A 144,179-nucleotide genomic window follows, 5' to 3' on the forward strand; every position below is an offset into this window, starting at 1 on the left:
AATAGATAGTGGTTTGCATGTTTTCTCCCCATCTACCCCCACACCCTTAGAAAATGAGCACTTCGAGGACAGGGACTGGTTTTACCTTCCTTTGTATTTCCAGTGCTCATGGCAGAGTACTTGGTACATAGAAAAATGATTAAATATTTGTTGATTGACTCCTCTTGTGTCTCAGGAATGTAAACTAACCTATTTCACCTCAGTTATGCCAATGAAGTCATGGCTCTGCTAGTAAATCAAGTTCTTTTATTGCCTTAGTAATTAATTGACAAGTTTTTATTGAGTCCCTGATTTCAGCCTTAGGGGGTGGGGTGGGAAGAAGCTTAAAGCATGGTCCCTGGCTTCAAAATATTTACAATCTAATTGGGGCAGCCAAGACTAATACAAGTAAAACGATGATTAAATAAAACAAGGTAGTGTATTCTTATGTGCTGAATGACAAGGTGCAAATGGCTGATGCTATACAGAGGAATGGTGGAAATCATTGGGATTGCCAGAGTAAAAGTTAACTCGTTGAAGGCAGTTGCATTGAAACAGTCTTGGAGGATGAGGAGAAATTGGAGAGGCAAAAGGGAAAAAAAGGCTGAGATTCATACTTTCCCCTTTCAGTACGTTTATACCCATACACAGATTTTACTCACATTTACTGCTTGTCTTGGCTTCGAAAAAAGTATGCCCCTGGACCTTGTTACTAGCTCTTCACAAGGCCAAACAATATAGTTTCAAAGCTTCTTGCAGAGTTTTGGAATCTTAGCTCTGAATGACTGTTATGGGTAGTGGGACTGGTTTTTGGTTTTGTTTTTTTCTTTTTTCAAGGCCCGCTTGGGATACCAGAGATTCTGCTCACAACATTACCTTTGTCTCTTCTTTCAAAGGTCCCTATAGTCACTTTCATAGCCTTGTATGTCTCCTGCCACTAAGTATTGGGAAAAACCAGAAGACTAAGCAGCAATTAGGTCATATGAAGAATTGAAGGCAAACTCTACAAGGCTAGGGTACAATTCATGAATGAAGGCTGGCCTGACTTGAGCTCAAATGAAAGGTTAACTATAGTGATTGGGATTTTGAGCCCTCCTATAAGTGACAACTATAACCCTTCTCTAAACGTTGTCCCCACCCCCTCCACCTTCACCCCCCACTGCTGTGCACAGCATTTGTTTTCTGTTGCTGAATCATTAAATAGTAATATGATCATTATTTCCATTCCCCTGGTTCTAACCAGGGTTTTGGAGCCGGTTCCCATTCCCAGTTCATTAACTGGCTGACCCTAGCATTAGCACCCCCTCCACTGGGGGTTGCCTTGGAGACAAAGCTTCCTGTGCGTAATCCAAGATTATCTGGCTCTTTATCCTGCATGTGACCCTTAATTACTTGCTAAATTAGAATGGTTTTCTGAAAATCACAAGAGGAGGTTAATATGTTCTTCCAGAGCTGGTCAAGCTAAGATGACACTAAATTCACAGGGAATTCAAATTCCATGATCCCTGAAGGCGTCTCTTTCAGGAAGGAGATGAACTCTCCCGGTGGGAGGCAGCGCTCCTCCATAGAACTGCTGTCACTCAACTTTCCCCGCCTGCTTTTCTAGCCACTGTCTAATCTGCTCCAGACAATTCGCTATGTCAATATCTGGCAGGTTAATTATGGGGCAGGGTCTTGCATCCATTTGTCTTTGACAATTAATGTTGTCTTTGAAATTAATTACTTCTTCTGAGAATCATTGCATGGTTTAATTATATAAATATACTTTCCCCCCAATGCTCCATATGGCAATTTAGAGGAAGAAGGTGGGAAGGAGGGGGGAAGGGTACAAATCTATCAAGGACTGGAAAAGGGACAGTTAGGAACAATTAACTGGGAATCGTGATATACGTTTGTTTTCCTTCTAACGTTATAGCCTAAAAGTTAAGAAGACTAGTGAGAGGAGGGGAGGAACTCCTAGATTCTCATAACTTTGTTTGAAATAACAGAGAATGTCTGTTTAATAATGGTCTTCTTGATAATTCAGAAGATCATGGGACCACATATTTAAAGCTGGAAGGAATCTTAGATATCATCTACTCCAATCTTTTCATTTTTACGTTTAAGGAAACTGACTCCAGAGAGCTTGTGATTTAACCATAGAATCAGCATAAATTAAGGACCATTCCAGCCCAAGGAGTCATCTAGCCCAATCCCTTCATTTTACAGAGGAAGAACAGAGGACTAAAGAGGTTAATTGTCTTGTCCAAGGTCACACAGGTGACCTAGAAGATTCAGGATTCAAACCTGAATCCAGGAGACCCAGCATGCTTTCCATTCTTCTGAATTACCTCTAAGAAAACCAGAACAAAACTATGTGTTACAGCTTCAGAAAGGGCAAATCTTTCTCAAAACCTGAAATATGGTCAATTAAGGAAGACCTTCACATGGAAGGTAATAGACTGAGGGCAGTGACAGGCTCATAGGCTCAAAGTCTGAAGATACCATAGAGATCATCTAGCTCAACTATCTCATTTTACAAATGAGGAAACCAAAGGCCAGACTGGTTAATTGACTTGCCTGAGGTTACATAGGTTTTAAATGGCAAGTGCCCAAATCAACAAGCTATGGCACCATGCTGTTGGGACACAAATTTTACCACTAATTAATCACCTTAAGTCCTTCATTCAATTGGGACAGCTAGGTGGCACTGTGAATAAAATTCCAGGCCTGGAGTCTCGAAGATCCATCTTCCTGAGTTCAAATCTGGCCTCAGGCACTTACTAGCTGTATGACTCTGGGTAAGTCACTTAGCCTTGTTTGCCTCAGTTCCTCATTTGTAAAATGAGCTGGAGGAAGAAATGGCAAACCACTCCACTAACTCTGCCAAGAAAACCTCAAGTAGGGTCACAGAGAATTGGAACACAACTGAAAAATGAGTTAACATAACCTTAGAGTAATTCAGAAATTCTCAGACTTCTTTTGTTTATAGTCTATGTAGAAGAGACTCAAAACTCTTATACTATCCATTTGTACTTGTTACCCCACTCTCTTAAGAAAAAATCCTCTCAGAACTGAGTCAAATTTATAAGAATACAATCCATTCCCCAACAGATAGATGGTCAAAGAATATGAACAGGCAGTTTTCAGATGAAGAAATCAGAGTTACCTACATGCATGTGAAGAAGTGCTCTAAATCACTGTTGATTAGAGAAATGCAAATTAAAATAATTCTAAGGTACCACCTCATACCTATCAGATTGGCTAGTATGACAAAAAAGGAAAATGATAAATGTAGGAGAGGATGTGGGAAAATTAGGACACAAGTACGGTTAGTGGAGTTGTGAACTGATCCAACTATTCTGGAGAACAATTTGGAACTATGCCCAAAGGGCAACTAAACTATGCACGCACTTTGATCCAGCAATACCACTACTTGTTCTATATCCCAAAGAGATTCTTAAAAAGGAAAAAAGACCTCCATGTGTAAAAATAATTTTAGTAGCCCTTTTCATGTTGGCAAAATATTAGAAATCAAGGGGATGACCATCTTTGGGAAATGGCTGAACAAGCTATGGTATATGAATGTAATGGAATGCTATTGTGCAATAAGAAATGATGAATGGGCAGATTTCACAAAAACCTGGAAAGACTTGTATGAAATAATGCAAAGTGAAATGGGCAGAACCAGGAAAACATTGTACGCAGTATTAGCAACATTGTACGATGATTAACTATGAAAGACTCAGCTCTTCTCAGCAACACAATAACACAAGACAAGTACAAAGGACTCACAAAGAAAAATGCTATCCACCTACATCCAGCTAAAGAACTGATGGACTCTGAATGCAGATCAAAACACACTTTTGTTCACTTTATTCTTTTTTGTGTTTTTTTCTTTTAATCTGTTTCTTTCACAACTGTGACTAATATGAAAATATGATTTACATGATAGCACATGTATAACATTTTAGGAAGAGGAGAGGGAAGAAAGGGAGAGGGAACAATTTGGAACTCAAAATCTTATGAAAATGAATGCTAAAAATTGTCTTGACACATAATTGAGAAAAATACTATTTTAAAAAATCCTCTCAACTAGAAGTGTCACCAAAATCTATAAGAAAGAGACTACTTAAGGGACACTAATAAAATGATGTCTGATTTTTATTACTTTGATACTTACATGGATCTATGATCTCATTGTTGTGGGTATTTACTCCAAAGGTGCAGATCTTTGATTTTGTCTATTCCCTCTACCAATGCAGATTGGTATTTGCTCTGAAACTCACTGTCTAAGAGATTTGGCACCATGAGAAACAGCATGGCATCATGGATAGAGACCTGGACTTAAGAGTCAGGAAGACCACACATCTTCTACCAGGAGCTCATCCAACATACTGGGAGTCTTAGCATTCCAATGATATAAATGGAGCACTTGAGGTGCTATTTGATTGGTCCATCTTTTTAATTTTCCCCAGACTACTCTCTAATAATGTTTATGTTTTTTGGTGCATTTCTTTGTTTAAAATTTATTGCAGTCTATCATGTATTTGTCCAATGGTCCTTAGGTGACCTTGAACTTTAATTTTTCAGTGACCATAATATGAATGCAGAACTATGAAATTCCAAACTAAGCCAAAAAACTTGAAGATATTTTTAAAAAAGATGTAGCTGCCAAGGAACAATATATTAGACCTTTTAGATAACATCTAGTAATGTTATCTGGATGCTTTCCCATTCAAAACTAAAGGCCCTACTCTCTCCTCCTTGACTGGATGACATTCTTCACCCTGAGATACAAGCTGCCTTTGAGTTAAAATACACACAACACCAAAATCACCATTTCTAATCCCCTCCCCACCCCTGCTCCCACACTCCTGTGAGCCCCCCAGACCAGCACAGGAGATTCTGATACTTGAATCATGGTGCTTTACTAGGAAATGCTGACTTTGATTAGTGATCTCTCCCCTTACCTTTCTAATGATAGATTAGTAAACATACAAACATACTGCAACACCAGAAAATATTGTTTGAAACAATATGCCCCTTAAAAATGTATCACTCTGGGGGCAGAGCCAAGATGGCGGAGTAGAAAGACGCATATACACATAGCTCCGAACCCACAACCCATAGAACATCGGTAAAAAGGAACTCACGGCGAATTCTGGAGTAGTAGAGGCCACAGCACAGTGGAGCAAAGGAGATTTCTGTTCCAGAGGGACCTGCAAACCTCTCGCAAAAGGTCCGTCGCGCTGCGGACGCGGAGCCCAGCCCAGCCCTGCTGCGGCCGCAGCACAGAGAGGAGCAGATCTGAGCGGGCTTCAGGGACGGGATCTCCAGTGGCCGCGCGGGTCCCTCCACCCACAGGTGATGGGGGTCAGTGAGAGGGTCTTCTTGGCAGGTCGAAAGGGGAGTGGGGTGCCCCCATAACTTAGGCCCCCTCGGGAGGCAGTAGCTGACGCAGGGGCAGACCAGGGCTACCCAAGCAGGCAGGAGCCTGGATCCATTGTTGAAGGTCTCTGCATAAACCCCCTGAGGGAACTGAGCCTGAGAGGCGTCCCTGCCCTGCCCTGAGTACCTGAACTTAATCTCACACTCAATGGCAGCCCCGCCCCTGCGGAAACCATGAGGCTGGGAAGCAGCATTTGAATCTCAGACCCCAAGCTCTGGCTGGGAGGATCAGGAGGTGGGGTGGGTGTGAGGAGAATATTCAGAGGTCAAATCACTGGCTGGGAAAATGCCCAGAAAAGGGAAAAGAAATAAGACTATAGAAGGTTACTTTCTTGGTGAACAGGCATCTCCTCCCTTCCCTTCTGATGAGGAAGAACAATGCTTACCATCAGGCAAAGACATAGAAGTCAAGGCCTCTGTATCCCAAACATCCAGACTAAATATTCTGTGGGCTCAGGCCATGGAAGAGCTCAAAAAGGATTTTGAAAATCAACTTAGGGAGGTGGAGGAAAAGCTGGGAAGAGAAATAAGAGATATGCAGTCAAAGCATGAACAGCAGGTCAGCACCCTGCTAAAGGAGACCCAAAAAAATGCTGAAAAAAATAATACCTTGAAAAATAGGCTAACTCAATTGGCAAAAGAGGTTCAAAAAGCCAATGAGGAGAAGAATGCTTTCAAAAGCAGAATTAGCCCAATGGAAAAGGAGGTTCAAAAGCTCACTGAATAAAATAGTTCTTTCTAAATTAGAATGGAACAGATAGAGGCTAATGACTTTATGAGAAACCAAGAAATCACAAAACAAAACCAAAAGAATGAAAAAATGGAAGATAATGTGAAATATCTCATTGGAAAAACAACTGACCTAGAAAATAGATCCAGGAGAGACAATTTAAAAATTATGGGACTACCTGAAAGCCATGATCAAAAAAAGAGCCTAGACATCATCTTTCATGAAATTATCAAGGAAAATTGCCCTGAGATTCTAGAACCAGAGGGCAAAATAAATATTCAAGGAATCCACAGATCACCGCCTGAAAGAGATCCAAAAAGAGAAACTCCTAGGAACGTTGTGGCCAAATTCCAGAGTTCCCAGGTCAAGGAGAAAATATTGCAAGCAGCTAGAAAGAAACAATTCAAGTATTGTGGAAATACAATCAGGATAACACAAGATCTAGCAGCTTCTACATTAAGGGATCGAAGGGTGTGGAATAGGATATTCCAGAAGTCAAAGGAACTAGGACTAAAACCAAGAAGCACCTACCCAGCAAAACTGAATATAGTACTTTAGGGGAAAAAATGGTCTTTCAATGAAATAGAGGATTTTCAAGCATTCTTGATGAAAAGACCAGAGCTGAAAAGAAAATTTGACTTTCAAACACAAGAATGAAGAGAACCATGAAAAGGTGAACAGCAAAGAGAAGTCATAAAGGACTTACTAAAGTTGAACTGTTTATATTCCTACATGGAAAGACAATATTTGTAACTCTTGAAACTTTTCAGTATCTGGGTACTGGGTGGGATTACACACGCACACATGCGCGCACACACACACACACACACACATAGAGACAGAGTGCACAGAGTGAATTGAAGAGGATGGGATCATATCTTAAAAAAATGAAATCAAGCAGTGAAAGAGAAATATATTGGGAGGAGAAAGGGAGAAATGGAATGGGGCAGATTATCTCTCATAAAAGAGGCAAGCAAAAGACTTATTAGTGGAGGGATAAAGAGGGGAGGTGAGAGAAAAACATGAAGTTTACTCTCATCACATCCCACTAAAGGAAGGAATAAAATGCACGCTCATTTTGGTATGAAAACCTATCTTACAATACAGGAAAGTGGGGGATAAGGGGATAAGCAGGGTGGGGGGGATGATGGAAGGGAGGGCATGGGGAGGAGGGAGCAATTTGAGGTTGACACTCATGGGGAGGGACAGGATCAAAAGAGAATAGAAGTAATGGGGGACAGGATAGGATGGAGGGAAATATAGTCAGTCTTATACAACACAACTATTATGGAAGTCATTTGCAAAACTACACAGATTTGGCCTATATTGAATTGCTTGCCTTCCTAAGGGAAGGGGTGGGGAGGGAGGGAGGTAAAGAAGTTGGAACTCAAAGTGTTAGGAACAACTGTTGAGTAATGTTCTTGCCACTAGGAAATAAGAAATACAGGTAAAGGGGTATAGAAAGTTATCTGGCCCTACAGGACAAAAGAGAAGATGGAGACAAGGGCAGAGAGGGATGATAGAAGAGAGAGCAGATTGGTGATAGGGGCAATTAGAATGCTCGGTGTTTGGTGGGGGAGGGGATAAAGGGGAGAAAATTTGGAACCCAAAATTTTGTTAAAATGAATGTCAAATAAATAAATTTAAAAAAAAAAAATGTATCACTCTACCATGGACCTCCTTTGTGTAAAATTGGTCTAGTCCAACAGGTTTTCCCAATTTTCTTTCACTTAGTACCACTTATTCCTTATGTAGCCTATCCAGATGTGTGATGATAGAGATCCCTGTCATTGAATATGAAAAGAACTTACTATGAAATCTTTAGAAGTTTTCTCCATTTTTCAATCTATTTCTTCTTTCTCCCAGTTTCATCCTTCAATTGTCAAAGTCACATAGATAACTGATTTGGGATTTTAACTCAGGTAATATGACTCAAAAGCCAATCCTTTTTCCACATTACCAGAAAGGGAAGCACCAACATCTATGTTTTCAAAGTTGGGGGGCTCCTTAGCGGTTTTCCAGTGTCTCATCTGGCCAAACAAACACTTCCAGGAAGTAAGCCCCAAAGTAAAACCTCACCCTCAGAGTATTTACACATTTTTTAGAGCCAGAGGGCATCACAATCCTTGAGAACCAGTGCCTTATTAACAAAAGGCTTAGGCCTTCCTACAAATCTTCCCTAATCAAACTCCCCTTAATGGGCAGTCTCATTAATGGGTGGGGAAGATCTTTAATGCATTAAAATAATTAACAATACAAATATATACACTGTTTCTAGTTAAAGAAACCCTTGTTTCTATTAGTAAAGACTCCTAGTTGATGAAGGCAAGATTCAGTCAGAGGCACTTGATTATACTAAAACAAAAACAGCAAAAGATGTTATTTTACTTGCCATCACAAACCCTCTGGTTCGCAATACTAGCTTTGGAATTGTGAATTCAAACAGATATAGAGAGATATGTTCGTACTTGAACACGTATGTTTTGTTGTTCTCAGAAGACTTTGTGCAAAATTTATCATACCATGTAAGAGACAACCAGATGGTAAAATAGAAGTTGTGCTTCTTAAACTGTGGTTCACAACCCTACCTGGGGTTGCAAAAAATCTGACAACAGTAAAAGGTTTCTGAACGTGCAAGGACAAAAATTTATTAAAAATCAAACACACAATGAATCCGTGCTTTTCCTGGCAGCGCTTGCCTGAGTTATATTGTACAATTGTTCTAGCATACATATTCTGCATTGTGCATGCCATCATCCCATGCAACACCAACTATTGAGGTGCAGGGGTGCTTGGGACCCCAAAATAAAGCCAAAGAAAAACAAAATTTATTAAAGATTCTCCATACTGAGTTGACTCTTAAGGAGCCTAAGCATTTGTAACGCTGGTATTCACAAGCAGGGCCAGATAGAATCTCAGCTAGACGGAGTCTGAGCTGGATTGAATCTGAGCACCTTCATGGAGGCGAAATGGAACTTAAATAAAGAAAAAGACTGAGGGAGGCACCCAGGTGTCGCGAGGTAGTCTGGGGTCCCAGGGATGGTCTTCATAGATCAAACCCAGGGAGGATCCTGATGGGAGTGGCTAGTAATAGGATCAAAGAGAGGAATATCAAAAGAATGTTAAATAGAAGATTGGGAGTATCTGGCCTGGGAGAAATGGAAGGGGAATCCAAGGAGCTAGCCCCACTCCTCACGCCAAGGTCAGACTTTCTAGGGCCCTCCAGGCAAAAGTGACAAAAGTCGTCCAGATCCAAGGGGAAAAGGTCTTGGCTTGGGCTTGTACCCCATCACAACAAATGCTGCCAAAACACAAAAAGGGGTCGCAAGTGAAAAAAAGTTTAAGAAGCCCTGGATTAGAACACTAACCCCAAAGAAAGGAAGACCATAGTTCAAATCTGGCCTCAGATACTTAATAGCTGTGTGTCCCTAGGTAAGTCACTTTATCTGATACTCAGTTTTCTGACCTGTAAAATGGAGGTAATAGTAACAATCTACCAGGGTTATTGTGAAGCTAAAATATTTGTAAAGCACTTTGCAAACACTTAAAATGCAATATAAGTGCTAGCTACTATGTGTCCAAATACAGAACTCTGATTATATAGGTTTAATTATAGCATATATAACTTAGTGAGAAGAAAGTCTCATGGGGCATGAGTGAAATAGATGAATGAATGGATAAAAAAGAATGCATTTAATGCTATGCCCTCAGCACTTGGAATACTGCAGTGCCAAGCCCACAGCAGCTACTATAAACTATGCATGAGCATTTTCAGGTGAAATCCACAAAATATAAACTCTCTTCCTCAAAGACGAAACCAAGACATTTTATTCAAGCACCAGAAAGTCAAATCCATCGTAGTAGCAAGGAAATCTATACACATGATCAATGCAGGGAGCACAGTCATCCCCAAGCTGATGAGGGCCGGAAAGATAGGGATACAGAAACTCCTAGGTTGGAGTTCCCTGTGTGAGCCATCTGGAGAAGAATTCACAGACTCAAGCATTGTTGAGGCTAAGGTGGTAAAGATTTATTACGCTTTTTGGCGGGCAAGAGTTTTTAGGGAACCTACAAACTTAGAGGGGTACTGGCAAAGTTTATAGGCTATTCTATAGTAAAACATGTGCCAAATATGCTAACTAGTTAGGGCAGAATTAGGGAGTGGTTAGTTCTTGAAGGAACATGCACTTTTGGTATCTACTGCGCAGGTATTTTACCCAGAGTTCATCAGGAAATAGCCCAGGCTTGGGGGCTACATGGAAGTGTGGTTTTAGGCCTGAAATGTCACTAAATCAACTAGCAGCAGTCAGGACTGACTGAGGAATACCAGGCTGCTCTCATCAATGTCATTAGACAAAATAAATGTAAGAGAGTAAATGTTTGTCTAATTCTAGGATACATAGGATTGTTCAGTGAGTACAAAATGTCATTAAGACTCAGTACACAGCCCATTTAGCCAGTACACAGATGGTCAGACTAATAAATTCCATAGGTGCACCTGACTACTGTATCAGGAAAAGAGATAAAAGTTTTGCCAGGGCAGGCTCTGCCCTTGCCTGGGATAGTTAATGTTTTGAGGTTAGGGAGAAATGTGATTTTAGAATTGGGGTCCAAGCACATGCACCCAAACACCCTATCAAAGCCATCAGGCCTCCCCACAAATAAGCTCCCTTAAGTAAAATCATTCACTTTCTCATTCCTGCTAGCTGCTCTGCTCTACTCTGCCTGCTCTCTCTCTCTTAGTGCCATCTCACTCTTTCTTTCTGTTCCACTCATTCAGCAAGCACCTCTTACCACTGACTCCATGTGACTCAAACTGTGGGCTGGGCCAAAGCTCAAAGCAGGTGACATGGGCCTATTAAGGGGCAGGGAAGATCTAACCACTACACTATCCTCCTAGGTTTGATCTATATTATGTACAGAAGAATAGTTGGTTTAACATTAGAAAAGCTGTCAAATAATAAATCATATTAATCAAAATCACATGATTATGTGACATGTAGAGAAAGCCTTTGTCAAACACATCAATCATCTATGTTTGAAATAAACCACTAAGAAGCACTTAATGTGATCAGAAGAGTTAAAGCAAGAGTTTATCTTTAATAGAGAAAAACTAGGAACTTTCCCAGCAAGATCTGTGGTAAAGCAAGAGTGTTCACTATCACTTTATATAATGCTAGCTACAAGAAGAGAAAAAGAATTCAAGAAGTCAGTCTAAGCCAAAGGAAGCAAATTTTCTCTCTTTGCAGATGAAATCCTGGTTTATTTAGAGAACCCTCAAGAGGCAATGGAAAAAAAAACCACAGCTTTACTGAAGTAACAGGATTCAAAATAAAGCCACCAAAATTATTAGTCTTTCTGTATTTTATGAACAAAACCTAGGAGGAAAAGTTAGAAAAATTCCATTCAAAATAACTACAGAAAATATAAAATATTTTGGATGTTAACACACAAAAGGCATATAAATGCAGCTTTCAAAAATCTTTACTGATATAAAGAACAAAGAATTGGAGAGATTCATCATTCATGGTTGGACCAATGAATATAATAAAATTATTATATTATCTAAGTTAATTTTTAATTTAGCACTATGCCATCAAGTTACTAATACTCTTCCTCAGGGGGAAACTGTGGCCTTGAGGCCACATGTTGCCTTCTAGGTCCTTGTTTTGACTGAGTCCAAGTTTTACAGAACATCTTCTTTTCTTTAAAGGGATCTGTTGTGTGAAGTTCAGATTCAGTCCAAGGGCTGCACTTGAGAACCTAAAGGGCCACATGTGGCCTTGACATTGCAGGTTCCTCATCCTGAGTCATTTCAGTCATGTCCCAGTCTTTGTGATTCCATTTGGGTTTTGTTTTTGGCACAGATACTAGTGTGGTTTGCCATTTCTTTCTTCAGTTCATTTTAGAGATAAGGAACTCAGGCAGACAGTGACTTGCCCAGTGTTATACAGCTAGTAAGTCTCTGAGGTCACATTTGAATTCAGATCCTCTTAACTCCAGTGCCACTGTGCCACCTAAATGCTCAGCATACCTTATAGAGACAGGCAATAACACAGTTCATTAGGAGGAACAAAAGAACTGAAATATCAAAAAGTATGATTTTTTTTAGAAGTAGAAATGAAGAAGGAACTCAAACTACAATATAAAATGCCACTCATCAAAATGATTTGACCTTAGTCAAAAAATGGGAACCTAAATTAGTGACACATATATAGTAGTTACTCAAGACAGAAACCATAGTACTTTACAAATCAAAGATTAGAAGCAATCAGGGTAAATACTCCCTCTATGATAAGAACTACCAGGGAAAATAGAAAAGCCTTTTAACAGTTATTAGTTTTGTAACAGCAACTAATGTCATATGCCAAAATAAACTCCAAATTGATAATCTAAATATAAAAGCGTATTTTTTTTTTAGTTAGAAGAGAATGGAAGGCAGTACCCTTTAAATCTATGATTGGGGAGAATTCTTAACTAGGGAAGGGATACAGGTGATTATGATAGACAATTTCAAATACATAAAATCCAAAAACTTTTGCATGAGCAAAACCATTGCAGCATGCATAAAAATGAAATTGTACATTGGGAAAAATCTTTGCATTAAATACTTTTTGGTAAAAGTATGCTATCCAGATATAAAGAGAATTAACACAAATGTACAAGAGCAGGAGCTATTCTCCAATAGATAAGGAATCAAAAGTTGTTAATAAATTTGATTCAAAAGAAGAAATGGAAACGATCAAGAACTATCTGGCAAAACCATCTTAATAATTAATGATAAGAGAAATGAACATTTAATTTTGTAGTTACCTCATACTCAACAAACTGGCAAAAGTGATAAAAATAGAATAACTAATGTTAGAGAAGTTACAGCTCAAAATCTGTCCAGTAATTCTAGAAAACAAATTATAACTATTCAAGAAAAACACTACATTGTTCACACTCTTTCACCCAGAAATCTAAATACTAGGAATATACCCAAAGGAGAGCAAAGACAAAAAGAGATGGTCTATATATTACAAAATATTAGTAACAATCTCTTCGTGGTAGCCCCCTTTCCCCAAACAAATCAGGAATCTATCTATAGAGAAGGACTCAATAAATTGTGGTATATGGATATAACAGAATATCATTGGATCATAAGAAAAAATATTAAAAATTCACAGAAATGTAGGAAGAGATGTGAATTTCATAACGAAATAAGCAGAAACAAGAGAACAATGTAAAATAATGTAAAGGAAAATAACATTAAAAGAAAATTCAAATTGATGCAATAATAATAGCTAACGTTTATATATCACTTTAAGGATTAGAAAGCACTTTATATATGCTATCTCATTGGATCCTCACAACAACCCTGGGACATAGTTGTTATTTTCATCTTCATTTTACAGATGAGAAAACTGAGTCTGAGAGAGGTTGAATGACTTGTCCATAGTCTCACAGCTTGTAAGTAAGTGTCTGACTCAGTATTAGAACTCAGCTCTTCCTAATTCCAAGTCTAGCACTCTCCTAAATTGATCCCAAAGTCAGGAGATGAAATTTGCCTTTTTTTCTAGTTAGAGAGGTGATAGGTCCAGAATGAGGTGCAGTCTTTCAGATTTAGTCAATGTATTCATATGTTTTGCCTAACTCTATTTCTTATTATGAAAGAGGGTTGTATTAGGGTGGGAGTGGTATCAGAATATGACAGTAATGTAAAAGAAGTATCATTTTCTTTTTCTTTTTTTAAAGAAATACATTGAAAGAGCATAGGAAAGACTCCTAAAAATCATTAGCTATTCTAGAAGTCACTATTCTAAACCTGTTAATCAACAAGTGTCTGTTCAGAAAAGCTTCCATCAAGCGTGAAAGTCACACATTGTTTTGCATCCTTTGTTTTTAAAGAGAACCAATGACATTGTGGTTTTTAAATTATGTCTCCTTGATCTATTTCCTATGTCAGTTGTTTTTCTGATGAGATATTTCACATTTTCTTCTTTTTTCATTCTTTTTTTTTTTGTTCTATTGTTTCTTGATGTTTCATGGAGTCATTGGGTTCCACTTGTCCAATTCTACCTTTTAAGGAGCTATTTTCTTCAGTGAGTTTTTGTACCTCCTTTTCCATTTGGCCAATTCTACTTTTTAAAGAATTTTTAAAGAATTCTTCTCTCCAGTGGCTTTTTCTGCCTTAAAAAAAAACCCAAACTGTTCAATCTACTCTGATTTTTAAGGTGTTATTTTTTTCAATATTTGTTTGTGCCTCCTTTACTAAGCTTTTCATTCTTTCTGCATTGTTTTCATTTCTTATACTCATTTTTCCTTTGGCTCTCTTATGTGATTTTAAAGTTTTCTTTTGAGCTCTTCCAGAGATTGAGATCAATTCACATTTTTCTTTGAGGCTTTGCATGTAGTTGCTTGGACATAACTGTCTTCTTTTCAGTCTAGGTTTTGATCTTCCCTGTAACCACAGTAACTTTCTATGGTCAAGTTCTTTTTTTTTTTTTTATGTTTACTCATTTTTATAGCCTTTTTCTTAACTTTTAACTTTATGGTACAGTTGGGTTTTGGTCCCAGAGCAGAGGGGCCACTATCTCAAGTCCCAGGTTTTTTGTGCTGCCTGTGTCAAGTGCTGGTTCTGTGGGTCTGCAAGTTTTAGTTCTTCCAAGGTGCCATAATCTAATAAAAAGTGTGATTAGTGTTCTCCTGGTCCATGCGCTGGTCTGTGAGTGACCACAAATACTCTTTTCTACCCAGCATCTCCACTAGTTGTCTTCCACCTGAGACTACAACTCAGAACTGTGTATGGACAATGCAAGAAAGTCCTGCTTTCAGTGCCAGCAAAGGACATCCTGTAATTTCCTTCTGACCAGTTGTCGAATCACCTTACCATGTGTGGACTGAGAACTTTGGAAGCTGTTACTACTGATTCAGTCATCCCAAAGACCTATAGCTGACTTGTGCCAAATGTGGCCTGCTGCTAACTCCCTGGTCCAAGAGCCTAGGGCCTCACTGCTGGCTTGCACTGGGTCTCAGGGCTTTGCTACTGGCTTGCTGGGGAGGCCCATTCTGGACTATGCTCCACTCTTCTCCCAGTGAGATGGACATTTCCTGCCAACTTATAAGTTATCTTGGGATGGAAAATTGTGTCACCTTGTCTTTTTGTTGGTTCTACCACTCTCAATTCATTTTAAGGTGTTATTTTAATATTGTTTGGAGGGGAATTTGGGAGGGCTCGGTAATTCCTTTCCTTTGCTCCACCATCATGACTCTTCCCCCCTCTATTTATCTTAAAAAGCATGGGAATAATGACTTTTCCTTAATATCATAAATAATATCTACCTAAAACTAAGAGCAAATGTTATATGCAATGGAGAAAAGTTAGAGGTCTTTCTTATGAGATTGGGGTAAAGTTGATTATTATCATTACAACTATTTAAATTGCCCCAAAATGATAGCTATAGCAATAAATCCAGAAAATTAAGGGAAGAGGAATAGATAAAGAAGGCATTAAGATAAAGTTATTACTTTTTTTTTTTTACAAAATGATATAGTGCTTTTCTTTGAAAACCCTAAAGAGTCCACCAAAAATTAATTGATGCAAAAATTTTAGCAAAGTTATAGAGTAAAATCCATAGAAATCATCAACATTAATATATTATTTCCTGGAAGCCAAGATAATGGAATAAAGGTAGCAACTGGCCTGAGCTCTCCCAAATTACCCTTTAAACAACTTTAAAATGATGTTTCAAAGTGAATTCTGGAGTAGCAGAACTAACAAAATTATGGGCTAAAATAATTTTCCAGCCTATAACAACTTAGAAAGTTGGCAGGAAACATCTGTCTCTCTGGGGTGAGTGGAATTCAGAGCAGGCAGCACCCTGGAAATTTAGCACAGACCTTGGGGGGAGGGGGTGACTGACTCTGCAATAGAGACTTCCAGAGCTCTCAGTCCATAGATTGTTAAGTGATGAGAAAAGTGGTCAGAAGGAAATTACAGGGAACATTTTGCTGGCACTAGGTGCAGGACTCTTGAGTTGCCCATACAGAGATCTAGGTAAGGAAAGAAGAAATCCTACTAAATTCCTTTTACAACACAAATATGGTGTTGATACCTAAACCAGGAAGAGCAAAAGGAGAGAAAGGAAAATAAAGACCAATTTCCTTAATGAATACTGATGCAAAAATTTTAAATAAAACAATAGCAAGGACTACAGCAATGTATCATAAAGATCACACACTAGAATCACGTGGGATTTATACCAGAAATGTAGGTTTGGTTCAATATTAGAAAAACTCTCAGTATAATTGACCATGTCAATAACAATATTAAGAAAAATCATATGATTATCTCAATGGATGCAGAAAAAACTTTTGACAAAATAAAACACTTATTTCTATTTAAAAAAAAAACACCTAGAAAGCATAGGAATAAATGGAGCATTCCTTAAAATGATAAATAGTGTCTATCTAAAACCATCAGCAAGCATTATCAATAATGAAGATAAGCTAGAAGCCTTCCCAATAAGATTCGGAGTGAAGCAAGTCAGTCCATTATCACCACTATTGCTAGGTACAGCAATAAGAGGAGAAAAAGAAATTGAAGGAATTAGACTAGGTAATGAGGAAAAAAAACTATTCCTCTTTGCAGATAGCATGATGATATACTTAAAGAATCCTAGAGAATCAAATAAAAAACTAGTACAAATAATTAACAACTTTAACAAAGTTTCAGGGTATAAAATATAACCACATAGATGATCAACATTAACATATATATATATTTCTAATGAAGTACAGCAAGAGATAGGTTACATTTAAAATAAAGCTAGACAATGTAAAATGCTATCTGGCAAGACAAACTCATGAACTATATGATGAATACAATTGTAAAACACTTTTCATATACACAAAATAAGTCAGATCTGAACAACTTGAAAAATATCAATTGCTCATTGAGTAGGCTTAGCAAATATAATAAAAATGATAATTCCACCTATATTAATTTGTTCCATGCCATACCAATCAAACTATCAAAAATATCTTGTAGAGCTAGAAAATTTTATTCAGAAGAACAAAAACTCACAAATACCAAGGGAATTAAAAAAAAATGTGAAAGAAGGTAGCCTAGCCACACCAGATCTCAAACTATATTATAAAATGGTAATCATCAAAACAATCTGGCACTAAGTAAGAAATAGAGTGGTGGATCTGTGGAATAGATTAGACACACATTACACAGTACCTAATGACCATAGTAATCTAGTGTTTGAAAAATAGTGATTGAGAAATCCAAAAATCCAAGCTTTTGGGACAAGAACTTACTATTTGACAACAACTCTTGGGAAAACTAGAAAACAGTTGAGCAGAAACTAGGAATAGACCAACATCTCACACTGCATATCAAAACAAGGTCAAAATATGTACATAATTTAGATATAAAGGAGGACATCATAAACAAATTAAGGAGGCATGGAATAGTTTATTTGTCAGATCTATGGAGGAATTTATGACCAAACAAGATGTAGAGAACATTATAGGATGTAAAATGAATAATTTTGATTACACTAAATTAAAAAGGTTTTTGCACAAACAAAACCAATGCAACCAAGATTAAAAGGAAAGCAGAAAACTGAGGGTGGGGAAAGGAAATTTTTACAGCAAGTTTCTCTGATAAAGCCCTCACTTCTCAAATATATAAAGAACTGAGTTAAATTTATAAGAATACAAATCATTCCCAATTGATAAGTAGACAAAGGAGATGACAGGTAGATTTTAGACAAAGAAATTAAAACTGTTTATAGTCATATAAAAAATGCTCTAAATCACTATTGATTAGAAAAATGCAAATTACAACAACTCTGAGTTACCACCTCACACCTACCAGATTGGCCAAAATGACAAAAAAGGAAGATGATAAATGTTGGAGAGGATGTGGGAAATTTGGGACACTAAAGCACTCATGGTACAGTTGTGAACTGATCCAATCATTCTGGAAAGCAGTTTGGAACTCTGCCCAAAGAGCTACAAAACTGCTTACCCTTTGACCCAGAGTTAAAAAAAAGAAAGGAAAAGAACCTATTTGTACAAAAATATTTGTAGCTGTTCATTTTGTGGTGGCAAAGAATTAGAAATTGAGGAGATGCCCATCAATTAGGAAATGACTGAACAAGCTGTCATGGAATACTACTGTGCTATAAGAAATGATGAACAGGAGACTTTCAGAAAAACCTGGAATGACTTACATGAATCGATGCAAAGTGAAGTAAACAGAACATTGTACATAGTAACACCAATCCAGTATGATGTTCGATTATGAATGACTCAGCTACTCTCAATGATACTGTGATCCAAGATAATTCCAATTCCATAGTGAAAAATTCTATCCACTTCTAATGAAATGACGAAGTCTGAATGCATATTAAAGCGCACTATTTTTTAACTTTTTAAAATGTTTTTTCATCTCTGTCTACATTCACAACATGACCAATATGAAAATCTTTGTATATGTATAATGTGTATTATATTGCTTATCATCTAAGTGTAGGGAGGGGGAAAAGGATGGATGGAAAGAGATAATCTGAAATTCAAATTATGAAAAAGAACATTAAAAATTATTTTTACATGTAATTGGAAAAAATAAAAATATCATTAAAACTTCAAAAGTTTAAAAAAGATAAATAGGTGTTCAATTTTGTTAACAGCCTTTCCCGAATTTATTGATTTAATCATGTGGTTTTTTTATGATTTACGTTATGTGATATATTTATAATCTTCCTTGTTTTGAAACAAATCTACATTCCTGGTATCTTTTGAATCTGGTCAGAATGTACAATCTTTTGAATATGTTGCTATTAGCCTATTTGCAAATATTTTATTTAGAAATTTTGCATTAACGTTCATTAGGGATATTGGCCAATAGTTTTCTTTTTCTGTTTTGTCTTTCCCTAATTTAGGCATCAAGACCATGTTTACATCATAGAAAAAATATCAGAAGGGTGCTTTCCTTTCCTGTTATTGCAATTAGATTATGTAATAATAGAATTAATTTTTCTTTTAATGTTTGATAGAATTCACTTGTAAATCCATCTAGTCCCAGAGTTTTGTTTTTTTTAAACGGAATTCATTTTTGACTTATTCCATTTCTTTTTCTGATACTGGATTATTCAAATACTCTATTATTTTGTGAATCTGAGTATTTTATATTCTTGTAAGTATTCATCCATTTTCTCTAAGTTATCAGTTTACTACTATGTAATTGGACAAAATTGTTTCTGATAATTTGCTTCATACCTTTTTCAATTACTCTGAATTCTCCTTTTTCATTCTTGATAAGAACAATTTTGTTTTCCTCTCTCCTATTAAAGTCAAACTGGTAGATTTTATTTCATTTGCTTTTTTTAAAGCTCCTCGTTTTATTTATCAATATGTTGTATGATATTGTTTTTGCTTTCAGTTTTTATTAACCTCTTCTTTTCAGAATTTTTAGTTTGTTGCTTAGTGGAGATATTTGCTGTTCTTTGTGTTTTAGTTTCATACTCTACTTGTTATTTCTTTCTATAAAAGCATTTAGAAACAAAAATTTTTCCCATAGAACTATTTTAGCTTCATCCCATAAGTTTCATTATCTGATTAGTATAGCTTTCTGTGAAGAAATTATCTATTGTCAGTCATTCAACAAGCATTTATTAAGCTCCTACTCAATACAGGGCACTGCAATAAGCATTGAGGGTGTACAAAAAGACAAAAAGCAATCTGTGCTCTCATAGAGCTCACAGCATAATGGGGGAGACAATATGAAAACAATGTATAAACAAATTTATCAGGATAAATCAGAGGTAATCAACAGAAGGAAGGTTTGTTCCTTAACCTGCCTGTTTTTAAAAATTGTTCATCTTCAACTGGTTTTTCATTCTTTCTTCAATGGCCCTTTGTTGAATAAAAATTTTATTGTGATCAGTAAATGGTGTGTTTCACATTTATGACTTTCTACATTTTTGAGTGCCCTGAATATATGATCATTTTTTGCAAAGGTGCCATGTACAGATGATTAGTGTATAAATTCCTTTCTAGTCCCATACAATAATTGCTAATTGCTATCATCTCTAATTTTAAAAAAATTCTATTCAGGTCCTCACCTTTGTTCTTGTTCTCTTTTTTAAACCTCTTTTTTTATTCTAGACTTAAATATTAAAACTTAAATGCACAATAGAGAAAAGAAAAAGAAACATATTATAAAATTAAACATTGAAACTTAAATATAAAATCTTGTTTCTTTTTTGGTTAGATTTGTTTAAGTATGAAAAGCATACATTGAGATCTCTCACTATTATAGTTTTGCTACCTATTGCTTCTCCCAATCTGATTAACTTTTCTTGTAAATATTGAGATGATATGCAATTTAGTTCATACATATTAAATATTCATATGAATTCATTATTTATGGTACCTTTAAACATAATGTAGTTTCCCTGCTTATTTCTTTTCTTATCATGTCTATATTTAATGTAACCTTATGTGAAACTCATAATTATTATTCTTGATTTTTTGACTTAAGTTGCAGATTAATAGATTTTGTTAAAAGTCTTCCTTATAATTCTATATGAATCTTTATGTTTTAAATGATTTTTTTTTGGTAAATAACATAGTGCTGGATCGTTTTTTAATCCATTATGCTATTTTATGGGTGAGTTGACTTTTTTCACTCACTGACTTTTATGACTATGATTGTTAACTGTATATTTCTCTCCATCCTATCCTTAGACTTTCTTTGTTCTCACCCTCGGGGGGGGGGGGGCGGTGCCAATTCCTGTCATCCTGATCCATATCTGGCCACTGGATCTAGATGACTCTGGAGGAGAAAGTGAGGCTGGTGACTTTGCACAGCCCTGCCTCACTTAAATCCAATTCAGTTGCAGGTCATGGCATCACAGCTTTCTGATGTCATGGTCCTCTGAGAATGAGAGGCAAACACCAACAAACTCTCTCTTTACAAATAAGAAGATGGTAAAAAAAAACCAAAACAGTTTGCCTGATGTGTTCTATAAATGAAATGGTCTGTTTCCACTCTTGCAACTCTTTTACTCCCCTTGTTCTGCCCTAATTCTGGGTTTTTACTCTTTGTTCCTTTTCTTTTAATCTCCCTTTCATTTTCCCTTTTTCTGATATTCAAGTTTATTTTGTTTATGACTATTCCCTTGCCCATTCTGTCCATCCTCTCAAACTTTTTTCCACCGTTCCCTTTTATTCATCTCCTATTTCCTTTTGGGGTTTAATGAATTTCTATCCTAAGATGTGTGTGTGTGTGTGTGTGTGTGAATGCACACAACATGCACAGCGTAAAGTTGTGTTCAATCTTCCTTTATCCAGTTTAGTGGAGTTCATGAAATGGCTATACCATCCATCCCTTTTTCCATATTTAAAAACTATTCATCATAGGCACCTCTTTAATACAACAGTGACTTCTCTCTCCTTCCTCCTCTTTTTTTCCCCCAAAGTATAATTTCTTATCTCCATGAATAATCAGAGGATCCCACTCCTAGGACTATCTCCATTACACAATTATGGTATGCTTAATGCTTAAACTGCATCCAGTTTTAGTTAGAATAGGCTCCCGGAACTCTCCAGAAAGCTTGCTAATGTGGCATATTTATAATTCTACCTTCCTCATCCTGAGTGGGCTCATTTAAAAACATTTTTAAATAGCCAATTTTTAGAAACCTCCTCTTTTGCTACTGGTCCATGCTTCCTGACCCAGTGACAAGATGGCTACTACAGTAGAACTTGTCTGAAAATCTTTTGTAAGCAAGAACACCCAGGAACTCTTAGACATCCACCAGAGAGTACATCCCACCACTTATCCACATCACCATACAGAATGTTACCCCTGGGGATGGGTGAAGACAAGACAGGCCACATGAGACTATTTCTGATTTCATCTATCCACATCCTCCTCTGCTGGTTGTGAATATTAATGAACCATTCTAACCATCCCAGTGTTACTGTAAGTCACTCATCCAAATTCTGCCCCAAGTTTGCATGATGTTCCTATTTTAGTCTTCTAAGACCATCAAAACAAAACTATCTAAAGTTCTTCTGTCATGGTTCTGAGAAATCATTAGTTTCTTATTCCTCTGTTAGCATGTAAACAATTCATCCCCATGTTTTCCTTTCCAGTTAAAAAGATATATTTATCTATGTTTCTTTGGTTCCTGTATTTCCATTTCAAACTGTCTACTCATTTCTTGCCCTTTCATCAGGAATGCTTAGAAATATACTATTTAATTAAAGGTTCATTTTTATCCTTTCATTTTATCCTTAGTTTTGCCAGATAAGTTATTCTTATTTGTAAGTCTCCTTTACCTTTTGAGTGCTGGAATATTATGTTCTAACCTCTTCTCTTCTTTACAGTGGCAGCTACCAAAACTTGGGGTGTATGGAGTGTTCAAGAAAGACTAGCACCTCTGGTGTAAGGGCTTGCTGAGCCCTTTTCAGGGCTGCTCATCCACCTTTGGTGTTCACCTGTCACCTACCTCTCACCTGTGGCTCCAAGAAGCCAACAGGTACAGTGGCCACTTCCCATGAAAACTAACTCAGCAGACGGGCTAATCTAGTTTGAGGGTAACGGTCAGGCCTGAAAATCCATTGGTTAGTTACGAGGATGTCTTAACTAGTATAATACCTGTCTGTACCACTCATTTGTTCCTCACTCTAAACTAGTACCTGAATAAGCCTCAAGGGGCCAAGGTCTCCCAGTGCACCCTGGGTCATCTCCAGTCATCCTGATGAATATCTGGTCACTGGATTCGGATGGCTCTGGAGGAGAAGTGAGGCTGGTGACCTGCACAGCCCTCCCTCCCTCAAAACAAAGTCAAGTGCAAGTCATGTCATTATTTCTCTGATGGCATGGTCCTCTTTGGCAATGAAGGATGGACACAACAACCTGTGAGTAGACCCAGCCTCCTGAATGGGGACCCAGCTAGCGGATAACTCAGCGCCTCCTCTCCTGTCTGTCTCCCCCTCCCTTTCTTTCTCCTTGTCAGGTAAGCAGGGCATAAGTTCAAATCAGGTGAGCTGCCACCATGGAGGGGGCAGGCCGCTCTCCTGACCACGCCCCTTATGACCACGCCCCGCACAGGACCCCGCCCCCAGGTACCCGGCCACGCTGCCGCGGGAAGGAGGTGGTGCCGGTGGGCGTGGCTTCCCCCGGCCCCGAGGAGGGGGCCGGCGGCTCCACCAATCACGGAGCGCCCTGTTGGCCGTTCGCTCGGTGTTTCGTTCCCAGCTGCCGGCGGGCCGCCTTGTCCCAGAATCCAAGATGGCGGGATCCAGGAGCGGGGGTCCCCGGGCCGGGGCCGGGGCCGGGGCCGGGCCGCTTGTCTGCGCGCTGCTGCTGTCTCTGAGCCGTTTCTCCAGCGCCCAAGGAGAGGACGGGGACCCCGCGCTGGGCGGCGGGGCTTCCGCCGCCTCCCTGGCCCCGCCGCCCCATCGCCGGTTCGAGTACAAGTACAGCTTCAAAGGGCCGCATCTGGTGCAGAGCGACGGGACCGTGCCCTTCTGGGCCCACGCGGGGAGTAAGTGCGGACCCCAGAACCCGCCCCTCCGCGGCCCCGCTCGGCTACGGCGGGGAAGCCCCCTGGGGGGAGGGGGCGTCGCTCCCCTCCCCCCCCTCCCCGCTGCCCCACCACCCCCCCCCTCCCCCCAGCCCGGCCCTCTGCGGCGCCGCTTCCCCGCTCCCTCCCCACCTCCGCGGGAACCTTTGGTTTCTTGCATCAGGTTTCAGTCCTTCGGTCCCGCCACGTATCGCTCGGGGGATCCCGCCCCCTTTCCCTGCCAGTGGCCGGGCTCCCTGTGCTGGGGGCCGGGCTCCTGCTCGGCGGCTTCTCACTTAACGGGGGGCGAGGCGTGGCTTTTAAGAAGAATTAAATAATCATCCTGAGGGACCATTGGCTTAATTTGTAATGGTTCACTTTATTTTACCCATTTAAGGGCACCGTTCCGAGAAGGGGTCCTTAGGCGCCCCCGGACTTGCAGGGGAGGTGGGGGGGGGGACAGGACGCGCACACCCAGACTTGGGAGCTTTCAGTCCACAAGCGTTCAGTGCTCCGCGCCTTTGCCCAGGCCCTCCCCCAAGTGCACCCTCTCCCATTCCCTTGGGCCTCCTCTGTGCCTCCGACTTGATCCCCCCGTCCCGGTTCCGGCCGCCAGGGCGCCACTTCGGAATTACTTTGTATTTACCGCGTACGTCCTTTGTACTTTAAGTGTTCCTCCTCTTTTCCTTTTAGAACACAAGCTTCTCGAAGGTAGCCGTGGGTTCCTTTAAGGCACGAATCCCTGGTGCTTGGCACATAGTAGCCGCTTGGCACCTGCTCTCTCCACAGAGGCTTGTTGGTTGTGGGGAGAACCCCGCTTGGGGTTAGTGATATAAAAAATTAGGGTGGAAAAAGGGATCCATCCTCTCCTGGAGCACTACGGTCCATAAAGGAGGGAATTTCATTTAAGTCTTACCTTACTTATGATTTATGCCCTCCACGGCACCTGAGATGATTTGTTGGTTTTCGTGGCATTCAGCAAATTCTTTGATATCAGAGAACAGATTTCAGTCTGTGGCTCCTTTAAGGAGTAACTTGGCCCTTTCTTATATTGTAAGGCATGGAACTTTATATGGACTCATTTTTTAAAAGAGGATCTTTTTAGACTTTTTTGTAGTTTTGTATACACTTAGGAATTCATAGGATTAGAAATTCAGACATAGTTAGGGATCTCAGGCCATCTAGGACTGCCCCCTCATGCTACAAATGAGGAAACTTACCCTCCCCACCCAGCCAGTTTCTAAGGTGGGATTTGAACCCAGTTTCTCTGACTCCAGAGCCATTGTTCTTCCTACTGTACCCAGCTGCCAAATCATGCTAACTTTATGTCTTCAGTTTTTCGTTTGATCTTATAACCCTCAAGATTTTAAATGTGTTTGGAGTCATTATTTCTAAAGGTGTGTTGTTAAAGCATTTTCTTATGTGAAAGAAAAGTTCTTCAGATTTTAGTAAGAATGGGTCACTATTTACTGATGTGGCAGTCGTGCATTTTATGCAGTAAATTCTGTTTGGTAACTGACCGTCCACTCTGAAAATAAGGATTTTTCACCAAAGTATTTATTGTAGATTGGACTCTGGTTATCATTACTTAATTGTAAATAATTAAACACTATGTAACTTACATATATACTTTTATTTGTAGATTTGTATGCTTTGATCAAAATACAGTACTTCATGGCATTGGTTTCTGAGTTGAGCATATATGCAGGCAGAACCCTTCTGTTGCATTTTAAGGATTAACGTTACAAACTCCTTTAGAGCCTGTCCCTTTTGTATCCCTTCAGCTCAGCATATAGGCAGTCAGTATTTGTTGGATGAAAGACCAGCTTTAGGGGTACAATTTGTTTTTTTGAATGGAGCTAGGTAACAGGCCCACATACAGAATCCATAACCTTGGCTTCATTAGCTTCCCTGTAGTCAGCTGAACTAACCTGCCACAGATTGTTGAGTTGATGTGATTTTCTTTATTAGGGTTTATTTAGTAAACACTGAAATGTGAGATTCAGTGCGATTCCTCAAACATTAAGTGTTTTGTAATGTGTGCCAACACTGGAGCAGATACAACAGTTAAGTGAAGCAATTTCCTGTCCTTGTGGAGCTTATGATTTATTAGACAGATAATACAATGTTTATGAATAACTCTAATACAAAAGAGAATGTCCTAAGAAGAAACAGCATGTTACGGATGACTACATTCTTGAAGTAGTAAAGACCTGCATTCAAATCTTGCCTGTAACTCACAAAAACTTTGTGTCTGTGGTTAAGTCACTTGTCACTGCTCTAATCAGTTTTTCTTTTTTTTTTTTTGTTAAGGTACCAAATTTTATTTTATTTTATTTTATTTTTTTAATTATTTTTTAATGTTTAACAATCACTGCCATACAATTGAGATTTTATCCCCCCCACACCTACCCCCCACTACCCCCCTCCCTCCCCACGACTGCATACAATTCTGTATAGGTTCTACATATACTTTCCTATTGAGTATATTTTCACTATAGTCATGCTATGTAGTCAGACTAAAATAAATGAAAGAAATCATATAACAAATCAAAACATGATACACAAACACATACACATACACAAACATGATCTGCTACATTTTGTGAATGACTTCCATATTTCTTTCTCTGAGTGTGGAAGGCATTTTGCCTTGAGAACCACCATTGGGATTTTTTTTTTTTTATAAGAAGTTCTTGCATTATTACAAAATTCCAAGTCTACCAGAAAAAACTCTCGCACACTGTGGTCGTTGCTGTGCAGAAAGTTCTCCTGGTTCTGCTCCTTTCACTCAGCATCAGGTCATATAAGTCCTTCCAGGCCTCTCTGAAGTCTTCTTTCTAATCAGTTTTTCAAGACAATTAGTTATAAATCAGTGACTGATAAGCCTTGGTGGAAAGAGTTGACAAGCCAGAAAGTCTCTACACTGATGAAATCACAGGTCCAAACCACCCTCTGCAGTCCCTCCCCAAATCCTGTGTGTGTGTGTATACATAGATTTTTGGTGTGTGCGTATTTGTTTTTCTGTGTGTATTTGGTCTAAGCTATCTAAGGAAGAAAAAAGATAATTTCTTATTGGGATGAGAGTAGGCAATCAGGGGAGGTTGCATGGCATTTGATCTAAGTATTGAAAGATAAGGAGGATGTCATTATATAGAACTTGGTTGAGGACAGAAGACAGAGGTATGCCATTAATCACAGGGAAACTGTGAGGAAGGGAAATGTAAGTATGGAATATTTTGGATTTTGGTCCCAATTCTAATCCTGGGAATCACTTTTATGAATGTCAACCGTATTAACTCGCAGCGTACATAGATTCGTAGACATACATAGACTGTTAAAATGAAAGGTATTTTAAAGATCATCTGGTTTACCTTCTTTGCAGTCTTTATATACATTTAAATTTCTAAACCCCTTCTTTCTCTCTTTTCACCTTTAAGTACAATGTAAGAGTTGGGAAATTAGATGAGTAGAGTTTGAAGATCTTTTATTACAAATTTTTTTAAAAACCCATAATGTATGTGTCTCTAATTTAATTTCTCTTCCTTTGTGCCCTTAATATTCTACCACTGTAGGAGGCAGAACTGGTTTGATTAAGTTCCCGATATGGTGTTTTGTGCCAGTGAGTTCAGTGAAGGGTAATGGTAACAATGAAGAATATCCAACCTTGTCCAATTGTTTTAACTTTTCTTTTCCTTAATATTCCCATCTGTGTTTACCCCATAGTAATAGATTTGGCTTGGACTGTTGTCTGTCTTCATATAGATCAAATCACAGAATTTAATGCCAGAAGGAACCTTAGAGACCATCTATTGTAATATGAATGTTAGAGATAAGATAACTGAGATTCAGAGAGGTTATGACTTGTTCAGGGTCATATAGTCAGTAATAGAGTCTTGACCTCCAGCCCAGCGTTCTTTTCCATATAGCACGGTACTTCCCTGTTTGAACTTGGAAAAAAGAAAGAATAATGCTCCTTTCCTTCTTATGGGAGTATTATAGAAAGTCCTTTTGAGATATTCAAAGGATATTATTAAATATAAATCGTGTACAAAGAACCTAACTTCAAACTTTTCCTTTTCAGTTATAATTCTTTATTGTTTCTCCCTAAGAATTTTAAATATATAACTGTAACTTTCTTTAATCATAGGTGTTCAAGCACAAGTCTGACCATGTTACTCCCCTGCGCAGAAACCTTCAGTGGCCCTGTTACTTCTAGGGTGAAATATAGTAGTTGGACATGTAATATCCCTCATGGTCTAGTCCTAACCTACCTTTCTAGGCTTGTTTCACAACTTTCACATATCCAGTCTCTTGCCAAGTTTTATCATTCCTACCTTTACAGCATCGTTTTTATAATTCCCTTTGTCTCTCCATGAACAGTCACTGCCTTGGGACAGGCTGTTATCACCTCATGCCTGGACTGTTGCCATAGCCTTCTGGTTGAGCGCTTTGCTTCAAGCTTCTCTCCACTCCACTCCAGTCTCCATTCAGCTGCCGAGGTGGTTTTTGTATGACCATGTCACTCCCCTATTCAGTAAACTCCAGTGACTCAGTTCCTTCTAGATCAAGTGAAAAATGCCCTGTTTAGCATTTAAAGTCCTTCACACCCTGGCCCCTTCCTATCTTTCCAGTCTTCTTACATGTCATTCCACTCCACATATTGCATGATCCAGTGACACTGATCTTCGTGTTGTCCTTTGAACATGCTGCTGTGTCTCCTAACTGTGTACCTTTTTTTTTGGACTGCCCCCCATGCCAGGAATGCGCTTTCTCCTTATCTTTGTCTTCTGGCTTCCCTGGCTTCCTTCAGGACTCAGCTAGACTCACCTTTGGCGGGAGGTCTTTCCAGCTCCTTCTCGTTGCTAGTATTTTCCTTCTGAAATTACCTCCCATCTACTTGGTATATGTTCTGTATATGCATAGTTACTTACTGTTGTCTTCTCCTTTAGAATGTGAGCTCTTTTGAGAGGGCTGCGATTCTGCTTTTCTTTATCAAGCGCTGAGCACTATGCCTAGCATGTACTAGGCACTTAATATGTATTTATTGATTTATTTGAATGACTTTGCATATTTTGCATACTAACTTACTTGCTGTTCCCAGAATTCCTGCCTCCATGGCTTCCCTCAGGTTTTCTAACTATCCCATATCCCTGGAATACTGAGCTCCCCGTCTTAAAATTCTTAGCTTCCTTTAAGTGTCATCTCATGTTACATATCTCTTGGAGGGTAGTGTCAGATCCTAGTCTAGTAGTTAATGTTCATTTACCTGTGCACATGTTATATCTCTGCTCCTACCTTCCCCCTCCAGCAAAATAAATGCAAGGTTTCAGATTTTCTTTGTATATTCAACACCTAGAGAAGTACTTTACATAGAATAAATGGTTAAATATTTGTTGATTTGGGTTTCATTGAATTGCAAATGTATGATTTATCGTTCAGAAGAATTAAATTTTGAAGTGCCTGAAATTAAAAGTTTGTTTTTAATATGGATTATTTTTTTAACTGAATTGTTCTACTTGTTACTAAGTTTCCAGCTTCATCCCGTGCTTTAGAGTCTGTCTTGAAGAACATCTAAAAAATTAGAAGGGTCTGTGTATTGCAATATTCATTTGAATATTATTGAAATATCACTTAAAGCTTTCTTAAAAATATTTTGTTTCAGATGCAATACCTAGTTCAGACCAGATTCGAATAGCTCCATCTTTGAAAAGCCAAAAAGGATCAGTCTGGACAAAGACAAAAGCTTCCTTTGAAAACTGGGAGGTTGAGGTGACATTTCGAGTCACTGGAAGAGGACGAATTGGAGCTGATGGCCTAGTATGAAATTTTGTTTTACTTATAAAATGTACATAAGAATATACTTCTAGTGCCCTAAATCTTACTGTATTTTATTAACAGGCAATTTGGTATACCGAAAATCAAGGCTTGGAAGGTCCTGTGTTTGGATCAGCTGATAATTGGAATGGTGTTGGAATTTTCTTCGATTCATTTGACAATGATGGAAAGGTATGTTTCATTATCAGAATGATAATGTGCTTTTAATATAATAATATGATAGAATAAGGTATAATATAATAACCATGATAGCTAACATTTATTATGTGTATTAAGTTTTCCGAGTATATTTTCTCATTTAATCACAGTAACTTTGTGATTTTGATACTGTTATTATTCCCGTTTTGCAGATGACCTGCCCAGTCACATAGCTACTAAGTTTCCAAGAAGGTATTTGAACCCAGGCCTTTCTTATTCCAAGTCTATGACTTGATCTTTTAAACCATGCTACTACCTGTTATGACAACGAAATTGAGTATTAGTTTTTTCAGGAGTATCATAAATGGGACATAATTTTATACTTTAAAAATGTGTTTGCCATATAAGTAGTTTATTATATGAAGAAACCTAGGAAAGACTATTCTAAATCACTAGTAATAAGAGAAATGCAAGTCAAAACCATTCTGTGGTTTCACCTCATGCTCAGCAAATTGTAAAAGATGACAAAAGATGTCAGTGTTAGAGGAATTGTGGAAAAACAGGTTCCCTGAGATGTTGCTGGTTGAGCTGTAAATTGGGTCCAGCCATTTTGGAAAGTGTTTGTACGGTAACTAAGAGATCCTGCTGTTAGGCATAGATCCATGTGGAATGAGTGATTTAAAAATAAAGTACCATATACCTTTGTTCACAGCAATACTTTCTATAGTAGCCAAGATGTGGAAATAGAATAAATGTTCATCATTTGGAAACCAAATTATAGTACATGAATATAATACAGTAGTACTGTGCGGTAAGAAACAATGATCATGAATCATGCAAAGAATTAGATTTATATGAACTTATGTGAAAGTAAAATAAATAAAATGAGGAAAACTAGATACCATGACTACAATAGTATTGACGATGACAAAAACTAAAACCAAATCCTGTGAAATTATAATCTTCAATCTTAGCCTCAAAGAAGAGACTCTTTGGAGATTGGGGCCTGTGGAGGTGTGGGACACTGCTTATGACATTTTAAGTCCGACATTATATGAATAGTATGTATGTTATATAAGGGGCATGTGCATGTGAGTGAGTGTGCGTGTGCGTGTGTGTGTAATATGTAAGTTTGACATTAGATGAGTGATATGATCGGTTTTGTTGAACTGGGCGGGGGGCGGGGGTATTCCCTTTTAAAAATTCTTCATTATAAGAGATGGCTCTCTGAGAGACAAAGAGGGAAATAAGGTATTGATAAATAAAGGTAATATAAAAACAAAAATTTTTTAGGTGTTTTATGGTTAACAAGGGACGCTCACCTTATTTGATGCTTATGACAATCCTATGTAGTCAGCAGAACAAGTGCTACTTTCCACATTTTATAGGAGAGGAAACTCAGTTCAAGAGAGGTAGATTAATTTGCCCGTGGTCATACAACTAGTAAGTGGTAGGAACTTCCCCCACACCCCAGGTCTTCTGGCTTCAAGCCCAATAATCTTCCAGTGTACCATACTCTCCACAGAATCTCAAGGGTTTAATCATTATCTAAGAATAGACAATTATAGGAACACAAAGCCAGAGTTGTTTATTCATTGTGTACTTAAATGTTCATTAATAAGTGTTCTGATATTATCTACAGTTCTTTAGATGCTGACTCTAATGTTATAGACTCAGTGGTCCTGTCTTTCTTCTGTCAGCAAGCACAGAATTTATAGTTTCTCCTTTTAGTTCTTTGCCACCTAGTTTGACCTGCTAGGGTTGATGCCAATTTTTACTTCTTTTGCCCTTCTGCTTTCCCTCTCTAAAGTTATATGGGTGACTTTTGTTTTTTTGCAACACAATCATGTCGTCATCTGCTTCCCCCTCCCAACAGAATACTTCTTTGTGACATAGAACCATTTCGGGAAGTATTCAGCTAAGCAAAACTGACAAACAGTAACAGCACCTGACAGACAGCTTATAGAATAATGCACACCCTAGTTCCCTGATGAGATACTGAGAGAATGGTGGTATGTTTTATTATCCATCTTAGAGACCAAAGTTGGTCATAGCAAATAATCTGGGTTAGTTGCCTTTTTGATTGTTTATTGGTTTGAATGATTATTGCAATCATAATGTATGTTAGTCTTATAGTTCTGCATGGTTCATTCTGTATTAGTTTATATCAGCCTTTCTATTTCTCTGAATTCCTAAAGATTGTTGTTTCTTATACTATGGTAATATTCCATTTTACACACACACACACACACACACACACACACACACACACACACACACACACACACACACACACCACAACCTGTTCAGTCATTGTCTTGTTAATAGGCACTCACTTTGTTTTCAGTTTTTGTACCATAAAGGGTGATGCTATAAATATTTTAGTAAATGTGGGACATTTAAATCTTGGATCTCCTTGGGGTCTGTTCCATTTAATGGGATCCCTGAGTCAAAGGAACAATTTAGCCTCTTTTTCTCTCACAATTCAAAATTATTTTCCAGAACACTTGGTCCAATTCATAGCTCCACCAATAGTGTGTTAATGTACCTGCCTTCCCATAGCTTTGACAACACTGACTTTCAGTTTTATCATCTTTGGCAATTCAGGAGCAAGGTGAAAGATGTGAGGGTTTTTTTTTTTTTAATGACTTGGAGCATTAAAAATTATAATTATTGATCATTTGCATGTCTTTTTGAAAATTGTTAATATCCTTTGACTTAGCGATTGAGGAATGACTTTTGGTCCTATTTTTGTGTCAATTCCCTATAAAACACCTTGGAATTTAGATTTTGTAAGAGATATTTTTTTTTCCAAAGTATTCTCCCCCATTCATTAGTTTTCTTACTCTAATTATACTAATTTTATTTGGGCAAAAAGCTTTTAAATTTTTGTCTGTTTTGACTTTTGAGATCTTCTGTCCCATTTTGGTTATGTATTTTCTCCAAATTGTAGTTCTCCTATTGTTTTCTAGTTTGTGTTATCCTATGACCTTTTCCATGTAGATTAATTATCTATTTAGAGCTTATTGATACGGTACCGTATTTTAAATCAGCCCATTCCCTCTCTTTAATTTTTGATTGTTTTAAGAATTTTTACTGTTGATTACCTCATGAAATCCCTAAAGGAATCAAAAATAATGAAGGGTAAAGTTTAAAAGTTTTAGATGTTTTAAAAGCTATCCTAGACTTATGCAAATGTAAAGGGAACCAGTCTGTTTCTTTTATAGCTCTTCTGCTGTTATCTGAACACTTAACTCTCATACTTGCCTATTCCTTCATATCTTGTCTCCAGAATCTCCCAGCCCAGAACCGTTTGAGTTTAGCTTGTCTTAATTCTCATGTTTCAGATTGACAAAGCTACTAAGTTTCTTAGGCCTTTTAAAACCTGTTTCTCTGTATTGTCTCCTGGTGTGGGGTAGTTGACTTCTTGTATCTTCCCTGTTACCCACATGCCAAGAAAAGGGAGTTGTAGGGTGGTGTGGTAGAAAGAACACTGTCTCTGGATTAAGATTGTTTATATTTGAATCTTAGCTCTACCCCTTAGTACATGGATGATCTTGGGCAAGTTACTTAGCCTCTGTGGGCCTTAGTTTCCTTGTTACAAAGTGCAAAGGTTGGGCTTGATGTCCCCTGATATCTCTTCCAGCCCAGAATCTGTGGTGCTATGAATTCTTTCCTAGACTTTAGACTCTCTGCAAGACAGAGTCTCTTTTGCCTTGAATCTTAATGGCTTTTGACCCATTTGAAGATCTATGTTCACTTCTGATTGCCTGATCAAGAAAAAGCCTTTCTTATCTGGCCTCTACAGATTGCTCAGGTGCTATGCTCCAGGATATCATACTACCAGGCAGTCACTTCCATCACCAGGTCCTGTGAGATCTAACTTGTCCTTGATCTGTTATACTGTTTTTACTCTTTGGTTTTCCTGAAGTGAAGTTAGAAGCTGATAATTACAAGTAGTTCTGCCCATTAAGGGAAGCCTAACATCTTTCTGTTGTTAGTCTGGCATCTGAGCTTCCATTTCTTTGTGGAACCACGTGGCTAGTAGTTAGGCTGTACCTTCCCTGTGCTATATTCTTGCAAGGGTCTTCAAAAATTTCAGCTACTTCCCTATTCAGAGTTTGTGGATCTCTGTTGGGCATCCCACCAGGTTCCTGTTTCTAGTCTTACTCCAGAGGTAGAAATGAGATAACACACCTATATTTTGTTTAATTCATGAGCCTGGTTCAGATAACCTTCTCTGTCCACTTCCTTGTGTTCTCAGGTTAACAACATGCCCTCACTCTCCCACCATCCCATAGATGGAGTGATTTTCTAGAATCCGTGTTGCCAACAGAAGACTTACTTCCTTCAAACTATTTAATCCTTACCAAAATTAAAAAACGTGTGTCCTACTCTGTGCTTGCTCTTCTTTCCTGCCTAGTAAGGACATGTTAAACATGTATAGGTGTGTGTATGTATGTATATATTTATTTATGCTAACACTAGTTTAAATAAAAGAGTTTGCTTTTGTTATCAGTATGTGTGCATGCTTAATGGTTAGTACACGTTTTATAAATGTATTTCTAAATTCAACTTGCTGGCCAACATGTTCAGGCTAATATTTCGGATAATTCAGTAAGGGATCTTCATTCTATCAGGAGACACAACATATACTTATATAACTCGTTACAAATTATATACTACATAGTTGTAAATGGAGGGGAGTTGAGAAAGATGTGATGTAACTAGAGGCCAGCAGTTGGTTTCTATTTTTGCATAGCCAGTAAGCTAAGAATGGTTTTCACATTTTAAAATATTTTATTGTGTTTAAAAATGTGAAAACCATTCTTAGGTCAGTGGCCATATTTTGACCCTCAAACCATAGTTGATCCCAGTTGTAGAAAGGGGTAGTTGAGCTTTATCTTGAAGGGAGGATTTTGATGAGGTCAGGGTGAGGAAGAAGTATGTTCTGGGATAGCCAGTACAAAGGAGCAGAGATGGGAGATGGAGTGTGGAATAAAGAGGTTGGTTTGACTGTCTTATAGCATATAGGAAGGGAAGTGGGGTCTAATAAGAGTAGAAAGGTAGGATGGGGCCAGGTTGTGAAGTACTTTAAAAGCCAAATGGAGGATATGATACTTTATCAGAGGCAGTAGGCAACTGAGATTATTGTGTAGAGAATGATATGATCAGATCTGTGCTTAAGGAGAATCACTTTGGCAGCAAGGTAGAGGGTAGATTGAAATGGGGAAACACTTGAAGCAGAAAGACCAATTAGGCCATTGGAATACTTTTGTTGAGAAGTGATGAGGGCCTAAACCCAACTGGGATAGTAGCTATGTGAGTAGAGAGAAGGGTTTAGAGATAAGAAATATTGTGGAGGTGAAAATGGCAAGATTTGGCAACCAATTGGATGTGTTAGATTAGGGAGAGTAAGGAGTTGAGGATAATGCTGAAGTTACAGACCTGAGAGACTAGGAAAATGGTGCATTTGACAAAAATGAGGAGTTTGGAAGATGTTGGTTTGGGGGAGAAGATCAATAAGTTCTGTTTTTGACAGTTTGTTGGAGATGTCTCTGGGACATCCACTTTGAAATGTTCATTAGGCATTTTATGATATGGGACTGAGTCCCAGAGGAGAGACTGGGGCTGAATTTATAGATCTGAGATTCATATGAATAGATGTTATAATTAAAGTGGTGATTTTCTGTCTGTACTGGTGACTGAGCTCTACTCCCAGCGTGGCACGATAGACACTTCCCAGCCACTTTCCAGGATGTCTTGGGCTGGCGATTTACTTCATTCCATCATCCTGTGGGTTTAGAACTACTTATTACAGGTATTTGGCTGGGCTTGGTGGCAGCGCTCTAGAAAGTACATGCTGTTACTGCGCCGTCTTGACTCCACCCCCAACAACCTTCTTTTAACTGGCAGATTTCTAGAAAGAATAGATTATTTATTGTCCTCATCTACTCACTTTCCTCATTCACTCCTCATCCCGATGTAGTCTAGCTTCTATCCCTATCACTATACTAAAAATGCTCACTTCAGGATCGTTAGTAATCTCTTTATCACTAAACCAGTGACCTTTTTTTCTTTTTCTTATATTTATATTCTTTCCCTTCTTGCTGGCATTCCACTAGACACCTTTTTGATACACTCTTAAAACCCTTGACATCCTTGGTTTCCATCACTGTATGCTCAGAAGTCTTCTACCTCACTGACCAAACCTCTGTCTCCTTCCCCATCTCTTAATCCTCATCCCATCCCTTATTGGGTATATCTCTCTAGGTTCTCTCCTTGGCCCTCTTTTCTTTCCCATCTATATTTAACCAATCAGTATTTTAAAAACACTTAGTATATGCCAGGCACTGTGCTAGGTACCAGGGAGAGAAAATGAAAATCAAATAGTCCCAGCTCTTGAGCAGTTTGCAACCTAGTTGGGGAGACCATATGTATCTATGGAGGTATATATGCAAACAGATGCAAGGTAACTTGAGGGGGAAGGCCAGACAGAGCATCTCAGTGGGTCAGGCATGACCTTGTGTAGAAGGTAGAGTTTGAGCTGAGTCTTGAAGGAAACTAGGAATTCTAAGAGGTGGAGATAATGAGGGCGAATTCTAGACAGGGGAGACATGGTGCCAGAAACAAGAGACGAGGTCTCTCATGATGATCTTGTCCACTTACTTTGGCTTTGATTGTCACCAATCTGCCAACTATATCTCTACCTCTCAACCTCTCCCCAGAATCCTGCCCTCTATTTCTAAATTCTTATCGGTCATCTCTACTTATATTGCCTAACAAGCACCTCAAAATTAATCTGTCCAATATTAATAAGTCCCTAGAATTTGACACTCCTCCTAACTTCTCTACTTCTACCAATGGATCATCATTCTCTTAGTGAACTCAGATTATGATCTTTTATTTTTAGGTGAGGGAAAGGGGGGAGCAGTCATTTGCCAAGTCTTTTCAATACTACCTTCATGGTAGTTCTCTTATCCTTTTCCTCCTTTTCATTTTCATGGTAGAGTGGAAAGTATACATCTTTGGAGTAAGAGGACTTGGATACAAGTTCCACCTCTGTCTTTAGGCAGTCGAGTAACCTCCTTGTGCCTCAGTTGTCCCATCTGGAAAAAGGAGGGGTTGGACTAGATAGCCTCTGAGGTCTTTTCCAGCTCTAAATCTTTGTATGGTTTTATGACCCTAATTCAGACATTCATCTTTTCTCACTTAAACTGTTGTAGCCTTCTGACTTATCTTCTAACTCACATGCATACTCTGTCTCTCCTCCATTCCTATCCTTGACAATGCTGGCCCAGTTATCTTCCTAATCTACAGGGATTGTTGTGTCACTTTTGAACACTAAAACTTGCTGTGAATACTCATTGCCTACGGAATAAAATGCATATACAGTTTTCATCTTCTGACTCTGTCTTACTTATGCTGCTTTTTCTCATACTGCTGCTCTTCATGTACATCTGGGTTTTACATCCCTTCTTGTCCTACTCTCTCCTATTTCTATGCATTTTCTCAGTCTTTCTTCTCTTCCTGAAATAAAATTCTCCATTCCCATTTCTCCATCTGAGAGAAGTTATTTTCTTGCTTTAAGCCTTAGGTCAGGTGCTTTCTCTTCTGTGAAACTTTGCCTGAGCTTACTTCTCCCCCTTAGGGGAAAGTCAGTTCTATAGATTACTTCTGGCATTTTGCCTGGTTCTTTACTTTGCTCTGGTGTCACTATCCTTACAGCATAGTTGTTTGTGCATTTGTCTTCTCTCCCCACTGCCAACTAAATGCTCTCCATGCTTAACATAGAGCCTCACATACCACATTTCACTGCATAATTGTCACAGATTTATGTCAGTTTTTGCAAAAAATGGGATGCGACCATTATGTGAAGCTTTAAAAACTGTGCTAATTATTACCTTTCTTTTCATTTCCACTAGTTTCACACCAACTTTTCACTGAGTGAAAATTGTGTTTCCACAGCTATTTCCATGCTATTTAGTGAACACAATCACTTGCAGTTTGAAGCCTGCAGAATAGTTTTTATATTTTCCCTTAATCAGAAAGAAATGCTTCACACGTTAATGTATCATTGGCAGAGAAATTGTAGTTTAGTTATCTCAGGAAGATGCAAGTCTTAACAATATTACATGATGTACTCAGGGCAGCTTTCGCTGCCTGCCTGTTTTCCTGCTCCCCTTGCACCTGTGGCTCTTCATTGGGTTGAGTGGCAGTACCATTAGTACTGCAGCACTCCAAACAAACCACACAAGTTGGCTTGTGGCTTGCAGTGCACAAGAGATAAATCCGTATCTATATGCCCCTGGTGAATACATTGCTGCCCTATTTCCCTTTTAAGTGATATGATGAGCAGAATTATGCCTTGTGACAATTATGCAATGAAAGGTTATAAACCAAATTTTGGACTAAAAAAAAAACCACAGGATGCAGCTATTATGTGGTGAAATACAGTATTCTGGGTGTATTGAATCGTCAGTACTTGAATTTCATGTTGCTTATAATAGTAGTATTGACTTTTCTTAACTATTTAAAATTATTGTAACTCCTTCCTTTATTAGTTTCCTCAGTAAGATCTTTGCTCAGTTAAATTAAATCTTGTACTTTGACTTTTTCACCTTTATCAAAGCTAAAGGAACTGTAACTTTAAATCTTCATAATCCCTAGCAAATTTTTGAACCCATTGTGGGCATTCTGTATGTACTCTTTACTGTTTATATTTGGGATCAAAGCTAGTGCTTAATACTTCTATGACATCATAACTTCTTCCTTTTATTTTAAACCGGGCCTGCACAAGCTGCAGCCTGAGGGCTTACTTGTTGACTGACCAAAGGATTTCAGGTGAAAAACGTAGAGGAAAACATCCTTTGTATGTAGATGCAATGCTTTGACTGGTGCCAGGAGCTTGAGGGCCACAGGTTGTGTAGGCTTGTTTTACTATGTTGGTTTCCATGTGACAATTGGCAGGAATTTCATAATTATGAAAATGTCTTGGTCCCTGTGCTGAAGGAACTGTGTACCTTGAATGAGCCAGTCAGTCAGAGGGACTTAATCTGTTTCACTTGTTTGCCATCCTTGTATTCCTTTAAAAAATTAAATAGTTCAGTTAAAAATAAACAAATAAAAATACTCAACATTGAACATCAATACAAAACTTGCTTGGTAACTACCTACATTTAATTTCAGTGGATAAGTATCATAACATTATTTCTGTCACTCTGTTTAAATCACTAGTAGAATTCTTTATTCATTCTCATTTAGTTTTTCTCATGATTATCATTCTATGTATTCTATTCTTCAAGAGTTCTTTTATTAATTTTTTGCATTATTTTGCATGTGGACCTTAGCAGATAACTTTGTATTTCTCATGCTGCTCAGTATTAATTGCATTGTGGCGTCTTGTTAAATTAATGTTTCATATTGTTATATATCTGGATTGTTTTGTAATCATATGTAATGTTGCAATGAAAATCTTTTGATGAGATAGGTCTTTTAAAATTATTGTATTAATTCTCAAAGTTTATATCCCTAGTTTCTTTGTACAGTTCAAGGCCTTTGGAATTAATAAATTAGCTAATTAAAAAAAGTTCAAATTTGAATTTAAAGGGATCTTAGACATCTTCTAGACCAAGGGTTCATAACTTTGGGATTTGTGAACTTGTATTTAAAAATATTTTGATAACTGTGTCAGTATAATTGGATTCCTTTATAATGCTACATATTTTATGTTTTTAAAAACATTCTGAGAAGTTCATAGGCTTCACCAGATTAACAAATGGGTCCATGACACACAAAAAAGATTACAGAGCCCTAATAGAGGCTAATCTATTGGTTTTTCTCATTAAGAACTTTAAAACACACTATGTTATATTTATTTTGTTTTGTAGAAAAACAATCCAGCTGTGGTTATCATAGGCAACAATGGACAAATACAGTATGATCATCAGAAGTAAGTGTTTATGCAATGTTTCTGACTTAAACGTTGCTCTTTTTGTCCCATGCGCTTCTCAAACTCAGCATTCCAGAATGGCCAATTATTTTTCCCTAAAATCTACCTCAACTTTTGAACTGCCTGATAACTTTTGAGAGTACTGCCAGGTTTCCAGCCATTCAGCCTTTACCACCTTGAAGTATCCTTGATATTCTTCCTGAGTCCAGTGATTCAGTCAGTTGCCAATTCTTGTCTAATTTTTTGCTACTATACCTCTAACATTCACCTTGTTTTCTTCACTCACATAGCTACTGCTCTAGAACAATTGTCATTGCCTCTGACTTGGACTATTTGCAGTAGCCTCATAATTGGTCTGACTACCTCAAGTATCTCCCCTCTCCAGGCACTCTTCCACAGAGCTGCCAAAGTGATGCTTCAGAGCTGAGGTCTGATCATGTCACTCCTCTACTTGGTAAATTCTGTGAACTCCCTGTTACCTCTAGAATAAACTACAATGATACTTCTCATTACCGTTTTATTACACAATCTTACTCCAGCCTATTCTTATTTCACATTAATTCCCTTCACATACTCTGATGTCCAGCCAAAGTGGACTGTTACCCAAACATGATATCCAATCTCTGTGTCTTTGAGTAGGCTGTCTCTCCTGTCTGGAATACATCCTCTCCTCATTTCTGCTTTGTAGAATTTCTACTTTCCTTCAAAGATCAGGCCAAATGCTATTTCCTACGTGAGACCTTTCTTTATTTTATCCAAAGTGCTAGTGCCTCACTCCCAAAATTAACATGTGTTGACTTTTTACGTCCTTATTTATATGCATGTGGCACCCTCTCTTTCTCCATAGACATAAGCTTGAAGACAAGAAGTATTTAACTTGTGTTTCTGTTTTCCCAGTGCCTCTCATATAATTAATGTCTAATAAATGAGTGATTGCTTTAGTTTTACAAATTTGAGCATTTTCTAAAAAAGAAACGACAAGGTTTTTGTTCATCTTTAAAAAAAAAAATTTTTTTTTTTCAAAAGAAAGCCACAATCGGTGATCTGGGTTTAAAATCCTCACTTTTGTTATTCAGTTCTATTTTAGGTTACATTGGTGAATTACCTCCATTTCTAAACATAAAATTTTCATACTTTTTTAATATAAATATTAGCAATCATATGTCATCTTTTGGCTATGATGAGATTTGTTGCAGCTTATAATAGTTCTTAGTAATGAGATTAGGCTGATAGTCATATGTTGTTGCTTTAATCCTCAAAAAGATGTTGGCAAAAATAGGGTTATGGCTATAAATCTAGATCTTAAAACAAATTGATCAGTAACAAATTGATCCATAAAATGAGTATAGTACTACATCAGGTCTTGAAAAAATGTCTTTTCGTTCTAGTCTTAAATTCCCCAAAAGACCATTTTTCATATACAAATTAGAACATTGAAGAAAGGTTATAGATGAAGCAGTGGCTATTTCCTGCTAGCTTTTTAAAACAAATATGAAGTGAATTCGGCATATTACTTTCAAAGTTGTTCCACTTGTCTGTGCTTCCTTCTGAACTTCATACTCTGCACTTTTCACAATGTTTCAGTGGCTCTCTTATTTTCTCTTATTTTTCTTTCTTTTGGGGGCAAAGGGGCTTTACCATCAATAACCTCCCCTAACCCTCATTAGATGACAGTAGGGAAAAAAAATCACATTATAAAATGTAAGCATCTTCAAGCAAAACAGATCCACTTAGTTTCTGTGACCAGAAATGTATTTTAGATTCCTTACCTTGAGTCTGTCTCACCTCTTTGTTAGGAGATGGTAATATACTCCATATAATAGGACCTCTGACAATATTGTTGGTGGTGGTTTTTATCAGAGTTCTTAATTCCCTCATTTCTTACAGTGTCATTGTAGAAACAGTTCTCTTGGACTGATTTATTTCACTCTGTGTAAGTTCATACTTCCCACAATTCCCTGGAATTATCTCATTATTTCTTACACTGTAATAATATTTCATCACATTCATATAACACAGTTTCTTTAGCCATTCATTTGATGCCAATTTGAGCCAATTTCCTTTCCATTTGATGAACATCCTTTTAATTTATAGTTCTTTTTTTCCCTGTTACTCTTCACTCAGAATCAGGAAGTTTTTCTTGTTCAAGGATCTTCCCTCTCTTTTATCAGCCTCCCTCTTGACCCCACCACCTTCCATCCTCACTTGTTTCCCTTTTGAGTTTGATATATTTCTATATGAAAGACTTGTGTGTGTGTGTGTACATGTGTGCATATGTGCACAAACACGCATTCTTACTTGCCCATCCCTTTTCATTCTTGTTATAAGAAATAGCAAGCTCCACCTGCTTCTTTTTCTCCCATGTTTTTTATTTCATTAACTATTTCTCAATTACATGTAAAAAAAATTTACATTCTTTTTAAGAAAAATTTGAGTTTCAAATTCTCTCCCCTCCCTCCTCTACCCCCTCCTTGAGAAGCAAGTAATTTGTATAAATTATACATGTGAAGTCTTGCAAAACTTGTTTCCATATTAGCCATATTGTGTAGGAAAATGCAGACAAAAAAGTAAGTAGAAAGAAGTATGCTTCAGTCTGCATTCTTTCAGTTTCAGAGCGCTGGGTCTTCACAGTCTTCTGTGGCATCTCAGGAGAAAGTACTGGGGGCCTTGAAAGCCCTGCACCTGAGCTCTTTCCATCTGAGGATGCCATGCCTGAACTAGCTGCCCCAACCTTATTAACTTCTAAGTTACCTTACTTGGTTTCAGACCATCTTCCCCCAAGGGAACCCTTCACTCACTCCTTAGTATCCAGAGCTCCGTAGTTCATATGTGTCTGGTCAGTCTCTGGTCACACTAAGGGACTTCTAGCTTTTTGTCCTGTGCCAAGTGCTGAGTTACTTGGGAGGGGAGGTCCTTTTTTCTTTTGCTTTGAGGTTTGTGGCTGACTTTTTCTGCAATTCTGAAGTGGTCTTTGGTTTTCTTAAGCATTATTCAATTTGATGTGATTTTTTAGGATTTTTCTGAAGTAAGTGTGTGGGAACTGGGTAGTCTGCCTCCAGTCAACCATCTTAATTAGATATCTATATTTGGTCTTAAGGCTGACTTATTTAAGAATTACTAGTGGAGTACAAAGCTTATTAATATAATAATATTAAAATATTTTACTTCTTTAAAGAGTCTATAGTGTCGTAGCTTTGTTTTTACTTTAGTATTTTCTCTAATTGCACACAAATTATTTTTGCTGTTCATTTTTAAGGATGGAATTTCCTAAGTTTTTTGTTTTTCTGTCCCTTTCTCTCCATACTACAGCGATGGTGCTAATCAAGCTTTGTCAAGTTGCCAGAGGGACTTTCGTAATAAGCCATATCCTGTCCGGGCAAAGATTACATATTACCAGAAAACCTTGACAGTAAGTAATGGCATTTAACAGTACTAATAGTCATAGTTGACATTTAGATAGCCATTTAACACTTGGAAATGGCTTTCTATACATTTTCATTTTAACCTCATGACAACCCTATGAGGTAGATACTACAGGTATTATTATCCCCATTGTACAGAGGAGGAAACTGAGACAAAGGACTTGCCTATAGTCACCTAGCCTGTAAATGTGGGAGACAGAATTGGAACCCAACTTTCTGACCTCCAGGTCTAGCATTTTAGTGATTAACACCATGCTGCTTTTGCAGGAATGACATATGAACATATGCTTAAGGGATGACTTTCTCTGTATCAGGTCTTTGATGAGAATGAGAAGATCTTTATTGGTAGCCATTTTTGCTGAAGAAATACTTGTGCCCTTTTCCATCTCTTTCTCTCCTGGTAGATTGTGTGCGTGCGTGTGCGCACAAGCACACAAACCCCCTCTCCCATCTCCATCTCCTCCACCCCTATACATACACATTCCTCATCCTTTTCTTCTTTTTTATCTTTAGTCTGTCCCTCTCTACTGGCTCCTTCTTTGTTGCCTATTAACATCCCAATTCTCTTCCATCCTTTAAAAACCTTCATTTGACTGTATTATAAAGTGAGGTTCACTTGACTCCCAAGCTGTTGACCTATGTCCTTTTTCCTTTGAAACTCCTAGAAAAAGCTTGTGTATACTTGTTGCTTCCACTTCTCTTCTCAGCTCGTTGCAGTATGATTTCCAATTTGATCACTCAATTGAAACTGCTCTGACTAAAAGTACAGTGATCTCTTAATTGCCAAGTCTCATAGCCCTTTCTTAGTTCTCATCATTTTGGACCTCTTTGCAACATTTGACACCTTGGACTACTCTCCTCACTCTGGTTTACATGACACTGTTTCTGTTGGTTGTCCTATCTATCTGGTCACTCCTTAGTCTCTTTTGTAGGATCATAATCCTTATCATTCCCCCAGTTGTGGTTGTACCCCATGCCTCTCTTCTGGGCCCTCTTCTCATCTTATGCTGTTTCTTCAGTGATCTCATCCTGGGTTTAATTATTATCTTTATGCAGATGAATCCTGGGTCTATATAGCCTGACCCATTCTCTTTCCTGAGCTCAAGTACCATATCACCAACTGCCTATTGGACATTTCAACATGTCCAAAACGGAACCCATGTTTTTCTCTAAATGTGCCTTCTGAATTTATTTCTGTCAAAGATTTCTCAGTCATTCAGGTTCATAACTGCAGTCATCCTTGACTCCTCATCCCACATGTCTGATCAGTTGCCAGATGTGGTTCATTCTACTTATACAGGATCCCTATACTCACACAGCCACCAGTCTTATTACCCCTTAGCTGGATTCTTATAGCAGTCCCCTAATTGTTCTTCAAATGTCTTTTCTCTCTATTCTATCTGACTGTGCCCCTCTTCCCTGCTTATTAAACTCTGGTGGTTTCCTTTCTCCTCTGGGATCAAATCTAATGTCCTGTATTTGACTGTTAAGCACCTACTATATGCCAGACATTATGCTAGGTACTAGAGATATAAGGGGAAAAAATGTCACAGTCCCTGCTATCAAAGAGTTTATGTTGGTCTGGCCTAAGGTGAGGGTGTGTGATTAGGGAGCCTGAGCACACACAAACATACACGTATATATGTATAAACAAGACAAATGCAAGGAAATTTGGGGTGGGGGAAGGCACTTAGAAGTTGTGGGGAATCAGAAATACATACTTGATAGCAGGGACTGTTTCATTTTTTCCTTTGTTTCTTTTGTTTCCCTGCTATCTAACACAGTTACTGATACATAGTAGATACTTGAAAAATGCTTTTGATTAATGGATTATGCACAACTGGGGAATGAGAGTAGTGAATACTTTTCATGACACTCAGGATCCACAGTGAAGTAGGTATAAACATAATGTCTTACACTAGAGTTTAAAAAAAACAATCTGCTTCCTAAGTTCAGAGTGGAAGAAGCATCATTTATCATCATTGAGACTGAAAAAGGTCTTAGGGTTTTGATAGACTGCAGGCTCAGTATGAATCAACAGTGTAATATGGCTGTCCAAAAATATAGTTTTGGGCTGCATTAAGAGAGACATGGCTTCCAGGAATAAGGAGTATTCTGTACAGTTCTGTATTCTGTCCTGGTTAGACAACGTTTGGAATATAGTGATAATCAGAAAACACTTATTTTGTGCCTACTATGTGCCAGGCACTTTGCTAAGCACTGAGGAGACAGAAAGAGGCAAAAGACATACTGCTCCCAAGTTACGTACATTTTAGTGGAGGAGACATCAAACATATATACCAACAGGCTATATTCTGGATAAATAATTAGCAGAGGGACAGCACTAGAATTAAGAGGGTTTGGGAAAGGATTGCAGTAGAAGATGGGATTTTAGTTGGGCCTTAGAGGAAGCCAGGCAAGCCAGGAGGTAGAGGTGAGGAGGGAAAGCATTCCAGGCATGGGAGGACAGCCAGAGAAAATGCCTGGCTCTGAGAGATGGAATGTATTAATCATGGAACAGCTCAGGAGGACAGTGTCACTGGATCAAACAGTATATAGTGGGGAGTGAAGTGTAACGACCCTGGGAAAAGTAGGAGGGGGCCAGATTATGAAGGGCCAAATGAAATGACAAAAGAAATTTTGTATTTGATTCTGGAGGTGATAAGGAGTCAGTGGAGCTTAGTGAGCAGGGTGTGTTATGGACAGACAGAATGTAGTAAAAGTCACTTTGACAACTTTGTGGAGGATAAATTGCATTTGAGAAAGACTTTGAGGCCGTGAGACCAGGTACAAATTATTGTAGTTGTCTAGCTGAGAGGTCATAAGGATCTGAACTAGGGTAGTAGCTGTGTAGAAAGAAATGAACAGATGTAAGTGATGTAGAGGTAAGAAAAATTTTGGAAACTTATTGATATATGGGTTGAGAGGGAGAGTGAGAATTTCGAAGGTGATACTAGGTTTGTGTGAGTTGTTGAAGGGATGGTGATGCTTTCAGCATATATAAAATCCTCTGTATCACAATGCATATGTGTGTGTGTGTGTGTGTGTGTGTGTGTGTGTGTGTGTGTGTGTAGTGTAAGTTCACAATTAAGAAATGAATTTTTTAGAAGTAATAGGGAAGTTAGGAAAGCAGGTGAATTTGAAGGAAAAGATAAACGTAATGAATTCTGCAATCTGTCAGAACGCATTCCTGCTTCCTCACTCTGCTCTGTTGTACCTAAAATGAAAAACAGGGGAAGCAGGGCATTTACTCATTAGTCACAACCCTTAGCACAGAGCCTGTCCACTGTGAAGGGCACTTGCCAAAGCCAAATTATGACCTGAGGGACAGAGGAGGAGTATGCTGAGAGAGAGAAGTATACTTTTCCCAGGGGGCCCCCCATGAAGCTGCTGCTGCTGCTGGTGTCTTAGTGTAATAACAGTAGTTGTAATGTCTTGAGAGGCTGACCCTCAGTTCTGAAGTAGGGAGAGTGGAGTGTGGGGAAACATTGAAGGTAATGGTAGGTGTTACTATGTTGAAGGCAAGTACTACAGTTTGTCTACAACTCATCTTCCCACCATCTGGTTGAGCAGAGACCCCTTGGACTCAGGCCATGTGTGGCCCCTTGGGACCAAACCATTGTCTCTTTGGGGAGCCCAGTTCTCAATATGTCAAGCCATGTCCTGTGTTTTTGACACCTCTGTTCTAGAGTGTAGCCCTGAATTTGGCAATCATCATCATTATAAAGAACTTGCACAATAGCCATCTTGGTCCTTGGTACTTGTGCTCAGAGCCTTGAGGATTCTGCCTTAAGTTTTGTTAGCTGACTTTCCAACTTAACAGCATATTAAGAGCAGCAAACTAGAATAGCAATACTAGAATAGTATAAAAGCAAGAGACAAAAAGAAAAAAAACCTTAGTGCATGTGTAGTAATAGACCTGAAATCGTTAAGAATCGTGAGCTTTCTGAGAGAAGGGGCTGTGTTTTTTACTTTCCTTTGTATCCCTCAGCTCTTAGCACAGTGCCTGGCACATGGCCGGTACTTGATAAATGTTTCTTGACTTGAATTGACAGACTTGAAACACGAGTCAATTATATTTAGTATTTAATTCAACAGACATTTAAAATAAAAAGTTTGGGAACTCATTAAATATTTGCTACCTCATTTCCTAGTAGTTAATGATAAATGATTTTGTGGAAAGAACACTCCACTTTTTGTTAATTGTTATTAACAAATTAATTTTTGTTATTGTTAAATACTTGGGTGACCTTGGGTATCAGTTACACTGTCAAAACTTTGACTTCCTCATTTTCTAAAGGAGGTGGTTGGATTTGATCTCTAATGACTTTATAGACATGTTGGCATAGAGTTCTTGCCAAGCCTGCCTCTAAACATACTAACCACGTGACCACAGGCAAAGCACTTAGCCTCCCAGTGCCCCAGGCAGTTCTCTCTATATATTAAGAGACAAATTGCAGTTCTGTATTGGTGAAATGAGTTTCCACACCAAGGGTTGTTGCACAAATGAAAGCACAGGTCTAGAGCCAAACAGAAAAAGTTCCCATGGATCTTAAAAATTCTATTCTAGCTCTTATCTGCAACTCTATATTAGAAATAATCTGAAGACTGAATTCAAAGTTGAATTTGAAGATTGGATTAATTAAATTTGTTAGAATCAAAATTGATTCCCTATTCAGCATTTAATATTAATTTTTTAAATTTGTTAGAATCAAAATTGATTCCCTATTCAGCATTTAATATTAATTTTTTAAAAGTCTTTATACCAATGTGTATTTTTCTAGGTGATGATCAATAATGGCTTTACACCAGATAAAGATGATTATGAATTTTGTGCTAAAGTGGAAAACATGGTAATCCCTGCACAAGGGCATTTTGGAATATCTGCAGCAACAGGTGGTCTAGCAGGTAAATTTTTAGAGCTTTTAAATATTGAAAGTTTGGTGGTTAAATTTTACCCAGAACATTGTATTAGTTTAGATAGCTAGAAATTATTTATTTACTTGAGTGCAAAGTACTTTGGGATCTTCATAGTTGTTTCCTATACAAATGAATTATGTAACCCTTGTGAGAAGTTTGAAAACCTGCCATGAGAGACAAGAGAAAATCTTCTTTTAATTTGGTTGTACTAGAAAATAGTTGATGACCTTTCATTCCTGTCCACCTTTCTTTTTTTGTATTGTTCTTTGTATTTTATCATACTTTATTGTATTGTATTCTTTTTTTTATTATTTTTGAGTTCTAAATTCTCTCCTCTCCACTCCTTCCCCACTCATTGAGAAACCAAGAAATACGATACTCATTTTGCATATGAAGGCATGCAAATCATATTTCCACATTAACCATGTTCTGAGGGAAAAAAGACAAGAAAAACAAAGGTTAAAATATACTTCAGTCTGTACTCTCTCTGGAGATAGCATTTTTGTCATAAGTTCTTTGGAATTGTGATGGGTCATCGTATTGATCAGAGCAGCTAAGTGTCTCACATCGGGTCATCCTTGCATTATTGCTGTTGCTTTGTACATTGTTCTCCATTACTTCATATACGACTTCCCAGGTTTTTCTGAAACCATCCCCTTCATCATTTCTCATAGCACAGTAGTATTCTATCACAATCATATGCCATAATTCATTCAACCACTGCCCATTGATGGGCATCCTCTCAATTTTCACTTCTTTGTTGCTATGAAAAGAGCTGCCATAAGTATTTTGTACATGTGGGTCCTACCTGCCCACCTTTCACTAATGATTTACATTTTCATGTTTAATGTAACTATTTCATAAATATACCACAGGTGATTCTTTGCAGAAGAAAACAATTCAAGATTGAATGCAAGTTAAATCTCCTTTGCTATCTTGTAGATATGACCTGCTGAGCATTACCAGTTTGCTAAAGCACAAAGACATTTATTCTGTCAGTGCCCATTTTCAACTTCAATGATGTGAAATTAATTTTCTCTGAGTTTTAGATCTAAAGTTTTAAAATGCTTTACTTGGTATCTATTCAACTCTTTGTGCAATGACAGTTTAACCAAGATTGCAAGCTTCAATAGCTATGTAGTTTTGTAGAACACTGATTACCTAAATATGTAGGTATAGCTTAATGTAGAACTTGATGCAATTTTTCAAGTGTATGTAAAACCTGTCCGTTATATTTCCCTGTTTCTTTTGTCTCCTTGACTTTGTACCCTCTGTCCCTCGTGTTTGGAATGCACTCCCTTCCACCTCCACCTCCCAGAATGCCTAACTCCCAATAAATCACATCTCAGGTACTGATGCCTCTGCGAAACCTTTCATCATCCTCCCCTTCCTCAGGTGTTTGTTCTCTCTCCTTCCCAAAATACTTTGTATTACTTCTCTGTATACATTCTTTCCAGTAGAATTTAAGCTTCTTGAGAGCAATGACTGCTTTATTTTCTGTTTCCCCAGATCCTAAAGTTTCTTGTACGTTGTTGTGCATTTAACAGATGTCTGTTTGAATTAGATTTTGAGATGAATGTCTCTGTCTCCAACTTAGCTCACTGAGTAATTTTTTAATCTTATATTTTTGTTATGATTTCCTTGGTCACACAGTTGTCCTCCATTTATTAAAAAAAAGCAAGTTTTAGAGACAACAGAAATTATTAAATAAATGAATGATTATAAAGAAAAATCTAAATGTGATTATTCAGTTAAGAAACTAGTGTAGGATGGTGTGTAATGTTCAGTTTTGTGGATTTGTTTGATTTGCAGATGATCATGATGTCCTTTCTTTTCTGACTTTCCAACTGACTGAGCCTGGAAAAGAAGTAGTAAGTACATGATACATTTTGCTTTTTATTAAAAAGTGCTTTTTCCATTTAGCAGGTATAAATATGCTACAGCTTGAATTAGAATCTCAGAGCTTCTTGTATACTTTGCTTTAGCTAGTACTTCAACTTGACTCTGTCACTATAATGCTTCACAAGTTTTTACAGTAGAAGTTCAAAATAAGGAAAGTTAATTGAGGTAAGGTATCTTATTAATATGCCTATTTTTTTTTCCATTATTTATTCTTGAACTATAAAAGCCTGCACCTGATAAAGAAATTCCTGAAAAGGACAAAGAAAAGTACCAGGAAGAATTTGAGCATTTTCAACAAGAACTGGATAAAAAAAAAGAGGCCTTCCAGAAGGATCACCCTGATATTCAAGGGCAGCCAGGTAAATTTAAATGAACTTACTTGAGCTCTGCAGGAGAAAATGTACCCGTTCATGGGACTCCATTCCAGCTAGTTACCTGGTAACCGCTACAGAGATCCTATTTCTGCTCTGAGGTAAACTAGAGTGACTCCATTGCAAGTCATTTTCTCTGTGATCAAGACTAAAGTATTTTTGCATATTAGTTAGACTGTTGAATGTTTGAGTGGATTTGAGGATCTTTAGTGAGTATCCTGTTTTTGGTACCCCTAAAGGAAAAGGCTGATTTCAAAGGTTTAGAGGTTATTTCTGTTTTGGAGGCTGGTGAATACCACAGAAATCAGAATGTCTTGGGCCTTCCCTAGCACTTGTGGAAGTCATTACAGGATCCCAGAAACTAAAAGACTGTAAAAGGACATTTGTTCCCAGGGCAGATAGAGTCTCCTTCAGTAAACTTTTGGAATTAAGGTGGTAGGCAGGGGGTATCACTGATTGATTATTTTAGGCAGAAAAAGGCATACAGTGAAGTATTCACCAAACACTCCATGTGATAATGTTAAGTGGAGGGGCCAGGATTTAGAAAGTATTCAGTTGTGCCATTATGCTTTCTCTTCAGTAGTACTAGGAAACTTCTTGTATGCCAGAATGTCAACTTTTGGGAAACCGTTGCTGATTTCCCTAAAGGATCGATTTCCATTGGTAATTGAAATTTACTCGGTTGTTATCCTGTTAGAATATACAGTCCCTGAGAGCAGAGATTCATTCTTTCATCCTTTGCATTTGTATCCCTGGCATGTAGAGATACAGATGTGCCTGTTTTATTGGTTGGAGTGATTGTTTGAACCTAAAAATTTCAGATGATTCATTTACAGCTTTCACTTTTTGAAAGGATTTTGCCACATGACTTTTTTTTAAACAAACCACATTAACAAGTATACTTTCTTTAAAATTAACGAAAAAATAGTATGTGGTTGTGGATTGGACCAAAATTCAGTAGTATTAGATTTACTCTTAGCGTTGTCATAGTCTTGTATAGCCTTTCTTGGTCTCACTTGCCTTGTATCATAAAGAGATGTTAATTTAATTCTAGTAAATCTATTGTGAAAGTAGTATCTTTGTTGTCTTTGGTAAATCATACTATAAAGTGTTTGGAGCTATTTAATAAGTATGAAAATTAATTTTCTTCCAACCATCCCAGGATGTCTTTGTCATATCTTGCATAATTCTGGGCCGTTTCTACTTCTTCACTTGCATCAGTAGGTGTGTGCTTAGGGAATACAAACTAATTTCAATATTAAGCCCAATATATTAGGAAATAAATGGGGGGAAAAGGTCATAATGTGTATTCCTACACCAGAGATTGTTTTAGATCATCTTGTTTTTAAGATCTTTTCGTTACCAGCCAGCAAGCATTTATTAAGCACCAGTGATACAAAGACAGAAAGAAATGATGCAGCCTCTGCTCTCCAGGAGCTTAAATTCTGAAGAAGACAGAGTATACATACAAAATATACAAAATGAACACAAGATAGTTTGGGGAAGAGGCTGCATTTACTGATTCATCATAAGAAGCTTTGTTTGAACCTGTGGGATGAAGGGCATGAAGCAGTTAGAAAAATAAATAAAGTTATATAGAAAAAGGACAACATTAATAATAATAATAATAAAATTGCCCAATTTGTGACTCCCAGCCATAGTAGAGTTGAATTTTGTTAATTATTTTTTAAAAGAATTCAACCCCTGTGAACAGGAAGAATCAAACAATTGAACTCAATAACCCAGTAATCCTAAACCTAAGAACATCAACTACGTGGAAAAGAACTCTTTTGTTTAACAAGAATTGCTGGGAAAACTATAAACTGAATACTAAAGATCACAACATTTTTTTTAAAAAATAGAGCATCAGGGCCAGGTAGGTGACACAATGGATAGAGCACTGGCCCTGGAGTCAGATGGACTTGAGTTCAAATGTGGCCTCAAACACTGTGACTCAGGACAAGTCACTTAATCCTAATTGCCTGCTAAAAAAAAAAAAATAGAGGATCAAGTTAAAGTACCTTTCACAGCTGTGGCTAGAGGAAAAGTATTTTTTTTTCTTTTAAGTTTTTAAATTTGTTAGAGGGAGAGCTCTTAGCCAAACAAGAGGTAAAGGCAATCACAGTAGACAAAGTAATTTCATTTACATGAAATTTAAAAGCTTTTGCACTGACAAAATCATCACAGCAAGGTTAAGGAGGGAAATGTTCAGTTAGGGAAAGAATTTTGCATTAAATATCTCTGATAAAGGTCTGATATCCAAGGTAGATTTTAAAAAAAAAACTAAGGCAAATAAATTGTTTGAAAGTCATTCCAGTGGTAAGTAGTCAAACATATGAACAACCAATTCTCAAAAGAGGAATTGCAAACTATTAATTGATTATGAAAGATTGTTCCAAATCACTGATAATAAGAGGAAATTCAAATCAGAACAACTCTGAGATTTTACTTCACCCCCCAGCAAATTGGCAGAGATGACAAAGAATCAAATAATTAATGTTGGAAGGGACTGAAAAGACAGTGTGCTACCAATACAGTGTGGTGGAGCTATGAAGTGATTGAACGATGGTAGAAAGCAATTTGTAGTTTTGCTTTAAAAAAAAAAATTCACCCAAGTGCCCATACCTTTTGTCCAGAGATCCTGCAGCAAGTATATATTCCAAGGAAGTAAAAAGAAAATTAATACTCAGTATCATTTTTTGTAGTAGCAGAGAGTCAGCAACAAAGTATAGAGGCTCATCATGTTGGAGTATGGCAAAATAAATTGTAATACATGAAAGTAACGTGTAATGTTACTGTACTATAAAAAAATATTGAATAGGAAAAATTCAGGGAAGTGTAAAGACTTTTGTGAAGTAAATAGGTGCAAATGAAAAGAATGTTCCCATCCCACACCTCTTCCCTCTCCCCTCCCCCCCCCGGGAAACTAAGTGTTGTACATTATGATCAAGTTTGGCATCAAAGTCAAGATGAGAAGATGCACCTCCCAGGCAGCTCTGCAGAGATGGGGCTGCGGTTATTGAGTGTTGCTCACACTTGTCATGATGAGTTAGTACATTAGTTCTGATGAACTGATTGTTTTATTTCTTTTATTTTTCATAAGGGTTGGCTGTTTAGGGGAAGGGGACATGTATTTGGAAATTAGGATGATATGAAAACAAGATTTCAGCAAAAATGAAAAATCACTCATTGGAGATGCTACAAATGAATAGCATTTTATATTATCTAATTACATTATCTAACTGGGTATTTATTCACTGGCAATATATTTGCTGTACTTGTTATAGATTGTGTGCTAATTTTAGTGCCAAATACATGCATGTGTGGTTCTGATACTCATCTTAACTTTTTGTAGCTGAAGAAATCTTTGAGAGTGTCAGTGACCGTGAATTAAGACAAATTTTTGAAGGGCAAAATCGCATCCATCTTGAAATCAAGCAGCTCAACCGACAGTTAGATATGATCCTCGATGAGCAAAGAAGGTATGTCTCTGCCTTGACTGAAGAGCTCTCCAAAAGAGGCCACGGAAGCCCAGCACAGCTTGGACAGGTGAGCTTAAAGATGTGTTCCCAGCTCAGCACCTGAATGGGAAGTGGAATAGAAAAAATGAAAGATATAAACCATAGCTTGCATAGTTACTGAAGAGGGCAGATTATCAAGATGGTTTGCACATCTCATTTCAGGCCCCTCAACAAGAACTTGACACTGTGGTGAAAACTCAGCAAGAGGTCCTAAGACAAGTGAGTGAAATGAAGTAAGTATGTATAAAGATAGACAGTATAAAACAGGTGACACTTTTTAAATTTATGGAATAATAGGCATTTCCATAACATAGTACAATAGAAAAGATGATTGCACATGAAACTATTAATTCACTATGTACAACTTGTTATTCCTTTTAAATACACAACAGTTATCATGTAAATTTCCTTTTTTTTCTTTTTTCTTCCCTTCCCTCTACCTCAGAGATGGTAACCATTGGGCACAAATAGGTATATATAGGTAAAATTATTATAATTTTTTTATTTTTTATTTTTCATTTTTAACAGTTCATATCACATAAAACAATTCCAGCTTTTGGTCAGGTGATAATTCTTTTAAAGCATGTACAATATAGACCACAAATGAATTTTTTTTTAACATTAACCGATACACAAATAATAAACTATGTATGCTAACTTCACAAGCCTTTGACCTAATTGTCTCCACACTATTACTAAGAATTAAAGGACCCTAACTTATTGTTGTTGGTCTAAAGTCCTAAGCCTAATAGCTTAATTTTAGACTTAACCTCGATATTCCCCTACCAATAATCTATAATTGAATAGATCTGGTATTAAGCTTGCAAACCTTTTGACTATAGGAAATTGCCACTAAGAATAGGGGCATTGCAGGGAAGCAACATCTCCCCAACTTCATATCAATTTCAGGCAGGAGTAGACTGTCAGCTTGCATTCAGTCAGGCTTAAAGTCTGCCAGGTGTCAGTGGGGGAATTGTGTCAGGAGAATCCTACCTCAGCCCAGGCTGAACAGCCACTCTCCCACCCTTCCCATGAAATCACCTTTTGCAGTTCATACCAGCATCTCACAGGCTTACTGGCATCATGGATTGGAGGCTCAGACTGCCTTTCTTGCTATCCATACCTGGAGTTAGACTCAGAAGAACAGTCAGTTAATAGTCCCGTAGAATGTTAAAATAGCAAGTTCCAATAACCAAGTTTCAGATATGACTATAATTTCACATGGGCTAAGGAACATCTTTTGAGGCCAGTCTTAAGTAGCTTACATGCCTTTCTATATATGTTCTAGTTCCTGATTAAATAACAATCAAAATCAAATTTACCATTAAAACCTTAACTTTTCCATCAATGCCAAATTTTACCTGAGGTTACCTGCCTCTAGGAAACTTAGACTAAAATTCTTTTCCCCAAAGTGAAGATGTCTCTGATTTAGTCTCAGTAATTAATTCAGTCAGTTGTTTTAACACTAATTGCTTTCACATCACTTTGTAACATGTCCAATTTTTCTCCCCATCTCTCCCCTCCCCTCATCCCCCTAATACCTTGCATTCTGATTACTCCTTCCCTCAGTGTACCCTCCCTTCTATCACACCCCACCCTTCCCTGATTCCTATCTTCTCTCTTTTCTTGTAGGGCAAGATAAATTTCTATACCCCAGTACCTATGTTTCTTATTTCCCAGTTACATGCAGTAATAATTCTCAACATCCGTTTCTAATACTTTGAATTCCAACTTCTCTCCCTCCCTCCCTACCCATCCCCACTGAGAAGGCAAGCAATTCAATACAGACTAAATATGTGTCATCTTGCAAAAGACTTCCATAATAATCATGTTGTGTCATACTAACTATATTACTCTCTATCCTACTCTATCCCCCCTTATTTTTTATTCTCTCATTTGACCTTGTCCTTTCCTAAAAGTGTTTACTTCTAGTTACTCCCTTCTCCCATTTGCCCTCCCTTCTATCATCCCCTCACCCCACTTGTCTCCTCCTCCCCTACTTTCCAGTAGTATAAGATAGATTTTCATACCAAATTGAGTGAGCATGTTATTCTCTCCTTAAGCCATATGTGAAGAGAGTAAGCTTCACTTTTCCCCTCTCCCCTTCTCCCTTTTCTCCATTGAACAAGATTTTTCTTATCTCTTTTATGAGTTATAGCCTGCCCCGTTCCATTTCTCCCTTTCTCCTCCCAGTATTTTCCTCCCTCACCCCTTAATTTTTTTTTAAAGATATCCTCTCTTCTGATTCAACTCAATCTGTACTCTCTGCCTGTGTGTGTGTGTGTGTGTGTGTGTGTGTGTACACAATCCCTCCACCTACCCAAATACTGAGAAAAGTCAAGAGTTACAAATATTATCTTTCCATGTAGGAATGTAAACAGTTCAGCTTTAGAAAGTCTTTTATGATTTTTCTTTCCTGTTTACCTTTTCAAGCTTCTCTTGATTCTTGTGTTTGAAAGTCAAATTTTCTATACAGTTCTGGTCTTTTCAACATGAATGCTTGAAAGTTCTTTATATCATTGAATGACCATTTATTCCCTTGAAGTATTATACTCAGTTTTGCTGGGTAGGTGATTCTTGGTTTTAATTACAATTCCTTTGACTTCTGAAATATCCTATTCCAAGCCCTTTGATCCCTTAATGTTGAAGCTGCCAGATCCTGTGTTATCCTGATTGCATTTCCACAATATTTGAATTCTTTCTTTCTAGCTGCTTGCAGTATATTCTCCTTGAACTAGGAACTCTGAAATTTGGCCACAGTATTCCTAGGAGTTTCTCTGTTTGGGTCTCTTTCCGGAGGTGATGGGTGGATTCTTTCAATATTTATTTTGCCCTCTGGTTCTAGAATATCAGGACAGTTTTCCTTGATAATTTCATGACAGATAATGTCTAGGCTCTTTTTTTGATCATGGCTTTCAGGTAGTCCCATAATTTTTAAATTGTCTCTCCTGGATCTGTTTTCCAAGTCAGTTGTTTTTCCAGTGAGATATTCTGCTTTATCTTTTATTTTTTCATACTCTTGGTTTTGTTTTTTAACTGTCTGGTTTATCTTATAGTCATTCAGTTCCCTGAACTCAATTCTCTCAGAGAACTTTTGTTCAGTGAGCTTTTGAACCTTCTTGTCCATTTGGCTAATTCTGTTTTTTAAAGCCTCCTTCTCCTCATTGGCTTTCTGGACCTCTTTTTTCCAATTGAGTTATTAGCCTCTTTTTAAAGGTTTTATTTTCCTCAGCATTTTTTTGGTTCTCCCTTAGCAGGCTGCTGACACTCTTTTCAAGCTCTTCTATTGTCTGAGCCCAATTTAAGTTCACTTTGGAGGCACTGGAAGCAGGGACCTTGACTTCCTGTGACAGTATGCCTTGTTCTTCCTCACTAGAAAGGATGGAAGGAGATACCTACTCACCAAGAAAGTAACCTTCTGTGGTCTTATTTTTTTTTCCCTTTTTTGGGCATTTTCCCAGCCTTGACTTGACTTCTGAGTCCTTTGTCAAGAGGAGGGTCCTAGGGCTCCTCCTCTCCCCAGCACCATGCTCAGGGCTGAGATTCAGATCAAGTGTTCTCTACCACCAAAGGCTTTAAGCTGAACTTCCTGGACAATGGACCTAGGTTGCTTCCTAGCCACTGTAGCTGCCTGCAGTCTGCTACTGCTGCCATGGACTGGAGCTATTGCTGGAGGAACTCCGTTCCTCTCTCACCCAGCTGGGAAAGCCCTCCCACACTGACCTTTGGAGCTTTCTTTGTTGCTTGTGGGTTGAGGGATCTGGGACCCTCCCTGCTGGAACCTCTGCCCTAGAGGTTTGTTCAGGTCCTGTTCCTCCCAGAACCATGTGGCCTGGGCTGGGCTCAGCTCTGCTCAGGGTCCCGTGAGGTAGACCTTTCCGTTGGCCTTCCAGGTTACCTTTGGCTGGAAAGCTTTTTCACTCTGTTCTGTGGCTTCTGCTGTTCTAGAATTTGTTGAGAGTCATTTTTACAGGTATTTTGTGAGCTGTGGGGGAAGTGCTAGAGTATATACATTTTTCTACTCCGCCATTTTGGCTCTGCCCCACTCAGAGTCATTCTTAAAACAATATTTCTGTTTTGTATAGTGTTCTCTTGGTTCTACTCATTTAATGCTTTATTATTTCTTGTAAGTCTCTCATTTTTCTAAGATCATCGAACTCATCATTTCTTATATCACACTAGAGTTCCATCACAGTCATATGCCACCACTTGTTCAGCCATTCCCCACTTGATGGTCATTCTTGCAATGTCCAGATCTTTGCCACCACAAAGAGAACTGCTGTAAACATTTTAGAACATTTAGGTTCTTTTCCTCTTTCCCTAGTTCTTCTTTGGAAATAGGCGTAGTAGTGGTATTGCTGGATCAAAGGATATAGGCAGTTTAATGACTCTGGGCATAATTCCATATTGCTCTCCAAAATAGTTGGATCAGTTTACAATTCCAGCAACCATGAGTTAGTGTCCCAATTTTCCCACATCCCCTCCAACATTTGTCACTTTCTCCTTCAGTCATTTTAGGCAATCTGATAGGCATAAAATAATATCTTATGGTTGTTTTAATATGCATTTTTTTAATCAATAATGATTTAGAGTATTTTTTTATATGATTATAAATTATTTTGATTTCTTCATTGGAAAATTGCTAATTTTTATCTTTTGACCATCTATCAATTGGGGAATAATTCATATTCTTATAGATTTGACAAAGTTTTTAATGCATTTAAGATAGGAGATCTTTATCTGAGAAACTGCCTATAAAAATTTTTTTTATCAATTTTCTACTTTCCTTCTGATCTTGACTACATTTGTTTTATTTGTACAAACACTTTTTAATTTAATGTAATCAAAATTATCCACTTTACACCTAACTTTGCTCTCTTATCTGTTGTTTATTCATAAATTGTTTGCATACCTATAACTAATTTGTTATCTGATATATATATTCTGATATATATGTGTGTGTGTGTGTATATATATATATATATATATATATATATATATATGTGTGTGTGTGTGTGTGTGTATATGTATATCTGATAATAGGTTCCATGATCTTCAGATTTTCTTGGAATATCTCTTCATAGCTAGATCATGTATCCATTTTGACCTTATCTTGGGAAATGGGGTAAGAGATAGATAGATAGAAATGTGTGTGTGTGTGTGTCTGTCTGTCTGTGTCTGTGTGTATACACATATATATGCACACACTATATATTTTTATGTAAGAAATTTGTGTCCTATAATAAAATTGATAATGAGATCCTGAATTTGTATATGACAACAAAGAGTTCAGATATTTTCTTATCCATCATACAAGGATCTTGTGCTTATGATATTTTAGAGAAGATTACTTTCAAGTAGATTGGGAGCTTCAAAGAAGAGGGCATAGAAGAAGGTACCAGAAGGGGTGAAATATTAGTAGCTCTCACAGGAATCTCTTCTTGATTGAAATAAGAATATTATGGGGCAACATGAACCCTATTTTTTGGGTTTGTTTTTCTGCTGTTTTCTGCTGAGCTTTAAAGAGAAAAGATTTAAGTATATGCTGGAAAGAGGCTAAGTGGAGAGAAAGTTGCAAAGGGAGTTTTATTTTTGTTTATCCTGCTTGATATTTTTATTTAGATGTTAAAATTTTAATTATGCTGCTAAGTGAAAAACTTCCTCAGGCCATGTCTTGATTATCTTTGGTCCCTTGCCTGTAACAGATACTTACTAAAATGTTGATCAAATGAGTATTCTTTTAAGGCCTTCTTAAATGCAAGTATTTGATGACCATAGTAAAACATGAGCATTCTACAATATTTGATTCTTTAAAGAATGAACAGAGGTTCATTTATAAGCATTAATAACAACAGCCCCTGTTTATTTAGTGATTAAAGTTTTGTAGCTCTTTTCCTTCACAGTAGTCCTGGGAAACTGGTAATGGAAATATTCACCCTATTTTAAAGGTCTAGAGACTAGACTCCAGACAGTTGAAGTGATTGCTACTGTCACACACCTGGGACTTGTAGGAGGGATCTTCAAATATAGACCTCTGATTCCTATTCTAGCAGTCTTCACTAACCCCACACCCCCTGCCTCCTAGGTTTATATTTGTGGAAAGTTTTTTTTTTTAATTGATGTCAGATTTTACCTATTAAGACTTGACAAGTGAAGTTTCTTAATTTTCAGCTAAATGAGACTTTTTGTAGTGTTGTTCTCCATGACCAGGTCGTTGTTATACTAATTTCTGGACCTTGGCAATGCTTTGACCTTGCACCTTCTATCTTAACATAATTAAGTGTTGGGGATTTTCTTTTTCAGGAATTACATGGGTGAAACCCTTAGAGTGGTCAGTGGATCCCAGCATGCAGGTGCAGCAGGCAGTGTGTATGAAACAACTCAACATTTCAATGATATCAAAGAACACCTTCATGTGGTAAAGAGGGATATTGAACACTTGATACAGCGAAATATGGTAACTTTCTTTTCATTCAACTTTATCCTTGTCTAGTTAAGTATTTTAATTTCATTTAAGAAAAGGAATCACTGCTGGCTTTTGATTACTCCACTGAAAACTTCATGTTTTCACTTTTCCCCCTCTCAATCATTCATTTTAAACCCATAAAATGAACTGGCATACTTCATATTTCTTTGGTTACCCCCTGATAAATAGTACTTTCAGCTCTTCTGTTTTTTTTAAAGCAGAGGTGTTTTGGGGTTTTTTTAAGCAAAGTATCAAACATCAGCTGTTAAGCCTATTTGGTAAGGTTGTTCAACCCCAGATTTTATTTATCGATCATTATTCCTGTTTTCTCTGTGCTTCTGTAATGCCATGGTTCTTACATCCAGAACTTTGAATCGGAGAAAAATGTTAACTACTTTAGCCTGCTTTTTTAGCAGAATAGCATCAACCCTGAGTACAGGTTGCCATTCACAATGATCTGTCTGACTTATTATATATCCCTTTACCAAGGAGAGGTATACTTAGTGAAGTTTACCATGTCAAAATTTAAGCAAAAATGTGAAATGCATGTATTTTTATTAGAGAGTTTTGTGGAGAACAGAGAGTAATGGCCGGTGCTAAGTAGGAGAAAGTTAAGAGAAGAAAGTCTCTTATTTAAAATTATCTAAAATCATGTTTTACTTGAGTGAATTTTTGCTGCTTTTCTTTCAAATGCTTATTTAAGTGCTCTTAATCTTAGTTGAGATGTTTATGGTATTATTAATGCTATTAATACTGTTAATTAATATTAATTAGAAAGATTCTTTTGCCTACACTTCCTCTTTTGTTTTCTTTATTTCAGAAGCACTGCTTTTTCACTCACTAACGGGCAGCTAGGTGGGGTACTGGTTAGAGCACTGAGTCTGGAGTCTTAAAGACTGGAGTTCAAAATCCAGCCTTAGACACTGACTAGCTTTGTGACCTTGGGCAAGTCACTTAACCTCCCTTTGTCTCAGTCTTTTCAGCTATGAAATGGGAATAATAATAGCACCTTCCTCTCTCAGGGTGGTTGTGAGATAAACATGAGAATACAAAAGAGATAATAATCCAGAGATACCAGTGACTCAGAATTTGTAAAGCACTTTGCAAACCTTAAGGTACCGAATGACAGTTCTTATTAACTGCCCTGATTGTCATCTTGTTTCAGCTTTTAGAACTAGGAGTATGTAAACAGGATTTTAGCATAATGTTCTAAATGCATGCTCTGAGGTGGTCTTTGTCCAACAAGGTTTCTCAGGTAGTCCCTAGGCTTATTTTTTTTTTATAATAGTAATATTTTCAATAGAACAACTTGTATCTTCCATTCACATAACACTGGATAGTCGATCATTTGCTGTGTTATATCTCACATTATCATGTTGTATCTTAGATTCATATGGGACTTTATAGTCTCTAGAGTACTTTCATATACATTTTCATATTTGTTACCACCCTGCAAGGTAGGAAGAGTAGGTATTCTCCACATTTAACTGATAGGAGAACTGAGGCTCCTAGAGTCTGTGGCTTGTCTTAGGTCACTTAGCTAAGAGAGTGGTAAAGATAGATCTAGAATATAAGCCTTCTCATTCTTGATCTACTTCCCTTTCCTCTATACCACTCTTCCTTTTTGAAAAGCTTATATACATAGCTTTTCCTGTCAAAGTTCAGTAATTTACTATATTCACTTTCATAATAAGTGTGTGTATGTGTGTCTGTGTGTGTCTGTATGTATGTGTAAGTAGAGAGAATTAATTGAAATGACACATGGAAGGAGCAAGAGGCTGGTTGGTGGCCTTTGGAATAAATATACCTGAGGATCATTGATCTACTAGCCACTAAGATTTGATTTCTGAAATGCAAAATGTGCCAGGAAATTCTTTGGGTATTGTCTGATACATGTGTTGTTGTTTTTTTGTCTTATAGCCATCAAATGAAAGAGCAAAATGCCCAGAACTACCACCATTTCCATCTTGTTTATCTACAACACACTTTTTAATATTTGTAGCAGTACAGACGCTGTTATTCGTTGGTTATATCATGTATAGGTAAGTTCTTTTTATAAAATCTGACCAGATTCTCCCCTTTCTTAATATGCAGATTAATTATAGTTATCTATTTAAATTAAAACATAATTTATCTTAGCAGCAGGTTCTAAGTTCTATAGTGGGATAATGAAATTTCTAAAAATAAAAGCACTTTCTAAGTATACCAAAAAAGAGGGTCTGTAGAAGGTTTTTCCTGGTCAATGATATTTTCATGTAGAAGGGCATGTAAAGTTTCCGGACAAGATGACTTTTATATCTTGAAACTTCTTGATCATGCCATCTAACAGATGGTATTAGTGAAATAGATTAGAATGAATTCCATTTGATTCAGAATGCTGATTTAAAGTATTTTTAACTTGTCTCAATATATTTTGTGTGTTGATTTAGGACTCAGCAAGAAGCCGCGGCCAAAAAATTCTTTTGATCGCCATTTTTGTATATGTATGTATGCACAGAACTTTGACTGTAAATGAGGGAATTTTTATGTGTTTAAATTACTTCAGTAGTCTAAATTATTAATTTTTTTGTTAAAATTACCTGTTTAAATGTTAAATTGTGGTAAGAATAAACATTACAGAAGTGAGAACTACAAGGAAAACTGTGCACAGTATATAACTTTATTTAAAATTTATTAAGTTGATGGTTGTTGATAGAACAGCCATGAAACAGTACATTTATTTCCAGTGTGATTAGGTAAGAAAAACTAGAGACTTGCCTCCCAAATGGTGGTTAGCACATTTGATTTCTGGGGCAAAAAATTTGCTCTTAAGAGTATGATGTTGTAAGTAATTTTATTTAAAAGAGAATTTTTCCAAAATTAAGAAGTTGACCTAAAGTCCAGAGTGTATTAATTCCCCTCTCGTGGTGGTTAGAGTAACCAGAGTCTCAAGATTTGTGAATCAGAGAATATCCTTATCAAAGACTACTCCTGCAATCATTTATATTGATGTACCTCCCTCTGAAATCAAAGATCTTTTTGCCCAAGTAGAGCTTTTTTTTAGGATCAAGATATTAGCATTTTATAATGCCTATGTTGTTGATTTTTCCCTTTGAATGTGGACAGTATATCTTATTTTGAAAGGAAGCTGTGGGGAAAAAATTTAAGAAAGCTACTATTTGCCTAATTTTCATTCAGATGAAAACATTCTTCTGATTAACGGTTTTTACGGGTATTTTGCCTGCTGATAGATTTCATTTCATGCTCCTGATGTCTTCACCTCAAAGAAAGTCATTTAAGTCTTCTTTAAAATTAGCTTTTTAAAAATTTGTATTTTTAATTCAATTTTACCATATTTTAAAGTACAGCATGTAAACTGAGCTGTAGGGTGCGTGGGATTTGAATATTGTAAATAACTCAAAAGTAACCACTGCATTGCAATGCCATTTCACTACACAACCCTGAATACGTGACTGTGTACCTCTCCTAAAAATATGAGAGACTGTTCCTCATTGTAATTTCAAGGCTTTCATGAACAGTTTTTAAAAAATAAAAAGGTAGACTCTTGTGAATTTTTTTTAAAAAGGCTTTAAGTATTAAAATGCATTTGTCAGGAGGGTTTGCCTTTTGATTTCCAAGTGTAAAGAGTCTTCATAAAGTCCTTGCATAACTTAGACACTTCTAACTTCTGAGCTTTAATGATTGAATTTGTAAGCATGATAAAAAAAATTATTTGTTCTTTGAATTTCAGACTATCAAAGGTTGAGGGGTTTTATTTTCCTCATAACTGAACCCAACCTAAGTGTTTCATGGCTAACAGAACCTGCTTTCTCATCAACTCCAGCCATTTTTTTTATTTGTCACAGGTCTTAGAATAAAAATATGTGGTGTGTAATTCCATAAGTCCCAAGCTAGATAATACCACTTAGAGCTTGATTTTCTCATGCCTGTAGCCTAAGCCAATACAAGGACTCTATGAAAACTCTCCTTTTGCAGTACTCTACTCTATTAGTGCTATAATGTGAACTTACAGTCTTATTACTATTACAATTTCTGTAAACATTTGTTCAGGGGTGATAAATAAGAATATTCCAGTAACTGATGTTTCACTCTACCACATTTACTTACCTGTAATAGGAGTGAATTTTTTCCCCTTTATGTTAACATTTTGAAATCCATTTGGACACATGAATCATTTCAAAGACATTATCACAAATTTATTCTTTTTTTATCAGCCCATGAGAAATTGTTTAGGTTGTGAAGTATGAAATTCATGCTAATCATCCCTAAGGAAAAAGCTGCCAAAACCAGTATTAAAAACTCCACAGTCACACTGTGCCTGAAACATTGAAAGGAATACCAGATCTATGCAGTATATTTTTGTCAGGCTAAAATTCAAGTGGTCTCATTCTGATTATGGCCTAGACAAGTGGGTACCTGCACTATATTGAAAGGCCGTAATCATGCATTTTAAATTGCCTCTTCCCTTGGATATTGAATTGCTTTGAAACATTATAAGTCAAGCAGTTGGGATGGGGCAGTTGTATCCCATTAACTGGGTCTGGTTTATCTTCCTCAAAATAATTGAAGATAAGTAGATTACCTCTGAAGAAAAAATGTTTAAACTTGGTGGGGAAAAAAGTCACTGCCAGGATTCTTCAGCTTCTTTGTTATTTTGGATAATTAAATTTATTCACTCTCACACCAGCAAATATTTTACAGGGTGCCTTGGATTAAAACAAATTTTCATTTAGAATATATCAGTGTTTTTTGTGCTCATAAAGTCACTTTCTAAGGAATGCAATAACATCATGATTGTTAACTCCTGATTTAATGTACCTTTTTCATGTTCCAACCTTCCAGCTATGTTTTATTTAAGTTGAAATTTTAAAATAGCAAAAACTATACAAGTACACCATATATTATCTGTTGAAAGGGTCTAATAGCATCTTCCCTGGTTTTGAACTAGTGGTGTAACATAATACTTGCATCATTGATCCCATAAGCTTTTGTGCACTGATTCTTTTATATACATAACTTCGTTAATGCTCTTTTTTAATAAGGAACAATTGGTATAAGTTATTAGCCACCCAGAATGTTGCCTCACTCCTAAGTCAGCTTAATGATGACTTTTAAACACACTGACATTCAGACCACTGTGTTAAATTCCATCCAGAACCTGCCTACCGAAAAGCTTCTTGCATTTAATGGTAGTCACGGTTGTGTTGTTTTGTATAAAATTAAAGATGACTTTTTAGTAACAAAAGCAAAATAGGGACAGGAGAAAACTACTTGAATAAGGGATTGCCTGGTGTAATGCATTACAAAGATGCAATCTTGGGGGGAAATGTAATGTTGAATATTAATATCTGGTGACTGGATCTCCCTGACCAAATGTTCATTACAGGGACATAGTTTTTAAAAATGTTATATTGGTGTTTAAAAAAGAGATTTGATGTAAAATCTATACTTGCAACTTTTTAGATCTGTGTGTTGCCTATTTAAGATATCAATTTTATTGATGTTGCTGTAAAGTTGATATGATTTTCTAGCCATTGTCAATTGGATACTATTTCTCAAGTTATTTTGTTTTCTGACTAATGTTACTTGATGCTAGCTGGAATTCAAGAAAAGACATTAACCTTATTCAAATAAAGAAATATTTTATTAAAATTTCTTTCTCTTTTATTGAACTCTGATAATATCTTAGCCATATATTTATCAAAGCAGTGTTTAATTTTTTTAAATTGATAGTATGAGATACTATGCAGGTCACTATATAGAGTACCAATATGTAGATATCCCCACCCTAAAGAATTAACAGTTGTTGAGAGTTTGTGTGTATGTTATTATAAATGTTTGGATACATAAAAAAAAGATAACAGTACATGTGTAACAGTGTACCAGTATACTTTTATCCATCATCCACCCTTTTAAAATATTTGGTCTTTATGGAAAGACAGAGAGGAAAGGCCAAACATCAACAACAAACCCCAAACAAAATCTTTTCCTATACAGGGCATGAGGAGCACGATATCCTCAGTAAAAACAATGAATGTCATCCATAGCTCAATCCTAAAAGGATTTACAATAACAGGTGCATCTATGTGCTAATGTGGCCATAAGCCACTAATATTTCCAGGGCCACCATAATAGGGCGGCTGAAGGAATTTAGGGGAAATGACACAGTAAGTATATAAGAATTCAGAGAAGAGAGCCCTCATTTTGTAATTGTTTGGCCTGTACAAGAAAGTTTCATGAACGTAGGTAGTCAGACTTGAAAGGTTCCAGTAGACGGAAAGACATGGGAAGAACATGAAGGAACGTGCAAAGTGTATCTCAGGGACAAGATGTAGGCAGTCCACTAGGAGCTGAGAAAACATTCCTTCTGGGGAATAGTTAGAAATGTCAGGTGGGCAACATTGTGGAGAACCTTCAGTATCAGGCTCAGGTTCTTTGATGCTTAGATCTGAAGGGACCCTAGAAATCAATCTCTTGTCTGATTTGTGAAACCCTTTCACAACATCTTTAGTGGAGGTTACCCACCCTCAGCTTGAACATTTCCAGTGATAGGATGCCTTCCACTTCTTGGATAGCTTTTACAGAATGTTCTTCCTTTATATTGAGCCAAGACCTACCTCTTTATAAAAGACCTACTTCTTTATAATTGCTACCTATTAGTACTTATCCACTTTGGAATTAAAAGAGACAAGTTTGATCCCTGATCCACGTGACAGCTCTTCAGATAATAAGGGAGACCTGACTTAGTCTTCTCTAACAAAAACTCCTAAATTTCCTTTAATTATTATGTGATGTGATTTTTAAGTCATGCCCCTTTTTTCTGTCCTCCAGTTTGTCAATATCTCCTAAAATGTTACCTTCAGAGGCAAATAGAAAATTTCATATGTAGTATGACCATTAAATAGGAGAAAGGGCTTATTGCTTTCCCCATTCTGGATACTTTACCTCGATTAATTCAGCCCTAAGTCACAGGTTTTATTGGCATCCATGACCACACTCTTGACTCATATCTTTTATCACCTAAAATCTCTACTTTCTTTTTCCTCACATGAAGTGTTGAGTAAACTCCTTCTCCCATCCTGTATTTCATTGAAAGAAAAATACCTGGTGAATGTAAAGGCATTTATTGTGTACTATTGCCAAGCACAGTATTAAGAGCTGGGGATACAAATACAAAAGCAAAGCCAGTCCCTGCCTTAAAGAAGCTCACATTCTAGTGTGGGAAACAATACATAAGGGACTGGGGGTGGGAGATGTGCAGAACTTTCAGTCCAGAAAGTAGCAAAAGTAAGAGTTATTTTGATGAACTGGCTAGGAGGAATTTGTATAGAAAGGAGTTGTAGAAGAGAGAACAAAGTGAACCTGGCCAAGGTTTCCTAAAATAGTGTTGGGGGGAGGGAGAGATGGCAATCACCCACCTCAGGTGGGATGGGTGGGGAGGAGGTGGAAGGGTGGAAGGGTGTTATCCTTTCATGTTATAGACTACAAGGAATTAGTTGGAAGAGATGACTGGAGAGGAGAACCTTTATTGTCATCTGTTTCCTCTTCATCACTTTCATCTTTCTCACTTCTCATTGTTGTCATCATTCTCATACTTGACCAACATTTTAACAAGATCATCTCAGTGGGTAGGTTCCAATTTTCCCCTAGGAAATGGTCATAACATTTCTTCAGTGCATTGGGGAAAGGTAAGTTTTACTCAGCTGCATTGGTGTCTTCACTGCATATCCACTTGTTTATCTTATAGTAGGTGCTATACAAATACTAGTTGTTAAATTTTAAATAAGTTTTTGTTGATATTTTCTGTTTTTTCCATTACCATAGTATCCCATATATCCCCTCCCTCTCAGAAAGCCATCCCATAAGGCAGCAAAACTGGTTGATACATTGAAAAAAATCCAAAAATGTGCAACATGTAAGACTTGTGGGTCTCTCACCTCCATAAAGGGGTAGGTCAGGGATATCTTCTTATCTGTTCGTACTTGATCTTTCTAATTTTGTTATGTTTTCCTTTGGATTTTTTGGTGTGCCATTGTTGTTTTCATTTACATTGTTATTACTGTATATATTATTTCCTGGATTTGTTTACTTCACTCTGAATCAGTTCATATAGACCTTTCTATGCTTCTCTGTATTCATCACACACATCATTTCTTATAGCCGAGTAATATTTCATTACATTCATGCACCACAGTTTTCTTAGCCTTTCCCTAACTGATGACCATCAATTGTTTCCATTTCTTAGCTATCACAAAAAAGTACTGCTATGAATATTTTGGAGTATGTAGGGACGTATTATTTATGGCTTCCTTAGGCTATAAGCCTAACTAACGATGGAGCCTCTGGTTCATTGGGTATGGATATTTTAGTCACTTTATTTGCATTCAAAATTGCTTTTCAAAATGGCTGTACTATTTCACAGCTGTATGAACAATATTACTGCACCTGTTTTTTTTGTCATTTCTGCTATTTTGCAGAATGTGAAATAAGACATCAGGGTTATTTTGATATATTATTAGTGATTTGGAGCATTTTTTCATATGGTTGCTAATACTTTAGGAGTTCTTTTGAAAGCTGTTTCATCATAATTTTTGACCATTTATCTATTGAGGAATGGCTCATATATATATATTTACAGTCTTTTTTTTCTATCTTGAATACCAAACCCTTATCAGAGAAATATGATAACAAAGATTTTTTTTTTCCCATTCAGTCACTTCCCTTTTCTTAAATGCATTAATGTTCTCCAATACATTAATATTATCTGTTTCAGGTTAAGTAATAGATTGTACAGTTTTGTTTACTTATTCAATCTGTCACTATTTTTCACTTTGTTGGATTATTTAACTCATTCACATTTAAAATTGTGAGTTAGATTTATATTTTCCTCCATCTGTCACAAAAATTATTTTTTTGTGATAATTTTTCCCCCACTTCTGCAGTAAATGCAGTATTATGTTCCTTCAGTTACTTTAATCTTTTTTAAGGTAACTCTGGTTCCTGCTGGCTTTGTTCTTACTCTGATACTCTTCTCATGTGTTATCCCTTTCCCTTTAGGGTTTTGTTTATTAGTTTCTTTTTCTCTCCTGCTTTTGCCTACTTATATGTTTCTTCTACCTTTTTTCCTTCTCAGTCAAGTTACTCCCTCCTTTCTCTTCCCCTTCAAGTTAGTCCTGTTTTTAAGAAAAAAATGTAGCCCCTTTCCAAAAAGGATTTCTCTCACTGTCTTCATTATTCATGTTTCTTTCTTTTTACTTTAGACCCAGGTTTGGGGAACCTGGGGCTTGAGACCACATGTGGCTCTCTGGGTCCTCAAGTGCAACCCTTTGACTGAATGCAAACTTCACAGAACCAATCCCTTTCAGTCAAAGGGCTATACTTGAGGACCCTGAGGGCCACATGTGGCAAGATCTCCACCCCTGCTAGACCCTCATTCTCTGATCCATTACTCTGTAGCGCCAACACCATAGATATGCCGGCACAATTCTGAATCGTGAAACAGAAGAGACTCTCCGCATGGAAGACAGAACCAAAACATTTATTCAGACACCAGAGAGCCAAATCCATCATAGCAATAAAGAAACCTATACATGATAACAAGGCAGAGGACATCACCCTCCCCCAGACTTCCTTCCCACAAACCAGCTCATTTAAACAAATCACAAACAAGCTCTCCCGCTCACTCTAGCCAACCACCTGTTTGCTCTCTCCCTCAGTTTTGACTGCTCTCTAACTTCCTCTCAGCTCTGCTCTAGCTCCGCCTCTGCCTGTGCCACCCTTCCTGTTCCACCCATTCAACAAACTCCTCACTTTACAGACTCATGTGACTTAGGCTTCCATGTGATTTAAGCAGGTCACATGAGCCTATTAATGAAAGGGAAAGATCTTCCCATTTAAATTACCATTATAGACCCCTGTATTTATCTGGACTTTCTCATTTCTCTTTATTCTTCATACAATCAAAGCTTCCAAGGTAGCCATTCTAGGTTTTTCCCTTTAAGTGCTTTCTGCCACTGCCTTATAGGACTTACCTCATGGATTCCCCTTTTCCACTGTGCCTCATTTCAAGAACAATGCCAGTTATTGCAGATGTCAGAAAGCACACTGCCCCATAGCAAGACCCTTCCCCCATCATGTCCCTGAGTATGCAGCAAAGGTCACCTTCATCCCATGGCTAGCCTTTCGACCCTGGCATATCACACGCTCCTCTCTTATCTCCCCATTCTGCTTGCTCCCTTATCCAACAAAAAAAACATTGATTCACCTGAAGGCAGAGTGTCACCAGGGTGTTCGTAATGCCTCATCTGCCTCTTCACTGTTACCTCTACCAAGTTTCCATCTTCACCTCTGTCTCACTGTGCACAGTTTTAAAAAATTATTTTGTTTTCAACATTCACTTCCATAAGATTTTGAGTTCCAAATTTTCTCCTCATCCCTCCCCTTCTCCCACCCCAAGATAGCATGCAATTTGATGTAGCCTTTGCATTTAAATTCATATTAAACATTTTCACCTCTGTCACATTGTGCACATTTAAAAAGAAGTTTCTTCCTAGTGATCCTCTGCTGTCACTTTGTTTCTGTTTCTGTTCTTGCCTCATAAATTATTTGCTCCTCCTGCACTTCTGTTGTTTGGGATGTTTAAGAAGCCAGTAATCTCTTCAGTTGTTTTTGGTTTTTTTTTTTCTAAAAATGTTTCATAACTCTTCTTTATTATTAAACATTCTTTCTTTGCTCAATATGACTAAACTCAGATTTGCAGGATAGGTCATCCTTAATAGGTGTCCATTTCACTTCAAAACTACTATTCCATTCTCTTCTCTTTTTTCTAGTCCAATTCCTTTGTATTTGGAGCTTTTTCTCCTGATGGTTTGCAGAACTTCTTTCTGAATTAAATTGTTAAATGTAACTGCTGTGTGTCTTGGAATTTGTGCTTTTGTTTGCTGTTGTTTTCTAGAGGTGATCTGCAAGTTCTTTTAATTGGAATTTAATTTTCTATGTTCAGAAGTTTTGGACAGTTCTATTATTTCCTTCATTGTGGTTTTAAGGTTTTTTTGTCTTATATTTTTCAGGCTTGGTATAGTTCTGCGCAGATCCATATGCACATGGTGTCATGTTGGTGACTTGTCTAACTCTCTCTGTTCCTCAGTTCTCTAGCCCAGTCTTAGCAGTTCAGAACCTGTTTGCTCTGGCACTGGCAATTCAGAGCTTTACAGCTCTGGTGCTCCTGGGTTGCAGCCCCTGGCAGGCTTTTGCTCCTAAAGGGTTGTGGCCAGGCTGTCTATCTTGACAGCCCAAGGAAACATCCACCGCTTAGAACTCGAGTCTCCATAGCTCTGGAAAGAGAGAGGAAGAAATGAGGCGTAGGGAGGGTTTGATGTAAATAAACCAATATTACATCCTTGGGTCTGCTGGTACAACTTTGCTACTGGAAAGGTGGGAAGTGGAGGAGGAGTACTGACTGAGCTCAGGGTTAATGAGCATCAGTTCCTGGGTTGTTTGTTTTTAACCCTCTTTTGGATTCTGATGTCCTAGACCACAGAACCAGCTGAAATTGCTTTGTATTTGGTGCCTAATTTGTTTTGGAGAGATTCACAAAGTCTTGGGGATTAGAGAAATTCTCTAGTCCACCATCTTGTCATGTGACATAGAGGTTATCCATCCATCACTGCACACAGTTGCAGTTCAAGGGACCACTTCAGGCTTAGAAATAAGTTTGTCATGGTATGCAGCACAGTGGCTACTAAGCAGGACAAAAACTAAGCAAGCTCAAGAGCAAATCCTTGTCCAGTGCTTGGAGCCCAATGAGATAAAATGATAGATAAAAAGGATTATTTTTGTTTAATGAAGCATTCTGGTTCTCAAAGCTCATTGCACTGTTTTCAATAGGAATGATATGCCAGAGGTCTGGAATTTGGAAATTCCTGTATGGCCAAACAGTTCCTGAGAGCAGCCTGCGACATTATAATGAAATTTTAAAAAAAAGAGAAAAGAATATAGAAAGTAGTCAGTTCCGTCTAATGATGGTAGGATGGGCTTTTCCCCAGAGTAATCTGAACCATCTGCCTCTATACACTAAGGAGTTCTCCGCTTTAATCCAGCTTATGGCCGACAAACCATTTTTGGCATCCTCTTTTCCCTATCATTATGTCCTTGAAGAGCTGATGAGGCTGTGTAGAAAGTCTTTTGCTGTTAAATTATTTGCTATCTTCGGGTAAATTTTGAAGATTTTTTTTCTTGAGGTTTTAGTTTTCACTTTTTGGGGAAGACAGCATGACTTTCTTCATCAAAAACATACTAAGTGACCAGGTCAAGAATTTAGGCCTTGGAGGTGGTACGGAAGAGAAAAAGGAAGAAGGAGGCACCTCCGACCCTGCGGCTGCAAAGGGAATGACTAGAGAGGAGTACGAGGAATATCAAAAGCAGATGATTGAGGAGAAGTGAGTACATGCCCCTTGAGTCCTCTTTGGGAGCAAGGCAAGCCTGTGGGAAAGAACTGAGTGTTTGAGAGTCATTCCCTCTCCCTCCCAGATGCCAGGCTTCCTCCTTCTTCTCACAGAGCTGTTTTCTTCAAGTCCTCAATATCCATTCAGAAAAGCAATACTTAACATGGGGGCGCAATCCCAAAAGAAATCCCCAAAGACTGTGTCAAGTCTTTCCTCCCCTCCCCTTCTCTGTGTATTGGGTGAATGCCTAACTAGCTTGGTTGTGTTCTGCTTGGATGAATGGAGAAAGAATTCATTTTTATGTATCAGGAATTGGTCAGAGAAACAAATTTAATTCTGAATTCTGTAGTGTCATGCTCAGGAATGAACTGGTAGGGACTTTACAGGTGATCTGAGTGCCTTGTCCAACATCAATAAGTAATAAGTGGAGGTTCAGTTCATAAAAGATTGGGAGTTCAGAATCATAGAACGATGAGATTTTAGCATTAGAAAATGATCATCTACTCCAGCCTCTTACTTTTTACAGATGGGGAACATAAGATTCACAGTGATTTACTGACACATACACATTCGTTAGAGAAGTGTAAAAGTACATAGGGCTTATAAAAGTTATCTTCCAAAAAGTTCCATAAAATTTGAAAAAGGAAAAAAAAGCAAATCAGTCTGGCAATATTCCAGTACACATGTGTATATATTTCCTTTCCCTTTAAAGCCCATGATAATGATACTTTATTGATAATGATAATGGATGTCATTTGAGAGAAAACCACTCTTTCCAAGTTAGAGAATTAGTGAGTTATTAAAGCTTAGTAAAATCCACCCATGTTTTAGTATCAAGAAAAACTAATTAAAAGTGTGTTTAACTCAGAAATGAAACAAATACCCATCACTTAGAGTTTGGAGTGTACAGTGTATGATTTCAAGGACAAGTATTTCTAATGCTATGTTTTGCTATTACAGCTGTTTCACTAATGATCAATTATGTAATGGTTTTCTAAATCTGATGCTAAGGTGATTATGGGTGAAAAGGTTAATGACCTGGGGGAATCTAAGGCTTACAAAGGGTGGGGTTTAATGGTCACCATTCCCATTGTTTCCAGAAAGATATGAGTGTTTCTGTCCAGTCTGTGTGAGGGGGCTATGTAAAGGAGCAACCCTGCAGGAAAGGGGATGCTTCTGTGCAGTGATGTCCCAGGGCAAAGTCATTGCCTTAGACAGCTTGACCAGACTCCAGTCTGCAGTGCAATAACCTTCCACTACATCAGAAAAGCAAGGAGAATGAAGAAACAGTAATCACTCTAGAAGAGCAGTTCTCAAACTTCTTGATCTCTGGACTCTTTTACACTTTCAAAAATTATTGAGAACCCAAAAAGTTTTTTATTTGTGTGGGTTATATCTATCTATGTTTATCAATATTAGGAATTAAAACTGATAAGATTTTAAAAATATTTATTCACTTAGAAGAATAAGAAACTCATTATATGTTAACATAAATAATACATTTCATGAAAAATTACTATATTTAACAAAGGAAAAAATAATTAGAAGAGTGGTATTGTTTTTACATATTTTTGCCATTCTCTTTAATATCTGGCTCACCAGGAGACAGCTGGATTCTTATATCTGCTTCTGTATTTGATCTATTGCAATCTATTGTTTTGTTTGGAATCTACAAAGAAAATCCAACCATATACAGATATGTAGTTGGAGTAGGGAGGAGTATTTTATAAGCAAATAACATCTTAGTATCAGTATAAATTATTATGAAGAGACCCCTTGAAAGGGTATTGGAGACCTCCAGGGATCCTTAGATCACACTTTGAGAGCTATTGCTCTAGAGCATAGCCCCTCAGGTATATCTATATATTATATAAACATAGACATGTTTACCCACATGTGTATTTGTATATATATATGGGCATGTATCATAGATATGTGTATTGTGTGCAAATATTCATGTTTAACCTACATATGATCAAGGAAGAGCAACTTCTAGTTAACTGATTTTCCAGGTTCTTGGCCTAGAATGGAAACCCAACTGATGGCACAATGCCAACGTCTCAATCATCATTTTAGGCCATCCACCTTGTCATATAAAATTCCATTTATCTTCTCAGAACACTGGGTCTTAGATGCAGTGACTGGTTAGCTGACATCCCAGGTTTGTTTAGTTTCTGCATCCATCCATACCACACTTCCCAAGAGTCAAAAACAATATAAGATCAGTGGCTTGGTTTGAGTTAGGGTACAAGTGCCCCCAGTCCTGGCTAGTTTCTGTGATTCCTCTCTAGTCAATTGCTCTGTGACTAGGAGGAGCTCCGTCATCACAACTTAGAAAATGAATCACTATTAATAGTTCAGCCATTTAATTGGTGACCCATGGGCAGGTCACTTAGCCCCACCCCCTTCCTCAGGACAAGATTGGCCTCATTTGGCTTTAAGCTACCCCTTGATGGATATATTCACCACTCAGAGGTTACATTTTGACTGTAGAGGAAAATAGGAATAGACAAGTATGCAGGGCCATCATGGTTCAACAATTGTATGAAGTAGATAGTGAAATGCCTCTCTCTCTCTCTCTCTCTCTCTCTCTCTCTCTCTCTCTCTCTCTCTCTCTCTCTCTCTTTCAGATGAGGACACAATTTTAGGGAGATAATGTGATTCACCCAAGGTCATGCAGCTAAAGCAGCAAATCAGGAACTCAAATCCAGGTCTTCTAATTGCAAATCCAGTTTTATTTCCACTACTCTGTGCTGCCTTGCAAATTTTGAGAGATCAGGAAGTGTAGAAATTAAGTGGTTTCCATTCTTTCCTTCTTATATAGACATAAATGAAATGTTAATTTAATTTAAGGGCCCTAAGATGATTCATCCAGGGTAACATGGCCTAATAGATAGGACTAGCCTTAAAGCCAACAGTACCTTAATTCAAATTCTACCTCTGACCTAGACTAACTAGGTGATATCAGCAAAATCACCCAGCCTTCCCTTGGCCCAGTCACTGTTCTAAGTAAGACCAGAAGTTGAAGACAAATTGTAGACTTTCTTCTACAGAGTCAGTTCTCTATATTGAGGAAATTATGGGTATGTTTGACATCAAATTAATATCCAAAATTTTTTAAAAATTTGCTTTTGTCTGAACTAGACATTAGGTTGTAAGCTCCTTGAAGTCAGGGACTGTTTTTTGCCTTTTTTTTTTTTTTTTTTTGGTATTCCAAGTGCTTAGAATATTGCCTGGCATAAAATAGCAGGTGCTTAATAAGTGTTTATTGATTGATTTTTGGATAATAGTGTGGATAAGTGTTGGCAGGGCCCAACTAGGACCAGCTTTGAATGCCAACGTAAGGGATTTGGACTGTATTTGTTAGGCAACGGGGAGCTTTTCTGAGCAGAAGAGAGATTCTGAAATAGGGTGCTGGCGATAGGAATGGAGAGAAAGGGATGAATCAGAGAGATGTTTAAGGTGGTTTTACAATTTTGATTGCTAGCTTTTGCTTTTATATCATCATCATTCTCCAATATATACTCCTGTCTCATTCTGAGAGAGCCATGCTTTAGAAAAAGAATGAAAAAGAAAAAAAAACCTTCACAGTTCAGCAAAACTGACCAACACATCAACCAGGTCTAGTATTATATAACCCTTTCCACAGCTATAGTACCTTAGCTATGTAAAAAAGGGAAGAAAGTTCATTCAGATATCTCTTTGGGGAGGGCAAAGCTTGATTATTTTAATTTCACAGTATTTGGTTTCATTTTGTTGTTGCTGTTTCTTCCAGTCACGTTGCTGTGGTAATTGTGTATACCCTTTCCCTAGTTCTGCTTACTTCACCTAGCATCCATTTTTCTAAATCTTCCCATTCTTCTCTGTAGCCTTCATTAATGTCTTTATTTTTAAAATTTTAACATTTCAGTTGAGGATAAGGTGTTGATTTAGGAAGGTAGAAAGTTTACCTTGGGGTATTGACTTTTATTTCAAACTTTCGCTTTTTACTAATTAACTCCTTCACTTTCTTTTTCATACACACTCATCCAGAGACGTAATTCTTTTCAAAATGATTAGACATCATAAGTTCTTGGGCCCCATCCTGTCATTCCCAGAATGAGATCTCTCACTGTCCTGTGTCCAGCATTGGGGACAAAAAAATTAAACCACTGCAACAAAGGGGAAGGGATTTTTTTTAAAAAAAGTTCATAGGATCATAGATCTCACACTATAGTCTAACCTCTTTAATTCTACAAATGAGGAAACTGAGGCCCAGACAGGTGGGATGACTTGACCAACATCATACAGTCAACAAGCATTTATTAAGTGCCTTTTAGTTTAGTGCCAAGCAATGTGTTAAGTGCTAGGGAAACAAAGAAAGGCAAATACAACCCCTGCTCTCAAGGAGTTAAAAACTTTGTACAAACAAGACATACCCAAGATAAATTGGAGGTGATCTCAGAAGGAAGACACCAGCATTAATGGGGATCATGAAAGAATTTTAGATGGGACTTGAAGGAAAACAGGAAAGATGGGAAGCAGTGATGAAGAGAGAGAGCATTCCAGGCATGGGGAACAGCCAGTAAAAGTGCTTGGAGTGTGGAGGTAGAGTGTTTTGTCTGAGTAAGGGCAAGGAGGACAGTGTTACTGGGTCACCGAGTATATGGAGGTATGTAAGGAATAAGAATCCTGCAAAGGTAGGAAAGGGCCAGGTTAGGAAGGACTTTAAAAGTCAAACTTAGGATTTTCTGTTTGATCCTGGAGACAACAAAGAGTCATTGCATTTGAGCCAAAAGTAATAGAAATTTGAATCCAATTTCTCTGATCTCAGCACTCTTTCCTCTATACCATTAAATAATAATAATAATAATCTACAGCGAACTGGAGGGCCCAACTGGGGAACCTAATGAGTGTCACCTCTGCCTAGCCTCCTGCCTCCATTTCAGTTCTGTTCTAGAGGCATAGATCATAAGATCAAAGGTCTTGGTGCCTGTAGTCTGGAGTCCATTTCAGGCCAAGGCAATCTCATATCTGCTTCCCCAATTAAGGGTATTCCAGATGGACATCCTATGAATTTATTGTTATCAGTTTTCTCTTAGGTCTTTCAGCATAGGAGAGGTAAGTAATAAAATGAGTATAGTGCATGGATTGCCACTGGAAACAGGGAGATGCAGGAAAAGCCACTGGATTTCCACTGAGACTTTTAGTGCCAGTTGCCCCTCTTGTTCAGCATCAGTCACTTTGGTTCTCTGAACCTGCAAAAGAAGGAAGGAAATAAGCATTTACTAAGTACTTGCTTTGTGTCAAGCTACTATACTAGATACCTTACAAATATTATCTCCCTTTTTCCTGATAACAAGCCTGGAAAGTGCTGTCATCATCCTTATTTTATAGTTGAGGAAACTGTGGTGACCAACAGGGGTAACTGACTTATCTAGGGTCACACAGCTGGTAAGCGTCTGAGGATTTGAACTCAGGTCTTTCTGATTTCAGGACCGGTTGAGGAGGGTTGCTCCCTTCTAACTTTTGATCCTATAACTAGAAAATCTCAAAGGACATAGAATTTTACAGGTGGAAAAAGCCTTAGGGATTATTTACTCCAATTCTCCTAATTACCAAAGCCCAAAGAAGCTATGTGGTTTGTCCAAAGTTACCCAGCTACTTAGAGGTAACTAAGTGTGCTCAATGGATAGCATCCTGGGTTTAAAGCCAGAAAGACCTGACCGTGGGCAAGTCATTCAATCTTTATGAACTTCACTTTTCTCCTCTGTAAGAAGAGGGTTATAATAGCACCCACCTCACAAGGTTGTTGGGAGGGCCAAATGAGATCATAAAATGTTCTACAAACCTTTGAGTCCTATGTAATTGCTAACTAAGAGTAGGGTGCCCAGAGAGAGAAAGGAACTGCTTCATTACCTAGCTCTGTAGTGACAGAGACCAGTCTGGAATCCAGGTCCCCAGACTTCTCCTCGTTCAGAGCTCTTTCCTCTCTACGGTGGGGTTTGACCAGCATCCCTCTAGAGGCCTGGACTTCAGTGGACTCCACATGCCTAGGAGAGAGAGAGAGAGAGGAGGAGCAGTCAAGGGAATTCTGAAAGTGGGGCGATTTTGTCAGGGGTTCTCCAATGCCATTCTCCTTGTGGAGCCACTGGCAGAGCCCAAGCTGAGTGTTTATCTGTTAATAAAAGCTTAAATGAAGGCTTCTCAGCAATATTTACCATAGAGAGCTTTAAAGACCAACAAACTTTCAAGACCAGAAGAAATGAAAAATAATGTATATAGAATATTTATATTTTATACTCACACATGTTTGCATATGAATATATCTGACATTTATATTTCATATATAACATGTGATATATCATGCATAACATTTGTATGTGATATGTCACACAAAATATTTATGTGATGTATGGCATATATTTACATGTGCTATATCATATATAACATTTATCTGTGCTATATCATATATGATATGATATATCACATATGGCATATATGTGTATATATATGTGTGTGTATGATGGTTAATGCCTTTTACTCTTGAAGGCTTGTTGGTCTTTAACAGATCTCTATGATAAATATCCCTGGGAAGGGAGAGACGGATAGATAGATAGATGGATGGATGGATGGATGGATAGATGGATGGATGGATGGATAAATGGACAGATGGATAGATGTTCATTCCTTTTGGCATTGAAAGCTTGTCTTTAGCATCATATATATGGTTGATGATATATTATAACATTTATATATCTTATATGTATCTATTATAATGCCTATATTTTATAAATGTTATACCATACCTATTATATATAACATATATAAGATATTTTCATTTCTTGTGTATGTGTATAACACACACGTATAGTTTATCTATAAAATGGGGCATTTGATATCTGGGGGACTGGAGACTCTAGTCAGTGCCTTGTCTCTACTTGATCTGATGGGCCACTTTGGGGCCTCGCCCCTTCCCAGAAGCTCCCCCCAGTCCTTCTCACTCTCCAACCTCCTCCGACCCTTGTTCGTTCTGGCTCTGTTCTGACTTTCAGAATGGAAAGGGATGCTGCATTTACACAGAAGAAGGGAGAGAGGGCATGCCTTAGAGTTCATCTCAGGGAAAAATACCGGCTCCCAAAGGTAAGACATTCTGTACAAAGAGTAAGTAACTATTCTGTCTACTAAAGGGGGAAAAAGGGGTGGGGGAAAGGAAGGAAAGATTTATTTGCTGTTGAAGCAACATGTTTACCCATATGTTTCTTCTTGTACATTGCATTCTGGTCAAATTGGCATACTTGCTGAACTAATCATGTGATATTTCCTCTTCTGTGTCTGAAGCAGTTCAGGTGGCTCAGCATATAAAATGTTGGGCCTGGAATCAGAAGATCTGAGTTCAAATGCTGTCTCATACTTACTGGCTATATAAACCTGGGCAAGCTACCTAACCTGTGTTTAACTGTTTCCTCAGCTATAAAATTAGGATAATAACAGCACCACCTACCTCACAGGGACGATTGTTGTGAGGATCAAATGAGATACTAAAGACTGAAGAAGATAAAACCAGCAAAGGTCACTCCACCTCAGCTTTCTGGGGAGTTTATGTAAGGCTATAGGTTTGAAACTAAAAGGAACTCCCTCTGGTCCTACCCACTCCCACGCCCACCCAGTAGGGAATTGTGGAATCTACTCTTCAGAGAAAACAGTTTAATTCTAAAAGTTCATCACTGGGCACTTGTCTGGGTAGTCAGGAGAAATGGGGCCATGTTTCAGGCTGTTTCACCTCAATAGGCAGTAACAGGAAACACTTTGAGAATTCTAGCCAAGAGTATTCAGACAAACCAGTGTTCCGATCAGGAAATCTGGAAGATGCCACCAAACTGGCTGACCCTCTGTAATCTGAAGTCTCACTATTGTCAATGCATTCTGTGCGTGCGTGTGTGTGTGTGTGTACCTGCTCTAACAGGACTGAAAGCCAAGCTGGCATGGATAGTATCTGATGTCATCAGGTATCAGGTATATTACTGCCTTCCTTCTCTACTTAAGACCCTATGAGAGAAATAGATTGAATAACACTCAGGGGGCTCAAGCAGACTTTAGAAAAAGCCTCCCCTTGCTGATGGCAGTGAGCTACTGGTATGCGCTTGCCAGGAAACTGGCATCTCCTCCTCTGAGAACAGAGAAGACAGATTTCTATGTGTAATTGTTTAGATGTAGGGACTGTGCAGGGAAAGAGGGTTCTGAAGTGAGAACTAGTGAGAAGAACTTTAGCAAGAGAACACAGTGGCCCAAGGGATATTACACAGTCACAGAATTTGTGAGCTAGCAGGGACCATATATATATGTATATGTACATATATGTGTGTGTGTCTCTCTCTCTCTCTCTCTCTATATATATATAGACACACACACACACGTGTGTGTGTGCTTTCCATTCACCAACGAGATCCTCACTAGAATACACGCAACAAGTGTTCATGTAGCCTCTGGTCGTGTTGCACTGCTCTAACCACACCCAGTCTGATTCTAACCAAATTTGAAGAGTGAAAATCTAGGTAAGGATCAGATTAAAGAGTTCACACTATCCCAACATTTGGGGAAGGGGAGAAAATGAGTTGTCTTTGTCAGATTATTCCCAATCTGGAGAATGTAGAAGAAGCCAATCTGGGATTCCAGACCTGCTCTAGACCAAAGCCCATGGCATGATGACGTTCTTTCCCCTGTGACTTTTAAGGACTAAAGATTCCCCTTCCCCAAAATGTCTAAACCTGGTAGTGCTTCCAAGTTCCCATAATATCACACCTGATTTATTTGTAGAAACATAGATTGGTAGGGCCATAAAGGGCCTTAGAGAACATCTACTTCAAATCCCTCATTTTACGGATGAGGAAACTGAGACTAGGAATTGTTCACAGAAAATTGTGACAGAATTAGAAAGGAATTCACATCTCCTAACTTCAGAGCAAGAGTTCTCTCCCTTGCCCTATGCTGTAACACCCTCCCTGACCCCCCAGTGCAGGAATGTAGGAGATATGGTCCAATATTTTAGTGAAGAATCACAAAAAAAGATTTGTTGGAACATAATACTCTGCCAATACTACTGTAGCCACACTTGATTTCCACCTCATTCTTTGCTGTGGTTTTCTTGGGGCTCAATCAGAGAGGCATGTGGGTGAATATTTAACTGAAAGAAAAACCAAATTTATAGTTAAAACAAATAGACTAGGGGATATTTCACTTAACTAAAGAACTCATCCTAGGTTTCCTTTAAATATAGAGCTCCCCCTAGTGTATTGAAAACAGGGTTATATGTGCCAACAATATTTTCCATTTACCTTTGCAGAAACATATCTATTGTATAAAGGAAAATTCACTGGGAATATAGTTCTTTGAAATTTGTAAAACCTTTTTACATGTTACAGTGGTGGATCCATCATCACATTTTTTGAAAAATAAGAAATTAATTTTTTTAAAAAAACTTGTAACACTACCTTTCTTATTCTGCTGCCAAATCTACTGAGTTGTTCCAGTAATCTCTAACCCTGGATAAGCTTTGATATCAGTAACACAATAAGAGCAGCTCACATTTAGTGAGCTTTGGGAGTTACAGAATGGTTTTTTTTATAACTGTGAGGTAGATAGGACAAGTATTATTCCCATTTTATGAATGAAAAAACTGAAACTCCAGCAAGTGAAGTTACCTACTCATGGTCATACAGCAAGAAGTAAGTAGGACCATAGATCTGGGGCAATCTTTAGTGAATTTGTCTTCTTGTGTGACTTTCATGGTCACAGATTCCCAGATTTCTGTCTCTATCTCCCAATTTTGCCCCCAAATTTTTAAAAGCTGGATGGGATGTCAGAGGCCATTTAGTCCCTCCTCTCTTTAACAGATGAGGACAGTGAGGCAGAGAATTTCAATGACTTGCCCAAGATTACCAGAAGCAACATAGCTGGGCTTTGAATCCAGGTCCTTTCTACTGTGCCACGCTGCTGGGCTTCAGCCCCAGGTTTCCTGACTGTAAGTCCAGTGCCAGGAATCCTTTGGTCTTCTGCTTTTGACAAGTTGTTAGGGATGTTCATTATCATGGCATATCACTCAGGAACCAAGAGCTACTCTCAGGGACAACCAACTCTGCATTCTCTTGCTTTTGCCTAACAAGGAATGAAAATTGAAATTCTAGTCTGTCCCAGAGTAAAATGAGCGATTAGCAGCTCACACAGGAGGGAGGGAGATAAATGCTTTGAGATTCAGGTTGACAGCGTGTAACACAGTCCTCCCTGTGGCTGCAAAGGCCCCGCCTCTGAGCAAAGAGCACATGGAGCCCACATTGGGGATTAGGGAAGCATCTGGTCCCCACTGTTAGCAACGAGTGTCTGACGCCTTGCGCCACCTGGTGTTCCCATTACAAACAGCCGGTGCAGCATCATTTCAGAGATAGTGAAAGAAATTCACTGGGAACCAGATGGGGAAATGGGGTGAGGGAGTTCTTTGTAAGAGACTGTGGATTGGGAGTGGCCATCCAAGGTGGAGCAACGGTACTCTAAAATTATCCAGGGGAGATTTCAGGCAGTTTTTGGTTGGTTCCTTTGAGTCAAAGCCAGAAACAGAGATCCATGGCAATCATGAAATGTTGAACACTCCCAGACCCTAAGAAAAAATAAAAAAAAAGGAATCACGGACAGATCACACTGGACAAAGCCTCAAATGACAGTTGATTATACCACTTTTTCTCAAAAAACATCAGTTTTGGCCTGGAACTGAATAAGAATATGAAAGAAGATTTGAACACATTTAAGAAATCATGCACCACTCTCAATGATTCTAAATGGCTCCATGACACCCAAATCCAATTTTTTAACATCCGTGTTCTCCCAGTGATACTCTATAGTTAAAAATAAAAGAATACAACAGCATCAAAAAGGTCAAAACTTCAAGCAACCCAATGGAAAATGGAAAAACAGCATAAATGTATAAATAGGTTAAAACTTAATTACAACAATGTTGTGGGCTCAAGAAGTAGTCAAATATCATAAGAAACAAAAAATATGAGAAATTCTGTGTAATTGAGGAAGATTTGTATGAATAGATGCAGAATGAAATAAGAAAAATCAGAAAAATATTTGCAATGACTGCAGCAGATTAAATAAAAGTGACACTAAAATAAAGCCAAAATTCTATTTAATGTAATGTCCAATCTTGACCATAGAGAAAAGATAATGAAATATGCTTCCCTCCCTTCTTTGGAGAGGTGGGGGACTATGGGTGCTTAAATATGATATATGCTATGTTGTTCAGTTTTGCTTACCTTTATCCCAAGGACCCAACGCAGCGTTGAACACATAGTAGGAGATGAATAAATAGTTGTTGATTGCTTCATTGATTTGTGTGAGGAGGTAGTTGGTATTTACCAAATGAATTCCCTTTCTCTCCAGTTGATGTACTCACAGAAAGCAAAGGGCAGATAATAGAGGTAAGGAGGTATAATTTGTTAAAGATATATTAAATTAACCAACATCTTTAAATGATTGAAATAGAAAAGGAACTTGAAATTAGTTTGCTGGAAATTGCTTACACCCCTGTACTTTTGGAGGGAAGCATACCTGTAGATAAGATCAATCAGTCCATTAATCAACTGGTATTTATTATCAATTGTGTGTGAGCACTGTGGAATACAGATACAAAAGAAAGGAAATAATCCCTTCCTACAAGAAGCTTGCATTCCAGTGGGGGAAAGGAAAAGAGATCACATATCAATTAAATTTTGGAGACAAATATATCTGCCTCCCTGGGGTGTGGTGGAGAAAGTGCTTTCAACAACAACAAACATTTCTTAAGTACCTACTATGTGCAAGTCTTTGTGCTAGGCTCCAGAAATAAATAAAAAGAGGGATATCACATGCACACTAAGACACAAATGCAAACTAATTTCATGAAGGAGGGTTAAGAATTTGCGGGCTCAGGAAAGGCTCTGAATGGGAGCTGACTTGTTAACCACAAGGTGTCATGGATAGCCACTTCTCTGATTCTGTATATCTGGATCAGAGGCTGGGCTAGACCTATAGTTGAATGGGAACTACTGGAGACCTATTTACTTCTTTTTGTTGTACAGTTGTTTCAGTCATGAAACAGTCTTCATGGCCCCATTTGGGGTTTCCTTGGCAAAGATACTGGAATGACTTCCCATTTCATTTTTGAGCTTATATTACAAATGAAGAAACCGAGGTAAATAGTGACCTGCCCAGGGTCACACAGCTAGGAAGTATCTGAGGCTGAATTTAAATTTAGGAAGATAAATCTTCTTGACTCCATACCTGGCACTCTATCCACTGTACCATCTAACTTCTACATAGTTCTAAAACTATCAATGACCTTCTTTCCTCCAGTTTTATTTTTTTGTAAGAGACTGTATTAATTTATGATCGAGGGCTGTATATTGTAGTGGACCTATCCAATTGCAGACTTCACCTCTGCCAAACCCTGCCTGTTCCCTGACTTGCTAGTTCAATAAGCCCTAGGCATGTAACCTGGAAAATCCTGGAGTAGATTCCCCATAGTAATGGACAGGTATGCTTGGATTCTGCATATGATCCTTTCATCTCAACACTGAATCAATTAAAGCAGTAAAGCAGTACATAAAAACAAGTCTTTGGTCTTTAACACCATGCCCCTATATGAACAGATTCATGCTCCCTTTTCAGCAGCCTTTGGTACCATTATCTTCCTCCATTGGAATGTAAGTTCCTTGAGGTCAGGGACTATTTTTCTGTTTATCCCCATTTGTATCCTCAGCAGATAGTGTAGTGACAGGCAAATATTAAACACTTTTTAAAAAATTCTTATTTCCTTGTCTAAAACAATCCACAATAAAAATTCTACCTTTTTGCTGTCTCCTGCCTTATCCCCCTACATCCAGGCAATTTTCAGATGCTTCACAGACCACTTGAACCCAAGAATTCCAGAAAATTCACAGTTCAGTTTCCTTGAAAGTTACAGCCATTCCTGCAAATGGGCAAAAGAGTCCAGACAGTACAACATAGTTGACAACTGATGTTCTGGCTTACTCATGAGTAGGATGAATAGATGAAGAGTCAGAAACTTGGGACCTTGGACAGGGCATGGTCTTGGGATCTTGTATGAAATGGAACTCTTGGAAGCTGGTGCTTTTCATTTCGTGTTTTATCACTGGTAGAGACTACCATCTGAGACTGCTTCTCTCTGTAGCTAGCATATGGTGGAACAGAGGGAATAGTTTCAGCAAGTGATCCCAGCAAGGGGGGCCCTGCTGTAGTTCTGCTCTAGCATCCCTCAGATCTCAAGACTTCTAGTTGGCAGCATCTCTGTCCTGCTACAATATCACTTCCTGTCAAATGTTTCATCTCTCTCCACCCACATTTTGACTTTTTTCATTGAGACTAACCTGGAGTATCAAAAAAGCATAGAAATTTGCCTATGGAGGTTTAAAGAAAACTCCAGTAAGCTGGATAGCTTTGAAAGTCACATACTGAATTTATTATATACTTAAAAGTTTAAGCAAGCTGTACATAATACAGATTCATAATTTTAAGTGCAATCTTCTTTTCCTGTTCTACTTTGCATATAGAAGTGCTTGTTTTAGTTGGTGTTTGTTAAGTTCGGGAAAAAAATGCAAATTTAAAAATATAAATTTAAGCCCCTGTTCCCCTGCCATATGTTGAAGAAGGATAAGGATTTTGAGAGGCAGAGGGAAACAAGGAGTCCTTTGGGAAAGAGGGACAACATGTGAAAAAGCAGAGATAAAAGATGGAATACCTAGTTCAAGAAATTTTTTTGTTGGAATGTAAAATGCAATCAATCAACAAACATTTTATAAAGTGCCTAAAATATGCCAAGAAGGGGATTAATAATAAATTAATCTGTAAAGTTAGATTGGAGCCATGTTCTGGAGAACTTTATTTATTCATTCATTTATTTAGTTCACTTATCCTCTTCATTCTATTATTTATTTATTTTTTACATTCATTTTTAAAATTTTGAATTCTAACTTTTCTCCTTCCTTCAAGAGAAGCAAGAAATATGACATCCATTTATATATGTGAAGTCATGCAAAACATATTTCTGTATTGGCCATATCATCAGAAAAAAAGGGCAAGAAAAAAAGTGAAACACAACGTACTTCAATCTGCACTGAGAGTTCATCAGTTCTCTTTCTGGAAATGAATGGCATTTTTCATCACGAATCCTCCAGAATTATGTTGGATCATTGTATTGATCACAGTACCTAAGTCTTGCACAGTTGATCATCATTATAATATTGTTGTTACTATGTACAATGTTCTCATGGTTCTGCTTACTTCACTTTGTATCAGTTCATATAAGTCTTCTCAGGTTTATCTGAAACCATCCCCCTTGTCACTTCTTATAGCACAATAGAATTTATGGAGAGCTTTAAATTCTAGGCTGAGGAATTTGATTTTTGTTCTATAAGCAATAGGGAGCCAGTGAAGAATTTTGAACAGGGATACAGCCTGGTCAGAACTTTGCATTAGAACATTATTTTAGTAGCTTTGTGAAGGGTGGATTTAAGGTAAAGATACTAGGAGACAAGATCAATTTGGAAATTATTATAATACTGTTGCCAAGCCTCAATCAGTACTATGGCAGTGAAAGTAGAAAGAGATAGAAGTGAGTAATTTTGTGAAAGTAGTATCAATATGACTTGGTAACTGATTAAAATGTAGTGGAAACAGCATTGGGTCCTGAATGAGAGAGATCTAGGTTCATAACCCAACTCTGCCATTTACTAATTGTGTGATCCTGGGACAGTCACTTAACTTCTTATACCTCAATTTTCTCATTTGAAAAGTGAAGTCTATGAGACTTGTATGAAATTATGACCTCTATAGCACATCATACCTATCAGATTGGCTAATATAACAAAACAGGAAAATGATAAATGTGGAGAAGATATGGGAAAATTGAAACACTAATGAATTGTTGGTGGAGTTGTGAACTGATCCAACCATTTTGGAGAGCAATTTAGAACTATGCCCAAAGGGTTTTAAAACTGTGCCTATTCTTTGACCCAGCAGTACTATTTCTAGGTCTGCATCTCAAAGAGATCATAAAAATGGGAAAAGGACTTACATGTACAAAAATATTTATAGCAGTTCTTTTTGTGGTGGCCAAGAACTGGAAATTGAGGGGATGCCCATCAATTGAGGAATGGCTAAACACGTTATAATATATGAAAGCAATGGAATACTAGTGTTCCATAAGAAATGAGCAGGCAGATTTCAGAAAAACTTGGAAAGACTTACATGAACTGGTGCTGAGTGAAGTGAGCAGAACCAGGAGAACATTGTACACAGTAATAGCAACATTGTGTGATGACTGACTTTGATAGACTTAGCTCTTCTCAGCAATGCAAGGATCTAAGACAACTCTAAAAGACTCATGATGGAAAATGCTGTCCACATCCAGAAAAAGATCTATGAAGTCTGAATGCTGATCAAAGCATACTATTTACTCTCTCTCTCTCTCTCTCTCTCTCTCTTTTCTTTTGCTTCTTCTTTCTTGTGGTTCCTCCCATTGTTTCTAATTCTTTGCAACATGACTACTGTGAAAATATGTTTCATATAAATGTTTAAAAAAAAGAAATTATGACTTCTAAGTTCAATTTAGAAGCATCAGTTTTAGGCTGCGATCATTCCATATGGCGAGGTAAAAGAGAAAGGGAAGAATCAATAATGACTCCAAGGATGATGGAAGGAGTCCAAGATCAATGGAAGAATGGATTTAACCCTCAACAGAAACAAGAAAGTTTAGAGGAAGTTTGGGAGAGCTGCAAATGGGTGAAATATGAACTTCATCTTAGACGTGGGTTTGAAATGGCAAGATATCTAGATGGAGATGTCTAGCAAGTAGTTGGGTGATGTGGAACTGAATTTTAAAAGAAAGATTAGATTGGATACATATATTTGGGAGTCATTTTCATATAGATGAATAATGACATCATCAAAACATTGTGGAAAGTAATTTGGAATTATTCTAAGAATATGTCTAAAGTGTATATATGCCCTTTGATCCAGAGATTTTACTGCTAGGTATATCTCCTAAAGAGGTCAAAGGAAAAAAAATGCCCATAGACACCAAAATATGTAGAGCAGTGATTTTCATAATAGCAAAGAACTGGAAACAAAGGAGTTAACCACTTATTAAGGGATAACTAAACAAAATTGTACACAAATGTAATGGAGTATAACTGTGTGGAAAGAATTATGAATATATAGAACTTAGAGTTGTGTTAGAAGACCAACTCATGAAAATTGTGATTATTATAGGAAAATAATATGCATAATGTCTACAACAGTATGAATGGAAATAAGAAAAAGTCACAAAAGTGAATGCTGTGATAATTCAAGTTCAAAAGTTCTTGTTCAAATTCAGTCCTAGAAAGGGTGAAAAAAATATACATTCCTCTCATCTTTGCAGAAGTTGGGGGTTATGGGTGTGAAATATTTCATATACTGTTAGAAATCATATGTTAGCTAGTTTTCTTGAATTTATACCCCCCCCCATCCTTTTAAAAATCTTTGTCGTAAGGGATGTGTGTGGTGAGGGTGAGGAAGGGAAAGGATATATTCAGAAATTAATATGACTGGAAAATGAAAAGCCATCAATAAAATATGCTAAAAATCTTTTAAAGAAATCATAGTTAATGTTGGAGAGAACAATTGTAATCAAGTGAAGGAGTTTGAGGGGTGGAGAAATTAGTGTGAAGAGAAAAAATGGAGGCAATCAGCATAGAGTATTCTTTCTAGAGGTTTGGCTATGAGAACATGAATGGCTTAAGGGATGGTGTTTTCTTTTTAAAGAATTTTGGGGACCTGGGCATATCTGTAGTTACTAAAGGAGGACCACATATATAAGAATAGATTGAAGATGAGAGAAAGGGAATGATGAAAGGAGGAGATGGAGATGAGGAGGAGAATTTCAGGCATGGGGATTGCCAGTGAAAATGAAGAGAGATGGTGTGTCATGTATGAGAAACAGTAAGGAGAGCAGTGTCACTGGATCCCAAAGTCTGAAGAAGGGAGTAAGTTGTAAGCAGGGAAAGTAGGAAGGATCCAGTTTATAAAGAGCTTTAAAAGTCAAACAGAGGATATTTGATCCTGAAGGTAATAGGGAACCAGTGGAGTTTATTGAATGGGGGTGGGAGTCAGACCTTTGCTTTAAGAAAATCAACCTGACAGCTGAGTAGAGAATGGGTTAGAATGAGGAGAAAAGTGATGCTGGGAGACCAACCAGAAGGCTATTATAATAGTTCAGGCATGAGCGGATAAGAACCTGCATGAGGTGGTAGCAGTATCAGAGGAGAGAAGAGGATATATTCAGGAGCCATTTATTGCAAAGGAAGATTTGACGGGATTTGACAACTGATTGTATATAGAAAGGTGAGAAAACTTGAGTGAATCATTGAGGATGACACCTAGGTTTTGAACCTGAGTTACTGGAAAAATGGTGGTATTCTTGATAGGACTAGGAAGAGGAGAAGGTTTGAGAAGACAGAGAATGAGTTCCATCTGGGACATGTTGAGTTCAAGTTGTTCATGGGACATCCAATTTGGGCAGTTCAATAAGTTAGAGGTTAAATAGATCTGAGAATTAACTGCAAATGAGTAACAAGCAAGGTAAACTAATGCTCCTAACTCAGAGTCCAATTTGTTTTTACAGGTATCATCCAGCTTTTATAGGAAGGGACCATGACTAAGATATGGTCCTTGAAGAAGATACTTGTTCAAAAGGGATAGAAGAGATAACTATCTGGGAGTGGAGTGGGAGGGGAGAAACATTAAGTATTAAGAAGGAAGTGTGGAGGATGATTTCAGAAAAACCTGGAAAGACTAACATGAACTGATGCAAAGTGAAATGAGCAGAATCAGGAGAATGTTGTATTCTGTAACAGCAATATTATTTGATTAAATATTAAGCACTTGGCTGTTCTCGACAATACAATGATCCCAAACAGTCCCAAAGGGCTCATGATGAAGCATACTATCCACCTCCAGAAAAAGCACTGATATTGTTTGAATATAGACAGAACATGCTAAAAGTAATAAAAGAAAGAAAAAAGGAAGCATAGAGGAAAGCATCTGGGTGAATATCAATACAGAGGGAAAGAAGCAATATTCTATACATAATAATTAATAAAAATAATAAGTATTTATACAGTGCCAACTATGTGCCAGGCACTATGCTAAGCATTTTACAAATATCTTATTTGATTCATACAACAACCCCAAAAGATAGATGCTATTATGATCTGCATTTTGCAGTTGTGAAAAGTGAGGCAGACATAATTAGAAGGAGGATGAAAAGTTCAGGAAATTGACAACAATCTATTGATCAATAAACATTTATTAAGCACCTGCTATGTACCAGGAACTGTGCCAAGTGCTGGAGATACAAAGTGAGGCAAAAGACCATTTTTTCTCTCAATGAGTTCATAAACTAATGGGAGAGACAACATGCAAACAAAGATATACATATAATACATGTAAATAATTAACAGAGGGAAGGCACTGGTATTAAGAGGGATTGGGAAAGGTTTCCTGTAGAAGGTACAATTTAGTTGGGATTTAAAAGGAAATCATGGAAGTCAGTAGTTGGAACAGAGGAAGGAAAGTGTTTCAACCAAGAAAGACTGCCAGAGACAATGCTCAGAGTCAAGAGGTATTTTGTTCATAGGACAGACAGGAGGTCAGTGTCACTGGATTGAAGAGTATGTAGTGGAGACTAAAGTGTTAGAAGAGTGGAAAGGTAGGAGGGCACTAGGTTATAAGGGGCTTTGAATGACAAAACATTTTTGTTTTTATTTTTGAAAAATAGGAAATCACTGGAGTTTTTTTGAGTGGTGTGTGTGTGTGTGTGTGTGTGTGTGTGTATGTGTATGTGTGTGTGTGACATAATCAGATCTGATCTTTGACAGAATCACTAGAAATTGAATGGAGGATGGATTGGAGTGGGAAGGGATTTGAGGCAGGTAGATCCACCAATAGGCTGTTACAATAATAACACAGATGTGAGGTGATAAGGGCCTGTACTAGAAGAGTGGCAGAGTCAGAGGAGAGAAGACAACATATCTGAGAGATGTTGCAAAGGTGACATCAACAGGTCTTGGCAACAGATTGGATATGGCGTTTGAGATATAATTGAGGAATCCTGGATGATTTCTAGGTTGCAATCCAGAAAGAGTGGGAGGATGGTGTTACCCTCTACAGTGCGGTGGGGGGAAGGGTTTAGGGGGAAAAGTAATGAGTTCCATTTTAGACATAGTGAGTTTATGGTGTCTACAAAACTTTGAAATGTCTGAATGGCAGCTGAAGATGGGAGATTAAAGGTCAGCAGAGAGATTGGGACAGGATAGATAGAATTGAGAATCATCAGCATAGAAATGGTAATGAAATCCACGGAAACTGATGAGATCAAATGAAGTAATATAAGAGAAGAGAACTTGGGACAGTTCTCTAGGAGATATTTACAGTTAGATGGTATGATCTGGAGGAAGATCTAGCCAAAGACACAGAGAAGACATGACCAGATAGGATTGCTAGTGAAAAAAAAAAAAAGAGGGAAGAGAGGGTGATAAACAGTGTCACAGGCTACAGAGAGGTCAAGGAGAATGAGGATTGAGAAAGGGCCATTAAATTTGGCAACTAAGAGAACATTAATAACTTTGGAGAGAGTAGTGTCCATTGAATGATAAGGTCAGAAGCCAAAAGGGGTTAAGAAGAGTGAGAGGAGAGAAAGTGGAGGCATCAGTTATAGATGACCTTTTTGAAGAGTTTGGCTACAATGTTTAGCAGAAGAGATATAGGTTATAGTGGGGATGGCAGGATCAAGTGAGAGCTTTTCTTTTGAGATAACAGAGACATAGCCATATTTGTGGGCAATAGAAAATAAATCAGTAGAGAGGGAGAAATTGAAAATAAGGGACACAGGGGGATATTTGTTGAAAGAGATGGGATGGAATGGGATTACTTGAGCAAGTAGATGGGTTAGTTGTGGTAAGGAGTAAGATCACTTCATTATGTGAGACAGGGGTGGAGGAGAGAGTGGCAGAAGGCACCTGAGTGATAGGAGATGAGGAAGAGGGGAGAAGAAGGAGTTCACAGTGAATGGCCTCCATTTTTTTCATAAAATATGGGGCAATATTCACAACTGAGAGATTGGGCGGGGAGGGAAAGTGAGGAGGGATAAAAAAGTTTGAAAGAACTGCTATAGAGTTGGGGATAGTGAATAGATAATGGAGATGTAGTATGATTGTCTACCAACAGTGGGAGCCTAATTTGATTTATGTAAATTAAATTGCAGTGAACCCAGTCAGAATAGTTGTGTGATTTTTCTGCACCTTTTTTCAGTAGCAAACACATATGTAGGATCAAAAGCTATAAATGGTGGGAGAGATCCAAGACTGAGGTGTGGTTCACATATTTGGTGATATAATAATGGGGTTAGGGATTCAAGAGAGGAGGATAGTGTAGAGTTGAACTGGTTCACCAAAGAGTCAAAATGGAGAGAAGAGGAGAGAGTGGCTGTGGTGGGGAATTGGCCTGGGAGAGAACTGAGGCATCAAGTGATTGGTGGTTACAGTGCAGATGAAAGATAGGGTTATGTAAGGGAAGACAGAGGGAGAGATAAACACCCAATAGATTATGGTCAGATTGAAGGATATGAGATTTCTTGAACCGTGGAGGTGGTACATCTGTGGGTGATGGCAAGTTCAACGGTATGACCACCTTTGTGTGTGGCTTAAGGTTGGATGGAGTGGCTCATGGGAGTCGGGTAGGTTAAGGAACTGAGTGGTTCAGTATATTTGAGGGAGAATCAATATATATGGTGAAGTCCCTTAATATGAGAACAGAAGTTGGGAAAGAGAGAAATACTATAGGCCAAATATTTTACTCAGTGAAGAAGGAAGAAGAGTGACCTGGAGATCTGTGGACAACAGCTACTGGGATGTGAATTGGCTGGTAGATATGAATAGCATGAACTTCAAAGGAGGAGAGGTTACTGAGTGATGGAGAAAAAGGGAGAATCTGGAAGTAGCAATGGAGAGTATTCCCCTATCTTGACCAGTGAGCCAAGGAGAATGAGTGAAGGTACAGTCAGTACTGGAAAGGGTGGCTAGAGAGGCTGTATCATTAGGGGGAAGTAGGTTTCATTAAGAGCTAGTAGATGGAAGGAATAAAACCGAAAAAGATTTAAGAGGAAAGGAAATTTGTTGGCTATGGAATAAGTATTTCAGAGGGCACAGTGGAACAACTAGGTAGAGTTAAGATGAAACTTTAGAGTAGGAGAATTAAGGGAGATAGAAAGTATGAATCAAGTTGTAAGGAAGTGTGGAATAGTATTTGGAAGTGATCTATGGGAGTTCATAGTCACTTGGATGTGAAGAGTATTACCAGGTGTGAGAATGTTCATCATTGAGTGGAGGGCAACACCAAAGAACACTTGCAGCAAGAGGTCTGGAGTCAATGCAAGGATTGCTTTTCTTTGCTTTGGAGGCTCTCCACATCCCAGCTGGGAGATTGGGCTGGCAGCTGGAAGAGGAAGATGCCTCCTGAAGTCTGAAAAGTCACTTATCTCCTCTCTGCCTCCGTTTCCTTGACTGTAAAATGAGAATTATAATAGCACCTACCTCCCAGGGCTGTTGTGAGGATCAAATGAGATGATACTTGTAAAGCACTTAGCACAGTGCCTAGAATATAGTAGGTGTTTAATAAATGGTTGTTTTTTTCCAATTAGAAGTGGGATTGACTGCCTCAGGATTTCTCTCACTAATTAGTTATCTTTGAATAAAGAGTAGATGATCACTCGGAGATGTTGTTGAGGAGATTCTCAGTTCGATAGGGGATGGGTTAGATGAAGGAGATCACAGTTCCATTTGAGTATTTAGGAGAAGGGGCAATGGAAGCCAGGGTATTTGTTAGGAGAAACATATGCAAGAAGCTTTAAAGTCCCTTTTAGTTCTGAGATTCTGTATTAGAGAGCAAGGGCCATAGAAGGCAAATCAGGGCCACTCACACCTTCCTGATCACTGGTCCAAGAGCACTGCCTTGGAGAATGCTAAGATGTTAATGCTAACATTAGTATCAATCTGTATCTATTAGGAAGCAATAATGACATTAATAAGCCACAGGGAGCACAACACATTCAAAATGTCCTCAAGCTAACAAACAATCCCTCAGGATACTTCATTCATAATTGCTCAGGGCTACCATTCCAGAGGTTAAATAGTGGCAGGATTCAGTTCTTGGCCCCCAGGATAGTGCCCTTATTAGGGCCCAACTTGGAAAAAATTTCAGGAAAATATCCTCCCAGGAGCTGTCACATCTTATAAAGATTACTTTGCCAAATTTTTGATTGGGGAGTAAATTTTCTAAAGGAACTATTTGACTTCGATCTCTTATTAAAAAGGTCATACTCCACCGACTGGGGAAAAATAAACCGGGTGACTATTAAATGGAGTGACTGACTTACTTTGATGGGTACTAGAAGTCTTCTTATGATATATTTTCTTATTCCCTGCTTATGTGTGTCATCAAGCATGCTGATGATACCTGGTGACCATTTTTAATACGGCTAATAAGAAAAGAATAGTTTTTAGCAAGGACATGATAAAAATGAACAAATAGCTAGATTTTAAATTCCTAAAGTTCTTTCCCCCAAAATGACACTTCATTAAGAAATATTTGGACTAGATGTTCTCTAAAGTCTTTCAAGTCTAGAATTCTATTATCCGGTGGCACCCAAAAATAATCAAAGGAATCCATAGTCATGTTAAATTCAAACTTGATTGTACACACTGATTCAGTGAGGGCATTCCCTCCAAGCATCCAACATTCTTACAAATCTTCCACAGGTAGACAACTCAGCCTTGCTGGGATCTTTTGATCTTCCTTTCTAGATCTTTTGATATTGTATGGGTACTAATACAATGTGTGGTCCATATATCTTTGCTCTCTCACCGTTGCTACATAATTAGAACAACCTTATTTCCCAGTCACCTTTTTGATAGGATCTTTTCTTTTTCCCTTTTAAAACATAATTTTTTTTACTGATTCTTTATATTATATTATTTGACTTCTGAAGGTATACCTCTCCTCTGCCTTACTCAGAGAATAGGCACCCTTTGCAATAAGATGTTTAAACAGATTGGGGGTGGGGGGAAACAGTTCAGCAAAAGTCAGTCAACATATCAACCATTTTTTTGACAGTATATGTAATATTGTATGCTTGTAATCCTCCATGATGGCATATTTGGTGCTGCTGTTCACACACAATTTGTTACTGGTCCCATAATGCAATATATGCACATTCACCATATGTCTCTTTCTTTCTAGTACTCTTTAGGTGACCTTCAATTTTCATTCCTCAGACACTGTTGTATTCTATGATTCTAAGCCACATAGCATCGCTGGAAAACTGTTGGTCTTTCAATTCCATTCCAATGGTCCTTCCAAGGACAATTCCAAAGATAAAGCTTTCTTCACAGAAAATGTTGGAGTTCCTAAAATTATTACATAATCCCTTAACAACAATCCATCCCATTTCTATTTAATTATGAGTACAGTTCATTGGCTATTTGCCATGTCTGTCAAAAAAAATGTACCAATGGACCAGCTGTGTGGAGAATCCATCCAACTGTCTTTGAAAAAGAAAGATATTCCATTTTGGACTCTGGCTCCTCAAGGATGCAAGTTCGTAAGCAGTACCACAGGCAGAAGTCCTAGAGTAAAGAATCACTATAATTGTAGCTATGCCTTTATAAAAGGAAGAAAATGGAAAACATATAATTGTATACATGTCTTCCGACCTTCACTAAAATCTTTATTCTTTGTGACATGGAGTTGATCTGGTGTTCAACCAAAGACAGTGCCAGTGGAGCACAAACTCTACCAGGTCTTCCCAAACTAGAAAAACCAGTATGAGCTGTTGAGGGACTGTATGTCTGTTGGTCAAGAACTAACCCTACCAAAGTTCATAGAAGAACATCACTAACTTGGTTAAAGAATGATGATTCTTTTAGGCACAGTAACTCTTGAAGACCATGTATTAAATTGAAATAGCTGCACTATTAGGTGGAGTGCTCACACTGATTAAATCATGGCTCCTTGAAGTATTAAAGTGTATATCAGTTACAGACGTGAATTATTTTAGTAAGACATTTAAGTGTGTTTGTTTTTTAATTTTTGCTTCAGAGGAGACTTGAACCAAATGAATTATTGGGTTTTCCTTTTGTTCCATATTCAGGGTTATTCATATTGTGTGGAAAGGCAGTGTATGTGGTTGTCTGCACAGGACAAGTAGATGCCCCAAATATCCTCCACTCCCAGATAACAAAAGCATATGATGTCACTGTTAAGAGTTTCATTCCTTCGGGTTCCACTCCCCACTAACACCTTAAAAATATAATGGAGAAAAAGTAGCTGATCAAATTCTTTCCTCCAGACAGAAGGGATGGGGCAGATAGAGTTTTCTTCTTTCCAAATTGTGTTTAGTGCAGGCTCTGTTCAATGATGTTGTAAAGATAAAGATTCAGTTCTGATTGGCATAGCTTCATTAGACACTTTAAAAAAACAAAACAGAACCTTGATTGCATCCATAAATCGGTAAGGGCATTTTTTAAATTTGGTTTTGTTTGATGTTCAACAAATTACAGTGATTTGTTTTGATTTTTGATTAATACTTTGTTTCAAATCTCTGTTTTTAAAAAGAATTTTGAGAATCACTAGATTCACAATAACTAGTTATAAAAACTGATCCAAATGAAAAATAGAATATTATAAGGTAATCAAAGAAACTCAAACATCCCCGAAGAAACAAATTTTCTGTCTCATCATATTCAAATTAGTCCCTATAAGAATTACAGGTTCTTAATTGTTATTTTAAAGTAAATGTTCTTACTATAAGGGACAAATGATGTTTCTAGATTCATATCAGAATGATGTAATTTTTTTCACTTGAAATAAAATCAAAAATTATTTTCTAAACAAAACCATTAGGCTATTTTGAGACTAAAATGTGCCCCTCCTCTTAGCAAACCCCAAATCCATATGCAAGTCAAACCAAATTAATAAGAGAAAAGAGTTCCATAATGAACCTTAATCCTATTAACAGAATTGTCAATCTTGGTTAGTCATTGAAAAAAATGTCTCACCCCCCACTGAGGAATATGATTTATTTACACCTGGTGTTTGTCTCTTCTATGTAGGGCATTGCTTACTTGGAGTTCGCCATGGGCCCTCTCTGAATACCATTGAAAATGTGCTGAATAAAGCAACTGTCTTTAAAAGTATTTCATTTAGAAAAAATATATATATGTATGTATATGTGTATGTTTATATACATATTGTCATAGGAGTCTGCTTCGAGAATTTAATCCTTGAATTGCTTTAGAACAGAGAAGTCTTAGATATCCACAGTTTGAATCTAGGAGCACTGGATTCATCCATTATTCGACATAGTGCCCAACCCATGGCAGGCACTCGGTGAACACAGATCATCAGAATCTATTTTCTAATAATTTAAATCCCAAACCAGTGTGAAAAGGGGGTAACTGAGTAACTGAGGAGGGAAAGAACAGTAGCAATAGCTGTAAGCCTCTGGCTCTCTTCTCCAAAACTAACAGAAATTTCTGATTTCTAATCTAAAATTAAAGAATACATGCATTTAATTTTTTTGTAGCCCACCTCCCAAATTCTCTTACCTTTAACTTTTATTTTTGCCCATACTTATGATTTCGTAGGTATGTAAATTTCCACTGTATCATCATCCAATCTTAGTTGCTTGGAACACTGATAGGGTAAATGACTTGCCCACAGTCACATAGTGTCAGAGGAAGGACTTGAACCCAAGAGGACTTCAAGGTCATCCCTCTATCTATTATACTATGACTTTTCCCTTGACATATACTTAAATGAAACACTTTATATAGCCTCTCTGCTAGTGCATACCAGTGTGTATGTCTTTGATTGTATGCTACTTGAGGGTAGAAACCATCTATCATACGCTGCACAACCCAACATCTAGGGTGTATTTTTTTTTCACTTTAACAGCACCATTAGCAGCTGAGCATTTGATGAATATTTTTTTCCATTAATAGCAAAGACATTTCTCATTAAAGCTGTAGCTCTACAGTAACTAAATACTTAGCCCAAAACAAAAAACAAACAAAAAATATCCATCATACTAGTTACTTGTCACCACGTAGCCCACAATCCCAGTTGTTTACTGAAATAAACTGTTTTGTTTTGTTTTTTACCGGTTTTAGTCAAACTAGTTTTTCTTTATAGGCAAAACTTTACCACATGGAAAGTGAGATGTGGTGAATGTAAGACCTGATGAAAGATTCGGGACCCTTTCCCACGTCAGGAGGCAATGGACACCGTCACTGGAACATGATGGAATCTGTGCCACTTTGAGAGATCTGTGCAGTGTCAAAGGCTGAAATTCCCAGCACGGGAATAATGAACAGTCATGTTACTCTTTAGGAGAAAATCAACAGTGATTTAATAAATGACAGCAGAAAAAATAATCCTTTAAAGAACAGGGCATTTGGTGTTGATTACAAAATATTATCACTTATAGGCCAAAGTGGAGAAATGAATGCTAATTCTGCAACAGACATCAAAAAACAATCAGCTCTTAGCTCTTATAAACAAAAAGCTGATGATAATATTTACAGATAGGTTTCCAAACACTAAAGATTAAGAATAAGGATTCACCAAGATACCGTTGGGCTCCAGTGTTTCTAGGTAAATAAATGGTTAACATTAATCAGTCCACTCTTACTTCAGGGGAAAAAAGATGGGAAGAGCCTAGCAGCCCCCTGATGTTGCCAGTCTTTCATTCATTCATCCATTGGTTTATTCAGACTTGGGACGTCCGTCCCCTCTCGAACACTTCCTGCTGCTAGCACTGATGTTGGCTCATATCAGCTTGTAACCACTGTCATGTCTCATTTTAGGGATGTAATGAGGCATTAATGCTGATCTTTGAAGTGTGAGCTGTGTCAAAATATCCTGGTTTCCCCAGCATTGGATTGGTCCACAGTATCAGAAAAGTTGGACAAAACAGTCATTGTTTGAGTTACCAACACTGTCCCCATCAGGAGAGCTGTTCAGCAGGAAAACAGGAAATAGGCCTGAGCGATGCCCACCATACATACTCCACTTCTGCTCTTTTAATTACTTTGTCCTGGCTTTTTCTTTCCGGCTTAGTTCCATTTCCATGTCCTTATTTGTTGCATTCTGTATCCCACAGGTTCATTCAGCAGAAGGTTCTGATTCTAAGAAACTACATAGTAAACTAGGAGGAATGCTAGACTTGGTATCAGGGAACTTGAGTTTGAATTTAGACAATAACCCTTATTAACTATGAGGCTGAGAGTAAATCCCTCTACCTCCCTTAGTTTTAGTTTCCTCATAGGAAAAGTAAGGAAAATACTTCTTACCTTCCTTTGTAAACCTTAAAACACTCTGCAAACAGGTGCCATCATCAAGAGCAAGAAAAACTAAGGTCTTTTAAGGTGTCCAGTGTGGTCCTCTTTTTTTCACATTAGATAGTGAGTCTGTCTTGAAGGCAGAGATTGCTTTTTGGCTCTTTTTATATTCCCCAGTGCATGGTACATAGTAGATATTTAATAAACGTATATTGATTGATTTTTCTATAAAAAGAAAATGATACTTTTTTAAAGCAAGCTGAAAATTTATGCAGTAAAAGTTAGAAAAATTATCATGCCCCTTTGATCCAACAATTCCATTGTTGGCAATATACCCCAAAAGCATCAGTGAAAGCCAAAAACAGACAAATAAACAAATGAATGAATGAATGAATGAATAAATAAAAGAGAGAATTTTCTGAGATCTTCATAGCAGCATTATATGTAATTTCAAAAACTTGAAAGCAACCTGAATGGTTAACAAGAGGATGGATGCTTAAACAAATGATGGGACCCTAGAGTACTGTAGTGAAATTTAAACTGACAAGCAAGAAAACTAAACATGTTTATGAAATAATGCAAAGTGATCAAAATAGAGATGGAAGAATGGAATACACATCAACTATGTCCATACAAGAAGAAAAGTTAATGAGAATGAACAGAGAATTCTGATGAGAATTTAATAACTGAAAAATTATGACACTTTCTGCCCTGAATGTAATATATGCATAGTTACCAAGAAAGCTTAAATAATTAAAAGAAATTTTAGCTGGTTGTATAGATGTTTAGTGTTAAATTTTAATGAAATACTTTATTATAAAGAGCAAATGAGTAGTCCATATAGGCTGTATGTAGGTCTAAGAAAACTGGAGCTTTGCAATCTTTTCTAATTACATTGTGGTGGCTACTACAGGTTAGTTGTGACACAGTAGCTTCCTTGATGTAAGCCAATTACCTTCATTTCATTTCATGGTCATAGGCTAACCATATCTTTTCCTCTAGGGTAAAGTGGGGAAAAGTGGAATAGAGGAAGGGGAAAGTTTGAATGATTCAAAATAATCTCTCGCAATTATTAGAAACCAATTTGAGGCAAAAGTCTTATTGGCAGGTCAGCATCACCTTCTTTGTTAATGAAACCTAACAATTATGGAGCATTTTAAGGTCTGCAAAGCATCGTCCATGTAAGGGTAGGTACTTTTATTATCCCTATTTTACAGATAAATAAACTGAGGCTGACAGAGCTAAGTAACATGCCCAAGGTCACTTAGTAAGTGTCTGAGGTGGGATTTGAGTGCAGGTCTTCCTGACTCTTAAGTCCAGCAAACTTAATCATCCTGTCACCTAGCTGGCATATGAGAAGACACTTTTATCACGTAAGACTCCATTGACCACATCTAGGAAGTTGTTTTTTGTTTGGTTTTACTGCAGTTTTAGGCACACCGTTTTGTAAGAAGGAAGCAGCTTCATTTGTGCTGACCATGAAAACTCAAGCCTATAAAAGGAAAATCAAGATTACAAGGAGGTGAGAGATACATTGAAATGCCAGTAAGCAAGTCTAATAGTGAGAAATTCTCTGCCGTGTGCAGAGAATTCTAAGCTCGTCAAAAAGGTTTGGATTAAACTACGATCTTGGGGTCATAGGACCAGATCTTCAAGGTTACTGAGTCATTTTACAGATGAGGAAAACGAGACTTAGAAAGGTGCCATGACTTGTCCAAGGTCACGCAGGAAGGAAGTGGCACAGCTGGCATTTGAACTTCGGTCCTTTCACTACAAATCCAATATTCATTCTACACTGAGGAAAGCACTTTGTAATCCGAGAAGTGCTATAGGAAGGTTAGCTCTTGTGATTACTTACATCAGTAATGATAATGGGGGCAATTAGTTTAGGGGTAGAGCTCAGGATTTGGAGTCAGGAAGGCCTAAGTATGAATCTTGTCTCAGACACTTAGCTGTGAGACCTGGGCAAATCACATAATGTATTTGTGCCTCAGTTTCCTCACCTGTAAAATGGTGATAATAGTAGTACCTACCTTATAGAATTATAAGAATCAAATGAGTTAACATATGTAAAGAATTTTGCAAACTTTAAAGTGCTACACAAATCCTGGCGATGATGATGATGATGATGTTGTACTGGGAAACTACTCTCCCCACTTTATATATAACATCAGCAGTAGTCCCTAGTCACCCTACTGCTGGAGGAAGTCATAAAGCAGAGCTGAGTCCAAAACAAATCTGTGATTTTTGACCTCACCTGTGCCCCTTGACACTGCATAGCAATTCTTCTGCCCGTCTTGGATTGAATTGTCTGGTTGCTCTACCAGAGCTATTCCGAACCTCTTCTCTCCTCATGCTTCCAGTTCTACCCCCGCCCCATCTCTCTCAGTAGATTTTTCTTGCCTCCTACATTACTGAGAAGATGGAAGTCATCCATCATGAGTTCCATCTCCTTTCCCCCACCCTTCAAAATCTCTCCATGTCCTCAACAGTCCATTTGCTCTTCTCTCTCCCCTCTCTGTCTTTCTTTTTGCCTATTTCTGTTTCTATCTCTTGTCTCTCTATCCCTCTCCCCCTTTGCTCTCCTCTCTTCTTTTCCTCTCTCCTACCCTTTTCTTCTCCCCAACTCTCCTCCTCCCCTTTCTTTTCTACTTCTCACCTTCTTATCTTCCTCTCCCCTCATCCTTCTCCTCCTCTGCCTCCTCTCAGCCTTCTCTTTTATTTTCTCTTTTTCTCATTCCTCCCCTCCTCCTTCTGCTGTACCCTACCCTTACTCTTCTTTCTCATCTTATCTCTCCTCCTCTGCTTATCTCTTTCCTTGTTTCATCTTGCCCTCTCATGGCTCACGTCTCTTGCATCTTTAAAAAATACTTCCTTTGAATTTGCCATCTATCCAACTATGGTCCTACATCTTTCCTCCTTAGCCTAGATAATCTCCAAGAAAGCATAGGCTATTACCGCTTTTTCCTTCACTTCCTCATCAACCACTTGTTTTAACCCCTTGCAGGCTAGTTTCTGACTCCATCGCTTGACAGTAACCTTTCTAAAGGTTACTGATTTGTAAAAAAATTGTATTGAAGCTTTATTTATACCATGATCACATCCCAGTAACCTCCACACATAAATGTAGAACCCTGTTATGTGGCAATGCAAATCAGTTAAGAAATGCTAATCAGCACAGTGACTATGACTAACAGAATCCTAACAATTCATACCTGTAACCCACCACTTCTTTACCAAGAGGAGGCAGCTGTTTTTACCATCAATTCCTGGGAACCAAGATTAGAGATTGCCTATAATCTGAATTCTGATTTCTTTCAGTGTTGTTTTAATTTACACCATTTTAGTCATTGTGTATTTTGTTCTCTTGGTCTTCCATTCTGCATTGGGTCATGCAAGTCTTCCCATATTTCTCTGAACTCATATTCATAATTTCTTATGATATAGTAATGTCTCATTATATTCACATACCCCAATGTATTTAGGCATTCCAATGGACTCCCTCATTATTTCTAATATTTGTTACCATAAAAAGTGTTTTTCTAACCTAATTCCAAGCTGATTTCCTGAACGACTGGGCCAATTAACAGTTCTACCAAGAATGTATGAGTGTTCCTGATTTCCTGTAGTCCCTCCAACACTGTTTAAAAAAAAAAATTACCTTTGCCAATTTAATGGTGGTAAGGTGAAACCTTAGATTTATTTTAATTTAAATTAAAATTTGGAGCATTTCCATATGGTTATTTAACTTTAATATTAATTAATTAATTTAGTTCCATTCACATTTGCCTACTATTGGGGAAAGACTTTTTTGTTAACATATTTGAATCACCAATGAGCTTTTCATTGCCAACTCCGATGAATTTTTCTCAATCTTCATCCATCAAATTCTTTCTGTAGTATTTGACTTGGTTAACCATTGCCTCTTTTGGGGTCCTTTCTCTTCCCTTAGTTTCTGTGCTCCTGCTCTCTCCTGGTTTTCCTCCTGGCTGTCATTCCTTAGACATCTTCATTGGCTCCTTCTCTTGGCCAGTGGGTGTGTATCATACAGAGCTCTTTTCTTATCTCTCTGTCTCTCTATCTGTCTCTGTCTCTCTGTCTCTGTCTCTCTCTGTCTCTCTGTGTCTCTGTCTCTGTCTGTCTGTCTGTCTGTCTCTCTCTCTCTCTCCATCCTTATCTACTCCCTTGGATTCAGTTACTGCTTCTCAGTAGACCCATAGCCCCAGTCTCTCCCTTGAGTTCCCATACACCCTGGGCTTCTCGTCATGTGCCCAGTTATTGCCTCTTTTCTCCCCACCTGGAATATCACCCTATGGAATAGCTTTCTAGAGACCACCTACTCCTTCTCCCTAGTTAATTTTCTCACCTTTGGAAATGAAACTGAGCTGTCCTGATCGGTGAGTGAGTGAGCACACTTTGAGCCAACCATTGTATCTAGTCAGTCCCAAACCAAACTTCACAGCTCACCTAACCATCTACCACAGACACTTTGCTATCTACCTGCTAGTATTCGTAGACCTCTCCCTGCCCCTTCCACCTTCTACCTCTTGCTCTGGAAACAATTAAATCAATACTTTCATTGCTTCAGCAATGAAAAGACAAATCTCCTACTGCCTTCTGTTGACTACTTTCACTATCCCTATGACTCCCTAGACCAAAACTCACATCCTTGACTCCATAAACACACATAGACACACACTTACATGTACACATGCACCCCCACACGCACCCACACACACACCCACACACACATACACACACACACACACACACACACTTATATTTATATACTGAGAGACACATGTGGTCTCCCATTATTAGGATGTAAGTTCCTCAAGAACATATATTGTCTCAGTTTTTAATTTGTATCCCCAAAATCTGGCATGGTGCCTTACACATAGTAGGTATTTGATAAAAGATTCATAAACTAGTGACAGAGCCATTTGAAAGTGCAATAAAGACATACTTTTTTTTAATGGAAGCTTGTCTAGAAGGCTGGGTTGGACTATTGTAAGGATTAGCCAATTAACCATCTCAACAGTTTGATGAAGAACTAATTAATCTTTTAAGCATTTAGAAGGTCAAAAAACCTGGACCCAGCCCATAACATTTGTTATCATACGGTTGTTATTCCATGTCTTTTTTTTCCCAAGGCAGATTTAATTTAATATCATTTTTTTTTAGAGTTTAATTGTTTCTCAGAGCTCCTCTGGGGAGAGAGCCCTCTGAATTCCTTTTCCATCTTCTACCCTTCTCCCTCCCAAATAATTAAATCTTCAATTGCCTGTTGACCTTTTCCACCCGGTTTTTCCAGTGAGACTTTAGGACTCATCATCCCCCCCAAACTATCCCATCTTCTCTCTGGTTGGTTCGCCTGTGACAAATCTCACCCCACTTGAATACATTCTCCACTCAGCCACCAAAGGGATTTTCCTAAGGCACAGGTCCCACCATATAACTCCTCATGACTCAATAAACTCTAATGGCTCCCTAGTATCTCCAAGACAAAATGTAAAATCTTTTGCTTGTTATTGGAGCCCTTCGTGGCCTAGTGCCCATCTTTCCACCTCACCACCTTCCCACCCTGCTCCCATGCACTCTGGGATTCATTGACACTGGACTCCTTGCTCTTCCTCTACCAGGTCACTCCATCTCCTAAGGTCAAGAATTTTGGCATGTGATGCATGGAATGCTGTTTCTCTTCATGTTTCTCCTCTTCATACCTCCTGGCTTCCCTGGCTTCCTTCAGTTCCCAGCTAAAATCCACCTTTTGCTGGAAGCCTTTCCTGATCCCTCTCAATTCTAGAACCTTTCCTCTGTTGATGATTTCCTATTGGTCCTGTATATATATGTTTTGTTTGTACATAGATATTTTCCTGTTATCTCCTCCATCAGATTGTGAGCATCTCAAGAGCAGGGACTATCTTTTGCCTTATCTTTGCCTTTCTTTGCCAGTCTATCTCCAATGCTTAGTCCAGTTCCAGGAACATTAATTAATGGTTATTGGCTGACAGACGGATTATACCTTCCCCTTCCCCCAATCTCTCTATCTTTTTTGATGTCAACATAATTGCCCTAATCACTCAAGCTCAAAAGTTTAGGCGCATCTTTGGTTCCTTCCTGTCCTTCACCTCCCACATCTGCCTATGTGTCAAGTCCCATTGGTTGACCTCCATGTTATCTCTGTATTCCACATTAATACATATCTTTAAAAAAAATAGCCTTAGGTGACTGACTTTATCTCTTGGACTTTCAGTTCCTTCATCAATGGAAATAAGAGACTAGGTGATTTCTAAGGTACCTTCCAATTTTAAGTCTTATGACAACAAACTGATGAGGAAGGTTGGTGGGTGAAGGAGGTGATACCAGATTTATTGAAAGAAAAACAGGGGCACTAAAATTTAGTTTCTTGGGGGAAAAAAGTGTAACAAAATCAATCAACTAACAAGAACTTACAAAGCATCTACTTGGTACCAAGAATCATTACTGGACTAGAAGAAAAGCAGAAACTAAGAAGCAAGGAGTTCATTTGAAGTGTTTGAAGAGACTCATTTATCACTGGACTTCATCCCTGGCATTACAGACACAGGAGTCATGGTCTTAGAATCTGTACTGCCTTTTTAAAGCAATACCCTATTGTTGACAATTTCAGAAACACATCATGAGTTATTTTTCCAATTGTTTTAAAGAATTTTTTTAAGTTAAAAAATACTCCAATTTTGAGAAGGCATAAGAGTAGGAACATGCCCAGGAACAGCCTTTAAATCACTTCTGCAAAAAACATCCTTTTGCTCTACTCCATGAAAAAAATACCCAGAGGCTCATGAGCTAGTGAGAGAGCCACTAGCAAGAGTAATAAAGACATAAATACATTTTTAAATGAAAGATTGGCTAGGAGCCTGGGTTGGGCTATTGTGAGGATTAGCCAATTAATCCTCACAACAGTTTGATGAAAAACTAATTAATCTTTTAAGCATTTAGAGGGTCAAAAAACTTTGACCAGGGCCAGGGTAACATTTGTTATGACACTGTTATTAGTCCATGTCTCTCTTTTCCCAAGACAGATTTTATTTAATTTAATTTCAATGTTTTAGGATTAAATTATTTCTCAGAGCTCGTCTGGGAAAAGAGCCTTATGAACTCCTTTTCCATAATCCACCTTTCTCCCTTCCCAGAGTAGCTGCTCTTACCCTTACAATAGGAAATCTTGTTCCAGTATTTTTTGGAGTCACTACTTTTGGGTCTACGTGCAAAGCCAGGAGAGACAGATAAGTTGCCTGGGAGAAGCATGTGGATAATCCTACTTCCATATTCCCCTTAAAAGATGTACTGTTTGTTCAAAGTTTCATTGAATTGTAAATGTGAAGGGACACAGTTGTTGTTTTCAGTTGGTTTTCAATCATGTCCAACTCTTCATGACCCCACTTGATGTTTTCTTGGTAAAAATAGTGGATTGGTTTGCCATTTCCTTCTTCAGCTTGTTTTTACTTATGAGGAAATTGAGTTAAGTGACTTTCCCAAGGTCACATAGTTAATAAATATCTGAGGCCAGATTTGAGTATTGTTTGAGTATTGAGCGTTGAGACCAGAAAAGGAGTATTCCTGACTCCAGGCCTGGCACTCTATGCATTGTGCCACTTAGCTGCCCCTAGGGGCATGGAGATCATCTAGTTTAACTGCCTCATTTTACGGGGGAAACTGAGAAACACACAGAGGAAGTGACTTACCCAAGGTCAAACAGGTAGTACATGGAAGACCAAGGCTATGAACCTTGGTCTTCTGACTCTGAATGTAGTTCTTAAATTATAGAATTGTGACAATGATGATACTTATATAATGTTTTAAGTTTTGCCAAGTGCTTTACATAGATTCTCTCATCTGAGAGGAGTGCTTCAGGTATTGTCATAACCACTTTACAGGTGAGGAAACTGAGACTCAGATTTGAAATGACTTGCTCATTGTCAAACCTAGTCATGTCAGAGGTTGGATTGAAACTCAGATCTATCTAACACTAACTCCAGCTCTCTGTTCCCTACACTACATTGTGCTAACGGGTGTACTAAGAGCCCATTTACTCGTTTTACAAATGAGGACAGGATAGTTAACTCTTCACATTGTTCAGAAACTGAAGATACTTCTTTTCATCACCTAAACAAAACGTGTTCCTTCTTACTAGGGACCTATTCCCAAAGTTGTTTTTCTGTCATTTTTTTAATCATGCCCAAATCTTCATGATCCTGTTTGGGGTTTTCTTGGCAAAGATACTGGATTGGTTTTCCATTTCCTTCTCCTGCTCATTTTACAGATGAGGAAATGGGGGCCAACAGGGTTAGGTGATTTGCCAAGGGTCATATAGCTAGAAAGTGTCTGAGGCCAGATTTGATCTCAGGAAGATAAATGCTCCTGACTCCAGGCCTGGCACTCTGTCCACTGTGCTACCTAATTGCCCAGTAGATCAGTCAGGGTCCATATTTTCCCAAGGCCACAACAATTTGGCTGATAGCTCCAAGGCTTTCTTTGCAGAGAATCACAGAATCTCAGAGCTGGGTGTGATCTCAGGGGCCATGTAGTCCAACTAATACTGAACTGAGAATGCTTCCTACAACATACCAAAAATCAGTCATGCAGCTTTCCTGTGAAGAGTCCTCTAGTGTGTCGAGTCCTCCTAATCCTGCAAAGCTCTAATTCTTGGTGTGTCTTTCCTGACATCAAGTGTGTTTCTTTAAAACTTCCACCCTTTTTTTTTTCTTCCAGTTTTGCCCTATAGGGCCAAGGAGAATAAGACTAATCCCTCTTCCATGTGACAGCCCTTTAAATACTTCAAGGCAGCTCTCCTGCCACCTGGCTAAGTCTTTGCCAAGCTAACAATCACCAGCTGCTTCAACTGGTCATCATACAGCTTGAGCTAAAGCAGGAGTGTCAAATTCAAGCAGAAATGGGGGCTGACATACCATACATAAGGATCCCTGTGAGCCTTGTATTGACTTTGCAAACCACAAATTAATAGGTGTTCGGTTGTGTTTTATTTGTTTTGTTAAATATTTTCCCAATTCAGGCTGCAACCAGGAGTGTTATGGTCATATTGTATGTGTGGGTGATGTGTTTGAAACCTTTGTGGTTGAAGACTGTAGCCAGGCTAGTCACTGTTCTGCAGCTTATCTCCTAGCTGGCATTAACTACTGGATTTTGAGTGAGGAAGAAGGGCTAAGTTCAAATCTTGCGTCAGACACTTACTAGCTGTGTGACCCTGGGCAAGTCACTTAATCCACCTATCAACTGAGTTTCCTTACCTGTAAAATAATCATATTAAGAGTGCCAACCTCACAGAATTGTCATGAGAGGCAAATGAGATAAAATGCTATAAGTAAAAAGAAATGATTTGCAAACCTTAAAGAACTATACAAATGTTGGTTATTATTATCAATATCCTTTCAAAAATTCAGTACCCAGAACCCAGACACAACACAACACATGTGGTCTGGTAAGGGCCAAATATGGTGAAATGACCATCTCTTTTTTTTTAAACACACTATGGTCTTGTTAGAGAAGCTTAATATTCCTTGTCTGTGAAGAAAAAGGCTTTGTCAAAGTTGCTTTATCTTCATATGATTCTCAGGGCTGGTGCTAAACAAATTGTGAAATTGACAGTGTCCCCAGTCTCCCCTTCCCCTTCCCCTCCTCCTCACTCTCTTTCATCTCTTTTTTCTGTTCCTTCACAATTTAAGACACTCAGTGCTATCTTTCCATGAAAATCTACCTTTAGCAAGTGATAATAGTAGTCATGAACATTTTAGTGTGAATTAAAGGCAATACATTTACCTCTTCTAGAGGAATTTTCATATTAAATTTCATATTAGATTTCTAATTGCAGAATGAAAGTCTTTATTCTTTATCAACCAGCCAGGATCAAGCAGAAGGCTCTTTTGGAGAAAAGTGTTCTTCTCATTACTTGTACGTAAATCCATATAAACCATCATTTCTAACTACATACTGTAGACTTCTATGTGTTGTTGTTGAGACATTTTTCAGTTATATGCAACTCTCCGTGACGCCATTTGGGGTTTTCTAGATACTAGAATAGTTTGTCATTCATTTCCTTCTCCGGCTCATTTGACAGATAAAGAACCGAAGCAGATAAAGTTAAATGACTTGCCCAGGTCACACAACTAGTAAGTGTCTGGGACCAGATTGGAATTCAGGGCCTCCTGACTCCAGGGTCACCACTCTATGCCTTCTACCACCTAGCTGCCCTTTCTCCATGTTAGGGGAGTTCTAATATTATTTACATAAAAATTAATGATACTGATTATATATAATATATATTATTATGTTATATATAATTATATAATATACATTATGTTATATAATTATATAATATATTATTATATGTTGTAATATGTAATATGTTACATAGTAGATATAATATACATATAACACATATGTAACACATATAACATTGTTATAATAGTAAAATATATAATACATTATAATGTTATTAACATTTTATAATATTATTAACATAACCCCTCCCCCATCACTTTGGGCATGGATAGGAACGCATCTTCTTTTTGTAATATGATATAGCTTTACAGAGAAACAGCATAGCATAGTAGCTACAGGGTCAGCCTCGGAATCAGAAAAACCTGTGTTCACACATACTAGCTATATGACCAAGGGCAACCCACTTAACCTCTTAGCATCCCAGAAACTCTCTTAAGACTATAAGTTACAAAAAAGTTGTCATCTTACTTTAATGGAAGGAGTTTCCACAGCAGGAATTCCCTACAATAATGAAATCACAGGTCTGAAACAAAAGCAGATGGATGGAGAGGTAGATAGATAGGTAGATAGATAGATAGATAGATAGATAGATAGATAGATAGATAGATAGATAGATAGATAGATAGATAAAGGTAAATAGGCAGAGATAGACAAATGAATGGATAGATAGGCAGGCAGACAGGCAAAGATAGATGGATGGATAGAGACAGGCAGGTGTGTGTTCATCCTTCATTGCCAAAGACCATGCCATTGGAGAAATAATGACATGACTTGCACTTGATTTTGTTTTGAGTGAGGGAGGGCTGTGCAGGTCACCAACCTCACTTCTCCTCCAGAGCCATCTGAATCCAGTGACCAGATAGTCATCAGGATGACTGGAGATGACCCAGGATGAGGCAGTTTGGGTTAAGTGACTTGTCCAAGGTCACACAGCTAATAAGTGTCAAGTGTCTGAGGTGAGATTTGAACTCAGGTCCTCCTGACTCCTGCACTGGTGCTCTATCCACTGCACCACCTAGCTGCCCCAGAGAGGCAGGTAGGAACAAAGAGATAGACAGTGGAATATATATATGTAGAGAGAGAGAGAGATACAGACAGACAGACAGACAGATGAATGGATGGATAGATAGGTATAGCTACTCTAACCAAGGTATATTTTTATGCAGAATCATTTCTACAGGGTTACATAGGTTGAGACTTTGAGGCATGTCCCAAAGTAGAGCCATTTAATATCATTTAATAACAGGAGACCAACTAATGTTTTTCATTTTTTTCTTCATCTAGAGTGAAATGGATGAGACCCAGATACAGCTGGCTGGAGATGACGTGGATTTGCCTGAAGATCTTCGGAAAATGGTGGACGAGGATCAAGAAGAAGAGGAAGACAAAGATTCCATCCTTGCACAGCTGCAGAATCTCCAGAACGTGGACTTGGATACAATTAAAGAAAAGGCCCAAGCCACCTTCACTGAAATTAAACAAACGGCAGAGCAAAAATGTTCTGTGATGTAAGAAAGATAGGGACTGGCGGTCTGACAGATACAGGGTCACCCTCCAGCAGAGGGGGTAGGATTATTGTATGGCGTTTGAAAAAGCAATATGTATCTAAAATAGTAATTAGATTGAGAGACTGAACAGCTAAAGTATCAGAGAGATTCATAATCCTGTAGATCATGTAGCACCTTGTTGATGCCAGAGGATATTGTACTTTAAAGGTATAAATCCCTTCATTTGTAAGGTGCAGAATCCACCTTATTTAATGAAATGACCCTTAGAATAAGTAGTGAACCACAGGGAAAGAAAACTGAAATTTCCTTCAAGTTCTCTCCTACTCAATGACTCATCTTGACTTGTATCTCTGTGTTTGGCATCCCTTACTGTAAACCAAGTGTGACTGTATGAAAAGACCTGGAAAAGGTACAAGAAAGAGGAAGCCCCAAAGCCAGGTGTAATAGTGTGTGAGCTACTAACATTGCTAGGCTTACCACAGTTTCTTTGTCTATTGCTGAAGAGGGATATAGGCACTGTCCCTCATGCGACCCAACAAGAAGGTACTAACAAAATGTCAAGTAGACACAGAGTAAGAAAAAGATGGACTACAAATTTCTGTCTTGTGCTGCAAAAGTCAACTCACTGAAGGCCCACGTCATCTTTCATTCTCATCTCAACAGGGCTGGTTTTTCATCATGATTGCTACAAAGCTGGATGGGAAGGCTCTTCTTTCTCCCATTAGACATAATCCTGCTATCCCAACTCCCTATAGTCTAGAGTGAAATGAAGTGTTGTTGGTGATTTTGTGGATTTGAGGTATAAATCAGCACAAAGAGATAGAAATGAAGGAAGGAAGGATGGGAGAAAGGAAGCTGCTCTTGATTAAGAATTGCCCTGGCCCACAAAAATCCTGGGTGCTCCAAGGCCCTAGGAGGAAGAGATCTCATGCTCAGAGATTAATGTTAAAAGTGTTATTTCTTGAAATGGCATCCCTTCTCTCAACCCATCCCTTCTTTTTCATTATTGTGACAAGCTTCTTTGTCCTACTATCTCTGTTAATCCAACCACAAAAAAGGCCTCTCGAATGAAAAAAGGGGACATTAAGTGTGTCTTGTGGACTTTCAAATGTTATGTTTTTCTGTTAAATTATTTCTCCCCTATGATCCCCATTTTCTCTGCAAATTGAGAAGACCTTCTAGCCCTATGGTTCATTGATTTCTCATCTCAAATTCCTGGCATAAATGAATTATTTCGGGAGTTAATAATAGTGTGCAGATCATCCCAGTCTTCCTAAATGGTCTGTATATTCCTACTTCCTGATTACCCAGCTATCTCCCACCAACTGGCATCCATGATTGGCCATGAAATTTACAGAAGTGATTCCCACAGATAGAATGGAACTCTGGTATCTCTTCTGAGATGTGATATATTTTAAATGTTTGAATGAATTCCAAAGTTCAGATCTAGGAATTGGGGAGATCAGGGGACTTGAGTCTGTGTGGGGAATGCCCAAGATGGAAATTCCCTTCATCAGGGCTAATCAGCAACTTGTCTGTAACTTATAATTTTAGAGAGTTGTCTAACATACTGATAGTTGGTCAATCAGTAAGTCAATAAGCATTTACTAAGTACTTACTATGTATTAACTGGGATACAAAGATGGAATACTTATATGCTAATGGAGAAGACGACTGGCAAAAAAATGTTTTATACATATGTAAATATTTACATACATATACATATATGCATGTGTGTGTGTGTGTGTATATATATATATATATATATATATATATATATATATATATATATATATACATACACACACACACACACACACACACAATATAAATGAAGGGAAGACACTAACTTGAAAAGATCTGCTGTAGAAGGTGGGATTTGATGTGAATCCTGAAAGAAGTCAGGGAGGAGAGCAGGCACAGGAGAGTAGAGAGAGTATTCCAGGTATGAGGGACATTAACCCAAGAATGGAGCCAGGAAATGCCCTAGTTCTCAGTTCATTGACTGAACTGAACTGACTACTCATTCTTAGGCCAATGGGTATAGGACACCAGATCTTATCTCCTTTTCAATAAAAATAATAATAATCATTACTATTATTAACATTTCCATGGCACTTACTACGTGCCAGGCAGTGTACTATGTGCTTCACAAATATTAACTCATTTGATCCTCACAACAACTCTGGAAAATAGGTGTAAAATCCCCATTTTACAGTTGAGGAAACGTAGGCAGAGGTTAAGTGACTTGCCCAGGGTCACACAACTAGTTAGTGTGTTAGACTGAATTTGAACTCAGGTTTGCCTCACTCCAGGCACTCTGTCCACTGTGACATCTAGCTACCCCAATACCTAATTCTTTCCTATAGTTGGCCCTAATGGATAGGATGCTTCTGTGTATTTGGAAAAATGCATGGTGGAGGGAATTTCTTCTCCCAGTGGAACAGAAAATGCTGTGGCTGATACTTGAAACCATTGCGTGGGAGGTGGAATGAAAATGAGTTTTCTGGGCAGCAGTGGCCACCAATGAATTGGGTGGCATGGCTACCTGCGCTATTTCTAGGTCCTCTGTCCCCCCTGCAAAGGAGTTTTATAGCTTTATCAGCACCCAGCCAACTTGTGGTCTTTTTGTCACTTGTGTTACAGAGTGTGGGAGAGCACAGGAAAAATTATCTCCTTCCCAGTGTAAGGTTGGCCTTTTGGGAAGTCAAGGTAGGTAGCCATTCAACTAGCTGTCTGTCAAAAGGGGATTCTCAACAACAAATATTACCCTCACTGACTTGTTGCAGGACCTTAAGTCCCCCGTACCCATTCATTCCTTTGAATTCTCATTGTCTCCAGAAAGATCAGTAGTGAAATGTATGTATATTACTGGGAACCCTAATACGTTAATCATTATTTCTGAAATGGAATGTGTTTGTTTGATTAAAGAAAACAAGCTCGGAAAGAAACGAGACTCAGGGCATAGGATCAGTAATTTGACAGAAGGGAGAGAGTTCTCTAAAAATGTCTCTTTACATAAGACTTCTGTCAGATTTTTCTTTTTAAAAAAATGTTCATTTATTTATTTTTTAGTTTTCAACATTCATTTCCATAAAATTTTGAGTTCCAAATTTTCTCCCCATCTCTCCCCTCCCCCACCCCAAAATGCCGTGCATTATGATTACCGCTTCCTCCAATCTGCCCTCCCTTCTAATACCCCTCCTTTCCCTCATCCCCATCTTCTCTCTTGTCTTGTAGGGCAAGATAAATTTCTATACCCCATTACCTGTATTTCTTATTTCCCAGTTGTATGCAAAAACAATTCTCAACATTTGTCTGTAAAACTTTGAGTTCCAATTTCTCTTCCTTCCTCCATCCCCACTGAGAAGGCAATTCAATATAGGCTACATATGTGTAGTTTTGCAAATGACTTCCATAATAATCATGTTATGTAAGACTAACTATATTTCCCTCCATCCTATCCTGCCCCCCATTTCTTCTATTCTCTCTTTTGACCTTGTCTCTCCTCAAAAGTGTTTACTTCTAATTGCTTCCTCCTCTTATTTGCCCTCCCTCCCATAATCTCTCCCACCCTGATTATCCCCTTCTCCCCTACTTTCCTGTAGTGTAAGATAGATTTTCATACCAAATTGAGAGTGCATGTTATTCCTTCATTAAGCCAAATGTGATGAGTGTAAGCTTCACTTTTTTTCCTCTCAACTCCCCTCTTTTCCCCTCCATTGATAAAGCTTTTCCTTGCCTCTTTTATGGGAGATAATTTGCTCCATTCCATTTCTCCCTCTCTTCTCCCAATATATTCCTCTCTCACCCCTTAATTTTATTTTTTTAGATATGATCCCTTCCTACTCTGTCTCTATATATATATATATAATAATATATATAATATATAAGTATGTGTGTGTGTGTGTGTGTGTGTGTGTGTATAATCCCTCCAACTACCCAAATACTGAGAAAAGTTTCAAGAGTTACATATATTATCTCTCCATGTAGGAATGTAAACAGTTCAACTTTAGTAAGTCCCTTATGATTTCTCTTTCCTGTTTACCTTTTCATGCTTCTCTTGATTCTTGTGTTTGAAAGTCCAGTTTTCTACTCAGCTCTGCTCTTTTCATCAAGAATGTTGAAAGTCCTCTATTTCATTGAATGACCATTTTTTCCCCTGAAGTATTATACTCAGTTTTGCTGGGTAGGTGATTCTTGGTTTTAATCCTAATTTCTTTGAATTCTGAAATATCACATTCCAAGCCTTTTGATCCCTTAATGTAGAAACTGCTAGATCTTGTGTTTTTTTTTTTATTGTATTTCCACAATACTAAAATTGTTTCTTTCTGGCTGCATCCAATATTTTTTCCTTGACCTGGGAACTCTGAAATTTGGCTACAGTATTCCAAGGAGTTTCTCTTTTTGTATCTCTTTCAGGAGGTGATCAGTGGATTCTTTCAATATTTATTTTGCCCTCTGGTTCTAGAATATCAGGGCAGTTTTCCTTGATAATTTCATGAAAGATAATGTCTAGGCTCTTTTTTTGATCATGGCTTTCAGGTAGTCCCATAATTTTTAAATTGTCTCTCCTGGATCTGTTTTCCAGGTCAGTTGTTTTTCCAATGAGATATTTCACATTATCTTCCATTTTTTCATTCTTTTGGTTTTGTTTTGTAATTTCTTGCTTCTCATAAAGTCATTAGCTTCCATCTGCTCCATTCTAGTTTTTAAAGAACTATTTTCTTCAGTGAGCTTTTGAACCTCCTTTTCCATTTGGCTAATTCTGCTTTTTAAAGTATTCTTCTCCTTTTGACTTTTTGGACCTCTTTTGCCAACTGAGTTAGCCTATTTTTCAAGGTGTTATTTTCTTCAGCATTTTTAGTTATTTTCTTCTTTAGCAAGCTGTTGACTCACTTTTCATGATTTTCTTGCATTGTTTTCATTTCTCTTCTCAATTTTTCCTCCACCTCTCTTTCTTGATTTTCAAAATCCTTTTTGATCTCTTCCATGGCCTGAGACCATTGCATATTTATTTTGGAGGCCTCTGATGGTACATTGTTCTTCTTCATTGGGAAGGATGGAAGAAAATACCTGTTCATCAAGAAAGTAACCTTCCATAGTCTTATATTTTTTCTCTTTTTTGGGCATTTTCCCAGCCAGTTACTTGACTTTTGAGTCCTTTGTCAAGAGGGGGCTATACTCTGAGGACATGTAAGTTCTCAGTTCCTCCAAGGTGGCACAATCAAGGGAGAGAAGTTTACTCCTCTCCTGACCTGTGCTCTGGTCTGGGAGCTACCAAAGCTTTTCTGCCCAGGATCTGCAAGTAGAATTCCCTTTCCAGAGCCTCCACCAGTCCACCTTGTCAGTGAGCACTCTTTTTCACCCCTGGGCTGCCACTCAGGGCTGAGACCCATACCAGCGACTTAATTCCCCCAAGGGCTTTAGACCAAGGGCTCCAAAAATGGCCACCACTACTGCTGCTGCCACTTCTTCTCCACCATGGGGCCAGGGCTAGGGGAGGACCCTGTTCCCTTCTCACTCAGGTGAAAATGCTTTCTCACTGACCTTTGAAGCTGTCTTTGGTGTTTGTGGGTTGAGGGATCTGAGAACCATTGCTTTTGCTGAGGTTCTACCTCTGAGGCCTGTTCCAGTCTTGTTTCTGCCAGTGCCATGTGGCCAAGGCTGGACTGTGCTTGGTGGGCCACACTCCACTCTGTGCCCCATGTGATAGACCATGCAAAAGACACAGAGTGTCTTTCACTCTGTTGTTTTGTGGCATCTGCTGCTCTAGAGTTTGTTTAGAGTCATTTTTTACAGGTATTTTTTGGGTTATGGGGGAAGAACTGGAGTATGTGAGTCTTTCTACTCTGACATCTTGACTCCACCTCCTTCTATCAGATTTTTCAAAGAATGGTTGTTAACTAGTTAATGTTCCAAATTATTCAGGGATGAGGGAAGTAGGAAGAGAGTATTTTTGAATCTGGATTTGAAATCAGGGAGGCATCATGGTATGGTGGGTAGAGAGCCAACCAAGATGAACTGGGATTAAATTGTGCTTCTGATACATATTTTTTTGTGTCACCCAGAACAAGTCACTTAATTCTCAGTGCTCTAGTTGACTCTATTAAGACTATAAGTTCCAGAGAACATTCTGACCTGCATTGATAGATGGAATTTCCTCACTCAACAATTCCTTACACCAAGGGTGGGAAACCTGTAGCCTCAAGGCCACATGTGGATTCCCAGTCAAAGGGCCACACTTGAAAACCTAGAGGGCCACATGTGGCCTCAAGACCACAGGTTTCCCACCCCTGCCTTACACCAAATCACAAGTCTACTCCTTATCCCTTTAAATCTTATTTTTCTTCCCAGTAAACCTAACTGGCTAATGGATTAACAGGAAATCTGATACTAGAAGCAAGCCAAATTCATTTAAACTAATATAGTAGATAGAATTGAGTACACCTCAGTGGTTTTTAAAATCAAAGTTGTTCTATTGTGAATGTATTAGTATGTGGAAGGAGTTACATTGAGAACTGGTTTATTAATAAAGCACTTTCTTGGGAGAGAGAAACTGAGACTATTTATCTCAGCCTATTGTCTTATTGTTGCCTAGGAAGGGCCAGCCTGGGCTCATAATTCACAATTCAGGGATGAAAATGGAAACTTTTTATATTGAAGGGGTATTCCTACTTATCATTAGTTATTTAAATGAGGTACTTTTGTCCACATCTTCAGTTCCAGAAATGTCTCAGTGCTTCTGGGGAAAATTGAACATCATCATTTCAAGTTTGGTTTGAACCAAAGAATCACAACAAAATCCAAATGGCAAAATGACAGTTGGGCTCTCAAATTCCAAATTAAAACAAACTCAAACAATTTCTTCAGTGGTTTTTAGACAATCCTAAAATTCCAGGGATCTGACTTGGTTTGAATTATAGCATTGTTGGGGTCTCTCATACTATCCCTCAATGCCTACGTCCAGATATGAACAAAGGACTGAGGACTGCTGATTCAGTTTCATCGTCATTTCCCAAAAGGTACTGAAAGCCAACATTAATCTGAATTCCTTAAAATTGAGAGGGGTCTTTTCTTCAGAATATCTTTCCTTGAGAATATTGAGTGATCTGACCATGAATCTCAGCAAGGTCTAAACACAATTCTTCTAAATCTGTCCTTTTCTAATAAGAGGAAAATTTCTTTGTCCATCCCCGAGAACTCAGTCTTTCCAGGATCTGTGGAAGGTAAATGAATTCTGAGGAGACTCCCTTAGTAGCATTTGGAGAAGATTTAAATTACTAGATTAGAAGGTCCAACAAAGCTGGAAGGCCTAAAACAAATTTATCATGATTATTTTTTCTTAATAACACATAATATATTTACTTTGTTCTCTCATTTCTGGATGTCTACAGGCAGTTTATGCTCTAATCTCCCAGGAGTGAGGCATGCCTCAAAGTGAGGAACCACCATTTCTAAAGGTACCAAAAATGCCAATTGGACCATAAAGGCGACTCTAGACTCACCCTTCCCTGCACTGCCCATCCCCCATTTCAAAGAACTCATTATTTTCCATTCTTGAGGAATTCTGAGGGTTTGATTCTTTTGTAAAGGCTTTACCTCAATTCTTACCTAGCCTTTAATTGCCGATTGGGTGTTGCCCCAGACAAACTGAGACCTGGGAAAGACCTTAGTTTAAAAAGGTCAAGGTCTCCCACTTCAGCCAGGGCCATTGCTAGTTATCCTGACATATATCTTGCCACTGAATTCCAATGACTGGAGAAGAGAGTGGGGCTGATGACTTTTAACTGAGCCACTGCCTCATTTAAATAGAGTTCACCTTCAAGTCAAGTCATCAAGACATCATTGATCCTCTTCAAGAAGGAAGGATGAGCAACAATTTTCCATTCTCATAAGACTAATCCAATTGTTCTGGGCTGCATCTGACTCAGGCCAATCCTCTCATAGTTTAATATTAGAAAAAAATTAAGATATTCCCAGGACATTCAACAGCTAACAAAAAAAATTTACTTAGTCATAGTAGGAGAAAGACAATCATCAAGGTTAAGAATTGAAAACACCTTAAGCTGCTTCAGCTGAGCAAAGATACCCACCAGCCAACCATCAGAGAGCCCCTGGTGCTCCCTGTGGCCACTTTGTACTCAGATGATGTATAAGTGATGTCCATAGTCCTAGTCCCCCAAGCCAACCAAGTCTTGAGGAATGTCTCAGTCCCTTTCAGGGGAGAACTAACTTAACTTGCTTGGGGAGAAGGTGTTAAGATATCACTCCTAATACGATACGCAACACCAGTGTTTGTAGTTAACGCTGTGGAGGGTACAGTTGCCCAACAAATAGCAGATAACTTCTCTTTGAAAATTTAAACATGTACATCCTGAACTAATAATCAGTTCTTTTCGAGCCCAGGAGAAATATTAGGTCCCTCAGGTCTATGTGTTCACCTCCTCTGCTGCTTTATGAAGTTTATATTAAATGAAAAATTAGTAGCTGAGTCCTCAGTTAGGAAGATTCCTAAGATTTAGGCAGAGGCTTGGCTCTCTGCCTCAATGTAAATTTATGTTTATTTTTACCCAAGCCCTGGCCTCTGGCTGAAGCAGAATTCATGTTGCTAAAAGTATTTGCATAAAGAAGCAAGCAGTGTGTATTTACCATGACTGTTGTAACCGAAGGAAAGATTGAGAAAAAGAGTAAATCTTTTCTTGGAACTTCATTCCCTCAGTCATTGAAGAAGTAGGTCCAACCAGTGTCTTCAGCCGCAGCCTTCTACTCCAAGATGCCTATGGGGCTCATGGTCCTCCTCCATATCTTGCTTTTCTGCTGGAGTTCAGCCCGACTTAGTTTTTCTCCTTTAAATCTTGACCCCTGTACCAGTGATTTTCCAAGTCTCAGTTTATTAAGTCCCCAGCAGAGTTGGAGAGATTGACTTTATTGTTGCTGCTGCTTTAACTCTTAAGATTTCCCTCCTTCCTGACTTTTACAGACTGCGTCTTTCTCTTTAAGAACTTTGGAGCATGACAATTTTGACTTCGAACTCAAAGATTGCAATAGTTCCAAATCAATCACTCTCAAAGTTAAGAGAGGAATGCTTGTACATCTGAACTACAGATCCCTAGATGCTCATCAGTCCTCAAATCCCAATTACACATAGAAGGAAGGTTTGGTTTTTATTTTCTAAAAAGCGCTCACTTAATTAGTCCTTGATTTTTCAAGCACTAGTTACCTCATTTGTAGAATATTCAGACTCTCTACTTCCTTCCCATTGAGTACCTGACCCTTTCAGCACCTGAGAAGCACTGCCTTCCAAGGTCATCAGAAAACATGACCTTTTTGGTACTTGTGAACATCTGTTAGGATGTAAGTCTAGTAGAGAGCAAGGGAATTTGAAATGAAGCTTTAGATTATCTGTGGATTTCAAAGAATCAGAATCACAGAATTTCAGAGTTGTAAAGGGATTTAATAGTCATCTAGTCCAAACCATTGTTGTTGTTGGGTCATTTTAGTTGTGTCTGTCTCTTTGTGACCCTTTTTGGGTTTTTTTGGCAAAGATACTGAAGTGGTTTGCCATTTCCTTTTCCATCTCATTTTGTACATGAGAAAACTGAGGCAAACAGGGTTAAGTGACCTACCCAAGGTCACATAGCTGGTGTCTGAGACTAGATTTGAACTCATGAAGATGAACCTTCCTGATTCTAAGCCCAGTGTTCTATCTGCTTTACCACTTACCTGCTCAGTCCAAACATGGCTAAACATTCTCAGTTCCTTCAGTTGATCCTCATATGTTCTGAGCTGGATCCTCTTGTTATGACTACTACTTTATCAGTGCCCTTCCTAAAATGTGAGGTCCAGAACCAAGCACAATGATCTAGATGTGATCTGACAAAGAAAAAGTACAAAAGAACTATTTTTGTAAGTCTTTTTTGTAAGTTATAACCCTCTTCATTTCAGCACAAAATCACATTTGCTTTCTTTTGGTTGTCATATCCCAGTTCTGACTAATATTGAGCATGCAGTCCACTAAAACCTCAAGCTGGTTAGCAGATGAGTTGGTTCCTCTCCCATCTTATACTTAGAGTAGATTTCTTGAACCCAATGATAAGAACTGTGATATATAAAAAGTTTGAGAGACAAACTGACTAGGAGCCCAGAGGTCATTTAATACAACCACACCTCGAACCCATTTTACAGAAAAAGTCTAGAGAGTCAAAATGCCTTTATTTGCCCAAGGTCGCTCAGGGCGTAAGTGGCAGAATTGGAATTTAAACCCAGAAGCTATGACTCTAAATCTACCCTTCTTTGACCCTACTGTTTTTGCACATGCATTCCCTGAGCTTCTTACTCATTTGTCTTCATCATTGGTCCTCTAAGAGAAGTCCCATCCTCTTTTCCTTCCTCAACTGAATGACTATTTCCATTCTGAGTAAGATTGGTGTGACTCTGAATCTAAACTAATGTTTTCTTTAAGGTTTCATGGAAATAGCTTTCACTACCATGTAGCTCAAATCCCGAGCCCAACAATACAGTTACCACAGAAATCCCTGTCTAACAGAAAAATTTCCAAGCCCTAGCCAACAGTCTAGCTATTTTGAGTCCAACAAATATTCATTACAGCTGTCCCAATATTCAGCATGACAAAAGAATGTGTTTAGTCCCTTGGAGCTGACTGCATTTGAATCTGACCTGAATGTTTATTTTCCCTCACCCTGCATTTCTTGCAATGGAAATTGTACTTTCCAAATTTACCTGTATTTGGGTTGGTGGTTTCAGTTTTTTTTAAATTGACCTTTAGGAATCATTGTTGCTTAAAGAAAGTTTATAATCATCTGAAATAGATTAGAAGTCAGTAAACCTGGCTCTCTGACTCAGTTGGTGAAGTACTGCCAATCTTGTAATTAATCAATCAATAAGTATTTATGAAGTTCATTGCTAGTAGATACACTAGGTCCTAGGATCCAGGAACAGAATGAAATAATCCATATTCTCAAGGGGCTGACAAGTTATATTGTGGCATCATTTAACAAGTTATATGGGGACTTCATGGATCTCCCACTTTCAACTAGAAATGGTAGATAATAATATTTAGGGCCTGCCAACTTCCTATGGTATCAGAAAGATCAATTAAGAGAATCTTAGAAAGAGGCTTAGGGTTCTTTGCTTGAAAAATGCTATAAAGATTCAAGTAGTATTAGCTGTATTATTATTACGTTTCTGTAATGATCTCAGCAGGCCTTAAACAACCTTAAGGTATGTATCTTTAAACTAAGTTTAAAGCCCATGGAAAATACATTTAATTCTCCTGACCTTAAATGAAGATGTCATTTAAGGGAGCATCTTGAAAAATCTCACTGAAAGCGTCTGGTGCCTAAATGGACTAATTAAACTGATCAGTACACATAGGATCAAGTTTGTTGTTGTTTTTAGACTTAAGGGGTCTTGGAGAAAGTACAATAAAATTTGGCAAGTATTTACTTAAAAAATTTGGAGGAAAAACAAACTAGGGAGTCTGTAGGAGAGTTGCAACAACTGCTTTCTGAAATAATTGACATACTTTAAGAGTCCAGGGATGGGAACCTGTGGCCTTGAGGCTACATGTGACCCTTTGGGTCTTCAAGTTTGGATTTAGTCAAAGGGTCACACTTGAAACCTAGAGGGCTACATATGGCCTCAAGGCCACAGTTTCCCCACCCCTGTAAGACCATCCTCTGAGCAGGTAAGGAAGCTTTGAGGTGTTCATGTAGGTTTAAGTAAGTAAGAATATAGAGGGCGGGGGGTGGGGGGGAGACACTCCTCAGTAAACGGAAGCTCACATCAAAGGGGATGGGCAAAATCATGGTCACTTCTGATGCTAACAGGATTGGAGCAGTTTTAAATACCTTTTGAAGGTGATTAAGTGATTTTTGTGTGCTGAAGGAGAAAAGCTAAATCTCTCTTTTTACATTTTTAATATAAGAAAATGAAGACACAAAAAAACCAAGAAAGATGAAGAAAGTAAAAAAGTATGTTTCCATCTGCACTCAGAGTTCATCAGTTCTTTCTCTGGAGATGGATAGCATTTTTCATCATGGATCCTTTGGAACCGTCTTTCCTATTTGATCATCCTTACAGCTGTTCTCCTGGTTCTGTTCACTTCACTTTGCATGAGTTCATATAAGTCTCCCTAGGTTTCAGAAACCATCTTGGTTGTCATTTTCTTTTTTTGTAAATAGTGTTTTACTTTTTCCAATTATATGTAAAGATAGTTTTCAGCATTCATTTTTTCTTTTATTTAATATTTTATTTTTTCCGAATTACATGTAAAAACAATTTTAGCATTTTTTTTAAATTTTGAGTTCCAAATTCTCTCCCTTCCTCTCTGCCTCCCCCCTCCATTGAGGAGGCAAACAATTTGATATAGGTTATACACGTGTAGTCACGCAAAACACATTTCCATGTAAGTCATTCTGTAAAACACAGACCAAAAAAAACAAGAAAAATAAAGAAAAAGTATATTTGATCTGCATTCAGGCTCTACTACTCTTTCTCTGTAGATTAACAGCACTTTCATCATGATTCCTACAGAATTGTCTTGATTCATTGTACTGCTGAGAATAGCTAAGTTATTTATAGTACATTATCGTACAATATTGCTTTGTATACACAATGTTCTCCTGGTTCTACTCATTTCACTTTACATTATCAACATTCATTTTTTGTAAGATTTTGAGTGCCAAATTTTTCTACCTCCCTCTCTCCCCAAGACAGCAAGCAATATAACATAGGTAACACACGTGCAATCATTTTAAACATTTTTCCATGTAAGTCATGTTGTGAAAGAAATAAAAGAACAAAATTAAAAAATGCAAAAAACCCAAAGAAAGTGAAAATAGTATGCTTCCACCAGTTCTTTCTCTGGATGTGGATATCATTTTCCTTCTTGAATCTTTTGTAATTGTCTTGAATGATTGTATGTTGAGAAGAACTGAATCATTCACAGTTCATCACACCGTGTTTCTGTTCAGTGTTCTCCTGGTTCTGCTCACTTCACTCAGCATCAGTTTGTGCAAGTCTTTCTAGGTTTTTCTGAAATATGACTGCTCATTATTTCTCATAACACAATAGTATTTTATCACAATCATATACCATAACTTGTCCAGCTATTCTAATCCCCTTGAGTTCTAATTCTTTGTCACTTCAAAAAGAGCTGCTATAAACATTATGTGTAAGTAGGTCCTTTTCCCTATTCTTTGATCTCTATGGGATAGAGATCTAGTAATGTTGTTATTGTTGTTCTCTCTTTGCTCTCGAAGAGGACTATGACATCAGGGAAATGATGCCATGACATGTAAGTGAATTGGATTTAAGGGAAGCAGGGCTGTGCAAAGTCACCAGCCTCACTTTCCCCTCCTGAGTCATCTAGGTCCAGGGGCAAGATATAGATCAGAAAGACTGGAGATGGCCCTGGATGAAGTGGGAAACTTTGGCCTTCTTAAGCTATACATTTTAAGCTATAATACTTACTAGACCTTAGCCAAATCACTTACATGGCAAAGGGTATGCACAGTTTTATAGCCATTTGGGAGTAGTTCTAACTTGTTCTCCAGAGTGGTTGAACTAGTTTACAAATCCACCAACAGTGCATTAGTGTCCCAATTTTTCCGTATCCCCTCCAGCATTTGTCATTTTCCCTTTCTGTCACATTAATCAATCTGACATGAGGTGGTATCATAGAATTATTTTAATTTGCAATTTTTTAATCCATAGTGACAGTGCATTTTTTCATGTATTAATAGCTTTTATTTCTTCTGAAAATTACCTGTTCATATTCTTTGACCATTTATCAATTGGGAAATGGCTTATATTTTTACAAATTTGACCCAGTTCCCTATATATTAGAGAAATGAGGCCTCTGTCAGAGAAACTTGCTTTTAAAACTTCCCCCTCCCCCACTTCATTTCTAGTTCTCCTCCTGAATTCAGCTACATTAGTTTTATTTGCAAAAAATTTTGTAAATTTCACAGAATCAAAATTACCCACTTTACTTCCCATAACTCTCTCTCTCTTTCTTTCTCTCTCTCTCTCTCTCTCTCTCTTTTACTTGATCATATGCTCTTCCCTTTATCCATAGAGCTGACAGGTACATTTTTCCATTCCTCCTTAATTTGCTTATGATATCACCTTTTATATTTAAATCATTTATCCATTTTGACCTTATCTTGATATATGGTGTGAGACAGTGGTCTATGCCTAATTTCTTCCAAACTGCTTTCTAGTTTTCCCAGAAATTTTTGTCAAATGGTGAGTTCTTTTTAAAATTAATTTATTTGTTTTCAGTTTTCTATAATCACTTCCATAAATCTTAGATTTTCTCCCCCTTCCTCCCCACTCCCTCCCCAAGATGGCATGCAATCTTTTATGGGTTTTACACATACAGTCTTACTAAATACATTTTTACCTTATGTTACATGGAAGAATTAAAATGAATGGGAGAAACCATGAGAAAAACCAAAACAAAACACAAGAGAAAATAATATTCTTCATTCTGTGATCCAATTCCATAGTTCTTTCTCTGGATGAGGATGGCATTTTGCCTCGAGTCCACTGGGAATGTTTTTAGGTCCTTGCATTGCTGTGAAGGGCTAAGTCTACCAGAAAAATTCTCGCACACTGTGGTTGTTACTGTGCACAAAGGTACTGTGTACCTGGTTCTGCTCCTTTCACTCAGCATATAGTCTTTCCAGGCCTCTCTGAAGTCTTCCTGCTCATAAATGGTGAGCTCTTACACCTCAGATTTGGATCTTTGGATTTATGAAACACTAGATTACTATGATCATTTACTACTGTGGATTACTTACCTAATCTATTCTACTGATTCACCACTCTGCTTCCTAGTCAGCACCACATTATTTGGATGATTTCTGCTTTGCAATATAGTTTGAAATCTGGTACTGTTAGGCTATATTTCTTCACATTTTTTTTCTGCTGATACTCATGATGTTCTTGACCTTTTGTTTTCCAAGATGAATTTTGGATTTTTTTCTAGATCTATAAAATAGTTCTTTGGTAAGCTAAGTCCTTTGGTATTTTTTTCAAAACATATGGACATAGTTAACACTGATTTAGAAAAATTTCAGATGATTTGAGAGGCAGTACAGGATGGTGGCTATCAGCTGTGATTATTGGCAAGCCATTTTAGCTCTTAAAGACGGTTTTCACATCTTGAAAATGGGGATGAAAATACTTACAATATCTATTTTACTTGGTTATTTGGAAGAACAAATGATTTATGTAAAGTTCTTTGTAACCAGAAAGTGCTACATGAACATAAATAATTTTTACTAAATAAGTAAAAATCTAAACTCATGGTAAAGTAGTATTTCCTTCAGGATGGATTTCAATTGTTAAGTCTTGGATTTGGGGACTTTATAATTTCTCTCCTTTCAAAAAGCATTCATTAAAGTATCCGGGCCAAGAATAAGAGTAGAAAGATTGCTTCCTACCCAGAGAACTGTCAGCTTCAACAAACAGATTCAGTTTCTCCTCCATTCATTCAAATGATACTTTCTCTAGAAATCAGGTGCCTCTTTTTAGCACACTTCCTAGGAATTATGGCTGAGCAGAAATCTGTAGGAGAATTTAATTAATAGTCTATTTGTTTCCCAAATGTCAGATACAATTTAAGCTTTGAGAAGTTACCCACAAATTTTTGGAGAACACATAAAGAAATCTTACACTCAGGATCACAGAATCACAGAATTTTAGATTTAGAAAGGGCCTCACTGGTTACTCAGTCAAACCCAAAGCTGAAAAGAAATTTCTAACATAACATACCCATAAGTGGCTGCTCAGTGGCAACACCTTTCAGGGTACCCATTCTACTTTGGATAACTCTAATCATTAAAAGACTTTTACTGACATCCAGTTTATGTTTCCCTCTTTTCAACTTCCATCCAATACTTCTGACATTGTTCTTACGCCATTGAAAAACGATGGTAAGATGGTTAATTTACAAAAACAAAATCAAACTTGGAAAAATAGTATATAGTTGTTTGCTTTACCTGTACACTAATCAATTGTGTAGAAATGAAAGAAGCAGAGGAGAAATGGAAGGGACCAGGAAAAGAGCACCAGATTTCCTAAAAACTTGTAGAAGGACAGCAGGATGACATTCGTAGGGGATAAATGAGTTGAGTGTAACCCAAAGCAAACCTAGGTGATTTATTTTTTTTGCTTATTTGCCATTTTGGATTATTTATATCTTTCTTCTCATTGACATGATAATTATAGGATGTGATCTAATTCAATCACCGGATGTATGCTGCACACCCATAGGCTTGGCACCTTGCATAGAATGGATAGATTTGTAGTCAGAAAAATCCCCTTTAGTTCAAATTCTGTCTCTGACATTTATTAACTATATAACCTTTGCCAACTCTCTTAAACTCTCTGAGGCTCAGTTTCCTGATCTTTAAAATGGGAGTAATAAAGACACCTACTTCACAAGGGTATTATGAGGGTCAAATGAGATAATTATGGAAAAGTTCTTTGCAAACCTTCAAAGGAATATGGGAGTGACATTTTATACGGCAGCTATTATCATCACCCAACTCTTATGCCTGTTAGAGCCAGTATGCTATAAAAGACATAACTCTAGGAGATTTTATTTGTTATTGTTCAGTTGTTTCAATCACATCCTACTCTTCATGGCCCCATTTGGAGTTTTCTTGGCAAAAATAGTGGAGTGGTTTCCCATTTCCCTCTCTACCTCATTTTACAGATGAGGAAACTGAGGCAAACAGAGTGCTTGCCCAGGATTACAGAGCCAATAAGTATCTGAGGCCAGATTCAAAATCAGGAAGATGAGTTTTCCTGACTCAAGGCCTGGCATTTCATCCACTGTCCCCTGACTCTAGCAGATAGAACCCAGTAAAACTTGGTTTCAAATTCTGCCTCAAATACTTACTGTTACCTTGGGAAAGCAATTTAACTTCCCTGGGTCTCAGTTTCCTCACCTGTAAAAAGAGGAGGCTGTACTCAGTGACCTCCAAGGTATCTTCAAATCCTAAATCTATGATCTAATGATCTGTGGGAAAAATACAGAATGAGACTTGAGGTCATCTCTGACCTCAAGGTACTTATAATTTTTATAATTAATAATGCACATTTCTATAGCACTTTTTAGGTTTACAAAATGCTTTCTTCAGACTAACCCTATGAGATCCCCATTTGAGGAATGTGGAAACCGGGGTTCAGAAAGTTAAATATTTTGCCAAAGGTCATTCAGCTAATAAAAATATGTCAGAATTAGAACCCAGGTTTTCTGACTTTAAATCCAACAATGTTTCCACTGTGCCTCATTGCTTCTATCACTCCTATATGATTAGTCTGTCTGGGTTTTCAGAACTTGATTATACAAAATATTTCCCTTTGTCTCTATTATAAGTAAAAGTATTCTTCAAACTTCCTTCTAAAACCCACCAAAAATCCTTCACCATTTAGGAGATGAAATCTAGGATGTTAATTTGTAGCACTTACAGTGAAAGTTTTGAGTCAATTATATCTAACCCAAGCCATATTTATCGGTGTGTATGTATCAGCACAGAGCTGTAGAATCCATATACAATTCATGTAATAGCTGCCTTTTTATTGGAAGTTATAAATATTATTGTTTCTGGCACTAATAGGTGCACACCTAAGTACAAACTAGTATGTTAATGTTCCAAGTTCAAATGACTAATTCAGCATATACCAGAAAACTTTCTAATCCTGTGTATCATTTAAAACCACTTTTTAAAAACAATAAACAAACAGTAAACAATACAGAAAGACAACTCCAGGAGGGTTGTCAAGGCCTTGTCACTCAAAATGGTCCCATTAATCATCCAAGCCTTCCTGTACTCTCATTCCCTTTTTACAGATGAATAAACCAAGGCCCAGAGAGGTTAGGTGGCCTATACAAGTGAGTAACATCTACAGTGGCATAGTTGGGTCTAGCCTAGGTACTGGTGAGATACAAGGAAAGCCATAGAAATTAGGAATAGGAAGGACCTTAAAGGGTGATTAGGTCTAATACTCTGGAGACAAATCAACCAATTCACAGTTTTGACTTAAGCAACCCTAGAGGGTAAAAATGGCCATCTTGGAAAATAGGTAAATCTCCTTCCCAAAATCAGGGGCCAGCGATTACCAGGACTCCCTGGCCTTGGGGCCCAGAAAGAGGCAAGGCTGTTGCAGAATTTGTATCCTAGGATTGGCCTTCTTAGTACTAATAGGATAGACAAAGTTCAGAACTGTCATCCCATCAAGATAAATGTCTCTAGTGCTTCCTCTCAGACAATCTGATTTCAATTAGACTAATTAGAAAATAAGTAAAGAGGAATTACATTGCTTCACTTTTTGCAACTCAACTCCCCCCCACCAAAAAAAAAGAAAAGAAAAAGTAAAGGCTGTTCTCTCCAAGGAAATTCAATATCCCAGTGTCTGGATTTTGAAACTCCCTCCCTTATACCTCCAAAGGAGAAGTTTAAAGTGCCACGTTACTTTGCAAAAAATATGTGTGTAGATAGACAGATAGGTAGATAGATAGGTAAGCAGACAGATAAATTTAAAAATCAATGGGCCCTTTCTCCAAGTTTAAGTGTCCATCCATGTTAATGAAAAATCATCTCTAGCTTTCTTCTTCCCTGGAGAAACAGAAGGATGCCAAGAATTTGGCAGGAAACACATTCAATCATTAAGTGTGGTCAAAATCTTCTCTAATTCCACTGGCACTCAGGAAAAAGCACAAGAGATCCTGTAGTTTTGTCTCTTGCTACAAAGAAAAGGATATGTCAGGTATTTATATAGCATGGGGAAAAATGCTCAGGGCCCAGTATGTTTTAGGTCCACCACTTAGAAATTTCATACATGAAATTTGCATACCACTTTAAAGACTGCAAAGCATTTTTATATGTTACCACTTATGCAGTTCACAACAAGCCTGTGAGGCAAGTAAGACAGATCTTACTATTCGCATTTTGCAGATAAAGAAACTGAGACCCAGAGTGATTTCTGTGACTTGCCCAAGGTCACAAAGCTAATAAGGGTGAAATATAGGATCCAAACTCTAGTCCCTCCCATTCCAAGGGCAACACTCTGTCTGCCATGCCCATGCTTACAGGAGGAGAAATGAAGGCATCATCTTCATTGTTATATGCAAAATATAAATACTTAAAATTATCTTACCATAAAGTATATGAGCATTGGGGTTGTTCTACTCCAACTCTTAAAAACTTATGTATGATTCCAGAAGACAATGAAGAGAAACACCTACCATGTGCCAGGCATTGTGGTAACCTCTACAAATGTCATATCATTTGTTCCTTACAAAAACCCTAGGAAATAGGTAAGGTTATTACTATCCCCATTTTACAGCTGAGGAAACTGAAGATAAGTGACTTAACCAGGGTCACACAGCTAGTAAATGTCTGAGACTGGATTTGAACTCAGGTCTTTCTAATCCAAATTCAGCACTCTATCCACTGTACCATCTACATGCTTCTAGAGGCAAAGGGCTTGGGAATCAAAACCCAGTTTCTATTAGAGACTTTACTAGTAACTAGCTGCATGACTTTGGGTGACTCACTGAAACTTGTAGGACCTAAGTTTCTTCATCTGTAAATGAAAAAGTTGGACTAAATGATCTCTAAAGTCCAACCTGGTTCTAATCAAAACTAGAGGATCAGTTTTAAGTCATTGTACTTTGTCTAAGTTTCTTAATTGAGAGACAATAGGACATTTTTAAGGCATTAAGGCATTAAGGACATTATTAAGAGACAACAAACTCCTTAAGTGCTGGTGGTTGACACAGAGTTGTGGTGTCTGCATTTGGATAAAGGATGTCTTTCAAACTGAACAGTTATTCCTGGAAAAGACAAAGGCTCCAAATTGTTTTCTGTTTCCCTCTTTTGCGGTTGAACGTGTGAATCCATCTGTGCTCTTCTGAGAGGTGTTCCAAATTCCACACAGAATAGCTGTAACACAAATGTACCAATTCATGGGCTTAGGAGCTGTTTGATAACAATCGTTATTGTGATTTTTATTTAGCACTGGGCTCCAGAAGCAAAGGCTATTACTGAAGTGGGAATTTTCAATAATGGCATTATGCAGACAGAGGCAGGGAAAACATGTCCCTGCCACCATAAATTGCTCTGTTTTGTGGGGAGGGTCACACAGAGCAGCAAACTAGTCCATGAACTACTTTCTACTTTGTTTAGAGAACTGGCATATACATGCATCTATTTTCTTTTTTTCCCCTCATTTATGGCATCTTCAAAAAATCCCTGACATTATCCATTTGAGTACTCCTTCCCCTGATGTATATTGCAACCAAACCATACTTTCTCATCTTGTACGATATTTGTCCATGCCTTTCCATAAGTCCTTCATAAAAGCTCCACCTAGATGAAAGACATTATTAATTCAGCATTCAGTGGATCCAAGTGCAGTACTGAGGATATCCATCCCTCACTCCCTTCACATAAACAGTCCATCTATCTAATCATCATACATGTCCTTGATCACATCTTTCACAGACTTTCTTCCATGTAAGTCACAGCTGATAATACCCTATAACTTGTTTACATTCACAACACATTTTTCCATTATAGTTTGAGAGTCAATGGTAATTATGACTTATCTGAGATCATGGAAGTCCATGATTCTTAGACATATAGCATTGATGTGAAAATAATGGTGCTTTTAAAGCAGAGGGGCAGAGATCATTGAGACTAATGAGCAATTTTCCCAAGTATATTCCAGTATTTGGGACAAGATGAAATAAACTATCCACATTTATCCACCAAGTCAAATACTATATAGAGAAGTGGGTGTGACATAAGAATAAAAACATTGATGGAGGGAACAAATTATTCACATCAGGCAACATCCAAGAAAGAGGGTGAGTATTGATATAGATGTTCTCAGATGTCTATATACAAACATGCAGAGTAGGATTAATGAGTAAGATGAACTAGAGATCTTGATGTGAGGAGGAAAGTACTTGACAGGCTATAACTAACTCATGGCTTGACTGGCTACCAGAGTGTATACCTTATTTAAAATGAATAGATTGGATTAAAAGGGTCATAGCACAGCATTGTGTATAAAAACAAAATAATTATGTTAGAAAATCCCCAAGGCCAAGAAAAAGAAGCACAGTGGAGAATATTTGGGTGAGGATTAATGGAGAAACAGAACAATATCAGGAGATAGTAGGTTACTTGTCAGCACAATGCCTGGCACACCTCAGGTGCTTAATAAATGCTATTATAAGAAACCATATTGTTCAATCATGGTATGTACAGCTTGGGTCTGGAGTCAGGAAACTTGCCTCAGGTTATTATTAGCTGTGTGATCCTACACCTAGGCAAATCACATAACTTCTGAACTTCAACTTCCTCAGCTGTAAAATGGGAGAAATAACAGCACCTTCCCAAGAAGGTTTTTGTGAGGATCAGATGAAAGCAAATAGAGAATACTGTTGGAAACATGCTAGAGACTACCAGACCAGATAAAAGAAATGGAAACAGATCACATATATGGAGAATTATTAGGAGTCTATACTAGCTAGACTGTCCCTCTGAGAAAATAAAAGCAGGTGGTGGCTTGAATTAATGATAATTGAGTTATTTGAAAAACACTGAATTGATGCTTTTGTCTTGTTTTGTTTTCTACCAAAGTGACGGGAACTTTGAAAGAAAGTGACTTTTCAGTCTTAAGAGTTTGGACCATTTAAAGAGCTATACACCTTCTGATGTAAACCCTAGAAATGTGGAGTTAAGAGAGAAAAAAATAGGTAGGATGGGAAACTTTAAAGATAGAAATTCTGATAATCAAAACACATTATTGTGATGGGGAAATAAAGAGGGAGTGATTAAAAAAGAGAATAATATGACTGCATAGGCATTTATTAACCAACTTAGATTTTTGATAGATATGTACAGAATCATTCAGGGAAGAAATTGGTGTGGAGAAGAGACCCACCAGAAGCACCTCATCACTACCTGCAGTAAGTGCTAACCAACTGCCACCACCAGGCAGAGGAATACAAGAGCCCTGGGAGCAGCATCACTCCCTTCTCTCAGAGCACTGATGCTGCTTCCAGGTCAGCCTTCATAGCCATCACCTTGGGAGGCAGAACCTATGGAGAAGAGGCCAGCCATCTCCACCAACAGCCAGCCAATTGCCACTCACAGGGAAGGCAAGCCAGCCTAACTGAAGGAGCAAGGCACCCTGAGAGAAAGACAAGAGTGTGCCAGTGAGTCAAACCACTACCAAAACCTCCATGACCATCTCCCCTCTGACTGTAATGGAGACAGCCAGAACCCCAGACTTTGGAGTCATTAGAATAGCACTCCAATGTCAAATGCTTCAACATCACAGACTGATATGATATTATCAGTGGAAATGGCATTAAAGAGAAGACATTACCATCAGCTTTGCCACTGACCCCCAAAGAGCATGGAACCTTTCCATCTCACTTGCAGCTAAAACCCCTCATACCATTTTGTCTCCCTCTTCTTTGAGAGCAGAGATTGACTTACTTTTGGATTTCTATCCACAACTCTTGGAACAATGCTTTTCTACATTTAAGTACTTCATGTTTTATACACTTAAGAATTTGATTAGAAACTGAGGAAAGGATGACTTGGTGGATAATATGAGAACTGTTTTCATGTATCTGAGAGACTAGTATGCTCAATTATAGGGACCAGGTCCCTTCTAATCTCAGAAGTCATGTAGTTCAACCTTCTCAATCTATAGCTAAAGAAACTAGAGGTCAGAAAAGAAGAGACTCTCCCAAGATAACAAAGGCACTAAATATTCAAGACAGGATTTGAACCCAGGTCCACTGACTCTAGAGAGAAATCTATTTACTATACCTATTTGTGTCCTAAGAAGATTAGACTTCTTTTGTTTTGATACAAAGGAACACTTCGTGGAGGTTTCAGAGGACAGATAGCTCAATTGAAAGAGAAGCTTCCTAACAAGTAGAGTTTTTCTAAAGAGGAATGAGATGTCTTGGGAGAGAGTGAGTTCCCCATCCTGGAGTTCTTCAAGCAATGGTTGAATCACCATTTGTCAAGAATATTGTATAGAAGGGTTTTATTTGGGAACAGGTGGGGATTAAGTCTTTTATTAGGTCCTTTAAACTCTAAGATTAGGTATTGTGTTAACAAAACACCAATTAATTTTTAGCTCCCTGGAATTTACTGTAATGCCATCCTAGGATCTCTTTCTATGGAGTATATAATAAGCAAGACAATCCTCCTGCTACTTCAGTAAAAATCCCATCTGGATGCAGTCCAAAATAAAGAAAACTATTCGTGCTGAACTATGCAATGCAATAGGACATACTTAGGGTTTTTTTAAAAAATTTTTTCCTTCCACCTATTTTTCATCCCAAGTTCTTCCTTCCTTATCTGTCCTTACTCCTACCTTCTGAGATTTCTCTCTCCAATTCACCCCAGGCCTTCACCTTGTCTTCTCCCTGAAATTCACCATAGGGTCTTCTGTTCTGGAGGGTGTCCAGAAATTCTTGCCACCCCACTTTTGTAAACACCCTCCTGACCTAAAGGCAAGTTTAAGAGATGGACAACTGTGCCTCAGAGCAGCCAGTATGTGAGAGGGCTTGGGGAAAGACATTTTCTTTTCATCAGTCTAATGAAATAATGAATTAAAGAAGAGCTGAGTTCAGAAGCCAGCCTCATGCTTCTGGAGAAGCAAGGTTGATTGTAAGCTGGTGTAACTGCTGTAAAAATGCTGCTTCACATTAGAAGAATTAGGGACATGGCAAAGTCCATTCATCTTCACTAATAGAGTTCTTGGGAAATACACATGTAGATTAGACCCTCACAATGACCCCCGGCTGATTGCTTTGAGTACTCTCCAGTGCACCCACAATGGTATTGACTTGCTTTTTATACTGAGCACAAAAGATGCCCTAACCTTCCCTTGTCCCTCCCTGCCCTGTTTCCCCTATAGGGCCCTGCCAGTGGATGGTGAAGTCTTTTTTTTTTTTTTTTTTGCTTTTCTCTAGAGACTCTGAAATAAACAGTAAATAAAGGATAACCTCACCTGGAGCTATGAGGGCGAGCTGGGCAGTTCCAAAGAGAATTAACTTTGGAAAACAAGACCATAAGCCCCTTAGCAGCGTGTGGGCAGGAGCTTAAGAAAATGCGGCCAATCTTTGTTTAGGAGTGATTATAGAGATCAAGTTAATATTGGGGAAGTTTATGTATAATGTATTCTCATTCAGACAAGGAAAAACAAATGCCAATTAGTTATTCTCACTTCCATACTCTAGATGACCATACACACTAAATGAAGGAGCTAAAAGTTTAGGCGTCATGTCACCCTTTCTGTATAAGTGCTACACTTAACCCTTACTGGACTGTCCCAACGACAATGTCCTAATACACAAGATTCTTCTCTATGATAATTTCCCCTCTAGAATGTCTAAGGCCATCATGGAAAGCAGAGATGATGGGTATTGTAGTAAGACTACTTCACAGAAGTATAGTGTGTATACAACAGACAGATCAATAGGCTACGTAGAAATCAGGCAGTCTGGGTTCTAATCTTGGCTCTGTCTTCAACCAACTTTTAAAATTTGGAGGAGTCAGTTCAATACTCCAAGCCTTAGTTTTCTTACATGTAAAATAGGGGATTTAGACTAATGATCACTAAGGTCCCCTTTACCTCTAACATAGATTCTATGACTCTATGTGCTCCATTTGCACAGGACTTTGTCAATCAATTAGTAAACACTTTTTAAGTGCCCATTATGTTTCATGAACTATGTTAAGCACTGGTTCATTATATTCTGGATAGAGTTCCACATCTTTGGTGTCTGATCACAATTCTTGAGGCAACTAAGCTTCAGTGGGGGAAGGCAGGGGCCAAGGCACAGTGGCTAAAGGATATGTTCTTATTTGCTATGATTAATATCAATACTTTTAGAGACCTGTGATTTCATCAACTGGCAACTTCTCTATAACTTGCAGCCTTATAGAGTTGCTTGAGGCCCTGAAAAGTGAAGTGGTCATGTTCATATGGGTCAGGGGCAGACACTGAGGCAAAGGCTGGACCTCTAATCACCAGTCCAAGATTGTATATCAATAATATGTCAAAATATTAAAACCACAAAATTACCTTGAGACTGAAAAGCTTACTATTTTGAGATGAAATTTTAAGAAAGTTCCAGAGACTCTATTTTTTAACCTCTTTTTAAAGGTCAATTTATTTTTTTTTCTGAAAATTAAAAATATTCCGTGTCTTCAGGGGTTGAAATTCTACCTAACAAATTCAGAAGTTCACTTTTTAAGTGTCTGTCTATAAATTAATCTGAATCTTGGGAAAATTAGATGTATATATTTTCATCTTGGTATTTAAGATTAGGCATTGCGGTATTGTGGTAAAGCACTGGACTCAGTCAGGAGAACTTAATTCTAATTCTGTTTTAACTATGGCAGTTTGAGCAAGTGCATTCTCCTCTCTTGGGTTCTGAATCCTCATTTGTAAAATGAGTGTCTGTGCAATGAGGGAGGGGGAAGGAGTGTAGGACATGAAGAGTAAATTTTCTCTAAGGTTTCCTTGCATCTGTGATACTCCTTGTCTACAATTTAAGGTTTTCTATGTCATTGATCCTGATTTATCGTCTGTACTCTATGATCCTAAGTGTGGTCCAAGTTGTACTCTCCACATCGATTACAACAGAGAGGATGCTTGAAAAATATTTACTAAATGATGAGAAAAAGAAACAAATTAACATCAATGGAGAAGCCAGATTACAAAAGATTTTGAAAATTTTGTTCTTGGAATCCTTCATCTTTAAAGGGATAGTTCATTGTCTCTCTTCTGTGCCATGGCCCAAGTTTCTGATAGGTCAGTCTTTATAAAGCAACTTCCAGTCTGGACTTGGAGTGAAAGCACCACCTTTCTATTAATAGGAGTTAGCCGGACTTGAGAAGAAGTCATGGAGGAAAGACTGTTTTTGGAAGGCTTGGGACACTACATTTGGAAGCTTTCAATCTTTCTCCGCTAGCATCCATTCCAAGTTATGATTAGCAGCTTTTGAATGGATCCAAAAACCAAAAACTTGACCAAAAAAAAGGAAAGGTTAATGCCAGGGATGTTCCTTAAACATGCACTAAAGCTTTACCCTGCCATTCCTCTACAGATCGCACAAGGAAATGGTTTTGGCAGACTTAGGAAAACTTCAGAAGAAGATAACAGAAAGTAAATCACTTGGTGACTCAAAAAAGTGGCTAGTGCTTCAAGTCGGCAGGGCACACAAAGAGGCTTGGGCCAAGGGCCACAGTTTATTCTGAAAGAGATTCCTACCGCTACTACAAAGGCCCAAAGAAAGGTGGATTCCCCCAGCTTTTCTCCCAACCAATGTGTTCTCAGGCTTGATGGGGGGACGGATGCAAATAATCCCACCTTTTCCTGGGGAGTTAGGGGGAGGTTGTCGTGCTGGGTCTCAAGTCAGAAAGGAACCTACACGATTAGCTTAAAACATACGTGCAATTCTGATGCCCAGGACCTGGCGCTCGGTAGCAGACAGAAGAGACAATTCAGAGAAGGAAGTAATTTCGAGGGATCGAGGCTTTCTCTACTTCGCTCACTTCCACTCCTGGACTGGAATGACCCCTTGCTAGGGCTTGCCCAGCCCTTTCCCACTGGATCCTCGTAGGCTTCGCAGGCCTCTGACTGCTCTGAGTCCCGAGAATGGGTGAGGTGAGGATCACCTAGGGGGTGGCAAAGTCCAGGGACACACTCTTGCAGGTCCCAAGAATGGAGACAGGCAGACAAGATCTAGAAAGGGAAGCACTGCCCCCCGCCTCCATCTGCGGCTTAGAGTGTGGGGAGGTTAGGGTAAGAGGAGGGCGCGAAAGAGGGAAGGGGGAGCCTTCTAGCTCAAACTCTAGTAGAGTCTGAAGTCTTTCAGCTTTTCTCCATTCCCCGGCTCCATCCCAGTGACAGGGCGATGATCCCAGAGGCTCAGCCGGGACAGAGCCTGCTGGGGGGAGGAAGGGTTCAGAGAGAGCAAGACCAACCCAGCTGGAAAGGGAGGAGCTGGAGGGTTGGGGAGGGGGGGAGCTGGCGCCCCGGGGTGAGAGAGAAGGAGGAGCTGGAGGTGGGGGGGAGACCCTGAGGCAGAGGGCATTTGCTGCTGCCAGCACAGGAGAGAAGTTGGTTCTTCTTGGCTCTTGCGAAGAAACGAAGAAAACTTCTAGGGCTAAAGAACACCACTAATTCGGCGAGAGAGAGAGAGGCAGGCGCTGTCTCCCTTCCCATAGGATTTTCTAAAGTTAGTTGGGACCTTCGGAATTTTGACAGTTTAAAACGGGAAAGAAATTGAATCTAGCCTCTTCTCTCGCTCTTTCAAGAGCAGAAAGAAAAAAAAAAGAAGAGTGGTCCTCTTCCTTTCCTCCCTCCCCGCTCTTTCCCCTTCCCCACTCCCCTACCCCACCCCGGCCGCTCCCCGGATTTCTCCTTCCCCTCATGCACCTGCCAGGCTCGGCTCTGACCATGGCAGACGGGAGCTTCTCCCTTTCTGGACACCTGGTCCGGAGCCCCACCGCGAATCCCTCGCGGCTACACAGCATCGAGGCCATATTGGGATTTACCAAGGATGACGGACTCCTCGGCTCCTTCCCCGCAGACAGAGGCTCCCGTGCTTCCAAGGATCAGGACAAGAGGGCAGGGGCCCGCCTCAGCTTACCCAGAACCCCGGGTGAGGCGCCACCGCCGCCGCCTCCCCCACCCCCGCCCCAGCTCCCCGCCGCGATGCTGCCCCCTGCCCAGGCCCAGGCCGAAGAGTATGTGGGTGAGTGAGCGAATGCCAACCCCCGGCCCCAGGGCCCAAAGGAGAAAAGGAGGCTGTGTCCGAGGCTTAGAGTGGCACTCTCTTGAGAGGGATGTTTCTTAGACTGTTTTAGTTATCGAGATCTAAAAGGTCTTTTTAAGTTACAAAAAGGCGGAGTACCCGGCGTGTGGCTGGGGGTGGGGGGCGGAGGGAGAAGTTAAAAGCTTCCTTCCCAGGAAAAGTAGAAAGGCCCCTAAACAACACACTTCCAAGACCTTCATTCGACTGTCTTGGAACCCAGAATTCAGAGGGAAAGAGTACGCCTGGAGCCAGGGGGAGGGAAGAGAGGAAGGAAGGAAGGGAGCAAAAACGAACCCTGAGAGTATGCTTACTGAGCGCGTTCCCTCATCTCACCAGAGGCTTGCACGTATGGCCCCAAGGAGCCGGGGGAGGAATGTCTAAGCCCAGAGCTTCCCGCCTGCCACACCCCCAACGACGGGAAACTGTCGGACGAGGAGCAGCCCAAGAAGAAACATCGCCGGAACCGCACCACTTTCACCACCTACCAGTTGCATGAGCTGGAGAGGGCCTTTGAGAAGTCCCACTATCCAGACGTCTACAGCCGCGAGGAACTGGCCGTCAAAGTCAATCTGCCAGAGGTCCGAGTCCAGGTAAAGCCAGAGACCAGTCCGAACGCAGGACACCTGAGAAGAGTAGGAGGGGTTCACCTTAGATGCCCAAGGATGTAGAGAATATGTTCCTAATCCGGACTGATAGTGGGTGGCTGGCGATAGAATGGGTTTATGAACTAGGCTTATCTTTCCGGGTTTTCTTTTCTCAAGGGTCCACAACCGTGGGATCCAGATCTGAATATCTTTCCCCTGACAGCTAAAGACACTCCGTAGAAAACTTGCAGAGGTTGCATTAGCTTCCCTAATTCCGAGGAGAGAGACAGAGAGATAGAGAGAGTATGTTTGGAAATCATGTCTAAGTTAATATACACATACTCCAGTCTCATGGTCTTTAAGGGCTGGAGTATGTGGTGTAAAGGAGATTGGGGAAGGCTTCGACAGCAAGAGTAAACACAAACCCATTCAGGATAATTAAATTATGTTATACATCAAGCCCCCACTTGGATACATCCTCCCTCCATTATTTGTTCAGCCCTGCTGTCAAAAATTCTACTTTGAAATTGGGTCATGTTCTTCTCAGCTCCACTTCTCAGTTGAAACATAAAGTGGGATTTTTGTTTGAGAATATTGCTTTGCCATGTCTGTTTCAAATCCATCCAATTCCCAGTGCAGAGAGCTTTTCTTTTCATTGTATGGTACTTTTTTGGCTTTAATTAGAGCTGAATTATCTTTAATCCCCATCATTAAAATATTTAAAAGCCTTATATATTTGCTAGTCATCTGTGAAAAATCTGGGAGGCTTTCCAAATTGTGTGGGTTTAAGTCAAACTGAATAGGAGAAATTGGGAACCAATTTCATTGGATCTTAACATTTGGGATTCTAGGTATCCAAATAGTTGCCTTTCTATAAAGAAGACCAAGTTGCTTTAAAACATTTAATTTTTTCTTGCAAATAAAAGAGGTTGAAGTACTATTTCTTCATAGGAGTTTAGGGAAAGATACAGGTGGCTAGCACCAGAGTATTAAGTTATAATCATTTGAAAGGACCTCACAACTTAGTTGCTTATTACCTAAAAGTATGTAGTGAGGTCAGTTCAGGGTACTGGTGAATAGAGTCCTCATTCAGGTTATAGCATGCAAACCTAAACAGATTTTGGAGGGGGGGGAGAGGAAAGCGGAGATGTGTGTATATAATTATGTATGTGTGTGTGTGTGTGTGTACTCAGGAATATAAAATGAGAATGGCTTGATGAGGAGAAAAAGAGAGACAAGGAATAGAAAAGGGTAAGAAAGAGAGAGAGAAGAAATGGGCAGGATTTCCTACTTATAGGAAACTTTATCGATATTCCCAAGGTAGACCCCATGACTATACCATCACAGTTTTTCCTCTTGCTGGCCTGGACACCTTAGACTCCTTATTCACTGACCCTTTGACTATATAAGGGAATTGAGGAAATGGAAGAGATACTGGGAGAAAAGTTAAATTCCAATGAAGGGGACCCTTCCCTGTGCTTCTTCCACTCTTGCTATTTCTGGGAACTTGAATATCCAAGAGATTTGAGCTGGGTAAAAACAGTTCTGTGTTGGAGCTCTTGGGAAGCAGATACCCCAAGATCTTAGTACATTATGAGGAAGAGGGAGGGAGGTGTACTTCCTTTCTCTACTCTAAACATAGATGTGTTCTTTCACTGGGATATCGCAATGTAAACTTAGTTGCTTAGGTACTTCATCTCTGATCACAGTCTCAACTGTGTCTCATCTTGCACCATTCCAAATTCTGCCTTTCTTTTTGGTAGTGATTCCCTTCCAATTAATCATCTTTTTTCTCTTATTATTTTCTCTCTTTTCAGTTTATTTGGGGGGGCGGGGAGAAGGGAGGAAGTGGGACTTTTTGTTTACCCTCACAGGACAATTAACACTCTTGGAAACTAGGTTTCACTCCTGGCCCTTCTTATGTCTTTCCTGAAGTCACTTTGCATTGGTTTCCAGATTCCTGGATAGAGTTGAAATTATCTGTATATGTAAACACATGGAAATACATTTATACACATCATGTAGGTATATGTTCATGCATGCATGACACATGCACATAAATGTATATACATATACTCACAAATACATACACATATGTATGTGTGGGTGTGGTGTGTTACCTCATGCTGACCACTATGCACGGTATCATACAGTTTGAACACATAGGTTGACAAGAAGAAAAAAAATAAGAACTAAACCTAGAAAAAGGAGGATTGCAATTTGCTGGGGAAAAGGAGGAAGAAAAAGAGGACGGGTCATGTGGAAGATAAGAAGTGGAAAGAAAAATAATAAAAGATAGAAGAAATGAAGGGATAATGAGAGAAAAGAAAGAAGAGAGAGAGAAAAAGGAAAGAAAATCGTAGTGAAAAGAGTTGGCTTTGCAGTGGGAAGACCCCGACCCTTTCCCTCCCCACCAAACCTTACTTACTTATTACTTTTGTAATCTTGTGTTTTCTTAGGCAAATCGCTTAGCCTCCCTAGGCCCATATTCCCTTCTCAGTAAATTAGGAAGCGGGTCCAAAAATTCTTAGACTGGGATCTGTGAGCTTTTTTTCCCTAAAAAATGTTTTATGGCCATTTTAATAGAATGGGTTTTCTTTGTAATCTGTAAGTTTTATTTTATGCATCTAAAAACTATTCCGAGAAAGGGTCCATGGGTTTCTCCAGACTACCAAAGAGGTCTGTGACACAGAAAAGGTTAATAATCCCCTGGATTAGATGATCTCTAAGGCTCCTATTCTAGAAGCAATGATCCTAAAACGGAAAGAAGAAAAGTTCAGGATCTAAGCGGGGCTACGCCAAAAACTGGTACAGTCAGAATATAAAATAGAGAATAAAACTCTCAGTCAGCATTTCGGGGAATTATGACTGGTAGGCACCGGAACAGTGAGGGATACGCGCTCCTCCTACTCTGACCATTCCCGCTCCTTATGTGTCCGCAGGTATGGTTTCAGAACCGGAGGGCCAAGTGGAGGAGGCAGGAGAAGCTCGAAGTGACGTCTATGAAACTGCAAGACTCCCCCATCCTCTCCTTCAACCGTTCCCCGCCATCCGCTGCCCTGCCGCAGCTCGGGGGAGGTGTGGGAGGCGGCGGCGGCGGCGGTGGCGGGGCGACCCTGCAGCTAGAGTCGTGGCTGAGTCCCCCACTGCCCGGCGGAGGCGGGGGCACCTCCTTACAGAGCCTGCCTGGCTTCGTGACCTCCCCGCAGAGCCTCCCAGCCAGCTACACGCCCCCACCGCCCTTCCTGAACTCCCCTCCTCTAGGGCACAGCCTGCAGCCCCTTGGGCCGCCCCCGCCTCCTCCATACCAGTGCGGACCTAACTTTGTGGACAAATTTTCCCTGGAAGAAGCGGACCCTCGTAATACCAGCATCGCAGCGCTGCGCATGAAAGCCAAGGAGCACATCCAGTCGATTGGGAAGCCTTGGCAGGCCATATGAGACCATGGCCTTCTTCGCACTACTCTTGACCCCATAGGGGGTCAAGCTGTGGCCTTTCCCGGCACCAAGCAGCGAATTGCTTTCCCCTAACACACTTCAAATCTACTCCATGGCTGGATCCCTTAAGCTGTTGTAGAGGATTCGAACGTTACGAGGGTGTCCCTCCCCTCTGGCTGTGCTCCCCTATCCCTTGTTCCCCAAGCAAGGATTCTGCTTCCTCCCTAGGGAGCCGGACTGCCGCCAGACCATGGAGAGAGTTAGGTCATGCTCATTGTTCCAAGGGGACACTAATCAGTGGATGGGG

General features: G+C 38.4%; 3 protein-coding genes across 3 annotated transcripts; all 3 read left to right on the top strand.

The window, feature by feature from the left end:
* Positions 1-23,386: 23,386 nt before the first annotated feature.
* LMAN1 (lectin, mannose binding 1) lies at positions 23,387-65,894 on the top strand. Its single transcript, XM_072605927.1, has 13 exons — positions 23,387-23,694; positions 29,378-29,532; positions 29,614-29,721; positions 39,579-39,640; positions 42,950-43,049; positions 47,847-47,970; positions 49,795-49,853; positions 50,111-50,243; positions 53,611-53,804; positions 53,939-54,009; positions 60,080-60,233; positions 62,163-62,284; positions 62,672-65,894. The coding sequence occupies exons 1-13, from the start codon at positions 23,439-23,441 to the stop codon at positions 62,706-62,708; spliced, it is 1,575 nt and encodes a 524-aa protein (XP_072462028.1). The 5' UTR covers positions 23,387-23,438; the 3' UTR covers positions 62,709-65,894.
* A 6,618-nt stretch (positions 65,895-72,512) lies between these two features.
* On the top strand, positions 72,513-111,945 carry CPLX4 (complexin 4). The gene is made up of 3 exons (XM_072599546.1): positions 72,513-72,679; positions 79,720-79,807; positions 111,718-111,945. The coding sequence occupies exons 1-3, from the start codon at positions 72,513-72,515 to the stop codon at positions 111,943-111,945; spliced, it is 483 nt and encodes a 160-aa protein (XP_072455647.1).
* Positions 111,946-139,466: 27,521 nt separating this feature from the next.
* RAX (retina and anterior neural fold homeobox) lies at positions 139,467-143,945 on the top strand. The gene is made up of 3 exons (XM_072599547.1): positions 139,467-139,761; positions 140,194-140,441; positions 143,378-143,945. Exons 1-3 carry the CDS (start codon positions 139,467-139,469, stop codon positions 143,873-143,875), a joined length of 1,041 nt encoding a protein of 346 aa, XP_072455648.1. The 3' UTR covers positions 143,876-143,945.
* The last annotated feature ends 234 nt before the right edge of the window (positions 143,946-144,179 follow it).

Source organism: Notamacropus eugenii, chromosome 4 (assembly GCF_028372415.1).
Source record: "Notamacropus eugenii isolate mMacEug1 chromosome 4, mMacEug1.pri_v2, whole genome shotgun sequence".
In the NCBI taxonomy this organism is placed as follows: domain Eukaryota; kingdom Metazoa; phylum Chordata; class Mammalia; order Diprotodontia; family Macropodidae; genus Notamacropus; species Notamacropus eugenii.

Excerpts from the sequence above, each read along its gene's own strand:
- RAX (XM_072599547.1), top strand. The coding sequence starts at position 139,467 with ATGCACCTGCCAGGCTCGGCTCTGACCATGGCAGACGGGAGCTTCTCC. Across the intron at positions 139,762-140,193 it reads CCCCGCCGCGATGCTGCCCC|GCACGTATGGCCCCAAGGAG; the intron begins CTGCCCAGGCCC and ends CACCAGAGGCTT. Across the intron at positions 140,442-143,377 it reads TGCCAGAGGTCCGAGTCCAG|GTATGGTTTCAGAACCGGAG; the intron begins GTAAAGCCAGAG and ends ATGTGTCCGCAG.
- LMAN1 (XM_072605927.1), top strand. The coding sequence starts at position 23,439 with ATGGCGGGATCCAGGAGCGGGGGTCCCCGGGCCGGGGCCGGGGCCGGG. Across the intron at positions 23,695-29,377 it reads CTTCTGGGCCCACGCGGGGA|ATGCAATACCTAGTTCAGAC; the intron begins GTAAGTGCGGAC and ends ATTTTGTTTCAG. Across the intron at positions 29,533-29,613 it reads GAATTGGAGCTGATGGCCTA|GCAATTTGGTATACCGAAAA; the intron begins GTATGAAATTTT and ends TTTTATTAACAG.
- CPLX4 (XM_072599546.1), top strand. The coding sequence starts at position 72,513 with ATGACTTTCTTCATCAAAAACATACTAAGTGACCAGGTCAAGAATTTA. Across the intron at positions 72,680-79,719 it reads AAGCAGATGATTGAGGAGAA|AATGGAAAGGGATGCTGCAT; the intron begins GTGAGTACATGC and ends TCTGACTTTCAG. Across the intron at positions 79,808-111,717 it reads AAAAATACCGGCTCCCAAAG|AGTGAAATGGATGAGACCCA; the intron begins GTAAGACATTCT and ends TTCTTCATCTAG.